General features: G+C 50.4%; 4 protein-coding genes across 4 annotated transcripts; 1 reads left to right on the top strand and 3 right to left on the bottom strand.

Moving 5' to 3' along the window:
- Positions 1–248: 248 nt before the first annotated feature.
- CARD19 (caspase recruitment domain family member 19) lies at positions 249–14,688 on the bottom strand. Its single transcript, XM_065879455.1, has 5 exons — positions 14,580–14,688; positions 4,038–4,180; positions 2,391–2,544; positions 813–884; positions 249–522 (listed from the first exon to the last, which is right to left on the bottom strand). The coding sequence occupies exons 1-5, from the start codon at positions 14,584–14,586 to the stop codon at positions 407–409; spliced, it is 492 nt and encodes a 163-aa protein (XP_065735527.1). The 5' UTR covers positions 14,587–14,688; the 3' UTR covers positions 249–406.
- Positions 14,689–29,343: 14,655 nt separating this feature from the next.
- SUSD3 (sushi domain containing 3) lies at positions 29,344–47,427 on the bottom strand. Its single transcript, XM_065879868.1, has 7 exons — positions 47,410–47,427; positions 47,214–47,319; positions 44,504–44,605; positions 35,635–35,823; positions 33,908–34,055; positions 33,093–33,245; positions 29,344–29,539 (listed from the first exon to the last, which is right to left on the bottom strand). Exons 1-7 carry the CDS (start codon positions 47,425–47,427, stop codon positions 29,344–29,346), a joined length of 912 nt encoding a protein of 303 aa, XP_065735940.1.
- LOC136124457 (corepressor interacting with RBPJ 1-like) lies at positions 41,039–41,792 on the top strand. Its single transcript, XM_065879175.1, is given in 2 exon segments — positions 41,039–41,544; positions 41,546–41,792. Coding segments are annotated over 2 exon segments (753 nt in total).
- A 20,461-nt stretch (positions 47,428–67,888) lies between the features above and the next one.
- FGD3 (FYVE, RhoGEF and PH domain containing 3) lies at positions 67,889–101,129 on the bottom strand. The gene is made up of 16 exons (XM_065879867.1): positions 100,644–101,129; positions 90,813–90,893; positions 89,966–90,102; positions 88,216–88,372; positions 86,651–86,789; positions 86,010–86,068; positions 83,114–83,260; positions 82,677–82,769; positions 81,392–81,471; positions 79,993–80,023; positions 78,965–79,072; positions 77,845–77,907; positions 69,633–69,755; positions 69,194–69,334; positions 68,394–68,540; positions 67,889–68,131 (listed from the first exon to the last, which is right to left on the bottom strand). The coding sequence occupies exons 1-16, from the start codon at positions 101,127–101,129 to the stop codon at positions 67,889–67,891; spliced, it is 2,235 nt and encodes a 744-aa protein (XP_065735939.1).
- Positions 101,130–121,896: the final 20,767 nt, after the last annotated feature.

Genomic DNA, 121,896 nt, shown 5'->3' with positions numbered 1-121,896 from the left:
GAGGGAGGGAAGGGGAACACGTGGCAGGGGATATCTGGAGGTGGGCACTGGGGGACACAGGAGGGGTCATCTGGGGCAGGTAGCCCACATGGAGGGGTGAGGCCCAGGCCCACAGGGGTCTGAGAAGGCGGCCTGAGCAGGACCTGGGTCTTGGGTTGGACTCGGGAAGCCAAGAGCCCACAGGGTCAGCCCCAGTTATACATGCTGTCATGCCTTGTGTTGGAATCATCTAGAAAACACTCCTGAGAGAAGGAATAAGACTCAAACATTTAATATTGTTGAGCACCTTTGTACAGTGAAGGTAAAGTGCTTGTTACATAAGTTATACACAGTGAGAAATAAACACTTAGAAAAGCCAGCCAGCCCCAGGGCAGCAAGCAGCCAAGGTGGGCAGGGATAGGATCGGTCAGAGCCCCCCCAGGTCATCTGTGAGGAAGGCCAGCAGGAAGCGGCTGACGTGCCTGTCGACGATGACAGGGGAGAAGCCCAGGACACGCCTGGCCCCTGGCAGCACCTTGGGGTCTGGAAGACAAGGGGGTCTCAGAACCCATCGAGAAGGCGCCTTCTCTCAGCCTCATGGCATCGCCAGCCCCACACCTGAGTGATGTGGGGTCCCCATGCCGAGTGGGCCTGCTTGGCACTGGCTCCCCACACAGGACCTCAACAAGGTCAGCATGGCAGGAAAGGAACCGCAGGACTGCCACGCTGGGCCACAAGTAGGGGGCCTCAGGTGTAGGCCTCCGTCCATCCGGCAGGGCTCTGCCCCATGGTCTGGAGAGGACTGGGCTGAGGCTTGGCCAGGCAGCACCCACCTGGGGGGCAGCAGTAGACGAGGAGTGCCAGCCCTGCGGCCAGGCCGAGACAGGTCAGGAAGGCCACGGGTCCTGGGGAGAAATGCACGTGAGCAGCTTCCCGAGCCCAGGAGGGCGGAAGGGGTCCAGAGGCCTCGAGGGACAGGCTCACACCCTGTGCTGGGGTCAGCTGGGCAGGGACACACCCAGTGAGCACCCTGAGGGGGTCTGTCCAACAGGAAGCCAGGAACGGAACCCGACTTGGAATGGAGAAGCCCCCAAGGCAGAGATGGAGCCTTGGGTGGGGGAACAGAGAGAAGGGACATGGGAGGCGGTTACCCCTGTCACTGAGCTCACGGCCTGCGGTGCCCGAGTCTAGCTCTGTGCAATCTGAGTTCTCTGGAAACAAAATCACAGGGTGTAGTTAGTCGTGGGTGGGCCAGAGGGTAAGGTGGTTGCCCCGCCCTCGGGAAACCAAGGGGGCTGTCAAGCCCCCTCCCCCAGACCACCCAGGCCCCTCAGGTTGTGCCGGTGCTAAGCCCTCCAGGCTGTGTTTGGGGGAAGTCAGCGCCAGGGAAGGAACCCTGCACAGTTTTGTGTCTTCTCCTTTTGTCCACTTCATGAGAACTTGAGGACCATGGAGTAGGGGGTTCATTGTTCCCTGGCAACCACAAGGCACCAAACACAGCACAAACACCTGCCTGTCCAAAGTCTGATGATGTTGATGTGAGGGCAGGGCGCTCTTTCTCTTTCCCCAGACCCCACTGGGGCTCCCCCTAACCAGCCAGCTGCCAGACAGCCCTGAGGGCACCCTGGTAGGTACTTGACTCCAGGCAGGCTGTGTGGTCCTGACCTGTGGTGACAGGACCGTCCCATGCTGGAGCTCAGGGCCCAGTCCTGCCAGCCTGTCCTTGGGAGCAGGGACACTAGCCCCAGGTCCAGCCGAGTGGCCTGAGGCGAGCCACCTCTTCCCTCCTGGCCTCCAGCCTCTCATCTGAGGACTGAGGGACAGTAGCCACTCCTCCTGGGGACCTGGGTGCAGAGGCCTCAGGACTGAGCTGCCATCCCCGCTTGTACCTTCCCTGCACCCAACCTGGCAGCTCAGAGGACCCCTCGGGGCTCACAAGCCTCCCGGGCCCACAGGCCAGACCCTCTAAACCAAAACACATGTGTCTTGGACCAGCCATCTGTGTCAGAAACTGTTCTACAGAAACAGCCATGCCATGAGGATCTACCTGTGCGAAAGTGGACACAACCTGCGTCGTGGGGGTTGGGGGGGTCAGTTCACTCAAGGCTGGTACAGCCTACAGCCATGAGCTATTTCTGATCAGAAGTGTAAGGGTTCCCAGATTCATTAGATTACAGAGAGAAGGGCAGAGCTGCATGCAAGAGATGCTACCTTTTGTGTAAAAACTGGCACAAGAAAAAGGGAGACAGAGGGACAGAGAGACAGAGACAGAGAGAGGGAGACGTGGAGACAGAAACATCTATATTGTCTGAAATACTCTGAGGGCCACACAAGATGCAACCAGAGGGCAGTCTCTGGTGAAGGGCTGAACAAGAAGATGCCAAGCCCTGGGGACTGGGACACGCACTTACGCAGGGCGTGCCGGCTGGGCAGGCAGCTGTGCAGGGGCTGGGCATGGATGTACAGGGCCCGGTAGAACTCCTGGCAGTCCCGCTCACCGCTCCGCTGCAGGTGGCCCAAGAGGTCGCAGAGACGCACTCGCAGAGATACCTTGGGGTTCCGGAACTGGAGGAGGAAGGGGCACAAGACAAGGTCAGGCTGGAGCACTCTGGGCTCAGCACCCAGCCCCAGCTTCCTCAATGGCTGTGATACCATCTAAGTGCTTGGAACATGCACGGGAAGGTAGCAATTGCTACCACAGCCTCATGCACTCCCATGTGGCACCCAAGACTGTGCTGCATGGCCACTAAGCCTTGCACTCCCACTGGAGGCCAGGACACGTCAGCAAGAAAGATGGCGGTGACATTATTCCAAGTGTGGAAACTTAGTGGCTTGCTGACTTGGTTTTCCCATTTGTAAAAAGGGAATAATAAACCCACATGGTAGGGTCATTACAGGGAATCTCTGAGGTAATGATAATTTCTAGTTTACACTCTACAGGAATGTGATTCAAGTTTTAAAAAATAAATCAAGGGTTAAGGAGAAAAAAAGGTGGCTTTTTTGATGTGATTGACTGAAAAATATGTGGTTGTAAAGGTCAATGGACAGGGTACTTGGCATTGACCCCCAGAACCTGGAGGCCATGGCTCGGTGCTGCCACCTGGTGGTGGTGTACCATGCTACAAGGAACTAGAGTCAAACCACAAAGGTACAGAAACTGCAAAGCAAAGGTAGATAGATGTGCAGCAGAAGCCATGGGTACCTATGAGGAGAGGAACTGTAGTTTTGTGTGTGGAGGAGTTTCCTTTTTCTCATGTAAACAGCTGAGCTTTTCAAATTGTGTTTTTACAATGAATGTGTATTCGACTTTTTTTTTTTTTCGACTTTTAATTACAAGATATAAATTTGAGCCCCTACTTTTTAACTCACTGTACTACTTCTGTAACTTAAGAAGCATCTGGGCCAGTAGCAGGGTCCGTGTTGATTCTAGTTCTGTTGAGGATCAATCTCACCTGTCCCTAGGAGAGCCCCCAACCCTCCAAATAGCCCTGCAAGTGAAAATGTTACCCTGTGCCAAGGCAGGAAGCTCAGGTCCAAGAGGAGAAGAGCTCGCTCAGTCACCCAGATGGGAGGCAGGTCCTGCACCCCAAAGCCCCGGCTGGTCTCTAGCACCCACCCCCAGCCCCACAGGGGAGCCAGAGAAGTGGGTGGGGCGAGCAAGGAGCACCCACTCTCACCAAGTGTCCCTGAATAGGATGGGCCAGATTACACCCAAACGTTTGCCCACTTTGAACTTTTGGAAGATTCAGAGTGAAGAGCCCTATGGCACTGGGTAGGGCCTGTATGGTATCCCTGATCCCAGCACTCCCCCTGTTCCCCCTCCCAGGTTTGTCTCATGTTGTGGCATGTTATCACATGTCTCCTGTGATCCTCCCAGCATTTCTGGAAGGGGCCAGAAGGCTTGATGACATATAAAGAGACTAAGGCTCAAAGAGCTGATGTTCTGGGCCCAAGGTCACCCTAAGGAGACAGGTTTTCACCTCCAAGCTGTCCTGCCCCCCGCTTCTCCCAGCCCAGAGAGGAAAGGGATGGGAAAGCAGCCTCAGGTTCCTTGGCACCTTTTCTGCATCCTTGTTGCTGAGTATCTGGGGGTAGTAGCGGTTCAGCTGGAGGATAATCCTGTCCACCTGCTGCTCACTCAGGCGCCCAAGGCCTGTGAGGAAAGGCATGTCCTGGACCAGGCGGTCACAGTAGGTCTGCGCTGAAACAGAAGCATAGAACACAGAGGGAATGAGCCAGCTCAGCCCAAAAAGGGGGTGGCGAGACCCACACACCATGATGCAGCCATGGCAGGGACCCCTCGCAGCAAGGTCCCCATGCCCACCGAGAGGTGTACCAGCTGTAAGCATCTGGACAACTGCTGACATCCCAGCTCACGCACAGCCCAGAGTTCCCCCATGTCACGCCAACACCCTTGCCAGAAAGTGGGGTGGGTGGGTGCAGTGATAAAGGTTCAGAGTGCTCAAAAGCAGAGCAGAGCCTCTGGCTCCTATCTTTTATGCCTGAGAGCTTATCGCAAAAAAACTCAGAAGGGCGAAGAATCTGCTGTCTGTTGGGCCCCCTCAGTGCCCTCTGGAAATAGCCAGGCCCGAGGAAGGGCACGGGCAGCCTGGAGAAGGCCCAATCTCGAAGCTCCTACAGTCACTGTTGTTGTTTGGAGTGGCCTGTGCTGGCATGGCCACCAGACACAGTGTATCTGCAAGGCCTTGAGAAGCTGCCACCAACAGCAGACCAGCATGCTTGCTGCCCAGGAGGCTGCGGAATGCCTTTTCTTTTGTTTTTTCTTTCAGAATCACCATTAAAGCATCACTGTTGCACTATCTTTCCCATTAAGAATGTCCCTTAGAATGACAAGTCTTTAAAGGCAAGGGGTGGAGAGAGGTTGGTGGGCAGTTGACAAAGAAATCTCTGAGGGAGGGTCCCAAGTTCCTGCAGCACTAGCTGCCTGAACAAGTGCACCACCTTACCTACCTGTGGCAGCTTGTCCTGTTTCCTGGTGGACCCAGGGGATGGGGGGTAGGCAGAGCTGTATAGGAGGAGAGTTTTTGTATGTGACTGAAGTTAAGTTGGTATCAATTCAAATTAGATAGCTGTAACTTTAGGGTATTATGTGTAATCCTCATAGTAACCACAAAGAAAATGTCCATAGAATATACACAAAAGGAAATCAAAATGTGTTACTACAGAAAATCAACACAAAAGACGGGAAGAAATGAAGGAAAAAAAACTATGAGACATACAGAAAACAAATAGCAAAAAGGCAGAAACAAGTTATCCCTTATCAGTAATTACTTTAAATGTAAATGGATTAAACTCTCTAATCAAAAGACATAGATTAGGAAAGTGGATTTGTAGTATCATGATTTATAATAAGAAATATATATTTGATCTTTGTCCCAATTCCTGGCACACAGTTTCTAAAACCCAAGGAATTTCCTAAGTGATGAGAGCTGTGAAGGTGAAAGGATATCTTGTACCTCATAACAAGCCCCTTCCAACCTCATCTGACTTTGTATTAATGAGGTGATTTTGGGAAAGCCCCTAAATAACCACAGGGTGGGAGCTGATTGCCAGTGGAACCGACCACGTAATTCGAGGGGTGGAACTTTCAGCCCTCCCCATCTCACTTCCCCCTGCAATGTCTGGGGAGGGGAGAGGGGCTGGAGGTTCAATCAATCACCAGTAGTCAATGATTTAATCAGTCATGCCTACCTAAGGAAGCCTGCATAAAATCCCCCCAAAATGGGGTTTGGAGCACTCTAAGTTACTGAATATGTGGAGGTGCTGAGAGGATGGCCTGTCTGGGAGGAGCATGGAGCTTCCATGCTTTGCTTCTCACATGCTTTGCCCTATGCATCTTTTCCATCCGGATGCTCATTTGTATCCTTGAAATACCCTTTGTAACAAACTGGCAATAGTGTTTTCCTGAGTTCTGTGAACTATTCTAGCAAATAGGGTCACAAGGAGAGGGTCATGGGAACTCTGATTTATAGCCAGTCAGTTAGAAGCACAGGTGACAACCTGGATTCATTATTGGCATCTCAAGTGGGGGTAATCTCGTGGGACTGAGCCTAAAGTTAACCCATGGGATCTGACACTATCTCTGGATAGATGGTGTCAGAATTGAATTAAATTATAGGACTCCCAGTTGGTGTCCACCAAAGAACTGGAAAATTGCTTGGTAGGGGGAAAAACCCACACATTCCATAACCAGAAGTGTCAGAAGTATTGAGAAATATAAGTGCTGTATGTAAGAGTAGAAGAGAAACAGAATTTTTTCCTCTCAGGATTTAAAAAACATGATTTAACTATATACCGTATTCAAAAGACTCACTTTAGGTCTAAAGACAGAAAAAGGTTGAAGGTGAAAGAATGGAACAAGATATTCCATACAAATAGTAACCAAAAGAGAATTTACATTGCTATACTAATATGAGGAAAAAACAGACTTTAAGGCAAAAGCTGTTGTGAGACAAAGAAGTACATTATATATTAATAAAGTGATCAATCACCAAGAAGTTAGAACATATATGCACCAAATATCAGAGCCCCAAAATATTTAAAGCAAACATTGGCAGAATTGAAGGGAGAAATAGAAAGCTTTATGATAATAGCTGGAGACTTCAACAGACCACTTTCAATAATAGAATAACCAGACAGAATATCAATAAGGCAATAGAGGATGTGAACAGCCCCATAAACTAATGATACCTAACAGACATAGACACAACACTCCACCCAACAGTAGCAGAATATACACTCTTCTCAAGTGCACAGGGAACATTATCCAAAATAGACCACAAAACACAGTTAACCACAAAATGTGTCTTAATATATTTTAAAGGATTGACATAATAAAAGGATCTTTTCTGATCACATGGAATAAAGCTAGAAATCAATAACAGTAGGAAAACTGGAAAATTCACAATTATGTGGACATTAAACAACAAATGCATCAAAGAGAAAATCACAAGAGAAATCAGAAAATACCTTGAGAAAAATGAAAATAAAAATACAGCATACCAAAATTTAAGGGATGCAGTGAAAGCAGTAGTGAAAGGAAAATTTACAGCTGTAAATGCACATACTAAAATAGAAGATCTCAAATCAATAACCTAATGTTACATCTTAAGGAACTAGAAAAGGAAAAGCAGACTAAACCCAAAGCTCGTAGAAGGATGGAAATGATAAAGATTAGAGTGAAGATAAATGAAATAGAAAAACAATAGAAAAACAAAACCAAAAGTTGGTTCCAGAAAAATCAACAAAATTGGCTAACCTTTAGCTAGATTAACAAAGAAAAAAAGAGAGGAGATTCAAATTACTAATATCAGAAATATTACTATGAATTTTACAGAAATAAAAAGGATTATAGGGCTTCCCTGGTGGCGCAGTGGTTGAGAGTCCGCCTGCCGATGCAGGGGACACGGGTTCGTGCCCCGGTCTGGGAAGATCCCACATGCCGCGGAGCGGCTGGGCCCGTGAGCCATGGCCGCTGAGCCTGCGCGTCCGGAGCCTGTCCTCCGCAACGGGAGAGGCCACAACAGTGAGAGGCCCGCGTAACGCATAAAAAAAAAAAAAAAAAAAAAAAAAAAAAAAGGATTATAAAAGAATACTGTGGACATTTATACCAACAAATTGGACAACCTAGATAAAATGGACAAATTCCTAAAAACACACAATCTACTGAAGCTGAATGATGAAGAAACAGAAAATCTGAAAGGACTTATTACTAATAAGGAGATTCAATCAGTAGTTAAAATAGTCTCAACAAATAAAAGCCCAGAATCAGATGGCTTCACTGGTGAATTCTACCAAACATTTAAAGAACTAATACCAATCCTTCTCAAACTCTAAAAATAAAGTTACCATATGATCCTGCAATCCTACTCCTGAGCATATATCCGGAGAAAACTCTAGTTTGCACCCCAATGTTCATAGCAGCACTATTTACAAAAGCCAAGACATGGAAGCAAGCTAAATGTCCACTGACAGATGAATGGATATAGAAGACGTGGTATATATACATACACAATACAATATTACTCAACCATAAAAAGAATGAAATAATGCCATTTGCAGCAATATGGTTGGACCTAGAAATTATCATATTAAGTGAAGTAAGTCAGACAGAGAAAGACAAATATCATGAGATATCACAGTTATATGTGGAATCTAAAAAAATGACACAAATGAGCTCATTTACAACAGAGAAATAGACTCACAGACATAGAAAACTTATGGTTAGCAAAGGGAATGGGGGAGATAAATTAGGAGTCTGGGATTAACATATACACACTACCAAATATAAAACAGATAAACAACAAGGACCCACTGCATAGCACAGGAAACTATACTCAATATCGTGTAACAACGAATAACGTAAAAGAATCTGAAAAAATATATACGTAGGGGGCTTCCCTGGTGGCACAGTGGTTGAGAGGAGGCCTGCCGAAGCAGGGGACACAGGTTTGTGCCCCGGGTGCGGGAAGATCCCATGTGCCGCGGAGCGGCTGGGCCCGTGAGCCATGGCCGCTGAGCCTGCGCGTCCGAAGCCTGTGCTCTGCAACGGGAGACGCCACAGCAGTGAGGCCCGCGTATGGCCAAAAAAAAAAAAAAAAATATATATATATATATATATACGTACATATGCATAACTAAATCACTTTGCTGTATACTTGAAACTAACACACACTGCAAATTAACTATATGTCAATTTAAAAACTTAAAAAAAGGAATAAAATGCTTAGATTATATTTACCCAAGGATGTGGAAGACTTGGACACTGAATCTACAAAACATTGCTGAAAGAAATTTTAAAAGACACAAATAAATGGAAAGACACATCCCATGTTCATGGGTTGGAAGACTTAATATTGTGAGGATGACAATACTACCCAAAGTGATCTAAGAATTCAGTGTAATCCCTATCCAAACCCCAATAAATGTTTTTTGTTTTTCATCCTAAAATTCATATGGAATCTCAAAGGACTTTTATGGCCAAAACTATCCTGAAAAAGGAAAGAATGTGGATGACTCATACTTCCTGATTTCAAAATTTACCACAAAGCTACAAGAATCAAAACTGTGGTACCAACATAAGAACAGACATATAGAACAATGTAATAGACTAGAAAGTCCAGAAATAAACCCTACTTTGAGTGGGAAAAAAAAAGAGTGAAGACAACCCACAGAATGGGAGAAGTATTTGCAAAGCATGTATCTGATTAGGCATTAATATATACAGAGAGAGGAGATAAAAAGAACTCCTATAACACAACAACAACAAAAAATCCTATAAAGTAACCAATACAAAAATGAGCAAAAGACTTGCATAGATATTTCTCCAAAGAAGATGTACAAATGACTACTAAGCATATGAAAAGATGCTCAACAACACTAGTCATTAGGGAAATGCAAATCAAACTACAATGAGATACCACTTCATACACATTAAGGTAGAATAAATACATGGAGAGAGAGGGAATATGAATATGAGGATGAGGAGAAATTGGAACTCTCATGCATTACTGGTGGGCATGTAAAATGGTACGGCCACCATGGAAAACAGTATAGCTATTCCTCAACAAGTTAAACAAATACTTCAGCAATTTCATTCCTCAAAAGAACTGAAAGCAGAGACTCAAACAGGTATGTGCACACCAAGTTCAGACTAGCATTATTCACAAAAGCCAAAAGGTAAAAACAACCCAAGTGTCCACAGACAGATGAATAGAGAGACAAAATGTGGTATACATACAACGGAATATTATACAACCGTAAAAGGGACAGAATTTTAGTACGTGCATTTGACAACATGGATGACTGTGAAAACATTATGCTAAGTGAAATAAGTCAGACACAAAAGGACAAACGTTGTATGATTCCACTTACATGAACTATCTAGAATAAGCAAATTCTAAAGACAGAAAGTAGAATAGTGATTACCAGGAGCTGAGGGTAGGGGAGAAAGGGGAGTTATTGTTTAATGGGCACAGAGTTTCTCTTTGGGATGATGAAAAGTTCTGGAAATGCATAGTGGTGACAGCTTCACAACACCGTGCATGTATTTAATGCCACTGAAATGGTTAAAATGGTAAAATTTTATGTTCTGTATATTTTACCACATACATACATATAAAGGTGAATGGATAATATGTTAAACTGTGGTTCAGCTTAGTAAGTTACAACGGAATATAATTCAGTGTTAAAAAGACCTATGAAGTCACAAAAAGACATGGAGGAAACTTAAATGCATTTTGCTAAAGGTTAAAGAAGCCAATTTGAAAAGGCTATATACTATATGATCCCAAGTATATGATATTCCAGAAAATGCAAAACTATGGAGAACAGTCAAAAGATCAGTGGTCGGGCTTCCCTGGTGGCGCAGTGGTTGAGAGTCCGCCTGCCGATGCAGGGGACATGGGTTCGTGCCCCGGTCCAGGAAGATCCCACATGCCGTGGAGCGGCTGGGCCCGTGAGCCATGGCCGCTGAGCCTGCGCGTCCAGAGCCTGTGCTCCGCAACGGGAGAGGCCACAACAGTGAGAGGCCCGCATACCGCAAAAAAAAAAAAAAAAAAAAAAAAAAAAAGATCAGTGGTTGCCAAGGGTTAGGGAAGAGGGAGGGATAAATATGTAGAGCACAGATTTTTAGCCAGGTAAAACTACTTGTATGATACTGTAACAGCGGACACAGGACATCACAAATTTTTCAAAACTCATGCAATATACGACACAAGAACTTTATTTAGTAATACCTAAAGTTATTAATATTCTGTCAATATTGGTTCATTAAGTGCAACAAACATACCACACAAATGCAAGATGTTAATAATACAGGAAATGGGGTGTGGGGACCCTCTGTGCTATCTGCTCAATTTTCTATAAACTAAATATGTTCTAAAAATAAAATCTATTAATTAAAAAGAAATCCTATTTGGAAATTCCGTAGCTGAATTTTAAAGAAAGAAAATGAGAGTCACAGAAAGCAGATGAATTCTTGGATTGGGTGGGGTTCCCTGGAAAGGAGCATGAAGGAACTTTCTAGAGTGATAGAAATGTTCTGTCTTGCTTAGGCCTGGGCTGGTTGTTCCATGGGTGCATTCATTAGTCAAAACTTATAGAATTATTCACTAAAAATGAGTGTATTTGTAAGTAAATACTACCTCAGTAAGGTTGATCTTTTTAAAATAGGGTCATTGAGGTGGAACAAGTGGGGCCTCCTCCCTGATTTCTTCCATGGGGCCAACTCAACAGACTGTCTCTCTCATCTCTCTCTCCTCCTCCTGGATGGTCTTTTCTCCCCCAGAATATGAATTTCTATCTTCTGATTCTCCGAGCCTCTGAAAGTCAACCTTGAAAATGGACTTGTCAGCAGCTCCAATTTGGTGAAGAAGCCATGGACAGGGATGCAGAGAGACCTGCCACCACCACAGGGCCGGACCCTCCTGGTCACCTGGCTTCAGCACCTACAACCTCTCTGATTAAAGAGTTAATATTGGCCATAGTTCATGGAGTATGCCCCAAGCTTGGGCATTCTGTGGGCTCTAGGCATACAGATAATCGTCATTCTTCCATCAGCTCTGCTACACAAGCATGACTACCACCCCCATTTTCAGAAGAAGAAACTGAAGCACAACGAATAGGCTTATCTGAGACCTGCCTAAGACCTCAACCAGCTAGGGAGTGATGTATCGAGGTCAGGACCCAGGCACAGCACAGTGTTGGGGCCAATTCTTGACATCTAAATTTTCTGCCTCTCTAATCAACCTACTAATTAACTATGCAATTAGCTGCATCATATCTGTTCCTGGCCAAGCCATAGGCTGTCTTGCCCAGCACTACCAGTGTGTGCACCTGTGCATAGTGCCAGCACACACTAAGCACTCACTAAAGAGTTTGGGAATGAATGGACGTAGGTCCAAGGCTCAAGGGCAAGGGCTGTCAGTAGATGGTGGCCAGCATCTTGCAGTGGCTCCTCCTACCCTGCAGGCTGCTAGCCAGGTGGGGCCTCCATTGCCTGCAGCTGCCAGGCACGGATGGCATAGCCTGGGGGCCAAAGCTCTGGGCTCTGCTGTGCGCTGTGCACACAAACCACACCCAAGCAGCCATTCAGAGGCATGAGAAAGCACAAAAAAGGAAACCACTTTGGTCCCAAGTGCTGATAAACAGTCCCAGACAGTTTTTACAGGATAAAGGGAGAGGAATGCGCTGGCATAAAATTCACCAGACCTTCACCAGCAACCTCTGCTAAGCCCTACCTCCCCCATCATCTTGCCCTCCTGGCAGCACCACAACCATGGACAACCCCTCCCCCCCCGCCAACCTGTTAGCCTGGCTTGGCAATAGAGGCCCTGTGGGAGCTGGCCTCACTTGCCCTCACCGGGCCTCCCAGGCCCCTGAGCCATTCCTGCACAGCAACCCCCAACTGCAGTGTACTGCCCAGGATTCCCGCCCTTGGCACAAGAATACCTGTCCCTGTGGTTTCCGCCTGGCTAACTCATGCTCACTGCCCTCCCGCCAAGAGACCTTCCTGAGCTCCCCTGCCGCCCCACCAAACCAAAGTCCAGATGCTTGGACCTCAACCTCCCCTCCCAAATTGAATCTCCCAGAATCCCCTCCTGTCCCAGTGCCCAACCTGGCCTCAGGCATGGAGTTGAGATGGCGCACTCCCCAGCACACCACAAGGCAGGGACTGGTTCTGCAGCAACAGCAGTTGCTGCAGTGACACTCGGCCAGTGCTGGCCCTGAGCAGACGCATCAGGCCCCACACACTCACTCTGCAACCCTTTGTAGAGGCCCCAGAACCAACACGAGGCAGTTTCCTGTTGGTGCATGGAGACAGTGAGCCAGGAACTTGAGGCCCGCAGCCTTGCGAGCCTGCCCATTTGACCCTCCCAGGCCTGTGCTCTCTGGGCCCCAGTTCCCCATAACAAAAATGAAGGGCTCTGAGGGAAGAGGTCTCTAGAGGCCCAGGACACAGAGATGGCAGGGAGAAAGGGGATTGGTGGGCCTGGGCAGGGTCTAGTCCTGGCTCTGCCACTGACTGCCCTAGCAGTCTGGGGCACCTGCCCAACCTGACACTTTATTTCCTCATCCACACAGAGATATTCCACTTTTCCCCATACAGCGGTTCTGAATGGGAAGCACCTGATGTAAGACCAGGTGCACAATAGGTACAACAGACCCTGGAACAATGCAGTGGTTGGGGGCGCAGATCCCTGAGCAGTCGAAAATCCACACATTACTTTATAGTCAGCCCTCCATATCCATAATTTTGCAACCAAGGATTCAGCCAACCTGAGGTCATGTAGTACTATAGTATGTATCGAAAAAAATCCACATATAAATGGAACCTCACATTTGAAACCTCAAAGGGTCAACTCTACTCAGAAACAGCAGCCACAGATAAAAAGATTCAGAGAGATGACAGGGGAATGCACAGCAGCTGGGGTCTCTTCTGGCTAAGGCTGGGACACTGGTGTCCTGGAAATCACCAGGTTCCTGCCCATGAAATCCTATTTGTGTGCAGGACTCAGGCTGGAACTCCAGTGAGTTCTGGGGAGAGAACAGGGACTTCTGGGGCCTTCCTGGCCCCGTGGGCCACCCCTAGGTAACTTCTACCTCATGAAGCAGCCTGACCATGCTGTCATGGGCTCTGTCACCAGCCTGTCTCTCTCATGGAGCTTCTCCTACAGGGAAAGGTCCATAGGGAAGGGTCACCCTGTTCAGTTAGGGTCAGGAAGGTGGTGGGCGGGTCCCCACTCCAGAGAGGCCCTTGGCGGATGACTGGGCTGGAGCACCCATCCAGGGAAAAGAAGGAGGGACTGGGGCAGTTCAGTATGGGGCACAAAGCCTTCGGGGACCGAATCGGTATCCACAATTCCCCTGGGCCTGTCGCTGGGCAAGGGGTGCAGCCTGGGAGGCACCACAGAGTCCCATGGGTACCACACACTGCCCAGGTATGCACCACCTGTTGGGCATTCTTCTCAGGTAGCTGTGAGGACGGAGTGTCTATATTTCCTGATAGAAGCACAGTAGAATCACTTTTATTTTCACCTCCCACTGTCAGGCCTCAACCCTACCTCCCCCACCCGCCCATGCAGCATCTCCCCACCTACAGACGTGCACTAGCCGCTGCCCTCCCGGAACCACCCACGACGTGGCCCCCACCCACTAGAACCTTCTTCCATGGCCTGACCTGGTCTCAGAACCATCCCAGGCCCAGCCTCTGTCCCCAAGAACCCTCTAGGGCCTCACCTGGCCTCGCCGTCCAGACCCCTCCAAGGTGGGGCCCCCAACGCTCAGAAGCCTCCAGGGCATGACGTGGCCTTGCCCAACAGAACTCTCCAGGGCTTGTCCATGGCCCCCGCCCCCAAGAACCCTCCAGGACCCGGAGTGGCCTCGCCCCCCAAGAAGTCGGCACCGGGCCGCGAGCCGGCCTACCGTCGTCTCGTCGACAGGACACTTAGTCACGGGCAAGGTCACTCGCCGCCGCGAGGAGCGGCCCCTGGTGTGGCATCGGGACACCCGGACCCTATGAGCCACCGTGGCCGCGCGCCCGTCCCCGTATGGCAGGCACGACCCCGGACCGCTCTCACCTGTCATGGCGGCGGCACGCCGTGCACCCAGCTGGCCCGGCCAGTCCCCCTGCCGCTGTCTGTCAGCCTGGCTGTCTGGCCGCAGCCCGTCGACCCCTGGGACGACCGCCCGCTCTTTCCCTGTGAGCCCCGCCCCCGGCATCGTCGCGGAAAAGCCCTAACCCCGCCCTCACTGAGCCCGCCCCTTCCCGATGGGCCCAGTCCGTAGCGTCGGCTGCGTCGCCTCGAGGGCTCTAAATCCCCATCCCTCGCTCGAGCCCCGCTTCCTAACGCGTGGGCTACGAACGCTGCCGAGCCCTTAGCCCCTCCCCTCACTGGGCCCGGCCTTCCGAGCGCCGGGGGAATCGGCTATGTCACTGCGAGAGCTCTAAACCACGCCCTCACTGAGCCCCACCCTCGTGGACATTAGCTCTGTTGCTGCCACAGCTCTTGAGCCCCGCCCCTCGCTGAGCCCGGTCCTCATCAGTTACTGGGCGTCCAGAAGCCTTAAGCCTTGAGCCTAGCTCCCGCCCGCAAGGGAAGCTCTCAGCTCCACCTCTCACTGAGTTCCGCCGCCGCTGTCCTGGGCTACGTCACCACCAGATCCCTGAGCCCTGCCCTTTTCCACGCGGCCCCGCCCCCGCTTGCGTCGATGGCGTCGCCGCGACCACTCTAAATGCCGCCCCCGTTCTAGCCCCGCCCCCTCCGGCCCCAGGTACGTCGCCGCGCAACTCTGAGTCCCGCCCCTCACCCGAGCCTCACCCGGGTCTCTGGCGCAGCCTCGTTTATACGCTATGTTCTCCGTCCTGGCCTTTACCCACTTTGGACCCGTTCAGTCTTGGCCTCACGGGGCGGCCAGGGTCCGGACCTGGATGAGCGCTTCCGGGCACAGTCCACCGTGCCCGTGCGCCGACCCCTCCACCCCATGAAGGAACTGGAGGATGGGTGCAGCTGTCGGATGGAAACCCCAAAACTCTTGGGCCGAGTCGTGGTGGTCACCGCGGGAACCATCCCCGCTCCGAACACTGAAAGTGAGTCTGGCCCGCCTTACCGGAAAAGCCCAGCCGGGTCCTACCCCAGTCCGTGGGACAACACGGGCAGTGCCAACCTGGGGCAGGAGGGCTGTATAGCATGACCTGGGGGTGCACTAGGGGAAGTCCAGGCCTGCTCGAGGTCCCACGGCCGCCCTCCTGGAGGGGGCCTCCTGCCCACCAGTGGAACTGGCCTCACACCCCCACCCCCATTACTCTGCATCCCTCATGCTGGGTCATGACTCTGCAGACAAAAAGTGTTGCCTGTGACATCCCAGTAAACATAAATGTTACCCACTATTAAGCCATTAGGCACTGCAGCACCCCCCTTGGGGGGAATTCAGGATGGAGAAAAACAGGATACAGACCCCAGATAGATGAGATGCATATCTAAGGAATAATTTCAAGAAGCCCAGATTCTTGTATCTTCCCAAACAGAAAAGCACTATGATCATTAGCTTGACATGTCTGTTTTTGTGATTAGTAATCTTTTGATACTCGACTACATGGGTTTTTTGGGGTTTCTTTGTGGTTTTTTTCTTCAGCAAAAACTCTTGTGTATCCTGGCTCCTGTCAACTGGAAAAAATGCACAACCTAAAAGTTGAGAATTATGTTTTATTTGGTAGACTTTCTGAGGATTTCAAGCCTGGGAGGTAGCCTCTCAGATAGCTCTGAGGGACTGCTCCAAATAGGTAAGGGAGGCGCCAGGATATATAGGAGTTTTGCAACAAGGACCAGGTAGTTGGGACATCAAAAGATTACTGTATAAGACTTCCCTGGTGGCGCTGTGGTTAAGAATCCGCCTGCCAATTCAGGGACACAGGTTCGAGCCCTGGTCCAGGAAGATCCCACATGTAGCGGAGCAACTAAGCCTGTGCACCACAACTACTGAGCCTGCTCTCTAGAGTCCATACTACTGAGCCCGCACGCCACAACTACTGAAGCCCGCACGCCACAGCTACTGAAACCCCTGCACCTAGAGCCTGTGCTCGGCAACGAGAAGCCAGTGCAATGAGAAGCCTGTGGACCGCAATGAATAGACCCCACTCACAGCAACTAGAGAAAACCTGTGCGCAGCAGCCCCAAAATAAATAAATAAAATTTATGTTAAAAAAAAAAGATTACTGTTTGTTAAAGAAAACCAGGTATCTCAAGTTGATGAATTTAGTACTTTTCTTTGTATGGGAAGATGCAAGAGTCTGGGCTCATTGAAATCATCCCTTTGATATGCACCTTACCTATCTATGGCCAGTATCCTTTTCTTTCCCATCCTGAGTCCCCTGACTGTGCACTGCTGGGGTTGGCTGCAGTGGCTGAGGGTTTGGGGAGTAAGGGGCAGTCCATTTGTCTGCATCCTGAATTCCCTCAGCGCTCTTCATAGGGGGCAGTGGTAGTGGCTGATGACTGCAACATCCTTTTTTTGTGTGTGTGGTACTCGGGCCTCTCACTGTTGTGGCGTCTCCCGTTGTGGAGCACAGGCTCCGGACGCGCAGGCTCAGCGGCCATGGCTCACGGGCCCAGATGCTCCGCGGCATGTGGGATCTTCCTGGACCGGGGCACGAACCCGTATCCCCTGCATCGGCAGGCGGACTCTCAACCACTGCGCCACCAGGGAAGCCCACTGCAACATCCTTTTATGTTTACTGATACAGCAGGCAACATTTTTCATTCACAGAACAGTTCCTCAGAGCTACCTGAGAGGCTGTCTCCAGGGCTATAGTCCTCACTAGGGTCCCTGAATAAAACATAACTGGCAACTTTGAGGCTGTGTGTTTTTTAAAAGTCAACAGCTCCTAGCATTTACTTCTCTTAGTTCCTTTCACTCTCTAGGAGTAATGTCAGTGGCATAAGTGTGGGGTCTAGATGGACAGAGGACACAGTGAGGAAGGGGGGCTCCTAGGCCAGACTCCTTCCTGGGTGGCCAACATTCCATGCCACTCCCACCAAGGGACAGATAGGGAAACTGAGGCTCAGAGCAGCAGATTTCTGGACCTTGCCCCTGTTCAGCAATGCCAGGGCCTCCAAAGTGCAGGATTTTCTAGAGGGACCCCACTCCCTGGTAGACAGGCCCTGTGCCCCCTGGGATGTGCATGCCAGGCAAGCTAGGGCAGGGGATCCCCACCCTGTGAGTGGCAGCAGACGCTCAAAGGGTCAATGGGTGGGCCCTGGGCACTCCCCTCCCCAGATGGGGCGGGGAGTGTGTGCAATGTCTCCCTCCTTGCCCACTGCCCCACTGCCACTGCACGATTCGGATCGAAAGTGAACACTCAGGAAGTTGGGCCATCTGAGGTGGGAGGGCGGGCCTCCTGGGGACCCTCCCCAATCTGCTGAACACTGTGGGTCTCACATGCAGAGGGAAACATCTCCCTGTGTGGACTTACTGGTGCGAACTGACGTTGCTCCCCACCTGTCCCTTAACATCCGGGATGCACTGGCCCTGACCCTCACCCCCACCCCCACTGCTTTCACTTCTGACTTTTGCTTCTGTAGAATTTTGTAATCCTGGCATGCTTTATGTGATCAGAAAGTAAATACAAGTTTAAATCAGGCAGGGAGAGCTCTTCCCACGTGGTGTCTGCACTTGCCACTTGCCTGATCTCCTCAGGACTGCCCTCCCCTCCAACATGTAGGCAAAGTCAAAAAGCAAACAAGAAACTGGGACATGTTAGCAGCTCATCTCCCTAATTAATAAAGAGCTCCTAGAAATCAGAAAGAAAGCAGTCAACATTCATATACTCAGAGAAAGAGGAAATGCCTAAGGAGCTGCTCAATTTCACTCATAATAAGAACATTGTGTTCCATGGGTACAACTGGCACAAATCCAAGATCCTGATCAGACCTTCTGTGGGCCAAGCCGTGGGAACACCTCACCACAGGGCACCACCACAGGCTCCCCATCCTGTCCCCCCAGGCACTTCCTGCTGCCCATCTCCCAACTAGAATGTCAGTTCCCAAAGGCAGGGCCACATCTACTTTGGTCACAGTGCCAGACTTATAGCAGGTGCTCTGTAAATGCACTTAGAGCCTAACTAGATGAGCTGAATAAAGCGGCAAGCACAGGCCAGAGGCAGGAGGAATGCAGCGTGCCTGTGGACTGAGAAGCAGCCTGCCTGGGTAGAGCTGACCATGCGAAGGATTGGGGTGGGTGATAAAGGGCCTGAACACTGCAGAGGTGCAAGGGCATTCTCCTCCCACGTTCTCATATGGCCAAGGGGCACAATTCATTCATTCAATCATTAATTTATTTAGTAAATATCTCCTAAACACCCACCATGAGCCCAACCAAGAGGTAGACTGTCACTGGGAGAGCAGAGGAGCCCTGATCCCATGGAGCTTCCATCAATAGCAGCAGAACACCTCTGAGTGCAGGTGCTGAGTGTTGTGAAGAGCAGGAGGCTAGAGGCTGCCTGGGGAGGCTGCCAGCCTCCAAGATGGCCCCTCACATTGTTACAGAACTCAGGTTTGGCTGCTCACTGCTCAAAAGTCAATAATTGAGGACCAAGTGTCGATAGAAAGAAAAGGTGCTTTATTCTGAAAAGCCAGCAATCTGGAGAGAAGGTGAACTCTTGTCTGGAGCCCAATTCCAAAGATTCTGCTCAGCCATGACAACTTTTAAAGGGAACAAGGGGAAACGATCTCAGTGAATCATTAATGTAAGAGGTCAGATTCATCGTCATTTTTCCATTGCGTGCAGACCTGCTGGCTTCTCCTGATCTTCCTTTGGATGCTGTCTTGCTCACATGGTCCCCCTAGAATTGGATGTTCCCTTGCCCATGTGGTCTGCCTTGCAAATGTACCAAGGGTAAGATAGAGGTAGAGAGTCATTCTTTAACTACGTAATTCTTCATTCTTACTCCTTTTAATCCAGGAATGAACACATTAGACTAGGCATTGTGTACATCCAGTAAAGCAAAACTCAGGAGCTGTGTTACATGTTGCCTAGTGATCTCATCTTTCTGATTAAGGTCTGAGGAAAACAGGGATGAGCAGATGGAAAAGGGGCAAAAGAGCTGCTGCAACACTCTGGGTCACACCCCTGTGCAGTCTTCTCCACAGCAAATCAGGCCAGTCTTTGTGACTGGTGAAATGTGGCGGAGGTGATGGTGTGTGACTTCTTTGGCTGGGTCGTAAAGGGGATTGTGGTTCCTGCCTTTCTCTCCTGGATCACTGTCTCTGGGCGAGCCAGCTGCCATGTCATGAGGATGCCCAAGCAGTGCTGAGGAGTATAGGGAGGAGCTGGACCCCCAGCCAACAGCCAGCATCAACTTGCCATGAGGGAGTCCCTGGCTCCAGTCAAGCCTTCAGCAGAAAGCCTGTCCAACATCTGACAGCAGCCTCAAGAGAGATCCAGAGACACAGCCACCCTGCCAAGCCTCACCTGAAACTGAGAGAGATAATAAATGATGATTATTGTTTCAAGCAGAAGGGTGAGGTCAGGTGGTGACAGGCAGGTCACACAGGGTAATACAGGCCAGGCAGCTGGGAGCTGACAACATGAGGGTTATGAGCTGGGGAGGCGGGGTCGGGGAATGGAGATCTGCTGTGATTTATATGTTCTAAAAATAACCCCCTGTACACACAAAAGTATTGAAAGCAGGGTCTCAAAGAGATGTTTGCACACCCCTGTTCAAAGCAGCATTATTCACTGTAGCCAAAAGGTGGAAGCAACCCAAGTGTCCATCGAGGGATAGATAGATAACCAAACGTGGCATATACATAAAATGGAATACTATGCAGCCATAAAAAGGAAGGAAATTCTGACACATGCTACAAGATGGATGAACCTTAAATACATTATCCTAAGTGTGATATTACAATTTATAATGAGAAATATATACTTGGTCTTCATTCCAGTTTCTAAAACGCTTAAAATTTCCTAAGTGGTAAGGTAGCCAAAATTCGGTCTCTGTACCCTGGTACCAAATTGAATCGCAGAAGCAGTTTTGGGTGAATTAGAAAAGAATAGCTTGTTGGTGGGAATGTAAATTGATACAGCCACTATGGAGAACAGTATGGAGGTTCCTTAAAAAACTAAAAATAGAACTACCATACGACCCAGCAATCCCACTACTGGGCATATACCCTGAGAAAACCATAGTTCAAAAAATACATGTACACAATGTTCATTGCAGCTCTATTTACAATCGCCAGGACATGGAAGCAACCTAAGTGTCCATCAACAGATGAATGGATAAAGAAGATGTGGCACATATATACAATGGAATATTACTCAGCCATAAAAAGAAATGAAATTGAGTAGTTTGTAGTGAGGTAGATGCACCTAGAGTCTGTCATACAGAGTGAAGTAAGTCAGAAAGAGAAAAACAAATACCATATGCTAACACATACATATGGAATCTAAAAAAAAAATAAATGCGTCTGAAGAACCTAGGGGCAGGACAGGAATAAAGACGCAGATGTAAACAATGGACTTGGAGACACGGGGAGGGGGAAGGGTAAGCTGGGACGAAGTGAGAGAGTGGCATGGACATATATACACTACCAAATATAAAATAGCTAGTGGGAAGCAGCCGCATAGCAAAGGGAGATCAGCTCAGTGCTTTGTGACCACCTAGAGGGGTGGGATAGGAAGAATGGGAGGGAGACACAAGAGGGAGGGGATATGGGGATATATGTATACGTATAGCTGATTCACTTTGTTATACAGCAGCAACTAACACACCATTGTAAAGCAATTATACTCCAATAAAGATGTTAAAAAAAAAAAAGGAAAAGAATAGCTTTATTGTTTTGCCACGAAAAGGGGGCCACAGCAGGCTAATGCCCTCAAAACTGTGTCCCAACCTGGACGGGACAGTGAGTTTTATAGTAATGGTTCAAAGAGGAGAGCGTGATCATCTTGAGGACATTCTTCCGATTGGTTGGTGGTGAGGCAGTTGGGAGTCAGCATCATCAACCTTCTGGTTCTAACCGGCCTGGGGTCTACCTGCTTGTGGGCAGCATACAGTTTACTTCTCCCATGTGATGGGGGTTTCAGTACCTGCAAAGCAGCTCAAAGATATTGTTATGTATATCCCTAGAGGGGAACCAGGACCACTGTTTCTTGACTGCTCCTCCCTTGTCTCCACATCCCCTCCTTTCCCTGATTAGCAACTGTTTGAACCTGCCCTTTGGAACTCAGGGAAGGTCATGGAGGCTGAATGAAGCCTATTTCCTGTAAGCAAGAAGTGGGGGGCATAGAAGGACTTTTGTGCCCAGGAGCCCCACAGGGTCCTGCTTGGTTTCAGTAAGAGAGAAAAATGTGTCTTATGTTAATGAGGCAACTTTTGGAAAGTCCCTAGGTCACCTGAGGATGAAGGTTGATTGCCAGAGGAACTAATACTGTGATTAGAGGGTTGGAACTTTCAGTCCCACCCCCTTACCTGGACTGGCAGAGGGGCTAGAGGTAGAATCAATAACCAATGGCCGGGCTTCCCTGGTGGCGCAGTGGTTGAGAGTCCGCCTGCTGCTGCAGGGGATGCGGGTTCGTGCCCCAGTCCGGGAGGATCCCACATGCCGCGGAGCTGCTGGCCCCGTGAGCCATGGCCGCTGAGCCTGTGGGTCCGGAGCCTGTGCTCCGCAACAGGAGAGGCCACAACAGTGAGAAGCCCATGTACCACACACACACAAAAAAACCAATGGCCAATGATTTAATCAATCTTGCCTATGTAATGAAGCCTCCTAAAACCCCCAAAAGGATGGGGTCTAGAGAGCTTCCATGTGTTGGTGAACTCATGGAGGTGTGGGAAGAGTAGTGCACCCAGAGAGGGGACAGAAGCTCCACACCACTTTCCTCATACCTTGCCCCACGCATCTTTTCCAACTGGCTGTTCCTGAGTTATGTCCTTTTATAATAAACTGGTAAACTAGTAAGTAAAATGTTTCTCTGAGTTCTGTTACTCTAGCAAATTAAGTGAACCCAAGGAGGAGGTCATTGGAACCTCTGAATTATAGCCAATTGGTCAGAAGCACAGGTGACAGCCAGGATTTGTGATTGGCATCTTAAGGAGGGGGGGCAGTCTTGTGGGACAGCCCTTAACCTGTGGAATCTGATGCTATCTCTGGGTAGATAATGTCAGAATTGAGTTGAATTGTAGAAACCCCAGCTTGTGTTGAAACCGTGCACCTCAGATTGGGACTTGAACCCACGTGGCTGGGGCTCGAACCCGGCCAAAACCCTCGGTCTTCCAACCAATATCACACACCTGGTTTCAGGACTTAATGAAGCTCAGGTTCTTGATATCTCATGGCAGAAAGAATTCAGTGAGAGACAAAGTGTTAGGTAAGAAGTAGATTTATTTAGAGAGAAACATACTCCACAGTGTGGGCCATCTCAGAAGGTGAGAAAGGCACCAGGATATGGGGCTCTCAGTTTTTATAGAGGTGGGTAATTTCATAGGCTAATGAGTGGGAGGAGTATTCCAGCTATTTTGGGGAAGGGGTGGGGATTTCCAGGAATTGGGCCACTGCCCACTTTTTGATCCTTATGGTCGATCTTGGAACTGTCATGGCACCTGTGGATGTGTCATTTAGCTTGCTGATGTGTTACAGTGAGCATATACTGAGGCTCAAGGTCTAGTGGAAGTCGACTTATCCACCATCTTGGACCCATTTGGTTCTATTCAGTTTGTCATGTTCTCGAGCTATGTCATTCTTTCAAAGGTTGTGCTCTGCCCCCTTCCCTCTTGTTTCAGTGTCTGGAGAATTGCTTGTTGGATGTGTGGGGAAACACCCTACCACATTGGAAATTGGGTGCTAATGATGCCGAAAGCTTGGCCTCTCTGCACCAGTGCTGAATCGAATCTTGGAGACAGTGTTTTGGGTGAAGTAGAAAAGAATAGCTTTATTGCTTTGCCAGGCAAAGAGGGACAAAGGGGCTCCTGCCTCAAAAAACTATGTGTCCCAACCTGGGAGGATTTGATGAAGGGTTTTATAGTAATAGTTCAAGGGTGGGGTTGCTGGGCAAGATTAGGGTGTGTACGGGGCTTGCACTCCCTTAATCTCATCTCAGGTGGTAGATCTCCTTAATTTTTTTTTTTTTTTTTTTTTTGCGGTACGTGGGCCTCTCACTGTTGTGGCCTCTCCCGTTGCGGAGCACAGGCTCCGAACGCGCAGCCTCAGCGGCCATGGCTCACGGGCCCCAGCCGCTCCGCGGCATATGGGATCTTCCCGGACCGGGGAACGAACCCGTATCCCCGGTATCGGCAGGCGGACTCCCAACCACTGCGCCACCAGGGAAGCCCTAGAGCTCCTTAATCTTGTTGGGTTTACTCTGGTCTAATCTTGCCTCAGGTGGTTTCTTGGCTGCTCCTTCTTTGATTAGCAACTGTCTGAATCTGCCCTTTGGAACTCAGGAAAGGTAATGGAGGCTGGGGTCTTGCCTACAAGAAATGGAGGACAAAAAGGCTTCTGTGCCCAGGAGCCCCACAGGGTACTTCTTGGTCTCACTCAGAACACAAAAGACTGAATGAAATTGTTCTCAGAGAGACAGCAGTGAGTGGTCTTGAAACAGGATCTTATTTCCCTGCCCAGGAATTGAACCTGAGTAGCCTGGATGAAAACAAGAATCCTAGCCACCAGTCCACCAGGGGCTAGAGGCTAGAAGCAAAGTTGCCCTAGCTCTTGCCCCTGTTTGAAAGCAAGAATGTTTCAAGGAGGCAAAAAGTGCAAAAACAGGTACAAAGTTTATTATTAGAGACACAGCACAACATGTGGGATAGACACAGAGAAGCAGTTTATTTAGACAGAAGCAAAGCAGAAATATACACCTGGAGAAAAAGGGGGTGGGCATCCCCCCTAATGAGGAGGAGCAAAGTAAAGAGGTGGTTAAATCATTTATACAGGGGCAGTTCTTCTGGGTCTTTGTTCTCCTCTGGCCAATTATCTCGCTTCTTTTACCACATCTGACCTTAGGGACCTTCCTGATATGAATGCACATCTTTTTGCCAAGATGGATTCCAGCACAAAGGCTAAAGGAAGGTTTGACAACACCTATTATTGGATAACGCCCCCTCCCTTTTTAACCCCCAAGGAGCCTTCCTGTGCCTGTGCAGTTGGGGAGGTTTCCTTGCCCTCAGGAGTGATACATGTGGTTATCTTATCTCTTTACTCAGCAGAGCCCAGCTCCTGCCATTAACTTTGTCCTTGGAGTGTCAAGGAAAACAAAGCTCCAATTTACTCCACTTGACAAACCCCAGCTGCTCAGCCCAGGGGCTGTCTACCTCCTACCTCAAAATAAGCTAGTCACAAAAGGACAAATAATGTGTGATTCCACGTATCTGGGGTACCTAGAGTAGTCAAACGGCGGGTGCCAGGGGTTGAGGGAGGGGTGGAGGAGTTATTGTTTAATGGGAACAGAGTTTCTGTTTGGGAAGATGAAAAAGTTCTGGGTATGGATGGTGGTGATAGTAGCACAACAACGTGAATGTGCTTAATGCCACTGAACTTTACACTTAAAAATGGCTAAGATAGGGGCTTCCCTGGTGGCGCAGTGGTTGAGAGTCCGCCTGCCGATGCAGGGGACACGGGTTCGGGTCCCGGTCCGGGAAGATCCCACATGCTGTGGAGCAGCTGGGCCCGTGAGCCATGGCCGCTGAGCCTGCGCGTCCTGAGCCTGTGCTCCGCAACGGGAGAGGCCGCAACAGTGAGAGGCCCGCGTACCTCAAAAAAAAAAAAAATGGCTAAGATAGTAAATTTTATGTTATGTATTTTTTACCACAATTAAAAAAAATAAAAGTAACCCTTTGGTAGCTGTATGGGAACTGACTCTGGGGCCAGGAGGATGGGGCTTGAATGGAGGAAGGGAGACCAAGGGGCAACCAGGAGGAGACTACTGGAATGGTTCAGGTGAGAGGAGGAGGCTAGAACCAGAGTGGTGGTTGTGGAGGTTAGAGATGGGGTGTGTTCCGGTTGAATTTGGAGGCTGAACCAAAAGGACTGCTGCAGGATTGGTTATGGGGTCTGAGAGAAAGTGGGGCTGGGGTTTTGGGCCTGGGGAAGGCGAGGGGGAGAGGTAGAATGGAGAGTTCTTCTCTGGCACACTGACTTCAAGAAGTGTGAGCATATCTAAATCTTGGACTGCATGGCAATAGTCTGGGCCCAGGCCATAGGAAACCAACAGCCCCTACTTCCTGTTTCTGGGATGTCTACCCTTGAATCCCAGCCACCACGCTTGAAGAATACTCAGGCTACATGTGGTGTTTCCACCTAGAGCCCCAGCTGAGGTCCCAGACAACTAGTTTCAACTATTAGCTGTGTGAGTGGTCGCCTCTAGAAGATTCCAGCCCTGGACTCTGCTAACTGCAGCTGTGGGGGAGGCATGCTCGCAAGAACCCACAGAACCAGGAGAGATGACAACATGGTGGCCACAGTTTAAAGCCACTGAGTGTTGGGATGACTCACTATCCAGCAGTGGATAAATGGGACACATAGGTAACCACATTGTTGAGGAAATGACACATGAGGTACAATTTTTTCCCAAATGCTGTGCCCCAACTGCTGGGTAATGAAGTCTCCCGTGTGACATCTTAGCCTGATTCTGCACAGCTACTTCTGGGGCCAAGAATGGCACTGTTCCAATTTTTAGGTCTGACTGGTATTTCTCTGATAAATTAGCTGTCATAGCAATTGAAAACCATGGGACTCGCCAGCACTGTATGTGAAAGAGCTGATGCAGGATGATATGGTAGTCCTGGTGTTGTTCTCACCTGCCTGTTCCCTCTCCTTCTGCACACTCAGGAGAGTCACTCTCCTGGCCTCTGAGGTCAGTCTGGTTGATGTGTCTTGCACAGAAGTGAGGTATGTCCCCTCCAGGCCAGAGGATTGCATTGCTGGTCGAAGAGGCTCCAGCATCCCTTCCCCTTCCTGGAGACTGTGGAGGTGCAAGTTGGAAAGGGGCTGCTCCACTGGTGAGGCCCTACGACTCCACTGAGCAGAGCCCCTGCTGATTGAACTGGACACACAATGTGAACAAGGAATAAATGATGTTGTTTGAGCCCCTGAGACTTAGGGGGTTGTTATGGACTGTGTTCCCCCCAGTCCATATATTGAAGAAGCCCTAACTTCCAGTGTGGCTCTATTCGGAGATGGGCATTTAAGGAGGTAGTTAGAGTAAAATGAGGTCCTAAGGGTGGGGTTCTGATCTCATAGGATTAGTGTCCTCCTGAGAAGAGACACCAGAGAGCACTCTTTCCCTCTCCCTCTCTCTGTAATGCTCCAAGACCATGTGAGGACATAGCAAGAAGGTGGCCATCTGCAAGCCAGTAAGAAAGCCCTCACCAGAAAACAAATCAGCCAGCACTTTGATCTAGGACTTCCAGCCTCCAGAACTGTGTGATATAAATCTCTATTGTTTACATTGCCCAGCCTGTGCTATTTGTTACAGCTGCCTGAGCTGACTGAAACAGGAGCTGTTTGTTTCAGCAGCACAGTCTCGCCTATCCTGAATGATATAACAACAGTGGTTAATGTTTCTTGAGCTAAGAAGTCAAGTGTGGGAGTGAGTCATGTGGCCTGCAAGGGAGGGGGCACAGCAGGTGCTAAGGCCCATCGGTGGGGGTAAGCTTGGCATTTTGAGAAACAGCAAGAAAAGGTGTTCACGCCTCTCTCTTCCTAGTAAAGCTGGAATTGGTTTTAGGGGAGATTTGGGGCTGGCTCCCCCTCCCCCTTCTCTGGTGCTGAGTGAAGTCCCTCTGCTCTGAAATGCCTGTGAGAGAACGTAGCTCTCTTCCTGCTCCTTGGCAGGCATGTCTCCCAATCCAGCTGAGACTCCTGGCCATGGTATAGATGGGGTCAGGGCCCAGCATGCTGCACCACAGAGGCCTCATGCCCCACAGCTCTCCTAAGCAATGGCTTTGATGTCCAGCCTGCACCCTTTCCAGCTGGTCACCATGTCCCTTCCTTCCTGCCCCTGTAGCACCTTGTGGCCATCTGGACACCTTTCCCTGTAACTCTCAGCTATTGGGAGCTGGAGCAGGATGGGGCCATCCCCTTTGCACCACTTCACCCCAATCCTCCTGTCCTCTGCTCCAGTAGCCCAAGGTTAGGTACCTGGGACAAAACACGCACCTCCTGTTGAAGGCACCCCCAAACCCTCATGGCAAGCCTCCCATCACCTCATTCTGATAAGGGCATGGAGAGGGCCTGGTGGAGTTAGCACTTATGACAGGAACTCAGAGTCTTGCCCAGTGTTGCTGAAGCCCCGTAAGGAGCCTAGCGGTTTCTGACAGCATCCACACGCATCGAGATCACACCCTGCAGGATCGGGGTGAAACTTCCACCCCTGCCTGGCCGCATAAAGTTGAGCCCACAGGCGCCTTGGAGGCATATAGTTGAGGGCCACTGCTTGCCACTCCCAGAAAAGCTGGAGAGGGCCTGAGTCTACCAGGGACCCCACAGCGTGAATGCTGCATTGTCTGGTTGAGGGCTGGGTCTGAGCTTACCCACCCAGTGTCCGCACACGTGACCTCCCCACCACCGACCGGAGCACCACACACTCCCTCTGGCCTCACAGTTCCACTCTGGAACTCACCTGATGGAAAAGTATCCCAGAACAGAAAGGATGTTGGTACCAATGTGGCAGCTGAAAATGTGAAACCACCCAAGTGCCCCCTGCTGGGGGCTTCCCAAGTGAATCAGAGGACAGATGGACTGTCCTGTGTGGCCTGTATCAAGATGTATTTGTTAGTGATGGAAACCATGACAAACGTGGCTTCAGGGTAGCACAGGCTCCCGAGGACCACCAGCTCTTCTTTGTCAGGCTCCACTCCTCATGGCCCCAACGTGGCTGCAGGGCCTCCAGGAAGCAGGAAAGTTCAGAGGGCAAACATCAGTGAGGTTTCTCAATGGCCAGAGATCACACCCCAAATCTCAGAAGGCTGGAAGTCAGATTTCAACTGGCCCAGGAGAGAAGTGGAGTCCAGCTGCCTCCCCTCGTTCAATGGAATGCAGCAGTAGTGACCCAGGGTGACTTCTGAGGCCCTGACAGGTAAGATTTGCACTCGGGACTCTCACTGTGGAATGCCATGATGTGAGGAGGTCCAGGCCACTTGAGGCGGCCACCACCCCATGAGGTCTCGGCTGACACCTGGCAGCAACCCCGCCAGCCTTGGATATGACCCAGTGCATGCCGCCAGCTGCCCACAACCACAAGGGAGAAGCCCCAGTGAGCACTGCCCAGTAGAGCCCAGCAAACCTGGAACCCTGAGCTGTAATAAGAAGGAACTATAGTTTTATGCTACTACACTTGAGATTTTTGTTATGCAGGGACTGAAAATTGAGACAGTGATTTTTACCTTTGCTGATTTTCAAAGTATTGTTTATTTCATACCCCTTACCACAACTTTACAGATAACAGATGCAGCACCCCAGCTGGGTCCCTGCTTATGGATACAAAGCAGCCAGCTGTAATTGTTGAGAAACCTGCTGCCACCTTCCCACTCTGCTATGCAAAACTAGATGGGCTTAAAATGCCCCCCGGTCTCTTCAAAGGAACCTGACTAGAGGGAGGCTGCAGCTGGTTCTGTGAACCTCAGCAGTGGTTTCAAGGAAGCCTATCTATAAAAACCGCTACAGCTGGGCTCCCCTGGGACAGACACCCCCCAAATAGGGTCCCCAGCTCAGTGCCCCGAGGGAATCCCTAAACCCGGAAGCTGATTTCACTGACCAGTCTTGAGCTGGACACATGTTGAGATGCAGTGGCCGGCTGGTGGGGTCAGCCTGGCCCTCCCACTGTGGGCTCTGGCCTCCACCTTAGTCACCCCGGGACATAGGCTGCAGGCTGTCTGAGCATTCCCACAGTTGGCCTGGAGGCAGGCAGCATCTGCCCTGGGTTCGCTGTATGCACCATCACCTGGGCACGTGGTGAGCTGGTGGGACCGCTGGGGGTCCAGGGGTCCTTGTCAATGCCTTGGGCCATGCTGGCCAGCTCTCTGGTCCCCTCGCCAAGGTCTCTGCAGGAAGAGGAGGTGTGAGCCTGGGGGCAGAGCGGGGGCCCCATTTAACCCCAACTCTGCCACCATGCAGGGTACCCTGGCCCTGATCTTCAGCAGGCCTGGGATAGACTGCTGCCCCTAGGTGAGGGCGCCCGTTTCCTCTTGCCTTGCACCCAAGGAGGCCCCTCCATCGGTGCCCCTCCCTGGGCCTCAGGCCCCTCACTCATACAAGGGGGATGACTCAAGGAGCATCACACCCACCTTCCAAGGGTGGGAAGGGGCTTCCTGGGGCTTTGTAGAGGAAGGGAGCTTATTCAGAGTGTGTGTAAACTATGTGCACCAGGATGCCCTAGGCAGAGAAGGGACACTGGGGCCCCAGGAACATTCTGGAGGACACCCTCGCACTTGCCAGGCTCTCCTCTGAGTCTGGGACCAGATCTCCCACCTTCCATATCTTCAGTTCCCTAGTGGCCTCCCCTAGCCCCCAAGCCACAAACCCACCCATTCTCCAGGCTGAGAAAACCCTGGCCCCACCCTTGTCCACCTGGCCCTGCTCCCATCTCCCGTTTACACTGGACTTTACTTCCGGAGGCTGCCTGGCTGCTTCCTCCCCTTAAGATGCTGTCTTTCTCCTTCCCCCCCAGTATAGGCTCTCCTAATCTGTTCACCTCAGGCATCATTTCTTCCAGGACGCTTTCCCAGATCTATGTTGCCACCCACACCTAGTTCTCAGAAAAGCTCTAGGCAGTAGTAGGACTTAAATTATCTGTTGGTTCAATGAATATGTGAATGAATCAATTAATTAGTGGAGAGGAAAGTCAGCTTAGTGAGCAAGTCCATGGACTTTGGAGCCACAGAGCCTGAGTTCAAACCTAGCTTCATGCTTAGTAGTTATGTGATTCTAGACAAGTTTCTTAAAATGGGATAAAAATAGTGCCCACTCCCATGGTTAGAACAGGTAATATTTGGAAAAGCCAAGAACAGTGCCTGGCATAATGTGAGTGCTGGGAAGTGTTTATGAAATAAAAGTAAGGTCAAGGGGCAAACCTCACCTTACTAAAGACGATTTCACCACCAATCAGTGGGAGACCTGGGGTATCTGGGCCTTGCCTAGGATGGCACATCCTGAGAGGCAGCAATTCCTTCCCCTATTCCACTGGGGTTTCCCAACTGAGACACAAGACAGCGTGTCACAGGTCTATAATGGGGAGAGGGTGCCACAGGGCAGCGGGCAATGCAGAAAATTCCAAACCTGCCAAGGAAACGTGACTATATGAAAAGGATGTGCACTAGCAAGACCACCCCAACATAACTGAAACAAAAAGGAAAGTGCTTGCAGCCAACTGACAGGTAAGGGTCTCTTCCATAATGTACACAGAGCTTCCACTATTTATGAGAAAAGACATCAGCAGGAGATTCAGCAGAGCAAAGTGCAAGTGACTAAAACCAGCAATGCAACTGCTAAGCAAAGGTATGGAGAAAACACTCTTTCTCAATGTTAAAGAAATGCTGATGAAAACCACCTATGTAACTCACCCCTGCTAAGTAAGCGAGGGAAAACAAATCATTAACACTCAGTGACAGTATAGGTGTAAAAATGGCTCAACTAGTGCCAGGTTCCTGGAGAAAGAATTTGGTAATAAAAATATTCGGACTACTTGGCCTAAACAGTCTGTTCCTAGGATTGCCCCAAAATGTCATCTCAAAAAAGAAAAACAGCTCTAAGCACAAGCATTTACCCAAACCTGAGCACAGCAGGTGAAGTATCTGGAGCATAGCTCCAGGGGCCTCAGACCACCATGGCAACACAATGACACGTCAAGTCAGGTGGAAAGGGCGCAAGGCGGCATTTCTGCCATGGCCATCGTGACCTAGGCCTAATGTGTGTCAAAAGCTCAAGGGAAGGAGGTAGGAAACCAATTCCTTCCCACAGGCCTCGCCACTCCAGGAGTCAGCTAGGCCCGGTGCATTGAGTGTGGACATGGGACCAGACAGACCCTCGCCACGCCTGCACAGGCCACCACCTCCAGCGCCTCAGTTTCCTCACGTGCACACCAGGATCAAGAGCAGAATTAACAACAATGGCTGGCACTCACTGAATCTGTACTCTGGGCCCAGTCAAGGCCATTGACTTGTATCACCTCAACAGGGCCAGGATGTGAGCCCTGCCATAATCCTCACTGTACAAGGGAGGAAAACAAGGCATGAGCAGCTGTCACACAGCGAGGCGTCAGGCCGGGGGCAAGCACTTGGTTCCCTGGGAGGTTCCTGTGGGGACAGGCTGAGGAAATGAGCAGACTGCCTCTGCGACGCCAGGGCGGGGCAGAGAAAGCACTAAATGGGCCAGAACATCTGTGCAGAGAGGAGGCACTTGGAGAATAAAGGGCATGATCAGGACGCACCACAACAGGGCTCCAACCAAGAAAGGACTGGAGCCCATAGGAAGCATGGGTCCAGATGAGGCAGGGGAACGGTGACCCCTGAGGTTAGCAGACGGGGACAAGAAACCCGTTACACTATTCCCTCTGCTTCTGTGTATTCGTGAAATTTCCCCATAATAAAGTTTGAGAAAAGATTACCTATGAGTTCAGAGTGATACAAAAACAACAAAACAAAATGAGAAGGAAAGGAAGGAAAAAACAGAACTCATTTTCATTCCTCATAGAGGGAATAACAGAATCGCAACAGAATTAAAATCATTATTCTGTAAACCCCAGACCGATTCTGGCTGGAGCATCCCTGGATGCTAAGGCCACAGGTCAGACGTCATGGGGGCAGCAGAATAACCCTTAGCAGAGTCCCTTCTTCATCACCTGACAACGGACTCATCTCAGCCAAGAGCACCCAGTCCTCGTGCCTGCAGGGCGACAGCCTGACCCATACCTGTGATTCACACCAGCACCGCCCATGGGGCACCCACATGAGAAACACTGCCTGAGTGCAGTCATGAGGGAATGTCAAGACAGTCCAGAACACGGTGTCTGTAGGGGACCACTGGCCTAGAGTCCGCAAAAGGCAATGCTGCCAAAGACAAATATCCTGCCCCATTTAAGGAGCCCAGAAACCGGGCAGCCCTGTGATCCTGGGGTCAGAGGGTGCTCACTCAAAGCTAGTAACAACCCTGAGAGATGTTCTATCTGCAGTCCGTGTTAAGCCAAGATTAGACTCCTTGAGTCAAAAAAAAGTATGTAAGAAATGTCCTTGTATTGGTTCATAAAAAGTGTGTGTGTGTGTTTTTAAAGAGACAAGAAGAGATAGAAACTGAGAGACAGAGGAGCAGGGAGGGAGATGGGAGGAGAGACCAAGTTGACAGGGCACCATGGGTCCTGGTGAAGGATAATACTCGTGTCCAGAAGCTTCCTTCTCTAGACAAGGGGTGACAAGATAAAGAAACAGAGTGGAGGGCAACTTTAGGCACTAGGGTGCAGGGTCAGACACGGGTACTAGAAGGACCATCAGCCCCTGTGTTAGGGATGGGAGTTGAGGCCCTGGTGAGCCTGGGCTCGCAGCATGCTGGGGCCTCCCTGCCCTCACCACCGCCCCACCGCCCCGTTGCTCTGCCCATGCCCACGTGGTGAAGCTGTGGTTGTCGTGAGCCTGGATGGGCTGGATCCTGGACTCGCCACTGATGCTGCGTTTGTTGTTGAGGCCCTTGAGGCCGAGGCAGGCGGCCTGTACTGTCTCTAAGTCCTCGCCTCTCAGCTGGAACCACAGCTGGGCCACCCTGGAGAGAGATGGGGGAAGGACATTCAGGTGCATGTGTGTCCAGGACACCGCCTGCAAGCCTCTGCAAGGCCGATAGTATTTTAGGGCCAAACAGTTCCTGAGCAATTACTCAGCTCTGCTGCTGGAGGGAGAAAGCAGTCATGGATGATGAGTAAATGTCAGGAAAACTATACTTACAAAGACAGGCAGTGGAAAGTTCTTGAGATGAATCAAGCTGACGGTGGCGCAACACTGTGAGTGTAACTAATGATCCTGAATTGTGCACTTAAAGATGGTTAAAATGGTAACTTTTATATTGTAAATATTTTACCACAATTTTAAAAATAGCAAAAAGAATAAAAGGGTAGGTTTCCGTGAAGAAAAGTAGAGGTGGGCCAGACTCCACCTGCAGGCCCTAGTTAACCGTCGTGCAGTCAGCCCTTCACGTCCACACAGAGCAGAGCATATAGTGCGTGTGTGCACAGTCTGCAGAATGAGGCAATCCCCTGTGTACCTGTCACCTGTCTTATGGAAGACCAAGCGAGTGAGCCATGTGCCCTCCACGGCCTCAATGCTCTGTGAACAGCAAGATGCCAAGATCCCAGCAGCCCCGCTCCCTGACACGCCCAGGAGTCTTGGAGTGACTTGCAGGTGCCCTGCGGCAGTGCCAGGTCACTGTACCTGTTGGATCGCCGCTGCTCACTCCTCTTCACACACTTCATGAGGCAGCAGGTGAGGAAGGCCATGGACATGAGCATGATGATGGCACAGCTGACGATGGAGGAGATCACAGCCACCTTGAAGCCGAAGGTTTCATAGGGAGGCACAGCTGCGAGTGAGACAAGTCCAGCTCTTGGGCCCAGCCTGCCCTCAGGGAGCCCTGTTCCATGGGGGAGGCAGGGAGGCGCTGGCAGCTGAGGTGAAGGTCTGTGCAAATTGTTGTAGGGAGTGGGGCTATCAGGCAAGATTGCCCCCCAAGAAGGGGGTGTTTGAGCAGGGTTTTGGAGGGTGTGTAGGAGTTTTTGCTGGCACACTGGGGGAAGCTCTGACAGCGAGTTCAGTGATGATAGTCCCCTTGGCTCCCACCCACTGCAGACTGGGCCTCTGAGACCAGAAGACAGCAGACAACACACAGTCTATTTTCACAATGCCTCAAGTGGGTAAAACCCTATGGGGGCCTAGGTGCTTTCTCGGGTCACTTTCCAGGAAGATGCAAAAGCAAGAAAAATGCCAGTGTTTGGGGTCAAAGGGCCTTTGGCACATTATCAGCTGTGCGACCAAGAACTAGCTATGTACCAAGAACTACTTCTATCAGGTTCTAAATGATGTTCTTAGGAATCAAGGCCCAGGATCCTAATTTGAACAACACTGCGTACTCTCCCCTGTAGTGGACACTGATCACGCTCCCCAGTCCCTAGTCCCCCAGCCCTAGCTGGACACTGGCCGTCCAGACTGAAGACTACATCTCACAGCTTCCCTTGCAGCTACATGTGGTCACATGATCATACTCTGGCCAGTGGTGAACAGGGTGGAGGAGTGTGGGACAACTTCTAAGAGCCTTCCTTGCCCTGCAACTAATCCTGTAACAACTGCCTGGATCATGCAGTTGAGATCATGCCTAACAGAGCCATAACATGGGAAGGACTTGGGTCCCCACCATGGGGTGCCATACAAGCCTAGGACTGCCCATCCTGAGGGCCATGGGCAAGAGAAAGCTCTCATAGCCCCCATTATTTTGGTAACCCCCATTATCTTGGGTTTTCTATCTCTTGGAGTCTAATCCTAACAGATACTCTCCTTCTCAGAGATTCAACCACCACATGAGTATTATAAAGGCTCTGAGAAGTCCTGCAGTCTATTAACCCAGGCTTTTCCAAAATTATATTGACTATAGAGCCCTTTTCAATGCACAGTACACATTAACACAATATATGTATCCTCACTTTGGAAAATGCTTGCTGGGTATTATCCTTTAACACCCTGTATAACAAATACAACTAGAAAACCATCTCCTCCCCCAGACTGGGGCCCCATGGCCAAGCAATCCTATTCCCCAGTTCTAGAATTCTTGGCACACGAAACATCCTATTAATGTTTGCTGCATGTGTGTATGAAAGAACGTAGTTTTCTGCTTAACAGATGAAGTACTAGCTCAGACGGCACAAGTAACTCTTGGAGATGACAGGCCGAGTCAGTGGCAGAGCTAGAATTTGGAGCAGCTGCTAGGATTTGAGTCTACACTGCTGACACGGAGCCCCAAGGGACCACCAGCACTGGGAACAGGACCCTACACAGAGGCCCATGGAACTTTCTCTGTGGACACCCACACCATCCATGTGACAAAATCAGCAACCCCCCACCAGGGGTCGCTGCTGAGCTGGGTGCGGCTCACAGGGAATGGGCCTCACTCTTGCACATGGGGGTCTCTGAAGACCACTCAGCAATGCTCCCCTTCCAGACACAGGTGAGGAGGCCAGACCCAACCATCTGGTGGCCCGAGGGGCAGTGGAACACGATGACAGTCCCCACAGAAGTACCGTTCCCATGAAGTACTTGGAAGGTGCCCTGCAGGGGCGGCTGCACTTGCACACACATGCCTAGGAGAGAAGAGAGGAGAGACAGAGTGAGGACCTCACCCTGGAGGGCAGGGGCTTGTCAGGAGCCCTCATCTGGGACAGGCATCATTGACCCAATGACCACACGATGCTCTGGAGAAGGTCACACAGCCACCCAGACAATTGGAAGTGGCGTCCGTGTGACTAGTGGCTTGGGAACAGAAGTGGAGCTAATCCCTACATTAAGTGAAATCTAGATGCTCTGAAGACCATGGTGTTGTTAAAAGAAACACACATCTAAAGACAATAAAAGCAAAAGGACAATTATTACCCAAGTGCAGCTCAAAAGGCAGAATCAAGGGGGGAAGAAAGGAGAGAGATCAACAGATGTGATTTCATTAAAAGTAAAAAACAAAAACTTTTGTTACTCCCTAATAACTGAAAAACAAACAAATTCAGATGAAAATATTAGGAAAAGGTATTTGGAAAACAGAGGGCAAAGGTTCAACACCCTTAATTTATAAAGAGATCTTACACGTCAATAAAAGCTGAACATCCAAGCAAAGCAGAATGGACTGGTGTGTGAACAAGCAATCACGAGATACACGTAGCCAACAGACATGAGAAAATGCTTGCCCTCATAGTAACCGAAGAAACACTAATTCAAATGAGAGCTAATCTTTCACTCCTCCACTTGGCAAAAAGGAGAAAAAAAAAAACATGTGTGACGTTAGCAAGGGCCTGGGAGCCACTCCCCTCAGACTTGCTGGTGGGGGCACAGATCCAAACCTTTCTGGACAGAGTCTGGTAAAGTGTATTAAGAGTTTTATGCTGTGTATACATCTGAGAATTTAGCCAAAGAAGTAGTTATGCATCTGCTGCCAGGATTTCTATACCAGGATGTTTGTCTACACCCACATCTCCAGCTGTGGGGATCAGTACAGTTAATCAAAGTACATCTGACATGAATGCCAGCAATGCTATCCTAAAGTGTTACAATGATGTCCTTATAAAATTGTAACAATGCCAACAGCTGGCACATAGAATTTACTGTGCTGGACGCTGTTCCAAACGCTGTACGTGTATTAACTCATCAATCCACAAAATACCTCCCCGCTTGACAGGAAAGCAAACTGAGGTACAGGGTGGTTTAATCATTTCCTGAAGTCACACAGCTCCTATGTTGTAGGGTAGAGATGTGGAACCACACAAGGAGGCTCTGGGCCTACCTTCTCAACACACACGTGTGACAGATACATCACGTGTCCCTTGTGTCTGGCTTCCCTTGCTTAGCACAATGATGGGAGAGGTGCCGTGCTGCGTGTGTTGGCAGCTGTCCATATTTATGGTGGAGCTGAGTCCCGTTGTATGGGTGCCCTTGTTTGCTTCCCTGTTCCTGCTGATGGGTGTGTGAGTTGTTTCCGGTGTTCAAGAATACGGAATGAAGCTGCTACCGATGTTCTGGAGCACACCTCCTGGTGCCTGAGTGCAAGAGGCTCTTCCTCCTGCTTTTCTGGAACTTTCTGATTTTGAGCACTGTATACTACTAGTGTATAAAGCAGTTAGTCTCAGACAAAAGGGAGACTGACCAGAGGCAGCGTCTGTGTCCAACTCCCTCCACACATCCGAGGCCTAGGTGGGAGCGGTGGTGGGGATTCGGACAGAGGCTGGCACTGCCAAGGCTAAGGACCCCATTATTCCACACCAACCCAAGACAACCCTTCCCCTGTCCTCCACGGGATACCTCCAGCTAGGACTGTCCCCTGGGCACCAGGTACAGATGTCCAAAAGCCCACTCGGCCTGCCACATCCAGCCAAGCTCCTGCACTGGCCAACGTGCTCATCACTTGGCCTGCCCCATTCTAACTTTGATGTTAGCCACTATGCCCTCCATCCTTTACTTGCTCCAGCCCCCAAACTCGGAACCTACCTGGACTCTTTTTCTCAATCCACAACCAATTCACCAGCAAACTTTGTGGGCTCTGTTTTCAAAATATATACCCAGAATATCTGTAGTGGGCTGGAGAGTCCTCCAAAATCCACATCCATCTGGAAGCACCCATGAGGGGGATCCACTGTGGAATGCATGGTACCCCATTTCACATAGGCTGTGGGGACAGAGGACACCCGGAACTGCCCAAGGGCAGCAGCTGTCACTCAGGAGGGCCACACACATGCACTCACATACCCCGTGATAGTGCTTCACATGTCTGTGTACAACCAGCCCTGTCCAGAGGGGAAACTGAGGCTCAATGAGGTCAAGCCACCCCTTGCATGGCCCCATTGGCCCTACCCCACTTAGGGTGAGGGTGTTAACAGGGCAGTGGCAGAGCCAGGCTTCAGCCTCAGTCTTGCATTCTGCCTTTGGAGGCTAAGGCTCCTTGACCCTCGCTGTGGGCAGTGACACTGAGGGACAGCATTTGACTGAGATTGGCCAAGCTCCCCCTAGCTCTGCCCTACCAAGAACCTGGGGGGTGCCTCACCAGGCTGAAATGCTGGGGGGAGGGGTGTGAGCCTGGGTGGTCCTTGTGGTTTGTGTACCTAGCAGAGATGGGGGGCTGACATTCGAACAGCACAAACAACGCTGGGCACCTAATAGATACTTCACTGTATTTCAGCCATATGAGGAAGACCATCCATCTCCATCTTACAGATGGGGAAACTGACGCAGAGCAAGGCTGGATGACACGCTGAGGGTGGTAGGGGTGGAAGTGTGCTGGGCCACGGCTGCCACGTAAACTGCACATCTGGGAGGATTCAGGCTTCCCTGTCTGCAGATGTCCATCATTAGTGTCACACTAACAACGGCAACGCAGGTCCGATAGAAACATCTGGTTAAGAAGGACCCCGATTCCTGACCTCACGCAGCACTCAATCATCTGCAGAGGACAGCAGGGAAGAAATTGTTATTATCGTCATTTTAACATGAGCAACCAAGCCTGGAGTGGTGGCTGACCTGCTCAACACCCACAGATAGAGAGGGCACCCGCAGACAGGACTGACGCAGAGCTTAAGACTCCTAATTAACAGCAGAACAAGGGAGTGTGGGTATTTGCAACATACATGTAACAGAGCATCTTTCCTACATAAACAGCACTTATGTAAGACATGACAAAAATCACAACACAAAAAACGGTTAAGTTAGAACAGAAAAATATGGAAATAGCCCCAAACCAGGGGGCAGAGCAATTAATTAAGAAAATTAAACAGCATCCGCATCAGAAAGGAAGCAGCAAAACTTCTCTATTAAATGACATGATCCTGTATCGAGAAAATCCCTAGGAATCTGCTAAAAATCTACAGGAACTAATAAATGAGCGCAGCGAGTTTGCAGGATACAAGATCAACACACAAAAATCCATTGTTATTTCAGTACAGTGGCAATGAGCAAACTAAAAATGCAATTAATAAGACAATTCCATTTACAAGAGCATCAAAAAGAATAAATTACTTAGGAATAAATTTAACAAAAGAAGTGCAAAACTTAAACTCTGAAAACTACAAAGCTTTGTTGAGAGAAATTAAAGAAGACCTAAATAAATGGAAATACATCACATACTCATGGGTCAGAAGACCTAACATGGTTTAAGATGGCAACGCTCCTCTGCTCATCTACAGATTCAACATGACCCCTAACAGATCCTAGCTGCTACCTTTGAAGAAATTTACAAGCTGATCCTACAGTTCATAAGGAAATGCAAAAAGACCTAGAATAGCACAAACAGCAATCTTGAAAAAGAAGAACAAAGTTGGAGGACTCGTACTTCCTTATTTCAAATTCTACCACAAAGCTACAGTGATGACAACAGCGGCACTGGCATAAAGAGAGACATATAGTCCAATGCAAGGCTTTAAACTCCAGAAATAAACTCATATTTACAATCAATTGATTTTCAACAAGGGTGCCAAGACAACTGAATGGGAAGAGAACAGTTTTTCAACAAGTGGTGCCCGGAAAACAATACTTACCTGCAAAAGAAGAAAGTTGGAGCTCTCCTTACATCATATACCAAAATTAACTTAAAATGAGTCAGAGACCTCAATATAACAGATAAAACTATTAAAAAAAACTCTTAGAAGAAAACATAGAAGTAAATCTTCCTGACCTTGGATTAGGCAATGGTTTCTCAATGATACCAAAAGACAAACAACAAAAGAAATAGATAAACTGGACTCCATTAAAATGAAAAAATTTGTGCTTCAAAGGATACTATCAAGAAAGTGAAAAGACAACCTACAGAGTGGGAGAAAATATCTACAAATCATCTATCGGATAAGGGACTGTATTCAGAATGTATAAATTATTATACTGAATTATAAAAAGACAACCCAATTTATAAATGGGCAAAAGATATGAACAGACATTTCTCTAAAGATATACCAGTGGCCACCAATAAGCACATGAAAAGATGCTCAACATCATTAGCTTCAGGGAAGTGCAAATTAAATGCACAGGGAGGTACTTTTTCACATCCGCCATGAAAAAGACCCATAAAAAAAAAACCAGATGATAACTGGTGTACCAAGAATGTGGAGAAACTGGAGCCCTCACACGCTGCAGCTGGGAATGTAAATGGGTCAGCCGCTTTGCAGTTTCTCCAACAGTTTCGCAGAGTATTTCCAAAAGATGCAGCAATGCCCCTCCTAGCAATATACCCAATGGAAAGGAAAACACATCTACATGAAAACTTGTACACAAATGTTCACAGCAACAATATTCATAATAGCCAAAAAGTAGAACCCACCTAAATGTCCATCAACTGATAAATGGATAAATAAGATATGGTCCACCCATACAATGGAATATTTCTGGAAATAAAAAGGAGTGAAGAACTGACATGCTACATGGATGAACCTTCAAAACACTACGCTCAGTGAATGAAGCCAGCTACCAGAAAACCACATATTGTACGATTCCACTCATATGAAATGTCTACAATAGGCAAATCCATAGAGACAGAAAGCAGATCAGCGGTTGTCTGGGGCCAGGGAGAGGGGGAGTTGGGAGGTGACCTCGATGGGTCTAAGGGATGCAGGGCTTCCTTTTGGGGTGATGAAAATGTCCTAAAATTGAGTGTGGTGATGGTTGCACATATCTGTGAATATACTAAAAAGTGTGAATATACATCAAATTGTACACTTTAAATGTACAATTTAAACGTGTGAATTGTATGGCACATGAATTATACCTCAATAAAGCTGTTAAAAAATTCAGGGGAGAGATCTAGCAGCTGCCTTCCCCAGCTCAGGCTCCAAAATGGGAAAATCCTTCGCCAATTTCATGTGCAAGAAGGACTTTCATCCTGCCTCCAAATCCAACATCAAAAAAGTATGGATGGCAGAACAGAAAATATCATATGATAAGAAGAAACAAGAAGAATTAATGCAACAATATCTTAAAGAACAAGAATCATATAATAGATTGCTTATGGGAGATGAACATGTGAAAAATGGCCTTAATTTCATGTATGAGGCTCCACCAGGGGCTAAAAAAGAAAACAAAGAGAAAGAAGAAACAGAAGGAGAGACCGAATACAAATTTGAATGGCAAAAAGGGGCCCCACGAGAAAAATATGCCAAAGATGACATGAACATCAGAGATCAGCCCTTTGGTATTCAGGTTCGAAATGTGAGGTGCATTAAATGTCACAAATGGGGTCATGTCAATACAGATCGAGAATGTCCTTTGTTTGGTCTTTCTGGAATTAATGCAAGTTCAGTTCCCACTGATGGCTCAGGACCATCGATGCACCCCTTGGAGCTAAGCAGAGATGAGAAACAGTGGGTTTGCACTGAAACGAAACGTACTGGGGAGAAACTTGACCGCAAATGATCCATCACAGGAATATGTTGCAAGTGAGGGTGAAGAAGATCCAGAAGTCAAATTTTTAAAGTCACTAACAACCAAACAAAACCAGAAACTTCTCAGGAAACTGGATCAACTTGAGAAGAAAAAAAAAGAAAAAGAGAAAAGACAGAAAAAAGAAAAAGCTTCAGAAGAGCAGAAGTAAACACAAAAAACATAAAAACAAATCCTCCTCCTCTTCTTCTTCCTCCTCTGGTGGCACTTCAGAAAGCAGCAGTGAGAGTGACAACAAAGAAAAAAGAAAACACAGAGGGCTTCCCTCGTGGCGCAGTGGTTGAGAGTCTGCCTGCCGATGCAGGGGACACGGGTTCATGCCCCGGTCCGGGAAGATCCCACATGCCGCGGAGCGGCTGGGCCTGTGAGCCATGGCCGCTGAGCCTGCGCGTCCGGAGCCTGTGCTCCGCAACGGGAGAGGCCACAACAGTGAGAGGCCCGCATACCGCCAAAAAAAAAAAAAAAACAGAAGAAGAAAAGAAAGAAAAACAAGCATTCAGGAAATTACAACAGTGGTTCTGAAGAGACGGACAAGTCTAAGAAGAGAAAACTTGATGAAGAACGTTCTGGCAGTCACAGTAACAGGGAAAAGCCTAGGTTTTTAAAACAAGAGAGTTCTGGGGAGAAGAGCAAATGGAGGCATTCTGATTCTGACAGAAAGCCCAGAAGCCATAACCAGAGTCCAGAGGAGAGAGGATCTGGAAGAAATGAGAGAGGCAGCAGAAGCCAGAGCAGGGATGAGAGGAGTAGGAGAAGCCGAAGCAGAAGTCATGGTGGTTACAAGCCAAGAGAAATAAGAAGACGGCCATGGTGAAGTCCCAGTGAAGAGTGGGACAGAAGAAATGACACCAGAAGCCATGGCACAGATAGATACAGAGGAGGGAAGATGCACAGAGCATTATCAGGAGACAGGTACACTACAGTGATGCAAAGAGAATGGAGAAGTAGAGAATAGAGACTTGTATGTGACAATTACCTGGAAATAAAAATATTTCCACTTTCTTCTTGAATACCTTTAGCAAGGGCTAAATTATGTACTATTGTCTTTCTAATAAAAAAGCTCTATTTTTTCATCTCTGTAAACTGTTATATTAAGTACAAAACTACATGAATCCCATAAGAATGAACTTGGCAAATATTTGTAAGTGATCTATTTTGGGGCTGTAAAAATATTTTCTGTTCATTAATGTTTCTTGTGCGCTATACTAAAACAAAAGCCCCATGTAACTGCGTGACATTTTCTTTGTTCTGAAACATCATTAAAAGAATGACAGACAGTAAAAAAAAAAAAAAAAAAATTCAGGGGAAATATTTATTTTAATTAAAGAAATGCAGATTTGAAACCTAAGTTATTACTTTTGGCTTCTTAGCTTGGTCAAGATCACAAAGACCAGGCCACCAGGTTGGTGAGGGTGTGGGGAAAGGGGTGCATAACCCCTGGGGCAGAGGGCACAGCAGGGAGGACCTGAGAGGCTGTCCTGCCCTGTAGCAGAGGACAGGCAGGTGCTTGCAGGCAGGAAGGGTGGGGGAGCCTGAGCTGGGAGCCCCAGGGAGACAGGGCAAGGAGGACACAGCACCCACCCTGAACCTCCAATCGGACATTTCCTGATTACCCTCACTGGTCTTGGGTCCCCTAGTACTCAGTAGTACAGAGGGATGCCAACTTTGATTCCAGAGTATAGGCCCTTAATTAATCACCACGCTTTGTCTCCATAGGTGCCAAAGCAGGAATGAATGAATGCATGAATGAATGAATGAATGAACAAACTAACAGTTGAAAGCTGTGATCAACACTCCCCCAGGAAGAACCTTTCTTTTTCAGGATCCGTGGACTTGGACATGTGCTGTTTGTTCTTCCAGCCAGGGAAGCGGACTGGGGTTTTGGAACTGGGTAGACACAGCAGGGTAGCCACGGGCCAGCCACGTGGCCCCTTCCCCAGGGTCACCGGGCAACCAACACTTCCCAGTCCCCAATTTAGAGCTGCTACTTCTCCATTCTTCCATGGCTAAGCATCTTCTTTCTCCCGGGCCCCATATGGCCCTCAGAGAAGGGAGGCCCCTGTGGGGGGATCAGCAAGGGTGAGAGCTTTGTGGACACTTGTCTGCCCAGCACCTGCACCAGTGCCTGGCGAATGAAAGGAGGAAGGGATAAACTTGTATTCATCTTTTAAAGATGCAACTAGGACTTTATCAAAAAAGTAAGATGCCTTGAGGGAGGGACAAAGAGATGGCAAGAGATATGATGAAGCAGGCCTACTGAAAAGTTATGGGTAGGCTAGAGCTGGGGGGTGTGTGGTTATAAATTCTTTCAACTCTGTGGTATGTTTGAAAAAATTTTAAATGTGGGGAGAACGCCTCAAGCGTCACTACTGACTGCCTGATATGCCCCAGCTGGCCTGCCAAGCCATGAGGGGTGGCTGTCCAGCTCCCTAACCAGAGCACAGCCCAGACCCTGCATTACCTAACGGCCCTGGCATGGAGAGTCACAGACAGGAGAAAAAGCTCCAGAAACAGAGGCAGCAGGCTGGTTCTGCAGCCAAACGTGTCTGGGTGTAAACCACACTTAACCAGCTGGGTGACCAGGTCACCAATCTGGTCCTCTGACCCACCTGTAAATACTGCAGAGGGCAGGACAGGGGCTGACTGAGATGATGTGCAGCTCCAGCTCCAGCTCCAGCCAGGAAACCACCACTGTCGTAGGGAAAGGGCTCGCCTGTCAACAGCCACATCCTGTGCTACTGCTGGGTTCCGCTATGGTTAAGGGCGCCCATCGTGACACAGCACTGCACGCTATTTCACCACCCAAGGGGGCCACACATCTTAAAAGACAGAACTAACCCCTCACCCCAAGAGGCCCAGAGCCTGTCCTGTCTCCTGGAGCCTCATCAAGGTGGGAGGGTGAGAGGCGACGCCACAGAAAGGAAACAAGCCTGACCTGCAGATGCCTGCATGGTGTGCATCCAACTGAAGACTTAAGGGAAAGGTATGAGAAAATTTGAAGCACAGGCCCAACGAAAATGCCGCTGCCCCATTAACTATGCACTCTGCATGGCTGGGGACAGGAGGGGCCTCTGAGAGACTCGGAATGGAGGGCTTTAAATGCAGTCATGGCCTCTCTCCCCAGGCCTCGTACTCTGCGTTTCCAGCCAGCCAATACAGGGGTCTCACGCCCATCAGAGGCAGGGAGCCCCTGCTCTTAGCATAAGTGTATTGTTTGAACGGTTCTTCTTTTAAAAATGAAAATGAAAGGTCAGAGGAAATAACTCTGGTAAGGAAAGGTAGAGGGAGGATGAGCCTTGCCCATGGCCCCCTCCTTGCAGTGACCTTCCCCTACGTGGGAGGCAAGGAGCTCAACACCCAGTAATCCAAGAGCCCAACCAGGCTCAGAGGAGAAGGCAGAGAAGCCAAGTGGGCCTGGTCTGCTAGGAACCCAAACCCCACCCAGCCCCTCTCCACCAAGTCTGACCCTGCTCCACCACCTCTAGTCTCAGTTCCTGGACCTGGTCCTTGCCCTGCTCAGACTCATCTTCCCAGCCTGCAAAATAGGGTGACCTGCCCCCCGGGGTGACAAGAGTGGGACCACCTGGTGGAGACCTTAAGCCTGTGCCTGGGAGCTCAGGAACGCCGCCTAGGAGTAGGCTCAATACCTCATCCTACCCCCCACCCCAAGTCCACAGCACCCAGGATACCTGCACCTGCCACCCCTACCCGCCACCCGCCAGACTCCAACAGGATGGCCTGCATCCCTTCTCTGGGCCTGGAAGGCCAGCAAACACTTTGGGCTGGGCCCATTTTCCAGATGAGGAAACTGAGGCCCACAGACTTCTGAAGGCCCCGGGTGTACACTGGCAGGGCCCCCACCAGACCTTTCTACAGGACTTGTGACACGTAGCCCAGATGGGGCAGGAAGGTGGCACAGCATCAAGGGACTACAAGGGCTTCAGTCTACCCATCTTCTAAGGATATTCCATGAAACCACCAGCTGGCTCCAGAGACCACATCCCCTAACCACTGCAAACCCAGCCTCTGCTCACACTCCTCACTGCACCCTCCACAGCCTGGAGACCCCTGCACCCCCTAGCTGGGCCCCCAACAGTCCCTCCCCACACTTGGTGTCTAAGAGGCAAATCCTACCTCCTCCATCCCCTGCTGAAAACCCTCACAGACACCCAGTTACCCCTGTATACCCTTCCTAGGACTGGTCCCCAAAGGGGACCACCCCCAGCTATCCTTTCCTTCCAGCCCTGTTGCCTGGCCCCGTCCACTTGCGGCCCGCCTCAGACCCTGGATGCTACACTTCCCCAGCCTTCCTTTGGCTGGACCCCTGCACCCCTCAACCTCTGGTGCATTTTTTTTCTCTGCACCCTGCATGATACTATCTTTTTTACTATGTACAAATAAATCTCAGAGGAGAGGAAAAACAACAGAAAAAAACAAAGGGAATGGACTTGATGCAAGCAAGATACAAAACAAAAGCAAACCCTATAGGCTCACTGGACAGTAGAGAGGCAGACCTGCCCATCAGGTGTTCGCCCGACACTCCCAGCTCACTCCCCAGCCCCAGGCAATGCTCTCTCCCACCTCTAACACACAGGGGAGGCATGGCCTGACCTAGACAGCCTGTCCTCCCAGCCCATGCCTCCCCCAGCCTGCCTGGCCAGTGCGGGTGAGAACAATCCTTGCTTGTTAATCTTTTATCTGGAACCTTGGACCACAGGACCATCCCTCCCATCCTCCTTTCTGGAGCCAACATGGCCCCCAAACCCTGACCTCACCCGCTGAGACCAGGTAAATAAGTTACCTTTTATGCTGGCTGTGACTGTGGACAATAGGTACAGTGGGGTGATGGGGGGAAGCAGGCCACTGGACCAGCCCACTATGGGCCTGGGTCCCTGTGGGACTAGAAAGTCGCTTCTGAGTCTCAGTTCTGAGTCTCAGTTTCCCCAAGTGGAAAGAGGAACCCTCAGGAGGAATTTCTCAAAGAGAAATTAAAGAGTGACGTGTACAGAGGTACTCTATGGAGAGTGGGACCCCCCCAAGACCGCAGCAGTGGGGACAGCCACATGCAGAAGGCCCATGCCCAGGTCGTGTGTCCTGAGGCAGGTGCAGGGTTCAGAGCTACTGCAAGCCTGGCCCTTGGCTATGGTCCAGACCCGGGTCTCCCAGGCACTTCCCTGACAGCAGGTCAGCTCACACACCCAGAATATATATTCTCCTCCAGAACATAACCAGGTAAATTCCAAACCAGGTAAATTCCAAACCAGGAAGAGCGCACTTCCCCATTCCCCCCAAATCTCTCAGGGGAGAACATCGAGGCTCCAAGGAGCCTCGTTCATCCAGCAGCTCTGCCTGTACCATGGTGGGAGGCCAGAGCTGGGCCTTAGGGGCACATAAACCACATTTAGATTCCCACCTACACCCTCTGGGCTTTGGTCTCCTCCATGAAATGGGCCCAGGGCTGGCCCAGTGGCTGGGCGGCAGGAGTGAAGCGAAGAGGCTGTCCACAGAGCACGTCCTCACCCACCCAGCAGTCCTCCTGCTGCCCCCTTTCAGGGGCATGGGGGAGGGTCACCTCTGGCCACTGGTCTTCCTCTGGCAGGGCCGTGTTCCTGGACAATCTCCTCCATCAGGGAGTGCTGGAGCTGCCCTGGGAACAGGGCCAGGGACAGGCCAGGGGCCTAAGGGCAGTGGGAGGGTGGCCTCCCAGTCAGCCATCCAGAGCAAGGCCATAAAGATTTAAGGCCTTGCTCTGAGCTGGCCTTCCCCACCTGCCTCTCCCCGGTCATCGTGCATTGGAGATGAGGGGAGAATCCTAGGACTCTGTGTCTGACTGGACTCTCATACCTCCTCTAGGAAAAGCAGAATAATGTGCCCATTTTACAGACTGCAGGAAAAACACCCATCCCATTGCTGTGCCAAACTGTCTCTAAAGACCCCCATACCCATCACTTCACTGCCCCACAAGGAGAGGTGGGTGCACATTTCAGAGCCCAAGAGACTGGGGCCATGGAGCAGAGGAGTGGATGAGTCAGCATTACCTTGGAGCAGAACCATGCAAGGGTGGGTGCACTGGGCCCTCCCTGGCTCCCCCTGGCCTGTCCACAAGCCTGGGGCAGGTATGCAGGGCCCACCACTTAGCACATGGAGAAACTGAGGCACAGAGATAAAGAGACGCACCGCAGGTCATTGTGTGTGTGTGGGTCCAACCCTAAATTCCTGGGAAGGACTCACAGGCTGGGACCCACAGGACTCACATCTGGGAGGAGGCTGAACAGCAGCCGGTCAGAAATAGGGCTGGGGCCAGGCTTGGCAGGCCAGAGGGCAAGAACTGGATTCTGAGACCCTCTTTCCCCCAGGAGAGTCCTCTGCAAACAGCCTTTTGTATGTAGTCAGGGTCTCCCCTTCCCTGTCCTTGGCTGACCTTGGGCAAGTCCCTCCACCTCACAGTGGACACTCACCTCCCCAGGCAGTGCTGTACAACTTGCACACACATTGTCCTCTTCACACACGGGGCAAAACACCAAATTCAGGATTGGGCATCAGGCTGCCCAAGGGAGTCAAAGAAAATAAACCGACCCCACCACACCAGGGGCAGTATCAGGTCTTAGCTTCCACACCACCAAGCCACATGCCTCTGCTTTGTGACTTACTTCCCTGGGCATGTTTCCCCATCTGAGAAGAAGCCAGCATTCCCCCCAAGGTGGCAGGTGTCACTGTTTTAAGCATGACTGGCTGCATCCCGGGTGTGCGTGCGTGCGTGTGTGTGTGTGTGTGTGTGTGTGTGACCTGTGCCAGCCTGCTCTTTCAGGCCCAGCTTCCACTTGTGCAATTCAGCGCCTGGCCTGGGGCACAGGTGTGCAAAGACCCTGAGGTTTAAGGGGGAGCGGGCAGTGTGCCCTAAAGTGAGCCTCCAGGAACATCTGCGGCTCAAGGTCTGGCTTTATCTTTGTTTCTAAAAGGGTTAGATTTTAGACGCATTCATGGAGCAAGGTCGACATTCGAATCCGGGGCTTCAGCTGCAATCCCCCTATCCGAGCAAGGCAGGAAGGTGAACCCCCTACAAAACAATCTCGAAATCAAACACTGAAGATAACAGCCAGCCCACCCCTCCTTCCGGAGACCCCGGAGCCTCACCGCAGCTGCAGCGGGACCTTGAGCAGTCACTCCCCTCTCCCAGGTTCAGTTTCCCCGCCTGTGAAGTGGGGCTGGGGAGCTAGCTGAGGATCCAGAACACCTCCCTAGGTGAGGCCAGTTTCGATTTCCCCACGTCCGTCACACCGACATCCCCCGCACTGACGCGGCCCCCATTGGGAAGAGGCGCGCACCAGGGTTGGCGGGCAGCTGGACGCCGCCGCCTGGTTTCTGGCCGCTTGCCGCTGGGCTTCAGCTCCGCTGGGGCGCCTGCTGGGCGGACTGAGAGCGTCGGGGAGGTCTGTCCTCCGACTGTGCGCCTCACCGCGGCAGTGCCGCACCCACCGACCCCGCGGAGGGCTGTGCCCCCCGCGCCTCAGCTTCCCCGTCTGAGAAATGGGCGCAGAGCCCCGCTCGAGGTCTGCGGCCTCGGCCCTCACCTGTGCAGTTCCCCGGGGCGGGCGTGGCGTCCCCCACGCGCCCCCCAGGCCTCGCCCTGCGGCTGAGGGTCGTAGCCTCCTCGCGCATCCCTGCGCGCTCCGCGGCGTTCGGCCAGACTGCCGTGCAGGGGCCAGCGGGGGCGGGGCCGCCCGGTCACGCCCATCCAGGGTTGAGGGCGGGGCCGACCCCGCAGGAACCCAAATCCCCGAGGGGCTAAGCCAGCAGAGCGGGAAGTCTCGCTCCAGGGCTTTGCGTAGGTGTTGACATCTGCCCCTGCGCCTCCGACCACCAGGGCCCCCCACAGACCAGGTGTTCTCGGTGAGTAACACATGTGAACCCCATCTGCGTCACTGTGGGTCAGGCCCTCTGTGGTGGGTGTCGATATTGTAGGTCCTAGTGCGGACCCCCGAGTCGTGGGGGTCAGGATTCAAACCTCCAGGGTCTGGCCCTGGCCTTACACACCCGGGGGGCCTGCCCTCTCCTTGCTCCTCCTACCCAGCTCCCTCTGAAGGGGCCCCTGGCTAGGCTCAGAGCTGCGGCCCGCCCCTTCCTCTCCCTAGGACCCCACCCAGCCCAGGCGCAGCACCCCGCCCAGGCCCAGGCAACCACTGAGGGAGCTCTAAGACAATAGACGCCCCCCCTCCCCCCCCCTCCCCGGCCAGGGCATCTCAGGGCAGCTCCTGATCAGGTGACCAGCCCGGTAGAGCTGAGGGAACGTAAGTGGAGGATTCCTGGGTCTATCTTCGTTTGCAATCCTAGTCTAATAATGGATCCTTATGTCTGTCTTGGTCTACACTATCTATTCTAATGGTGGATCCCTGGATCTATCTTGATCTCCACTACCTAGTATAATGGAGACTCCCTGGGTCTGTCTTGGTCTGCACTTCTAGATTAATGGTGGGTCGCTGAGTTTATCCACCATTAGACTAGGTAGTGGTGACCAAGATAGACATATTGCTCCATCATTAGACTAGGAGTGCAGACCAAGATAAATCCAGGGATCCATCCTCATAATAGGTAGTGGAGAACAAGAGAGACACATGGATCCAACATTTGAGTACAGACCAAGATAGATACAGGGATCCTCCATTAGACTAGGTAGTGGAGACCATGATAGATCCAGGGGTGCACCATTAGCATAGGTAGACCCAGGGATCTTCCATTACTAAGTAGTGGAGACCAATATAGACACAGGGATCCACCATTAGATTAGGAGTGCAGGCTAAGATAGATCCGGGAATGCATCATTCGACTAGGAATGGAGACCAAGGTAGACCCTGGGACCCTCCATTAGACTAGGTAGTAAAGACCAAGATAGATCCAGGGATCCAACAATGGACTAAATAGTGGAGACCAACCTAGGCACAAGGATCCACTATTAGACTAGGAGTGCAAACCAAGACAGACCCAGGGATCAAACATTAGACTAGGAGTGAATACCAAGATAAATCCAGGGATCCACCATTAGGCAGTTAGTGACAGAGGGAACAACTGATGCAAGGCCTTGAGATCTTAATTCTTTGGAAGCTTGAGGTATAGCCAGAAGTCCAGTGTGGTCACCCCTGCAAGTCTGTGAGGTGGCCCAGCTGGACAGGGCTGGCTCTGGAGTGCCTGGCAGGTGGCAGCGAAGAGGTAGGTGTCTTGTGGGACAATAGAGCAGGGTTCCAGCAGGCCAGCCCCTCCCCACCTTTGCTTTCATAGCCTGGTAGAAGCTGATGTTCAGTGCGATACATAAGGGCCCTGCCCTTTCCTGGGTCAGAGTTGTTTCAACCCATAATATCTAATTCTCACTTCAGACTTGTGGGTCACACATAATGACTTTCTTCATTTCCCTTGATGTGAACCAAGCATGTATGTCCCATCTGCCACATCAGGAAGCCAGGTGGATCCACAGGGCCCACTGTGATCTGCCCCCTTCAGACCACACTCAGGGACATGGGACCCCAGAATTCCCTACCACATGGCCCCGTGCCTACCTCTGGGGTCTTGTGACCTTCTCATTGGCTCTGGTCTTTTGTGCACACCACTGTACCCAGGACAGCTGCCTGTATAGGTGCATGAGCAGGGCTGGGAGGGGAGGTCTGGTGTCGCCCTTGAAACTACAGGATAGAGCTGGTGGAAGCTTCCTGCGGGCTGCCTACAATACCACACTCTGGCCCAGGCCTGGTATGTGTATGCGTCCTGGGGCTGCTGTAATGAGGTACCACAGACTGGTACTTTAGGACTACAAAAATGTGTAATCTCAGGGTTCTGGAGGTCAGAAGTCTGAGACCAAGGTGCTAGCAGGGCTATGCTCCCCCTGAAGGCACTAGAAAGGGTCTTCTCCATGCCTCTCCCCAGCTTCTGATAGTTTCTTGGCTTGTGGCAGCATCATTTCAGTTTTCATACAGCTGTTTTGTCCCTTTGTGCATACCTGTCTCTGTGTCCAAATTTCCCCTTTTTATAGGAATGCCAGTCCTATTGGAATAGGGCTACCCTAATGATCTCACTTTAACTTGATTGCCTCTATAAAGACCCTATTTCAAAATAAGGTCATGTTCTGAGGTACTGGGGGTTAGGACTTAATCACTTGAATTTTGGGGAGGACACATTTCAGCCCATAACAGTCTATAACATAACAAGAATGAGACAACATGTTTTCTTGGCCATCTGTGGCATGGTTACACGTTCTGGGTATTCAAGCATGGGGCGCTGGCCTCAGTTTGTACCATTAGGGAACTGGTGGTGGCCTGAGACTTCTGTCACATGCTACAGGAAACTCTACACCTCATTATGCCTCAGAACACCCACTTGTGTCAAAGACATCTTCAGAAGCAGTGGGAGGCACTGGGTTTGGTTCTGGAGGTGGAACCTCAGTCAGTATGAACCTTGATCTGGACCACCCCATCTACCTTTTCTGGGGCTTCTTGGAATAGCGTGCTCCTGGAGAGCACCAGAAACACCTACCATGGGTAGGGAGGGAAACTGAGGCCGGGGAGGCGAAGGCACTAGTCTACCACAGACTCAGACCGCTTGGGCCACCACCTCGCCCCCCATCCATGTCAGGGATCGCGGTTCTGACAAGCATCCTGTACCTGAGCGTTAGTATTCTCATCTGAGGGTAGAAAAGATCCTGCTACCCTCCCAAGGTGAGGGAGACTGTGACATGGTCAAGGATGGAGCATCTCCTGAAAGCTGGGTTACACAGGCCCTGCCAGTGTTTGGACTTGCTGCCATCCCTATCTGCCCCCCAGCTCTCCAAGTCCTGGCCCAGACTGGGAGCAGTGCCTGTGCTATGCCAGGCTGGTGTCTCCTGGCCCTCAGGCCTTGGCCACCTACTCAAGGGAGCCCTCCCTAATGCCCTTCCTGGACAAAGCCGTTCCAGGCTGCATGACCTCAGGCCTGTGAAGCAGACAGGACATATGGCTCCCTGGTGGAGGCAATGGTGAAGAGGCAAGAAGAACTAGCAGAGACACTTGAGGAACTGACTGAAGCCTTGGCCTCTCTGCATTTGGGGGTCCAGCCCCTACCCCATTACCTCTTCCCCATCTGCGTTGGTATCTGGGAGCGCAAACAAACATTTGTTGAATAAATGAACTGGCAGGAAGGAACCAGGGAGGTTCGTGAAGGGGGAGGGGTCTAGAAGCTCTAGGTCTTGGTGTTCTGCTCTATAAAATGGGCTTACACACATGCTACCAGAGACTTTGAGGGGATGATGAAGATCTGGCTTGGGGGTCTCCTCTTCCCTCAAGGCTTAGCCTGTCCCAGAGAGCCTTCCTCAACTTGATTGTCCTGACACAGCATCCACAGGCCATGGTGGCGGGGTGTGGGGGGAGGCGTTGGTCATTGGTGTGTTTCCCTCAAGTTGGATAATCACTTTAGAAATGTAAAATGCTTTTTGTTTTTCTTTAAATGTTCTTCATTTTTTCCACCACTCAATATAAAAATAAGATTTTTATCCTAAAAACCTCTCATAAAGGACCAAATCCAGAAAATTCCATTCCAAAACAAGAGTCAGGGAAGCAGGGTGGTCTCATGGGCTTTGCCTCTTTTTTAAAAAAATTATGTTTTTAAATTAAGAGCGATTATTTTAAAAAGTAATCTAAACTTGTAGCTCCAACGAGCTGGGTATTTGCGGAGGGAATTTTCCCCAAAATATCTTCTGCCAGGCTGTTTGGCATCCTCCACACACACTAGTCCTCTGGCTGCTCCACAGGAAAGCAAGAGCTGGTCCTCTTCTGTAGGGAACCCCTGGCTGGAAACCCACTCCCCACCAGGGCCCAGGCTCTGACCACTGGGATGTCCTCCCTGGCCCTAGGTCTGTACAAGTGAGGCTTTCCTTGGCTTTCAGGATGGAGACAGGTGAATCACCCTAGGTGACATCAAGCCACCACCCACAGGTTCACAGTGATGACTTGGAGACATGTAGCAAGGAAGCTGGAAGGAGGCAGGCCTATGGGCTATACGCTTTCCTAGGGGGGCAAAAGCAGGTGATGGATTCACAGAACAGATAGGACCAGGCCCTCCTGAATGCCAGGCCTGCTCAGCAGCCAGGACACAGGGGGCACAGGAGGGACAAAGGCTGATGGGCTGCTTCCAGGGCTCCTCCTCCACCCCTGGGCAGCCAGACTATGGGTCAGTTTTTCCTGCCTCTTGACTCTTCTCTGAGTTGTCTGAATTGTTTACAATAAGCATGAATCTGTTCTCTCACCACAAAGCAGGAAACTCATAAAGATTTTAAGGGTGGGATACATGTAAATGATAACACACATTCACAGGACAGTTCTGAATTCTACCTGTCAGAAAAGATATGGACTGGCCCCTCATTAGCAGATGGGGAAGCTGAGGCTCAGAGAAGTGGAACTGTCCTATCTAAGGCCATTTGCCAGCTAGGATGATGCCTCATGACTGTGGTCTGAGGGCTCACTCATGATGATAGGGTTTGGCTGTGCCCCCCCGCCCCTGCCGGGTGAGGGCAGGGGTATGTTTTCACAGCCAGAAGTTTTCCTAGGTAAGCCTGGGGTAAGAACTACATAGGTGGGTCCAGGGCAATCCAGAGGCTTAGTGGTTATGAGCCAGTTAAGCTTCTTTGATGCCATGCACCTGCGCAGCCAGCTTGGAGGGAGCCTGAGTCCCCAGTCACAGAAGTATGAGAGCCTGCCTCCCCCTGCCTAACACAGACCCTGTGGCCTCTTGGCCCTCATCAACCCCTCAGGTTCAGGGCATTTTAGCTACTTCTGCAGCCTGCTGGTTGACTTTGGGTAAGCCCTGCCCCCTCTCTGGGCTCCTGTCTCCTCCCCACCTCCTCCCAAGCCACACCTGCCGAGGCTATGGCTCAAGGGCACCTCAGAGGCCCAGGCTTGCGGCCTGGCACATGCCTTGTGGGAAGGCATTCCCTGGGCCTCCTAGGGGGTGGTGTCTCGCAAGGTCTGGAAGGCTGGCCAAGGCCATCCGCATGGACAGATTGGAGAGACCTGGCCTGGGACAGGTGCTTGGAGGGCTCCCATTTCACAGATGGGGAGTCTGAGTCCTGGGGAAAGGGTCTGTCCCTAGCAATGCAGCTCATCCCCAAGGCCCAGCCTCTGGGGCCTGACATTCTGGCTCTCTTTGCCTCTCAGTTTTCCCAAGATGGGCATGTTAGCACTCCTCATACCAGGGCCAAAGGAAGGATGAGATGTACAGTGCAAGTCCAAGTATGTGAGCCCCATAGTCAGGGCTAGTAGGAGGGTCAGGACAGCAGAGAGCAGGAAGGGGCTCCTCTGAGTCCTACAGGCTATATACCTGCTCTCACCTCCTCACTCCCTGTGCTGACAGCTGTGCTTTTCCAGTAATCATCAGGAGCGCTTTGCTGTCCCCATTTTACAGGTGAGAAACTGAGGCTCAGGCCTGTGAGTCACACATTTGCTAAGTAGCTGCTTTAGTCAGCTGCAAAGGATAGAAACCCAGCGTCAACCCAGAGGAGATGGCTGCTGGCAGCTTCAGGGTTCAGAGGGAAGTCCTTGAAGCTCAGGATCCCAGAACAGGGGAGCAACTCTTTCAGCATCCCAACACCTCATCCCAGAGATGCACTGGACCATGGGTTCATCCCTGGACCAATCGCTGTGCCAGGCAGAGGCACTCGATGAGCCAGGGTTCCAGGAACCTGTGGCTGCATAACCACAGATACTGTTTACAACAGCAACAGTCATTTCTGCTCATGAGTCTGCAGTCCAGGCAGGGCTCAGCACCTTGGCTCTGATCCACGGTGAGACTCCACTGGAAAGGCATCCCAGAGCATTGGCAGCTCTCCACAGGGCTGCTATAGCTTCCTCATGGCATGGTGCTGTCTTCTAGGAGCAAGCATTCCTTAAGACAGGGAGTGGAAACTGCCTGTTTATCCAGGCCTTGGCCTGGAATGTCACTTCTAGCGGATTCTATTCATCAAGCAGCCATGGGGCTCAGGTTCAACGAGTAGAGACAGACCTCACCTTTCATAGGGAGGGTCCTCAGCAAATTTGAGGGCCACAAGCACTAGGCCAGACTCTTCTCGGGTGTCTGATGTGCACCTGCACACTGGCGGGCCATGCCAAATTAGAGAGCTCAGGTCAGATTCAGACCCCAAAAGCAGGTGTGGCCTTCCTGAGTTCTGATAAAACATGCACGAGCAGATGCAGACACAGGAGGACTGGAGGACGCTAGTGCATGGTGCTAAGTGCTGACAGGGGATACAAGTAATGTCTGTGTTTTTGATGATCGTCCACATTTTCTGAACTGTTCAGAGGAATGTACACTCTATTCGTCTGGCCTTGGGCTGTCACAATGCTATCTGAGGGCAGGCGGGCAGAGCCTATAACCAGAGACAAGGTCATCTCTCACGTACCCACGTGTGGAGTCCTGATTATTGTGCCCAGGAGTCTTCCTTCCCATCGAGACCCAGCTCAGCCCAGGTGGTTCCAGGCTCATGTAGATCTTGGATATTGCTGTACTCTTTTCTCCCCTGTCCTCTGTACCCCCATGGTCCCGGTCCTCCTGGAGACCACCTTGTTCTCAGCTCCTTTGAGAGGCTCAAGGAGGGCCAGGGGAGGCCAAGGCTAGCCCATCTGGTGAAGGCCAAGACGCTGAGGGTGCTGCACGGGCTGGATCTCTTTGTATCTGTGCGCTCACTGGGGCCCCTGTGCAGCAGACAGTCTGTCAACTGAACACTGTGACCCTCTGTGGGGAACATGCCCCTTCAGCCTTCAGAGGACTGTGAGTGCAGAGGTCCTGCCTTCCCTTGCTTTAAGAGATGGCCACCACCTCTTAAAACCAGACTCAAAAGGTGATTAGGTAAAAAGGTCCCTGCCCAGCTCTTCCTTGACTCCCTCTCTTATTCCATCCAGTCATCAAATACCTGCTCCTGCCTGGCTCTGTGCCCCATGCTGCTGACCTCTGTGATCTCTTGGGTCCACAGGGCCCAGAAATAAAGCCCTCAGTTAAGCTGACTTTCCTTGCAGTCTACCCAGCCCTGTGGCTCTCCTCGTGCTTCCACAATTCACTCAGGTGCCACTGCTTCCAGGAAGGACTCCTTGCCTACCCAGGCTGGCTTGAGGCAGACCATAGGCTTGCGACTCCTTCTCTCCCACCCAATAGAGAGATTGTACCTGGAGTGCAGGAACCACACCTGGTTCATCTCCTTGGCCCCAGAGCCCAGCACAGGCTGAGCACAGGGCAGGTGTCACTAACTGTTTGAGGAATCTGAGAACGAGAGATGGTCCAGGTAGAAAATGTTGGTGACACCTTGGGCAAACTCCTGCTGTTCCTTTCTCTCCACTCACCAAATTGAGCTGTGGATCAGATTGTGGAATTTGGCATCAGTGACCTTAAGCTCAAACCCTGGCACTGCTGTGGTGACTTTGGGCAGGTCATCTGTGACAGATGCTGCCTGTGCCCACCATGTCTCCTCTGCTAAGCTCACTCAGGGCCCTAGGCCCAACTCCCAGCTGCCTGAGTCTCCCTCTGGGGTCTTGTGTTAGTCATGTCTTTTATTTTCTATGTTCTGATGCTTTGACACAGGCCAGGCTGACCCTGGAGGAATGGCCTCCAAGTCCTAGAGAGAGTAAAGCGGTTGCCATGAGCACATCTTTCATATGCAAGCCAACACATCCAGAGCTAACGCCACAAGCACCTCACACTCCAGACCAGTGTCCACCCGCCCTAGTCACCCCAGGGCCAGGTACCAGACAGCTAGTCTCTGTGCCCTGGTCCACTAAAATGATTCAAACTGGCCAATCCTAAGCCTGCTCACTCGTTCCTTCCCATGGAAACCACAGTAAAGGCTCTCACCACATGTCCCCCTCTCCCTCTGCCTCCTGAGCAAACCTGGTGCTTCCCTGTGTGGCCCTACACGGTGCGGTGTGCTCCCAGCCCCCTGGCCCCTCAGGCAGGTTAGCTCTGAGGTGCTGGTTCTATACAGTGAGAAAGCCGGGCCCTGGGGCTCTCCTGTTGAACATAAATGGTCACAGAACATCAACATCAGACAAGGTCACTCTGAGACAAAGAAACAATCAGCTGTACCTATCCTGGTGATATAAGTGGCTGCTGCTTTGTTACCAACTACCACTTGTGCTTCCCTTCATTCCTTATACTTTCTAATAAAACGTATTGATACTCAAACATAGAACAAACCCCACTTCCTAACAGCATCCAGTCCAGCTCTGCTTCTTTGAACCTCTTCAAAATTGCCTTACATGAGCCCAAACCCTACTCAAGTCCTCCCTAACACCATTGCACTGAGATGCCTTACGATTTCGCGTGGAAAGTGTTTCCCCTCACCTCATCATGGCAGGTCTAAACGATCCCGGCGTCATCCTGGGGTCTCTGCTGGGACAGGGTGAGTGGCACACAGGCTTCCCCTACAGCCAAACTTCAGTTGCCTCCAGACCTAAGTTGCTTGATACCACACTCTGTGTATCAGTGTCCTGGGGCCACTACAACAAAGTATCACAAATCAGGAAACATAAAACGACGAATGAATCCTTGGCCTTCCTTGGCTTGTAGCTACACCACTGCAATTCCACCTCCACCATCACATTTCTGTGTGTCCTTTCCCTCTTCTTTTTTTTCTATTACACACTTTAAATATATGTAGTTTATTGTGCATTATACACCAATAAATCAGTTAAATAAATCATTAAATTATTTTGCAATTTTCCTGCTTCTGTCTTGAAAAAATAATCTGGAAATATTATACCTCCAAAATAATAGAGAAATATTTAGCAAGTCTTTCCCTCTTCTTATAAGGACACCAGTGATTGGATTTAGGGACCACCCTAATGCAGTAGGACCTCATCTTAACTAATTACATCTGCAAAGACCTTCTGTCTTGGTCACATTCTGACATTCCAGGTCGACATGAATTTTGGTGGGGGACACTATTTAACCCATCATAATCTACCCTTTGACCCCCTCAAAAGTCACTTTGGTCCCACTTTCAAAATATATCCACCCCATCCCAACATCTCCCAAAGTCTTAACCCATTCCTAAAGGGAGAAGAAGGAAGGAACGAAGGAGTCACTGGTCCAGAGCAAGTCTGAAGCCCAGCATGCACATTTCAGTAGATTTCAAGGCCTGCAAATAACACTTTGTGGCTTGATGCTCTGTCCTTTGGGTGCATGAAGGTGGCCCTGCTCTCTGGCGCTTTGGCAGCAGCTGCATCCTACCTTCTCTGGTCTCTGCCTCTGCATTCATGGCTCTGCCCTCCAAGCCATTCTTTCTTCACTTCATCTCTAGGCCTCTCAATCTAGATTGGCAGAGTTTCCACTAATGTAACAGTCTCAAAAGCCTTGTTGGTCTTCTGCATAATTCACAGGGAGCTACACCATCAGGTAAGAGGCTCCACAGATCTTTCCTGAATAGCCCCACCTCTCTTCCTGCATTCCGCTGGGATGGTGGAGTATACCCGCAAGTCACAGATTTAATCTCTTCAACACTAGGTTCTCCCACAACATCTTTGGTGCTGTCTTTAGACCACACTTTCTGAACAGTGAATTTCCTAATTTTAACAGGTTGAGGACTTCCCAAATCATCAACTGCTGGTTCCTTTTGCTTAACAGTTCCTTCTGCAATTTATATCTTTCCTCTCAGATTTTACTACAAGCAGCAAGGAGAAACCAGGCCATATCATTCGTATTTTGCTTAGAAATTTCCTCAGCTAAATATCCAAGTTCATTGCTTACAATTTCTACTTTCCACTCAACACTAGAATACAATTCAGCCAAGTTTCTGCTGCTTTATGGCCTTTCCTCCGGTTTCCAATAATTGGCTCTTCATTTCCATCTGAGACCTCACCAGAAGCACCTTTCATGTTCATACTTAATACCAACATTATGTTCATGACCATACATGTATTCTCTGAGACAATAGAAACTTTCTCTACATTCTCCTCACTTCTTTCTTTTCTTTTTTGGAGGTTCTTTTTTTTTTTTATTGAAGTATAGTTGATTTACAATGTTGCATTAGTTTCAGGTATACAGCAAAGTGATTCAATTATACATACGTATATATCTATTTTTTTCAGATTATTTTCCCTTATAGGTTACTACAAAATATTGAGTATAATTCCCTGTGCTGTACAGTAGGTCCTTTTTGTTTATCTATTTTATATATCGTAGTGTGTATATGTTAACCCCAAACTCCTCATTTATCCCTCTCTCCCACTTTCCCCTTTAGTAACCATAAATTTGTTTTCTATGTCTGTAGGTCTATTTCTGTTTTGTATATAGGTTCATTTGTATCATTTTTTTTAGATTCCACATATAAGCATTAACATATGATATTTGTCTTTCTCTGTCTGACTTATTTCACTCAGTATGACAATCTCTAGGTCCATTCATGTTGCTGCAAATGGCATTATTTCGTTCTTTTTTATGGCTGACTAATATTCCTGTGTGTGTGTGTGTGTGTGTGTGTGTGTGTGTGTGTGTGTGTGTGTGTGTGTAGATCACGTCTTCTTTATCCATTCATCTGTCGATGGGCATTTAGGTTGCTTCCATGTCTTGGCTATTGTAAATAGTGCTGCAATGAACATTGAGGTGCATGTATCTTTTCAAATTATGGTTTTCTCCAGCTATATGCCCAGGAGTCCTCACTTCATTTTGACCTCTCTCTCCCCAGAATTGCCTTTATTTTCCATATTTCTACCAACAATCTCTTCAAGGAAATCTAGGCATTTTCTATCATGTGCCTCAAAACTCTTCCAGCATGTATACATTACCCAATTCCACAGCCACATTTTTAGGTATCTGTTATAGAAGCATCTCCCTTCCTGGTACAAAATCTGTGTTAGTTTTCTAGAGCTGTTGTACAAATTTCCAAATTTAGTGGGTTAAAACAACAGAAGTTTATCCTTTCAAAGTTTTGGAGGCCAGGGCTCTGAAATCAAGATGTTGTCAGGGCTGTGCACCCTCTGGAAGCTCTAGGAAAGGATCCTTCCATGCGTCTTCCAGCTGCTGGCCACTCTGGGTGAACTTTGGTGTTCCTTGGTTCATAGCTGCAGCATGCCCATCTCTGCCCCCATCATCACAAGGCCTTCCCTGTGTGTCCCCTCCTCTTCTTATAAGGACACCAGTCATAGGACTTAGAGCCCACTCTATTCTCATCTTAACTAACTACATCTGCAAAGAACTTATTTGCAAATAAAATCACAGTCTGAGGGTCCAGGTGGACATAGATTTAGGGTGGGGGATACCATTCAACCCAGGAAGCCAACTTGTGTGGGCTTTCTTCCCTTCTCTGTCTCATTCTCCATTCCCCTACTATTCTTCCTGTGTTGACTCCCAAATAAACTCCTTGCATTCAATCCGTGTAGCAGGATCTGCTGCTGGGAGAAAACTACCGAAGACACAGGCCCCCTGCTGTGAGCCAATGGGGACCCACCTAAGACATGCCTGCCCCCACCCTGTGACCTACTGGCAACCCATTTAAGACATAACTCCTGGTGCTGAGCTACAATGTCCCCCTCTGTGAGTGGAGTGAAGATAATGGCCCTTTCCTCTGAGGTTTCGGGAGCACAGAGGAGAGAATGCCGTAGGGCTCTGGGTTTAGGACCACACACAGGGAATGGCCACTCCCTACTTCTGGGAAGTGGGGTGCTTTGGGAATGACCCCAATATTTTTCCTTGCAGTGGATGGGCTACTCTTTTGTCAGTTTTCCAGTGCCCCTAGGGGGCAGATGTCGTTCTGGGGGGCTATAATGTGCTTTCTGAGTTCTGATAGAGCACAAGGAAGTGGAGCTCCCTCTCCAAGATGGAGATTCATGGGATGGTGGCATGTGCATTTTGAAGTGCTTAGGACCAGGCTCCCGGGGCAGGCCTGGCCCTGGCAGGAAATGGAAGATTTTTGTCCCTCTCAGGGATACTGCCAGCCTGGATTCTGCTGCAGAGAGGGGGTCAAGGCAGGACTTTTTGGAGGGTGCAGGCTGGTCCCTGCAGATGGGGTCTGGGGGGTGGGGCAGGACCATAGAAGAAATCAGACTCCAAATGAACTGTATTCTCTCATGGCTGCTTCAGGTGAAGTCAGAGGTGGGTTTCTTCCTGCCTCTGTTCTCCCATCCTGGTTTGGGCTCCCCGGGAGGCCCTTCCATCCCATTCCAGGATGGCCCCCTCCACCCTCAAGCGGGGGACTATCTTAGGTCACGTGGCCATCTTGGACCAACCCCAGCAGAGGAAGCGGGAGAGCTGGTCAGTGAGCCTGTGCCACAGGAGGGCTAGCTGGAATCCTTCCCCTGTAGCCTTCACTTTCTAGGATCTTGGGGCCAGGTGGCCCACCCAAGCCACCAGCTCTTCTCCTTGGCAGGAAATTCCCTAGGCACTACCTGGTGTTTGCCATCCTGCTGGTCAGAGAGGACCAAGTCCAGTTTGGGGACAGCACAGAGGGGCCATCAGGAAGGTAAGACAAGGCTGAGAGAGCAATGTGGGTGTGCCACCATCCTCAGGGAACCCTGGTATGCTCCCATCAGTGGCGGGGGGCCACTGAGGCCCAGCAGACAACGGCTTGAGCACACCTGGGCTTTGAGGGAAAGAAATCTGCAGGCTGCGAGATGGCGCGGGTGCCATGGGACAGTGGCTTCCAGGGCCTGCAAGGGCCTCCATCAGAGCTTTGCACCTGTGAGCAGGGCACCAAGCCCAGAAATTTGTTGGGTCAGCAAGACCAGGCCTGGTGGGCCTTGTGGCCAGGAGGGCGGGGGAGGCCAGCTTTCTAGGATGGAATGTGCAGAATGTAGGGTGGGAACCTGGCTGCTCCCCATGGCCTGCCCTAGCCCCACTTACTTCTCTGGCACTTTTTCTCTCTCAGTTTTCTCTCTTGTAAATGGGGGGCAGTGGTGGGTGTGGGAGGGTATGTGACCAGGGAGCAGCCTGGCCTCTTGTCACAGCTGGTTGCCTTGGGACCATCTGGAGCTCCTCAGATCACTTGGAGGACTTAGGAATACCTGGAGCCCCCAGGAGACACCTGGAGCCTCACAAGGACCATCTGGAGCCCCTGGGGACCATCTGGGGCGCCCTGAGACAAACTGGAGACCCTAAAGAATCCCTGGGGCCCTCAGAAACACCTGGAACCCCTCAGGACCACCTGGAGCCTCCTAGGAACCCCGGAGTCCCTCAGGGACTGCCTGGGGCCCTCAAGACCACATGGAACACCTTGTGACCACCTGGAGCCCTCTGGGACCACGAAGAGCCCCTTGGAGACCCCGCGAGGAGGGGGAGGTGACTGAAAGGAATGGGCAGTGGCGGGGTCCATCCATAGTGCAGCCACCCTCTGTTGCCAGCTGGGCCTCCCAGAAGGATCATTCAGAGAGAGCTCATCTGTAGAAACATTGCAGTGGCTTTTGGGGAGGTGAGCCCACCCTCCTTCCTAGATGCCAAGCACCTGGACTAGCTGCTCACAGGGGCTTGGATTCTAGGGCCCTGTCAGACCCCAGGAGGTGGGGAGGCCCTTTGAGCATCTGGGGGATGAGGGCTAGAGCCCCCCAAGGCCTGGGCTCTGAGGCTTAGGGTAAGCAGGGACTTCAGGGACTGATCCTGCCACTTCCATGTGCACAGTGGTCCGCTGTCCCCTTGGAGGGTGGTGAGGGATGGGCACAGGTGTACGGCGGACCCACCTGGGTCCAAATGCCCCTCTGCTGATTTCTTGGGGCATGGCAGCCCCTTTGGGTCTTGTGTGCTGGTTTCTGCAATGGGACCAGACATCTGAGGAGGAATTGGCTGTATGTCCTGGAGACCTGGGGACCTCAGAGGAGGCAGGAGAGCACTGGGTCTTTATGATCTCAGGCAGCCTCTGTCTCTCTCTGAGCCTCGATTTCCCCATCTGTTAAAAGAGGATTCCAGACCCAAAGTGCTCTGGGGCTGCATGGCAAGAACAAAGTCTCTGAGCTCTCACCCAAGCTGTTGGCAAATATTAACTGAGCACATACTCTGTGCCAGGCACTATTGTAGGTGTTTCATTCTGCTCTCAGAACTTCTGTTCTAGATGAGGAGACAGAGGTTAAACAAGAGAGCAAATACCCCAAGAAAAAGTAGAAAGACTGGGGCAAGGGCTCTTTGTTGAGGTTCACAGAGCAGACTCTTGCAAAGTCCTGCAGGAAGAAACCCCAGGCAGACAGAACAGCATGTGCAAAGTCCCTGAGATGGGAAGGAGACTGGTGTGTTCTGAAGGTCCAGTGGCTGGAGCCTGGTGACCTGGGGTGGGAAAGGAGCAGTGCGGGGGCGCCGGACAGGAGAAAATGAGGCTGGAAGTGTGACAGGGCCAGAGGCTACAGGGCCTGAGTCCAACCCCTGAGTCCCAGAAATCCAAGTGGCCGGCACACAGGAGGTATGCCAGCAGTGCCTGCTGCATGAAGAAATGGACAAAGAGTGAATGAGTGACTCCTGGCTGGGTCCCTAACTCATTGTGTGACCTTGGGCAAGTGTATTTCCCCCTCCCTGGGGCTTAGTTTCACTGCTACTAAGACACCCTGAGTTGTCATTATTTGCAGCGAATGGCTGGGCTGGGTGCCTGGCTGCAGCAGGCCCTTGTGTATGTTGGCTCCTTCCTCTTCCCAGGACTGTGAGGGACACGGCCAGCATCCCCCCTGGGCCTAATGGGGAATGTGTGTTCCCCAGGCTGAAGAGGAGCAGCCCCTGGGGGCACAGAAGACCCTCAGCTCAGGCCTTTGACTCCTGTGACAGTTGGGTACTTCAGACCCTTTTCCTGCCCCGTCTGGCATTCTTTAGGACCCCAGAGGCCCCAGGGCCCACCTCCTGCTCCGCCCACTGGCCTCCCTTCTCCCTCTGTCCAGGGGATGGCCTCCTGTCCTGCAGGGTTGGGGGCTGGACTTGGGGAGGAGGAGGAGGAGGGACAGAAAAGGAAGGTCAGTGGAGAGGCTGAAAGCCAGTGTGCGTCCAGCCTCCACCCTCTGTGGGTGGGCAGTGCAGAGTGCCCAGGCCTCAGGCTATGGGAGCAAGATGAAGGTGGACAGAGGTGGGCAGTGTGCAGGTAGGAAGAAGCCCAGGCCCAAGGGTCACCCAAACACATGGTGTGGAGACTCCAGGCAGGCAGCCTGCTTCTCAAGTCCTTACTGGGGCATCCAGAGGGCCAGGCCAGATACCCCAGCCGGAAGGGTCCCTGGGGACAGACCTGCCTTCTGGGGCCATGCACCAGCCACCCACCCCATGACTTCAGACTCCACAATAGTTATTAACATTTATCAGGATATTTCACAAGAACACCTGAGTTTCTTTCATCTCCTGAAAAGCTGGAAGCTCTGGCCACACAGGTCCATGCCTGCGTGGGGACAGCTGGCAGAGGCTCCCCTATATCACCATGCCTGCTGGCCTCCAGCATGCCTGTCATGGGGGTCTGTGTTGAGACTTGCTGGAGACACCAGGCCCTGTCTCCAGCTCTGCCCTGGTTGCCTCCATCGCAGCCAACTGGATCTGTTAAGACCCCCAAGCCTGCCCCGTGGCTCTTGCCTCCTGGAGCATCACCAAATGAGACTCCGTGGAGACCCCACGACCAGGCCTTGTCTCCCCCATGCTCCCTCTGCTCCTCGCTGTGTGTCACTGGCTCCTCCATGCCTTGGTGGCCCTGCACTCAACTTAGGCACCCTTCCTGCAACCCCTCCCCCAGGGTGTCCTGGCTGGGAGTGGGGCTCCCAGGGACCTCCTGCCACACCCTCTGCCATGCCCACTCCCCTTCTGTTCCTCCCCTGTGGCTGCACATCTTCTCAATGTCTCAGTGGGAATAGCCACTCCAAACAGAGGGATTTCCTTTCCTCTGTGTTCTCAGGGCCCAGCACTGTCCAAAATGGACAGCGAGGACATTTTTCCGGGTCCTGCTGCAGCCACAGCCTTTGGGACGCCTCCTGCTTTCACCCTTGTAGCTGGCCCCAGGACATATGGACCGTGATGGAATATAATGTCCTGGTGTACCCCGAGCTGCTAGGGACAGAATGCCCACCTTACCAGCCTTCCAATGTGCTGACTGAGGACAGGACCCTCCTGAAATTACTGTGGAAGCTTGCGTGCCGGGCCCCCCAGGCTGTTGGCTGGGAGAGGATAAGGCTCAGATCTGCCCTGGGGCACAGAGAGCTCACTGGGAACCAGCCACGGGGACCCTGGGCGGGAACCCACAGTGGGGGCCGCGGGTGAGGACCCTGGATGAGGGGCCCAGTCTTGCCCCCTCAGACCCCAGCAGAGTGGCACCATGTCCAGCAGGTCAATGCCAGCTGCCCACTTGGTCTGGAACTGTGGGACTCTTGGGGGCATCCTTTCTGTGACTGTTTCCTCAACTGTCAAGTGGGAACATCCTGGGGTTTAGGTGAGACTGGAGTATTACAGAGTTGACCCTGAGAAGGAGCCCCACTAGGCCCACGCTCAGTCAGTGCATGAGGCAGAAGGAGCCCCACTGAGCCCCACGCTCAGTCAGTGCATGAGGCAGAGAGCAGAGCTCCAAGGGAGAAGGGGCAGGACCAGCGGGAAGAGGCCGGCTGGGCTCCAGGTCCCTTCAATGCCTCTGACACCTGCTGTCCCTGCCTTGGCTCCATGGGCAGGGACTTTGCTGTATTTCCTTGAGTAAGAGCACGGTTGGAAGGGCCTGGCCTCCCCTTCCCAGTGGGCAAGTTGCTGGTATCAAGCAGCTTCAGAACACCCACTGCAGGGTGGTGAGCTCTCACAGATGCAGGACTGAGGCCCAGGTATGCAGCAGGTATACAGCTGCAGCAGCATCTAAGCATAGCAGGGTGGGTATGTGGGGGACAGCGCTGACTCATGCCTAAGCTCACCTGTGCCCTGCCCACCTCACCTGGGTCTCTACTTTACCCGTGTCCTGTCCTACCTCACCTGGACCCTGACCACCTCACCTGGGCCCTGCCCACTTCACCTGGGTCCCAACTCACCTGTGCCCTGAGCACCTCACCTGTGCCCTGTCACTCCTTGCCTGGGCCCCACCCCTGCCTCACCCATGACCGGTCATCCATTTCTGGCTCCCACAATGACCCTCTCAGCCCACAGGTATGTGCCCTGCAAGTCTGCCCATAGCTGGGCAGTGACAGGCATCCCTTCAGGGTGCCTTGCGGATGTTAGAGGGATGGGGGTCCCAAGGGACTGGACACCCCTCAGTCATCAGTTCCTAGGTCCCTCTGCTCTCCCTCAAGGCCCTCGGGGCTCTGGTGCAAATAGACCTTCCTGACATCTTTGTGAGTAGCCAGCACTCCCATGATCCTGTATCTAAGTCTGGCTCCACTTGCTACAGGCGCAAATGGCCCTGTCTACCTCACTAGCATGACCAGGGACACAGAGCAGGTCTCCAGGCATGGCACCTTGTCTGAGGCCCCCCTGTCTAATGCCGCTGCATCCTGGGGCAACCACAGGGGTGTTACTTGCACCCTGCAGGCCTGGATTGGGGTCCAGGGCGTCATGACCGGCTGTGCCCATCTGTTACCCTCATTCTCCAGCCAACCAGGCCCACTGTGGGGAGACCCTGCCCCAAGGCTGTGTCCACCTGTTGGCTGCCAGCATTTATTTATGTAGATAAGCACTGTCCACCACCGACCAGGGGAGGCAGGCACAAATCTCAGGCCACAAATCACGACGCCTGTGTGGTCCCCCTGTAGTTTCACAGCATGGCTATTCAGGAACCCACCACTCGCTCCCTTGGGCATCTCCAAATGGGGTGGCGAGCTACGAGGTGGCACAGGGTGTGCCCAGTCCCCGGGAGAGGAAAGAGGAGAGAGGAGGAGTCCAGGGGGCCAGTATGGTTCAGCTCACATGGATGTAGATGGTATAGATGGGTGGGCAACCGTCAGGAGGGGTGGCATGACTGCAGACATCCACCAGGTGTCCCTGGGCACCACCCATGAGCTCCTTCTGTCTTCCAGTGCAGATGACCCCTCACTGCCCATTCGGAGTTTTCTTGACAGTCATCCCACGCCCCACTCTGGGCCACACTGCTGGGCCTGCAGGCAGAGGCCCGGGTCTTTGGGGGACGTGCTGGGTGACCCTGGGCAATTGGCTGCCCCTGTTTGGGCCTCACTTTTCTCCTCTCTGACATGGAGGAACCCTCCAGGGCCAAGTGCTATGTGGCCTGTTGGTCCCTCAGCAATCCAGGCTCCCTTCATGCCTGCATGTGGCCTGATGCCACCTCTCAGATGAGTACAGGCCCTGCCACGGTGGCTGTTCAGCTGGGAGACACGGCAGAGACTCAACTCATGGGGCAGCTGGGGCCTGGGGCTGCTGGGCCCCTGGGCTGGCCTGGGCCAGATGCCCGTGGGCTGCTGAGCTCAGGGCCTCCAACCACTGCTGCTGCAGCTCGGCGGACGGGGCACTCAGGTACAAAGACTGCTGGGCCTGCTGCAGCTGCCACATGTGTCCAGCATCCAGCCTCTCTGTGGGGTCTGGCACACTCACCCTGCAGCCAGAGAGAGGGATGGCATGCAGCAGCTGGCCATCCTGCAGGAAAGGAGAGGAACGTCAGCACCCCGGCCTCTGGAGTCCTGGCATCACTAAGTGGCCCCACAAGTGGGCAGCAGAAGGGTGATTCTGGACAGCCGGGGAAACTGAGGCCCTAGGGTCACATGAGCCACCCACCACGTGGGGTTGGGCCCAGGCTGCATGGCCCAGGCCTATCTGGGCGCCACGGGCTTGAGGCTGTGGGCTGCCAGAGCAGGGTGGACCCCCACCCCCACTGTGGCCCAGCGTTCAGAGGACACACCTGGCTGCCTCCTCGAAGGTGCAGCACCAACTCCAGGGAGTCCGACTCAGAGATGGCAGCCCACACCTTGCTCCAGGCTGTGCCGCCATCCGACACCAGCAGGGGGCCACAGAGCAGGCTGGGCGGGGGGTCCACCGTGGCTGGCTTCTGGGGACACAGAGGACAAGTCAGGTGGAGTCTCCCTTGTAAGAGCCACTCTCCAGGAAGCACCAAGGCTGAAGCTCTGGGGGGAGAGAGGAGGGGGAGACAGACTGGACAAGGCCTGGGCCAGCCTGAGCTTCCCCAGGGTCACTGCAAGGCCACTTGGGATTGGGCTGGACCTTCTAGGCAGTGAGACCACAAGAAGGGTCAAGACAGAAATAAAGATAAGGTAGGAAAAAGTGGAACAGCAGTGAACCAGAATATGGCGGCTGTGGATGATTTCCCTGTACACACACACACCTCTCACACATAACATCACACACCACACACATTCACATCCTCCAGGACTATGAAGAAATAAGTTTCTGTTGTTTAAGCTGTCCATCCTGTGGTATTTGTTATACAGCCTGAGCTGACTAATGCACCATCTAACTCCTGAGTGCAAATGGTTCCCAAGCTCTCGGCCATGACTGGATCCTAAGAGCCCAACACGCACACACGTGATATTTGGCATTTAACTGCTAGCTGCTCTCAGTGGCCTATGGACCCAACTGAGCCCTACCAGTCCTGGTCCCAGGGAAGGCGACAGCACTAGGAGCAGTCTGTCAAGGCTTCTGGGGTCTTGTGTCTGGAAGGCTCACCAGCCCCAGCCCACCCACCTCTGTGCTCTGCTTGGGCTCCAAGGGCTCCTCGAGGCTGGGGCTCGAGGGGGCCACCGGCTGGGTCAGGAAACACTCTCGGCAGACACGACTCTGCCTGCCGTTCTCAGCCTTGAACTCGGAGCACTTCCCACAGATGACCTGCAAGACAAGGGCACCTGTGACCCCAATGCCCAGGGACAGAAGACTATCCAGAAGGAGGCTGGAAGGAGAGGTGTAACGGCCTGTGGAGGGGAAGGGCTTGTCTGTGAGCCATGGGAGTCGGGAGCCTTGTCCACAGGGCAAAGACCCCAAGTCTGGCCCCTGCTGGGCCTCCAGAGCCTGCCTTCTTGCTCAGAAGTTCCAGGATCCAGGGGTCTGTGTGCATGGAAAGAAGATTTGGAGGAGGAACTAAGCACATGGAGGTCCCAGCAGCTGGCCTCCTCCCACCTGGACTCACCGCCCCGCACAACTTGCAGTGGTGCTTCCTTTTGGTGATGGAGTTGAAGGTCTCACCACAGCTGCTGCAGCCCTGCTTCTCCTTGTCACGTCTGGTCTTAGACGACCCTCTCCTGGGCTCAAGCTGTGGGAGGCAAACGGCTGCAGTCAGCTTCCCAGCGCATGTGGAGTGGCAGCTGTGCGATACACAGGCAATGCACATACAGGGCAAGAAAGCCGGACGTGCAGAAGGGAATTAAGCAGGAGCCACCCTGGCCATGGCCCCCTGCCCAGCCTCACTCCCCAGAAGCTGCCCTGCTGTCACACGGGGTGAGATTCCAAGGGGAACAGGAACTCTATGCTTGGAATGACTTGTCCCACCACGGAGGTCAGTGACTTTGCGTGTCTGCAAAGATAACAACCGGAACCCACACTGGGGGAAACGGTGGCTGCTCTGCACAGGAGCCCAGACGCCAAGGACTGGGGTGTCTGCACCCAGCATCCAGCCAGGTGGCCCTTGCTTCCATGCTCTGCCCTTTATTGGACCCCAGAGCATGGTCCCTGCTCCATGCCAGGCACTCAGAGGTGTGCAGTTGCCCGCCCAACACGTGTGAGAGTACTCTCCAGGGGTGGGAGCAGGGTCAGGGGCTGGACTCCCCTCTCTATCTCCTCCGATGCTGCCTGAATTTCCCACAAAAGAGGGCAGTGATGAGTCCTTTCAGCAAGACAACGGGAAGTCATGAAACATGGTGTGTGTTCAGAGAGGTTAGAAGATCTTTAAGACTAGTCGCAAGAACACACTATAAAATGCTTTTACTTCTTTTTTGTTTGTTTGTTTTCTTTTACGTTTAAACAAGCTGTTTTGTGTAAGGTTTCTCAAAAAGTTTTACAAGAACTACATCAAACTCCTTGGAGCGAAGAGGAATTGGAGAGTGGCAGGCAGCAGTGGGAGAGAGGTTTTCATTTTATTCTATCACTTTACTTTTTTTTTAAAAAAAAGTATTTATTCCTTTTTTAGTTAAACATATTTACAAATTTTAAAAAATCTAATGCAGTCTAAAACTAAGGAACAGGTATATAAATCATACATGGGAGGTAGATGTCAAGGCGACATGTTGGAAGACTGTTCAAAGGTGTCAAGTTATATTGCTAAGGGAAACAAGCAAGTTGCAAAATAATGTACAGTAGCGTATAATGTTTATACCAAAAAGAGTACGTGCATGAAAAAAAGACTGGAAGGAAGCACACCTGATGATCTTATTGGCTGTTTGGGGTAGAGTAACTCTTATCTGACTCTCTTATCTGGATTTTCTCAAGTGTTCACCGAGAACAGCTTGTGAAAGAGGAAGAAAACCAATAGACACGTAGAAAAGCAAACCAGCCACTCACTGACCAGCCCCCCTAACCCCCCCACCTCCTGCCTCACATTCCCATTGAGGACTGTGTTCCCTCTGCACTGTGGACAGCGGTTTGAGAGCTGGGTGAGGGAACCTATGTGGTCCACTCTGGCTGCCTACCCCTGGCCATAGTGACATCAGTCGTGTCCAGGACCCCAGCCCCACCAGATGCAAGGGCTTGGGAGGTGAGCAGGAGGCAGGAGGGAGTGAAGGTGGGAGTGGGCACCGACCATGCAGGGTGAGGCTGGGGTGGGGGCTCAGTAGCGCTGTCTGATTAGGTTTCCCCATATGATTAGGAGTGGTGCAAGTTGGGGGACAGCTCCCAGGCCCTTGCCCTGCCCCTCATCAGCCATGAGACCCTGCACAAGTCACTTCTCCTCTCCAAGCTTGGTTTCCTCATCTGTAAAGTGGGGTGAGGAACCGCCCCTGGCCCTGAACCCCATCACAGCACAAGAATCCTGACTGGTTTTGCTGATTGCCCTTACATGTTACCATGGCTCTCAGGAAATGCCCCATCGTTTGATGAAACAGCTTTCTAGCTCTGAACCACCCCAGCCCCTTAGCATTTCCTCTCTGTGTGGGTAGGGGGTGCTGGGGTCCCAGCAGAAAACAGAGTCAATTCACCACAAACTTAAGACTTTAAGAAATGTCACAGATATGTATCAAATTCCCCAGAATGTCAGAGCTAGAATGGCTACTGGAAGTGCTTGTCTCAACCTCTCCCCTGCACAGATGGGGAAACAGAGGCCCAGAGACAATTTTTCTGTTTAAAAGAGAAACACTTAAAATAAGTTTAACATTAGTGTTTCTGAGCAGAATAAAATGAGGTCTGAGATTTGTTTTAAAATATTCCAGAAGAAAGAAGAGTATGTGGGGGTGGGGTGAGGATAGGGGTGGAAAGACAGATAAAACATGAACAGCACAAAGTTGAAGTTGCTCCAGGCTGGTGTGGGGGGTCTCGCTGTCTGTTATTTCTACTTGTGTGTGTCCAAAGCTTCCCTAATAAAAATTTGAACAAAATAAGCTAAAAATATGTTTAATATAAACTCTGCAAGTTTAAGGAGAAAGAGATGCACTGGTTGGGGGTGAGGGAGACAGAAGGGAGGGGCTTGGGCATTGGAGGCTGTTACGGGCTGAATTGTGTCCCCCAAAAGTCATAGTTTGCAGTTCTAACCCCCAGCACCTCAGAATGTGACTGTATTTGGAGAGAGGGCCTTTAAAGGGGTGATTAAGGTAGAATGAGGTCACTAGGGTGGGCCTTAATCCAATATAACTGGTGTCCTTATAAGAAGAGGGGATTAGGACATGGTCACACACAGAGGCAAGACTATGTGAGGACACAGGGAGAAGATGGCTATCTACATGCCAAGGAGAGAGGCCTGTGAACAAAAAAAGAACAAAGAGTGCCACTCATCATCCAGTTATATAAGGGTTAAGATGTACCCACTGCAGTCACCCACGACAGTGCACTCGGGAGGGAATTCAGGATGAAAAAAACAAGATGAGGCATTCTGTGTGTTGGAGAAACAGGCCCCGAGATAGAGGCACATCTCAGAAAGAATTTCAGTGACCCCAGATTCTTGCATCTTCCCATGCAGAGAAAATCACTTAAAAGTATTAGCTTAAGATATCTGCTCTTTGTGATATAGCAGGAATCTTTTACCAAAATGTATGCTTGACTACATGTATTTCCTAGCCAAAAAATTCGTACATATACTGGCTCCTCCCCTCCCTCTTACAAGCAGTTCCTCAGAGCTATCTCCCAGGCTATAGTCCTCAGTAAGATCCTGAGTAAAACTTAAACTCAACTCTAAGTTGTGTGTTTTTCTTTAAGTCGACAGGCCTCAGGAGAAACCAGCCCTACCAACACCTTGATCCTGGACTTCCAGCCTTCAGAACTGTTAGGGAATAAGTGTCTGTGGCACTTTGTTAAGTAGCCTGAGCACACTAATTCTGGCCTATGCTTCCAAGCTCTGCTGCCTCTGCTCATAGACCCCACTGTGGGCCCCACCACTGTGAGGCCAGTGCTGGCCCCCTGGTACGAGGAGCCCTGGGACCAGCTGGTGCCTCTGAGGGTGATAGGGACGCTTGCTCTGTCCAAGACCCCATCACCCTCCTCCTCCATCTCATGACCCCTGACCCCATGGACACTGGGTGTAAGAAAACCTTGGGCCCCCTCTCGGTTTATTCCATGCAGCTCAGGATCACAGAGCCCTGTGGGTGGAAAATGGGTGGCACAGACCCGACAAGCAATACTGACGCTCCCCACAGCCACATGCCTTACTGAAGGCAACCCCTGTCACCCGGCCTTGGCTGCCAGCCACACTCTAGCCCTGAGGCACATCTGTCTGCCCCACTCAGGGCTCCTCCCCTTGAGACCATCTCTCAGGACTGCTGGGGCTCAGACATGAGAAGAGAGAGGAGGGGCCATCCCTGGGTCTGCTGTGGCCCAGGAGCCTCAGCCCTCTACCAACCTTCATGGTGACCCTGCCATGCCTGTTTTCCAGGTGAGGACACCAAGGGCACTCGAGGTGGGAGTGGTCAGTGGCAGGTGGCTGGATCCGCATCTTGCCTTCAAGCACTTACATGTGCTGCAGAACCTGGGCTCTCCAGACCCTGCGAACAGCGCTGCACAACTGCTGAGAACACAGAGAGGCCCTGGGGGCTACTGGGGCATCCCTGAGGGGCAGGGCTGCCCACAAGATGGAGGAGAGGCTGTAGCGGGTCAGGGGTATGTGGCCAAGAGCTCAGGTGCTGAAGGTCAGCAGGGACCCTGTCCTGGCCAGAGGGACCAGAGGGCAGTTCCTAGAGCCGGGCATCTTGGGGCTGGGGCTTGGAAGAGCGACCCATCCTGGCTTCCTTTTTTTAGGCTGCAGTTCGGTGATCAGACAGGGTCTGAGTACCAGCTTTCTTGGCTGGGTACCAGCTTCCTCGGTGCTGAAGACTGTAAGCCACCATGGCCCATGCTTGATGCAGCTCCCCCAGGCATTTCCCGACACCGAGGGCTGGTGACCAGGTGGCTGAGGTGAGCCCACCTGCAACGTTGAGGACAGGTCTTCCTGGCCAACCATACTTCCTTTTTGGATGAGGATATAGAATAAGTCAACCAAAGGGAGGGGCTCAGATTTTCTTTTTGGATGTGGAGACATTGGAAAGGCCTGGGCCAAGTCTAACCAGGGAGGTGTGGAACCGTGGCTTCCCTAGTAACAGCCAAGCGACTTCACCCAAAGCGCTCCAAATGCACAAGCGTGGGCCTGGGAGGTCTGTGCTGAGGGCCTGTTTTATTCAACGTTTTCTCTTCGGCAGATTCACTTACAAAGCAGGGAAGCAGGAGGAAAATTCAGGTAAGAATTGGGTCCCAAACAGTGGCCCTGACAACCAGCCTCAGAAGATGGAGCCACACAGCTATCATCAGTCCTAAAGGGTGTGGACGTAGGCCCGGGTCTTAGGCCCGGCCCTGTGGTGGGTGCAGCCCAGGCCCTCTGCCCTTCACAGGCAGCCCTGTCCTGGGCTTGGGGTGGAGGGGCAGCACTAAGTTTGTGCATGCTGAACGACGGGTGGCAGGGATGGGGCCTTTCACGACATCGTGGAAGGGTCCATATGTTGCCATGGTGGCTCTGGAGCCCAGGGAGGCCTTGACATTTCTGTGCTTCCGTGAAGAGAGACACAACTTTTGCAGAACGAGGAAGTCTTTGGATTCTGCAAGACTCCCTTGCAAAACTTCCTGGTTTGGGTTTAGCTTTTCTTAGGAAAGAGGGCCTAGTGGGAACTGTGTGTCTGAGGACAACACCAGGAAATCAAATGAGCACACCAAGAGTGAGTTTACATTTCCTCTCCAAAAGCTTACATCTGGCATGTTGTAGCAAAGATCACTCTTTCTAGTGTCAGAATTAAAACCCACTTTGGGGTACTTTCCACAAATATCCACCGAGCACATCTCGGACTCGCCCTGTATGGCAGGAGCTTCACTGAGCTGCCCTCCTGGGTCCACCAAAACCTGTGCTCGTCAGAAACACAAATGAGAAAAACCATGGCTGGGCCATGTGTGCTGGGGCCGGAGCTGCAAGTCTGTTGCTGACAAGCGTTTGTCTGTTGTAGGACCTGGGCCTGGCTTGGGGTGGATAAAGGGACTGGGACAAGGAGGCCTGAACTTGAATTGTGATCCCGAGCATCTGGCAAGTCAATGATGCTGCAGAGCCCTTGGAAGGCTGAGCCCCTGGGTAGAAGAAGGTGGGGTGGCCTGCATATCTACTGGCTGAGCGTCGCCATCGATGCGCAGCAAGTCTGCAGCCTGGCCTGGGCAGACCCCTGGACTGCGCTGAGGCCCTGTGCCTCAGGGGCTCTCAGCTACCTTTTTACCTGTCAAAGGAGTTGGGCAACCAATCGGAGGGGCACCCGAGTGGCCAACAGACACCTGACACAGCTTCTCTCTCTCTTCTCCCCACCCAAGGGAAGGTGAGGGTAGAGGGGGACGAGTTGCCCAAGGCCTCATGTCAGGACCCACTCCACGTGTTAAAACATTAAACATGTGACCTTCAGGTCCCTTCCAGCTAGAACATTCTCCGATGGGCACTGCCTGTCGTGTGTGCCAGCCCCACCTCCTGCTCCTCTGTCTCTGCCTTGGCACTGGATCTTCCTCAGCCCTGTCTCCCTGACCACACAGCCCACAGCCACTTCTACTTTACCCCGCATCCACGGACTGAGGCCTGCCTGTGGACTCACCCTACAAAGAATGGGGGTTGCTCACGGCCCTTGATGCCTTCCGGCATGCCCCAGGCCAAGGGTCGGATAGCAGAGGGCCCTGCAGGGGGTCCAGCTCAGCTCCTCTGCAGAGACAGGGAGAAGCAGTGCTTCATGCAAAGGGCCATCATGGAGGTTGTCAGAGACCCTGGCCAAGGGACCCTGGAGCTGACTGGAAAGCTGGAGAGGCCCCATGTGTCATTTTTCTCTGGGCAGTTAGTTACACAGATGAAGTTTGAGTGTGCAAGCTGCTTTTCATGATGTTCCTAGACGTTCCAGAAAGGAGCCCAATAGCACACTGCCAGCCTCACACGCACAGTTTGGTGATTCAGAAAGCTGATGGTGGGTTGCTTCATGTGAGAAACACTTGTCAGTGACTCTGGGGTCAGCTGCGAGGGCTTCACAGATGAGGCCTTGGGGCACAGTAGGCATAATTGAGGCATTCTGCACAGAGGGGATAGCAGGCGCAAAGGCCCTGGGACATGGCCAAGTGAGGGAGGCCAGGGCATGGTGGGGGAGGGTGGACTGGAAGGAAGGCAGGGCCAGACAGAGCCACAATGCAGGGAGCCCCTCAGGGAGTTTGAGGGGCTGTGACAAGACCATGTCTCCCCTGCTGATAATGCTGCCTTCAGATTTCCTGACTGAGTTCAAACAAATTAGCACAGACTCCCTTTGGTTCTCGCAGTGCCGCCCTGTGGCAGCAGTAGCACTCAAGTAAGGGGGTTCCCTCCTCTCACTTTGTCCCTGAAGCCCATTATGCCCTAGAAATGCTCCATCCCTCCATGGGAGCCCAAAAACTCCTCAAGGTTTTCCCAGTGCCTGGCAGTCAGAGACACGTCGGGTCAGGGGTCGTGTGGTGACCTGGCAAAGCTTCTGCTCTTGTAACAGAGCAGGGGACTGGAGCATCTGGGCACACCTGTTCTGGGGCCTCAGCTGGGGCCCAATGCTACCCAGCAGCATGGATTGTGTGGGAGGAGGGGACTAGTTTTCTTACTAAAAATCTAAGCCAGGACAGGAACATTTACTCCCCGTGATGAACTAGACATCCGTCCCTCCCTCTGCTGCTGTCCCAGGAAAGTCAAGTCCCACCACAAGGCCTTTGAGCAAAAGGCCAGGTCTCCTCACCTATCAAGCCCGTTTCCTATTCCTAAAATGGGTTGACCCTAACAAGTCCCAACCCAGAATGGCTGTGATGACCAGCAGGGTGGCCCTTGTAGCCAGGAAAGAAGGAGCTCTGCAAGCTGGTGCTAAATTCAGGCAGACTTTGCTGTCCAACTGGGGAGCACCTGCCACCAAGGGAGTGCTGGCCCAGATGAGGGATGTGAGAAAGAGAAGTCAGGGGGAGGGAAGGAGAGGCAGGCCCAGTGGAGAGAATGTGGGGGCAGTACCGACCTACCCATGGAAGAAGTTCCCCTTTAGGAGCAAACCCCCTGTTAGGGGTCAGGCTGGGGCTCAGGCCTCCACGCATTCCTTCTGAGCCTGGAAAATTCAGGGATAGGGCAAAGCGAAGATGCCCAGGAGAATCCCCTCTCAGGATGCAGGGTACAGCAGCTCCTTGGTAGTCTAGGCTTATAATTGTCATCAGACTTCACGACTATTAGGCCCAGTGGTTAATAATGATGCTTCCCTGTACTGGATACTCATTGCATGTGAGGCGCACACATTTACCCTGTTACTAATCTCCCAAACTGACAGAGCAGGAGGGACTCGGGCATAGTCCCGTGGCCTGGCCCTGTCAGGGTGGGGACATGCACACAGGCTATCTGACCCTGGACCACGCCTTCTCCGCCCACATTGACTGAGCCTCCTGAGGGCCAGGTACCGCCTTGATCCACATTTCATCCAGGCATACTTTACCTGTGGTAAAGAGCACAAGTCTTCAGAAGAACTCAGCTGTGTAACCTTCACCCACCCAAGGAAATGGATATTTGGGTCCCAGCAGGCTTGCCCCAGCCCTCCACCAACAGGCCCCAGAGGCCATCACTGTGAGGACCCAGGTCACATGGAAGGGGGAGGCTAAACCCTCACCCTCAGGTCACCCTGGTCTGACCCCAACTTCCACCTCCCACCCCTGTCAAAGCTGGGGGGGTCACTCACCCCTGCAGTACCCCCTCCACCAGTGGCTACCGCTGCAGGCACCTCTGAGTTGGCGCTCACCATCTGGAGGGGACAAGACAGCTGGCATGAGCAGAGGTTCTGTGGCCACATGCTGACATCCAATGCAGCGTTGGAATGCCACCATTCCTTCTGTCTGGTCACAGGGTCAGGAGGAAGACTGTCGGGGCCTGGTGTTTGCTATGACTTTGGGAATCTGTCCTCCCTGGCCTGAAGGCATCTCAGAAGAGTTATCATTTCCCAGCTGGGGTGGAGGGCAGTAGGCAGGTATGAACCTCCTTGAGGCCCACCAGGCCTAACCAGCTGCATCACACCACGTGAGGTGGCCCTGGCATCTGGCTTTCCTCAGGCATCTGTGGAGAGCTCGGTGCCCTGCCTTCTACGGTCAGGCTCTGTCCCTGCACCAACTTTAACGGCAGGTATGGGGTGGGGTGGGGGGTTCTGTTTCCAGGTCACCTCTTTTCAAAGTAGGGGACAGTACTTTCCTTGCCCGGGGACAACACAAAGTTTTCTTCTAAAATAGTCCAGAAAGCAGACAAAATGGAGATTTGATGCAAATATTAAGTGGATAATGAGGTGGCCTGTCGCCCACAGACCAGTGAGACCACAGGGAGGGCCAACCCGGCCTGATGTCTGGGACTCAGGGCTGCTCAGCCAGGCTGGGCTGGGTATCCCTTAGCTTCAGGGATGTCCCTGAGGCATGGAGTGAGGGACCCTCACTGTGAAGTCATGTTTGGTTATACCTAGACAGAGGGGATGGCCAAGGCCTAGGGTGGACCCATGTGGCCCTGGGTGGGGATCCTGCTTCCTGGCTCCCCCCAGGCCTGGGGACAGCTTCCCATGGGGAGCAAGCTACCCCTGCTGATAAGATCACAGCCCCTAGGTGCATGTGATAGGACAATGCCTCATGTAGCAGCTTTATCCAGGCCTGTCCTTCCCTCCCTCCTCTCCAATCACTGACCACCCCAGCTATAAGGTACAGGCGTCCCCACATGGATGCTCAATAAAGGTGGGCATAAGGAGAGCATGGGGACCAGCTTCCCCCCCAAACACCAGTCCTTGTGCAAAGGGCCTGGGTTGCCCCAGGGACACTGGCACTCACAGGCGGGTCTGGAGTGAGGGAGGGATCCTCATCCTGGCCGAAGGAGCCACTGAAGGCCTTGAAAGTCTGGCTGTTCTGCTTGTGCTTCTCAATGGTGGACTCAATGACCTGAAACAAAACCACAGAGAGCAAGGTCCCTCAGAGAGCATTCCAGGAGGGTGAGGACAAGGGTCCCGTGGTCATTGCGTTTTCCCCTGACCAACAGCCTCACATGTCCTCTGAGATGAGGAAACAAGGCTCAGGGATGTGATCAGTGACTGACCAGGTCCCCACTCCAATCTCCATGGGTTCCAGTGCCACCCCACATGCAGTACTCCAAGCCACGGGCAGATGCTCTTGGAACATTTTATATGGATTCGAGGCCATGTTTCCACTTCCTGCAACAGCATTCCCATCTAATATCTGTTTGAATTTCCTTTTTCTCTTCTCACTCAGATTTCTGTCTTATGAATTTTGGGAGCCACTAATGGTGGCTAACCATCACTAATGGTTAGCGTTTGGCCTGGTGGTGGTCTGCCAACCCCGGTCACTGCCTTGGCCTCCGCTCTGACGTGGCCCTCCTGACCTGTGTCCCTACCATGGCTGGTTCTGAGCTGAGCCTGCTCTGGCTGCCCCAGGACACTGCCTGGCCTGTCTTTGGAAGCACAGGCTCCGTCCTGGAAGTCAAGCTGCTCGTCCTGCAAGACCCACCGCTCCTGCCAGCCATGGAGAGAAGGACAACACGGACCCACCTTGGAGCTGCCAGACTGGAGATCTTCCCCAGGGTGAGGGCACCTCCCTGCATGTCCACCTCCAGGCCTTTATGTTTATTTGTTTACTGGGGAGCCCCAAATAAGAGAATGGATTCAAAGGTTTGTGGAGTCCGAAGGTGCTTATAAACTTGGTCACCCCATCACTTCAAGGTGGATAGATGGGTGGGTAATACCTGGGGGGGACACGGGGCCATCCCATCCCTTGTTCCAACATGAAATGGCCATGCCGCTCAAGAATTTGGTCATTTGGTTACTTTAAAACTTTAGGAGCTTCACCTGAATCCATTCTTTCTTTTCCTCTTCTGTCCTATAAAAGCCAAAAGAGTATTTTATTCATTTAGTCTTGGATACTGACTCTAAACCACCTGATTCCTCTCAGCCCTGAAGTACATGCCTGTGCTGCTCACTGCCTGGAAGTGCAACTCACGGCTTGGGAGAGCGGCCCCAAAGGCTCTGGAACACTGTGGCCAGTACCACCAGGTGCAGTCAGGCGAGGTCAAGTGTGGCCAGGTGGAGTTAAGTGTGGCCTTGTGGGTGCAGGTGGGGTCAGGTGTGGCCAGATGAAGTCAGATGTGGCTAGATGTGGTAAGCTTGGTATGCAGAGCCCTCTGCAGTGGATGTAAACCAACACTTTGGTGGGCCACAATGGGTCATTGCAAAGATCTCACGTCATTGGCGGAAGTGAGAGATGGGCTCTCCCAAGCCCCGCCACAAGTCACGCACCATCTTACAGGGTAGTGTGACAACAACCACCAAAATTTAAAGTGGACATGCTACCCTTTGGCCAGCAATTTTACTTCAGGAGTCTACCAGATGGACGTAACGACACATATGTACGAAACTTGGTTCATGGACACTGCTTGCAGCACCATTTGCAACAGCAAGACCCCAGAGGACCTAGGTGCCCGTCAATGGGAACCAGCCAACGATCATATTGGAAAATTATGCTGCTTTAGAAAATGGTGCTCATATATGGGATGATTTCTGATAAATTAAATGAAAAAAGCAAGATGCAGAACAGACTAGATAGAAAATGGTCATCTGTGATTTAAAAAATAGATACAGGGCTTCCCTGGTGGCACAGTGGTTAACAATCCACCTGCCAGTGCAGGAGACAAGGGTTCGAGCCCTGGTCTGGGAAGATCCCACATGCCGTGGAGCAGCTAAGCCCATGCGCCACAACTACTGAGCCTGCATTCTAGAGCCCGCGTGCCACAACTACTGAAGCCCATGCACCCTAGAGCCCGTGCTCTGCAACAAGAGAAGCCACCGCAATGAGAAGCCTGCGCACCACAACGAAGAGTAGCCCTTGCTCGCTGCAACTAGAGAAAGCCTGCGCACAGCAACAAAGACCCAACACAGCCAAAAATAAATAAATAAATTTATTTTTAAAAATAAATAAAAAATAGATACATATGTATGGGGACAGAAATTCCAGAAGAATACTTCAGAGATGGTTAAGAATGTCTGCTGGGGGTGGGGAACAGGGTGTGGGCAGAGGCTTAATTTTCATTGACTTCCCCTTAGTACTGTTACATTTTAAACCACAAATAAGCGAGTAAAATGAACACAAACACATCGAAAGTTTATCCAGTTTAGAAAAGGAAGCCATCTGCTAAAATTTCAGGTCAAACATATTCACACAGCAGCAGACACCAAGGCAGCTGAAACCTACCGAGTTTGTAGCTCCAGGGACCTTTTCTTTCCAGTTATGATGAATGTGTAGGCTGCATTTGACTTGACGACATCCTGCACCTGAAGGCATACAACAAAGGACAAAACAAAAACAGTAAGTCACTTTTAGCAGGTCCTGAACTGTGGACTCACACTCTCAGACTTGGAGGTCTTTCCCTGAGAAGGGGTGGGGAGAGGTGACCCAGTGAGTCTGCAGGGGAGTGCTCGGCTTAGGGTCATGGTTGCTGCGGGCCACTCCATGAGTCAGTCCATGGTGGAGGGTGGACCACCGACCTGCTCAGGCAGGGCTAGAACCGCTCATTCACTGTTCTTGGAACTGTGCCGGCCAAATCTGCCTGCTCTCAGGGCTTCCCAGGAAGTCAGCCCCAGTGCCTTTCCCCACAAAGGTACCCACAGGCACTCCCGACACAGGGATGGGAATCTTAGGAGAAGAGCCAGGAGGATCTCCACTACCCTGCCGGGGTTTCTGAGGCCCCATGGGCAGGTACCTTCTATCTGCAGGTGTCTGCAACAGGGAGCCTTCCCTCATCCCCTCAACACTCTACTCCCACAGCCCTTGGCTGGATGTGGCCCACAGGCTGGCCACTGTCAGAAGGGATTTTTTTGTATCACTAATGCAACCCTTCACTTTTTAGAATAAAGAAATACTTTGATTTAGCCAGTATTTTTGGAGTGCCCGTTAATTCAAAGCACTCTCCCACAGAAGAGGGGGACTGACTCCAGCTCCAGCAGCCCCACAGCACGAGACATCAATGGACGCAAGGAATAGGGACAGCAGGGACAACAGGTCATCTGGACCTTGGGTACAAGTGCCTGCAGAACCTCATCTGGGCTCCAAATTGGTGCAGGAGTGGAGAGAGCATGGACCAAGGACAAGGGAACAGGCAGGATGGGCACCCCATCTGCATTCACCCCAAGTTTCCCTTAGAGTCTGTAAGTGGGGCCCTTAGGGCTGACTTCACAGGGGACAGGAGATGGCCCAGGTCCTGGCATTGCCCTTCATCCTGCCAACATGAAGCCGGCAGCGCACTGGCAGGTAGGCCAAGTGGAGGGACAGGGGATCCTGCCCATTCAGCCCAGGATGCTAGGCCAAGGCGCCCTCAGAGATGTTCCCCCATGCCTGGGTCAGGATAGAAGCAAGGCTCAGACAAGTAGGCAGGCAATCAGTTGCACAGCAGTGAGTACTTTGGTGGCTAAAGCGCTGTGTCCCTACACCTGCTCTGTGCTTTCTCAGGGGAACAGATCGGTGGGAGGGGCTCACCCACCTGGAGGTCGGAAATGTCCATCTTCTCCCGGACACTGAACTTCTGGCCCATGAGCCGCAGTTTGGGCACACAGTAAAGGATCATGCTGTTGAACTGCGATAGTGACGGGCACGTATGGGGTGAGGGGCGGTTGACTCCACAGAGGAGCACCCCAGGGAGGAGGTGGGGCGTGGCTCTGGCAAGAGTGGGCAGGGCTAGGCGGGGCTGGGCTGAATGTGGGAGTGGTGAGGGCACGCTGGGGGTTGGACTGGGGGAGTGGCTGAGTGGTGGGGCGGAGCTCTGCAGCTGGTTGGGCCTGGGCTGGATGAGGGTGTGGCTGAGTGGCTGGGTAGGCCCAGGCTCTGCCGCTGGGCTGGGTGTGGCGTGGCAGGGGCGTGGTTCTGCAGCTGGGCTGGGCAGGACTGGGCAGGGCTGGGTGTGACCGATTGGGGGCTCACCAGGAAGAGGTGGCGGTCCTGGGTCGTGCCGTTCTTGGCTGATAGCTTCTGGATGTGGCCCTCCTTGATCAGCTCGTTCGCAGGGTTGACGATGTCCTCCTCCCCACCCAGTCTCTCGTATACCTCCAAGAGCTTGTGCATTTTCTCCTGAGAGGGACACGGGGCTCAGGCAGCTGCACCACCACAGGGATTGGAGGCCTGCCAGGGCTGGGGACCCAGTGGTGTGTGGAACCCTGCCCTGCAAGTGTGGTCCAGAACCAAGGAGGGACCACGATCCTGCTGACAACGGTGGGAGGGAAAACACGGGCCTTGAACAGAGGTTCACCTTGCAGAGAGTAATACATAATAACAACAGTTAGCACCATTGCTATGTGCCACACCCTGTTCTAAACACAATGTGGGTATTAATTAATTTAATTCTAGCACCCGCCTTAAGAGGCTGATGCCATTACTATCTTCAATCTATAGACAGAGAAACTGAGGCACAGAAAAATCAAGTGAGTTGCTGGAGATGTCTCAGCTAGAGAACTGGGACTGGCTCTCTTAGCCTCCACAGTGAAGGGCATTGGGTCAGAGGAGATACGCTGGGCAGCTGCAGCTTTTGCCCTGGACAGTCATCCCCTCTTGTGGTAGCCTTACCTGGTTTCCTGCTCCACCCTCAGATGGCCCAGGGCCATGATGAGACCAGACCTCTGCCTATCCACAGGTCATCGCCCTCTGTTCTCGAGACTGGTTGTGTGGTCATATGGCCAACCAGCACCCTTGTGGTGTGAGGGGAGAGGGTAGGCAGCTCGTTGCTCCAGCTCTGGGCCAAGAGGCCACAGGCCCTGACCAGGAGCTTGAGCCAGGAATGAAGGAGTGAACTCAGCAAAAGGCAGAGCTGAGCCTACAGGAACCTTAACCCAGCAACAAGGAGCATGGATCCACCATGCTACAGCAGCCACTGCCCTTGGACCTGACCAATCTTAGCCTGCACTCCTTGGAAGCAGGCTGGTTTGGTAGCTCTTCTGCCTCTGGTATGGAAACAGGTGGTAGATGTGGGCATGGGAGCCAGCATGGAGAGTGAGGAAGAGCAGGCTAGGCAGGGCCAAAGGGCCTTGTGTGTACTGGGGGCTGGGCGTGCAGTGGACATGTAGGAGAGCTTATGTGTGTACCTGTGAGGCAGTGGCAGGCCAGGAGGCTTCTGGACAGGGAGTGACAAAATAAGCAACCTATAGAAAGCTCTGAGTAGAGAAGTACAGACCAGAGACCAGGGAGATTGGAGGTGGGGAGGCAGGGGTGGTGGTCCAGGTTGAGGGGATTAGGGATGGACAGGTAGAAGCATGAAGAGGGTCCCATGAGCACACATTGATAAGCCTTCCCCCACACCTGACCAGAGCCCCCTGCCTGTCACAGAGGCCTCACCAGACTTGGAGCGAGAACTGCCACACAGTGGACATGCTACTGTGGGACAGGAGTCCACCCCAAGCCCCTCAGAGATGTAGGCCCATGGGGGCTCCTCCATGGGCTCTGTGTGAGCTCATGACCACAGAGTTCCATGAAGCAGCTCTTTCTCCTCCATTAGATTTAGTCTTGGGGAGGAAAAAAAGGGGAGATTAGATTAAAAGTATCTAGAGTGAAATGTCACCTGTTTAGGTTGCCATGGGTGCCCCACTGTGGGCCTGACCTCAGGCGCATCTGGTCTGGGGGCTCCAGACCCAATCCCGGGGACAGGCAGGTAATGAGGACACAGAACGTGGACCACACATAGCAAGAGCTGCCCCAAAACAGGTGGCCCGTCTCTCATTTCTCCTTTTTGAGAGATGTGGGGTCAAAGAAATATTTCACTTTCTTTTTCCTCTCAAAAAACAACAGTGCCCATGTGAAAGTAAATAGGTCTCAGGACTGAGGCAACCAGGGCTGGGTAGGGACTGTGGCGGCCTGGAGAGCCGGCCCACTTAGGGGGCACCTCGCCTCGTCCCAGGTTGTAGTGTGGGCCTGGGGTTTTCAGAGTTTTCCAGTAAAGCCAGGAATTTGGATTCTCCTGTGAAATGACCTGATCTCTAATTCTGGACAAGGATTTAGAAATTCTTACACCATGTCCAGGCAGTGTGCAGGCCAAACAAGGGCCTCTGAAGACAGGGCCCACTGGGTCAAAAGGCATTGGTATGAGCTAGGAGGCCTCCCCATCGGCAGAGCCTATTACTCGGGGGCGTTAGATCAAACAAGTGGACACCATCTCCTCCACCTTCAGGCTGTATTTGGAGGTGGGGCCTTTGGTAGGTGATTAAGTTCAGATGAGGTCATGGTCATGGGGTGGGGGAGGGGTGGGGGCATGATGAGATTAGAGCCCTATTAAGAGAGACACCAGAGAGCCTGCTCTCTCTTTTTGCTATGTGAGGACACAGCGAGAAGGTGGCTGTCTACAAACCAGGAACCAAATCTGCCAGCACCTTGGTCTTGGACTTCCAACCTCCGGAATGGTGAGAGTAAATGTCTACTGTTTAAGCTGTCCAGTCTACAATACTTTGTTAGAGCAGCCTCAGCTGACAGAGCTTCAGTGAGTGAATGAACGAAAAATTAATGATGCTGACACCAAGAGCTAACACTAAATTATGCCAGGTCCTGTTCTGAGCACTTCATGTAGAGTGATTTAATCCCTACAACAGCCCAATGAAACAGATTCTGTCAGTGACCTCATTTTACAGATGGGGAAACTGAGGCATGGAGCGCTATATAACTTACCAGCAATCACCAAGCTAGTAAGGGACAGGCCTGTCTGGCTCTCAGTGGAGTCTCTGTCTTCCTGGGGGACAGGTGGGTAAGTATGCATGCTGACAGTGCCTGGCCCACCCTGTGCCCTCCCTGCCCCAAACTACTGGTCCCTTGGGCATCTTCCAGGGTCGCCCACACTCACCATTTTCCGAATGGCAGCGTTGGAGTGGTTGGCAGCTGTGGAGATGAGCTCCAAGGACCCTGCAGGAAGAAGACAGAGTCAAGCTGCAGGGCGCCTGGTGGCTCCACCCAGGTAGTCGCCCCACGAGGCTTAGTGTCAGGTTCTGCCCTGCTCCTGCCCTTTCCCACGGCTGAACCAGGCTGCTCATGAGACCTGGCCCTGGGTGTGGGGATGCGACCCTGCAGATGCATCCCATTTGCTGAGGGTCCGCTGGGGCTGGCATGCCACTCCCCTGTGCAGACCTTGCCCCATGCTGCCTGCCAGCTGCTGCCCATGCACCAGGAGCAGCCTTGCCAGCCCCATAAGGTCCTGCGTGAGGCCTAAGCTCTGCCAACACTTAGCAGCCCCCTCCACAGAACCATCATCCACCCCTCGCACTGCAATGGGGGCAGGGGCGGTTTTCCCTTACACTCAGACTCTCAGTCACCTCCTTGTTTAGGGGTCACTTGGAGCTCTCTCTGTCTCTCTGTCTCTGTCTCTGTCTACCTCTTTGTCTCTCTCTTTCTGTCTCTGACTCTTTGTCTCTCTCAGTGTGGGTTTTCAGCAGGGGCCCCAGCTCCCACCGCCCAGGAGCCCCTCAGCCTGTGGCCGGCTTGGCTCACTCTCTGCATCCTTCCAGTCTGGGGCATCCTCTGGGAGCCTCTTCAGATAGTCCTTGAGCAGCAGCTCATAGCGGGGGACCCTCTGCACGGGCTCCAGCATATGGTGCTGCAGCGTCAGGTTTCCGCACATCTCCTGCTTCTGTGGGGGAGATAGAGGCAGTGTGGGGCACCCCTGGACACACATGTGGATCCCCCAGGAGGCTGCCTGGAGTACTGTACCCAAATGACTGCAGACCGCATCTTACAGCAGAGGAAACTGAAGTTTGGAGAGGTTGAATGATGGAGTAAGGAGCTGGACCCCAGGCAGGCCTGCTCTAGACCCAGCGCTGGCCTTTTTATACACATCCTCATTGGAGACTGTTCTGTGGGGACAGCTGGGAGGACCCAGACATAAGTGAGGGGGTGAGCGTGCAAGGAGTGCAGGCAAAAGGAGAGAAGGAAACACTCTGATAGTATCAGAGCTATCCTCTCTGGGGAGGGACAGGGATGCTGAGAGATGCAGGGGGATCTAGGACCCTACGCTGAGAAATCATGGGTGACTTGATTACAGTGGGATCTGGGGAAAACACAAAAAGTTATCAAGGGGCCACCCCAAATCCGAGCCTGGCCTCCAAACCCTCAGCACAGAGGGACTCTGTGCCCATTAACCCTTCAGGGTACAGTGAGGAATGTAGGTGCACGTATGCATGTGTGAACACATATGTATGTACACACATGCACATGTGCCTATGTATTACGTGTGCACATGTATGCATGTATGTGCATGTGGCACATACTTGAAATATTTTTTAAAGCATTACTTTATTTAAAATTGGTGAATGTGGCTAATTAAAACCCCAAAATTTTGTATGGAAAACAAAATCATACATAAAGTTAAAAAATAAAACATCAATGGAGAAAAATAATTTGCAACACATTTGACAGTTAACAGCTTACATTCTTAACATATAAAAACCTCATGAATCAGTAAGAAAAAGACCAACATGGCAGTAGACAACAGCAACCAGAGGTGTGAACAGGCTGTTTGCAGAAAAAGAGAAAGAAAAGATCAATGCAACATTTTCCTAAGTGCTTCCACTAGCCATTGAGAGATGCTGTGGAGGGAGACCAGCAAGTTTGGATCCAGGTCCTATTGAATAATAGTTTCTGATGACATAGATCGCACAAACTTTTTTTTTTTTTCTTGCGGTACGTGAGCCTCTCACTGTTGTGGTCTCTCCCGTTGCGGAGCACAGGCTTCGGACGCGCAGGTTCAGCGGCCATGGCTCACGGGCCCAGCCACTCCGCGGCATGTGGGATCTTCCCGGACCGGGGCACGAACCCGTGTCCCCTGAATCGGCAGGCGGACTCTCAACCACTGCGCCACCAGGGAAGCCCTGCACAAACTTTTTGAGCCACGATTTCCTCACCCATGAAATGAGAATGATGATTTGTCCCTGGAAGTTATTTTAAGGATCAAAGCATCAATAGAGCATCTGGACACATCCCACAATTTTACTGATTTTCTCCATGTTGAAACACAAAGCCAGCACTGTGCCCATGAAGCAGAGGTGGGACCGCCCTACCTGGATGCCTTGGACAGTGTCCTTAAATACCGGTGAGCGCTGGGTCCAGGTGCTCACCAGCTCCACGGCCCGGTCAAAGTTCTTGACATATTCACCATACATCTTGAGGAATGGGGCCAGCTTCTGCAGGATGTCTCCAAGCCGGGGGTTTGTGTCCCTTTGTGGGGGAGTGAGTGAGATCGTCAGGCAAACAGCTCCACTGAAGTGCCAGGGTGAGACAGGGACTTCACCAGGGAGCTATGGGACAATGGCCTGACTCCCAGCTCTGTGTGATGGTGGGCAAACTGGTCACCTCCCCTAAGCCTTACTTTCCTTCTCTGTATCACATGGGATGGAAAATAGTGTGTTACCTAGAGGATCATGTAAAGTACTTCAACCATGCAGTCATAGAACGATTGCTCAAGACCAGGAGTTGTTAGTAATAATGGAATCACTTTAATGATGAGCCACAGTTATCAAAAAGAATCAAGAAAACCCCATTATACTTCTTCTATATGAGCAAAGATTAGGAACAATGGGGCAATTTAACTCTGGCAATGTCATGGGAAAGCAGCACCGTGTAATAATGAATGGTTTGGACAGGGATTTGGAAATAAATTTCAAGGAGCAGAAAATATATAACCTTTGACCTTAGAACTGTGGGGGATTTATCCTAAAGAAATAATCAAAAAGAAGAAAAAAAGACATATGCATAAAGTCATCCTTGGCAGCATTACTAGGAACATGCACTCAGAGGCCCACCACCTGTGAAGACGGATGGGCAAGCTGCTGGACTCTCGCACCCTTATTACACAAGGAGTGTCTGTGTGCTGACAGTCACTCCAGGGCCTTGAGGAGAAAACTTATATCTAGCAGGTGTGCACTGCATCAGCCAGAAAGCCAATCTAGCCCTGAGCTTTAACCTCATGGCCTTGGACACAGTATAACCTGCTCTGCAGGTGGAGCATGTCTTTCTAAATATTTACAAATTGCCCTGGACCCCTGCTGAGCCTTGCAGGTGCAGGGACAACCCCCAATCAAGCCCCCTGGCCTCTGTGTTCTCCCTGGCCTGGCTGCAGCTTGGAAATGGCCTCTTCTCTTACCACAGAACCACACACTGGCTCAAGCCAGGCCAGTGAAGAGGGGAGACAGCAGAGACCCCAAAGCAAAGCTGCAGCAGCACCCAGAACAGAGAGGGAAGCACATAATATGGAGAATGGCAAGCTGGGGGCCATGCCTGTAATGTTTTATTATCATTTCTTACAGCTGGGCAGTCCCTCTGCCACAAATGAACGGAAGCGGCAGAGGGACAGAGGGACAGCCCTCTGGGGACACTGCTGAGGAAGAAAAACATCTCATTTTTTAAAGCAGAGGTGCAATATACACTAGGAGGGAAGATAAACCAATAAGCACTGTCTATTCACTGGTGTTTGCAGATGGCAAACCTCATTTAAATTCCACAAAGCCCTGAGCAGGTATTAAAGTCCTTTTAATTTGCAGATGAAGAAGCTAAGACACTGAGAGGGCTTGGGGTCAGGGTTGGCCCAGGACCCTACAGAAAGAGAGCCCAGGGCACTATGAGACAGGCTCCCCAGGTGTCTCCTGGCTTTTGGGCATACAAACCCCAGATTTAGAGGCTGCTTGGCAGACAGTATTCAACAAAACCACTGCAATAGTGTCACCATGACCCTCAACCACCAAGGGCATTGGAGCCAGACTCCCTGGGAGATGCCAGCCCCTACACTTCCCAGGCACCATGAGCTGCACTTACCACTCATTCATGATCCGTGTCTGCAGCTCAGGAAGGAGGAACTTCCCGTGGAAGCAATAGATGGAGGAGATGTTAGAGAAGATGCCTGTGGTGACTTCCGAAGGGATCCCTGCTTCCATCAGTCGGGTGCAGAAAACCTGGGCACGGAGAAGCCCATGCAGTGGTCACTGAGTGTGGGTCACTGCAGATGGTTACGATCATGCTTCTGCTGCAGGTATGGGAGCTCAAGAGAGGCTGCCGTTGCCTTATGTTTTCTTAGTGAACCTTCCACTTCATCAAACTGGCTCAAAGAACCTTATGGTCTTAAAGCAAGCTTACTTATGGCTAAGAATTGAGGGGTGAGGCAGGGACAGTCCCCTCTAGATGGGGACAGGCCATCTTTCTTCCATCTGCCCTTCAAGGGAAATGGATGGTCCTGATTTCCTTTCTTTGCTTTGTGAGCTACAAACAGAAGAAGCACCTGTCAAAACCCAGTTTCTGTTGCAGTTTTACTTCCTGTGCTCATAAACCCCACGTTGCCAGGTGGACAGGGAGAGTGCCACCCACTGTCCCAACTATTTGTGCAGGAAGATGTCCAGAGGCCATTTACATGCTCAGATAATTTAACTGCCAAGAAGAAAAAAAACCCCAAGGTGACTGGATGAGACCATTGCCCCAAAGCCACAAGTTCTGAAAGCAAAAACTAAGACTTTCTGGAGGAGACTTAAATTTGTCCAAGTTTTAGTATTCATGCCAGTCATACTCCAACTGCAAGCCCTAGCCAATGCTAAGAGAGAAAGTTTGCCTCTGAAACTGTCCACTGAAACTCTGGAAGTGGACAAAGGCAGGCCCAAGCCAGGACGGCTACCTGGTCTAGCAGGTGTAGACGCTTCACGTAGGTCTCCTCAGTATGCAGCAGCTCCTGGGCAATGTGGAGCAGCTTCTGGGGCTCAGCACACTGTGAAGAGAAGAGCCATAGCTCACCTAGGGAAGATGAGTTTGGGGGAGGCAGCATATGACAAAGGCTACCCGCTGTATGCCAGGGATGACCAGGGGCCCCAAAAGACCAGAGGAAGCTGCTGCGACTGGGATGTGGGGCTCAGTTCTTGCAGATGGAATTTCCAGGGAAGTTTCTGGGGAAGACATAATAGTTTCTACCAACCCCCCCAAACCTTCTGCAGCCCAGAGAGAACTCTATCTTCCCGGGGCTTTAACTACAGAGGAGCTGCAATAGCCACATCAAAATATATTGTGGAGTGACATCAGCAAGGTGGCAGATTAGAAAGCTACAGGCCCTCCCAACAGGCACATGAAAAGATGCTCCACATTGCTAATTATTAGAGAAATACAAATCAAAACTGTAATGAGGTACCACCTCACACTGGTCAGAATGGCCATCGTTAGAAAGTCTACAAATAAATGCTAGAGAGGGTGTGGAGAAAAGGGAAACCTTCTACACTGAGAATGTAAATTTGTGCAGCCACTATGGAGGTCCCTCAAAAAACTAAAAATAGAGTTGCTATATAATTTTGCAATCCCACTCCTGGGCATACATTCAGACAAAACTATAATTCAAAAAGATACATGCACCCCAATGTTCATTGCAGCACTATTTACAATAGCCAAGACATGGAAACAACCTAAATGTCCATCAAAAGATTAATGGATAAAGGAGATGCGGTACATATATACAATGGAATATTACTCAGCCATTAAAAAGAATGAAATAATGTCATTTGTAGCAACATGTGCTAGAGATTATCACACTAAGTGAAGTAAGCCAGACAGAGAAAGACCATATGATATCGCTTATATGTGGAATCTAAAATATGACACAAATGAAATTATCTATGAAACAGAAACAGGCTCACAGACATAGAGAACAGACCTGTGGTTGCCAAAGGTGAGGGAAGGGATGAATTGGGAGTTTGGGATTAGCAAATGCAAACTACTATATATAGAATGGATAAACAAGGTCCTAGTGTATAGCACAGGGAACTATATTCAATATCTTGTGATAAACCATAATGGAAAAGAATATTTTAAAAATATATATGTATATATATAACTGAATCACTTTGCTGTGCAGTAGAAATTAACACAGCATTGTAAATAAACTATACTTCAAGAAAATATATTAAAAAAAAAAAGAAAGTTATAGGCCCTCCTTCCCCCACACGAGTTAACAATATACAAACAAGAATACCTCTGTGGAAACTCTGGAGACCAGCTGAGAAGCTACAGCTTCCAAGGCATTGTAAAACTAAGAAGAGATTCTATCAAATAGAGAATGAAAATTGGCATGTTTGGAACACCCTTTTGTGTTCCTCCCCCATGCAGCATAGCACAGCACAACTGGGAAGAACCGCCCCCCCCCCTCCCCAGCTAGGGCTCCTCCCTCAAGATGGAAACAAAAGAGTGAACTGTGCATCCAAAATTTTGGCTCATCTGGAAGCTGCCTGAGGGACTGGTTTCTGTCTTGCCTGATTTGGAATGCTGTCATGACCAGCGCCAGAGTTGGAAAACAGAGGCAAGCAGCATGTTAGAGCTGATGTTCTGCAGGCAGATGCCAGGGGAGCAGGAGATCAGAAAAATTTTAATAGGTCTTAGAAATTCCAGCCTGATTGGCTAAGGTTTTCCCTGCACAAAGCCAGCATGCAAAGACTGGAGAGATGGTTGTTTTTCAGATGCCCAAATTCCAGCAAAAATTTACAAAGAAACAGGGAAACATAGTGTGATTAAAGGAACAAAATAAAATTCCAGAAACCAGACCTAAAGAAACATAGCTCTATGAGCTGCCTGTAAAAACTATTAAATACCTGTCATATAGATGCTCAATGAACTAAAAAAGAACACAGACAACTAAGTGAAATCAGGAAAGTGATGCATGAACAGAATATCAATAAAGAGATAAAAACTATTTTAAAAAAAAGAGCCAAACAGAAACTCTAGAACTGAAATTTGCAATAACTAGACTGAAAAGTTCAAGCTAGGTCATTTGAAATCATAAATCAGAGAAACAAAAAGAAAAAACAATGAAGAAAGCAAAAAGAGCCTAAGAAACTTATGGGATACTACCCAAGGGACCAATATATGCATTTTGGGAGTCAAGTACAGCATACTTGAAGAATTAGTGGCTAAAAATGTCCCAAATATGAGGAAAGAAATGGACATATGAATTCAAGAAGCTCACAGAACTCCAAATGGGATAAATCCAAAGAACCACACTGGGACACATTATAATAAAAAAAAAGGGGGGGGGGAGGAGTGGGATGATATATTTAAAGTACTGAAAGAAAAATAAAACTGTCAACCAAGAATATGTATCCAGCAAAGCCATCTTTCAAAAATGAAGAAGATGATACCAAAACCAGATAAACATATCACAAAAAAAGAAAATTACAGGCCAATATCACTGACAAACATACACACAAAAATCCTCAACTAAATACTAGCAAACCGAATCTAACAACACATTAAAAAGTTCATACACCATGATCAAATGGGATTTATCCCAGGGATGCAAGGATTCTTCAGTATACACAAATCAATTCCTGTGATACACATATTAACAAATTGAAGAATAAAAACCATATGATCACCTCAACAGATGCAGAAAAAGCTTTTGACAAAATTCAACACCCATTTATGATAAAAACTCTCCAGAAAGTGGGCATAGAGGGAACCTACCTCAACATAATAAAGGCCATATATGACAAATGCACAGCAAATATTATTCTTAATGGTGAAAAACTGAAAGCATTTCCTCTAAAATCAGGAACAAGACAAGGGTGCCCACCCTCGCCAACATTATCAAACATAGTTTTGGAAGTCCTAGCCATGGCAATCAGACAAGAAAAAGAAATAAAAGGAATCCCAATTGGTAAAGAAGAAGTAAAACTGTCACTGTTTGCAGATGACATGATACTATACACAGAAAATCTTAAAGATGCCACCAGAAAATTACTAGACCTAATCAATGAATTTGATAAAGTTGCAGGATACAAAATTAATGCACAGAAATCTCTTGCATTCCTATACACTAACAATGAAAGATCAGAAAGAGAAACTAAGGAAACAATCCCATTTACCATTGCAACAAAAAGAATAAAATACCTAGGAAAAAACCTACCTAAGGAGGTAAAAGACCTGTACATAGAAAACGATAAGATACTGGTGAAAGAAATCAAAGATGACACAAAAAGATGGAGAGATATACCATGTTCTCGGATTGAAAGAATCCACACTGTGAAAATGACTATACTACCCAAAGCAATCTACAGATTCAATGTAATCCCTATCAAATTACCAAGGGCATTTTTCACAGAACAAGAACAAAAATTTTACAATTTGTTTGGAAACCCAAAAGACCTCAGATAGCAAAAGCAATCTTGAGAAACAAAATTGGAGCTGAAGGAATCAGGCTCCCTGACTTCAGACTATACTACAAAGCTACAGTCATCAAAACAGATGGTACTGGCACAAAAACAGAAATATAGATCAATGGAACAGGGTCAAAAGCCCAGAGATAAACCCACGCACCTATGGTCACCTAATCTATGACAAAGGGGGCCAGAATATACAATGGAGCAGAGATAGCCTCTTCAATAAGTGATGCTGGGAAAACTGGACAGCTACATGTAAAAGAATGAAATTAGAACACTCCCTAACATACATAAAAATAAAGTCAAAATGGATTAAAGACCTAAATGTAAGGCCAGACTGTATAAAACTCTTGGAGGAAAACATAAGAAGAACACTCTTTGACATAAATTGCAGCAAGACCTTTTTTGACCCATGTCCTAGAGTAATGAGAACAAAAACAAAAGTAAACAAATGGGACCTAATGAAACTTAAACCTTTTGCACAGCAAAGGAAACCATAAATAAGACGAAAAGACAACCCTCAGAATGGGAGAAAATATCTGCAAATGAAGCAACTGACAAAGGATTAATCTCCAAAATATACAAGCAGCTCATGCAGCTCAATATCAAAAAAGCAAACAACCCAGTCCAAAAATGGGCAGAAGATCTAAATAGACATTTCTCCAAAGAAGATATACAGATGGCCAACAAACACATGAAAGGATGCTCAACATCACTAATTATTAGAAAAATGCAAGTCAAAACTACAATGAGGTATCACCTCACACTGGTCAGAATGGCTATCATCAAAAAATCTACAAACAATAGGACTTTCCTGGTAGCACAGTGGTTAAGAATCCACCTGCCAATGCAGGGGACATGGGTTCGAGCCCTGGTCCAGGAAGATCCCATGTGCCACAGAGCAACTAAGCCTGTGCACCACAACTACTGAGCCTGCGCTCTAGAGCCCGTGAGCCACAACTACTGAAGCCTGCGCACTTAGAGTCCATGCTCCACAACAAGAGAAGGCACCACAGCGAGAAGCCCACACACCTCAATGAAGAGTAGCCCCCGCTCGCCGCAACTAGAGAAAGCCTGTGTACAGCAACGAAAATCCAAAGCAGCCAAAAAGAAGATGAAAAAAAAAACTACAGACAATAAATGCTGGAGAGGGTGTGGAGAAAAGGGAACCCTCTTGCACTGTTGTGGCAATGTAAATTGATGCAGCCAGTATGGAGAACAGTATGGAGATTCCTTAAAAAACTAAAAATAGAACTACCATATGACCCAGCAATCCCTCTACTGGGCACATACCCAGAGAAAACCATAATTCAAAAAGATATATGCTCCCCAATGTTCATTGCAGCACTATTTACAATAGCCAGGACATGGAAGCAACCTAAATGTCCATCAACAGATGAATGAATATAGAAGATGTGGTACATATATGCAATGGAATATTACTCAGCCATAAAAAGGAGAAAAATTGGGTCATTTGTAGAGACATGGATGGACCTAGGGACTGTCATACAGAGCGAAGTAAGTCAGAAAGAGAAAAACAAATATCGTATATTAATGCATGTAGGTGGAATCTGAAAAAATTGGTATAGCCAATCTTATTTACAAAGCAGAAATAGAGACACAGAAGTAGAGAACAAACATATGGATTCCAAGGGGGAAGTGGGGGATGGGATGAATTGGGAGATTGTGATTAACATATAAACACTATTGATACTATGTATAAAATAGATAACTAACGAGAACCTACTGTATAGCTCAAGGAACTCTACTCAGTGCTCCGTGGTGGCCTAAATGAGAAGGAAATCCAAAAAAAGGGGATATATGTATCTATATAGCTGATTCACTTTGCTGTACAGCATAAACTAACACGTTGTAAAGCAACTATACTCCAATTTATAAAATAAAAAATATATAATAATAAAAATTTTTTAAATGAAGAAGAAATTAAGACTTTCCCAAATAAACAGAAGATAAAGAGTTCATTACCACTAGACCTGCCATACAAGAAATGCTAAAGTAAGTCCTTCAAGTTGTGAAAAGATGGTAGATAGCAACATGAAGCTGTACAAAAATATAAGGTTCTTCAATAAGGGTAAATGCATGAACAAATATAGTAGCCTGTACTATCATAATTTTGGCAGAAAATAACACAAAAAGGACAAAAACATTTAAAAGCTATAAATCTATGTGAAAGTACATACTATACATATAAATACATAATTTGTGACATCAATAACATAGAGTGTCTGGGAGGGGGAGCTGTAAAGGAGTAGAGTTTTTGTATATCATTGAAGTTAAGTTTTGTTCAGCTTAAAATAAAATGTTATACAGATGAAAAGATGCTCAACATCACTAATTATTAGAAAAATGCAAATCAAAACTACAATGAGGTATTACCTCACACCAGTCAGAATGGCCATCAGCAAAAAGTCACAAAAACTAAATGCTGGAGAGGGCGTGGAGAAAAGGGAGCCCTCTTGCCCTGTTGGTGGGAATGTAAATTGATACCTCCACTGTGGGGAATAGAATGGAGTGTCCTTAGAAAACTAAAAATAGAACTACCATATGACCCAGCAATCCCACTACTGGGCTTATACCCTGAGAAAACCATAGTTCAAAAAGACACATGTACCCCAACATTCATTGCAGCACTATTTACAATAGCCGTGACGTGGAAACAGCTTAAATGTCCTTCGACAGATGAATGGATAAAGAAGATGTGGCATATTTATACAATGGAATATTAGCCATAAAAAAGAACAAATTGGGTCATTTGTAGAGATGTGGATGGACCTAGAGTCTGTCATACATAGTGGAGTAAGTCAGAAAGAGAAAAACTAATATCAAATATTACCGCATATACGTGGAATCTAGAAAAATGGTACAGATGAACCTATTTGCAGGGCAGGAATAGAGATACAGGTGTAGAGAATGGACATGTGGACACAGGGGAGGGGAAGGGGAGGGTGGGATGAATTGGGAGATTAGGTTTGACATAAATACACTACCATGTGTAAAATAGATAGCTAGTGGGAACATGTGGTATAGCACAGGGAGCTCTGCTCAGTGCTCTGATGACCTAGATGCGTGGGATGGGGGTGGGTGGGAGAGAGGTGCAAGAGGGAGGGGATATATGTATACATATAGCTAATTTACTTTGTTGTACAGCAGAAACCAACATAACATTGTAAAGCAATTATACCCCAATAAAAAATAAAAAGCAGATGGAAGATCTTTAAAAAAGTAAAATACCATAACTTTAACTATTTTATGTAATTGCAATAGAAAAAATATATAGAATATACTCAAGAGGCAATGAGAAGGGAATCAAGCATATTATTACAAAAAAATCAATTAAACTTAAAAAAGGAAAGCAGTAAGATAGGGACAAAAAAGCTACAAAACATACAGAAAACAATGAAGAAAGCAATAGTAAGTCCTTCCCTACCAGGAATTACTTTAAATGTAAATGAATTAAACTCCCCAATCAAAAGATATGGATTGATTGAACAGGTTAAAAATAAAATCCAATTATATGCTACCCACAAGAAATTCACTTTAGATTTAAGGACATACATAGACTGAAAGTGAAAGATGGAAACAGATATTTCATGGAAATGGTAAACAAAAGAGATCACGAGTGGCCATATTTACATCAGACAAATGAACTTTATGACCTTTTTTTTTTTCTTTTTTTTGTGGTACGCGGGCCTCTCACTGTTGTGGCCTCTCACATTGCAGAGCACAGGCTCCGGACGTGCAGGCTCAGCAGCCATGACTCACGGGCCTAGCTGCTCCATGCATGTGGGATCTTCCCGGACCGGGGCATGAACCCGTGTCCCCTGCATCGGCAGGCGGACTGTCAACCACTGCGCCACCAGGGAAGCCCCAGACAAATGGACTTTAAATTAAAAAACCATTACACAGTACAAAGAAAGACATTATATAATGTTAAAAGGACCAATTCACCAAGAAGTTATAACAATTATAAATATTTATTCATCAAACCTCAGAGCTCCTAAATATATGAAGCAAACTTTGGCAGAATTGAAGCAAGAAACAGATAGCAACAGAAGAATAGTAGGAGATGTCAGTACTCTACTTTCAATACTGGATAGGACATGCAAAACATCAATAAGGAAGCAGGGGATTTGAATAATACTGTAGAACAAATGAACCTAACAAACATATGCAGAATATTCCATATAACAACGGCAGAACATGCATTCTTCTCAAGTGCACACAGAGCGTTCTCCAGGTCAAACCACGTGTTAGGCCACAAAACAAGTATTAACAAATTCAAGAAGATTGAAATCATATAAAATATCTTTTCCAATCACAACAGAATGAAACTAGAAATCAACAGCACAGAGAAAACTGGAAAATCCACAGATTTGTAGAAATTAGACAATACGCACTTAAACAGGAGTCAGTAATAGAGATTAGAACAGAGATAAATGAAACAGAGGGTAGAAAAACAAAGGGAAAAAACCAACAAAACTAAGAGTTGTTTTTTGAAAAGATAAACAAAATTAACAAACCTTTAGCTAGACTTACCAAAAAAATGAGAGAGAACTCAAATAAATAAAATGAAAGAGGAAATATTACAATTGATACTAAGTTGAATACAAGGGATCAGAAGAGATGGCTCTGAAAAATTAAATGCCAACAATTGGATAAGCTAAAAGAAATAGATAAATTCCTAGAAACACACAACCTACCAAGACTGAGTCATGAAGAAATAGAAAATTTGCACAGACCGATAACAAGTAAGGAGGTTCAATAAGCCATAAAAAACTTCCCAACAAAGAAAAGCCCAGAAACAGATAGCTTCACTGGGAAATTAATACCAATTGTTCTCAAATTTTTCCCAGAAAATTAAAGAATAAGGAACACTTACTAACTCATTCCATGAGACCAGCATTATCCTGATACCAAAACTTTGGGGCCTTGTTGACCCTGGAGGGACTGTCCCTCCCAGGGTTCGCTGATTCCTAGAGATGTAAAGGATTCGCCGGCAAGAATGTCTTTCAAGTGCAAACCAACCCATCCAGAGCCCACACCCAACCACCTTCTTTATACTTGCTTTCCCCTATTCCCCTGCCCTAATTACACAAGCTATCCAGGGACAGCCCCTGTGCACAGAACCCACTGAAATTATTCAAACTGGCCAATCTTAAGACTGCTTACCCTGTCTCACCCATCCCTTTCCTCAGAAACCACAATAAAGACTCTACTGTAACTTATATAGTATTTGTACATAAACTATACTTCAATTAAAAGAATAAAATCATTACATGATTAAAAAAAGACTCTTGCTCACAATTTCCACTCCCTCTGCCTCCTGCCCTACCCTGGTGCTTTTCCCTCTGGTTCCCCATGGTGTGGTGTGCCCCCTCCTCTCGGGAACTATGAGTAATAAACTGTCTTTAAATGGCAGTCATCTCCTGATTTGTGAGCTTCACCATTCCTGAATAATAATAAAACTTAGCTTAAAACATGCCCCCAGCCCACTCGCTGAGAATTTGGCTTTCAACAGTGCAGGGCTGTGGCTGCCCTTTGCCCACGAAGCCTGCCTCTTGATGTGGCCACGTTAGTCCATACCATCTCTACCAGGAGCCAGCAGGTCTGACCCTGGCCAAATGCCACTTGTGCTTGTCTTGGGACCAAGTCACTTGCAGCTTACCTCCGCTGTTCTCCTCCCATGCACAGGCGGTCTCTCTAAGCCGAGGCTGTCGGCTTTACTTCCGTGTCCCCACAAGTCCCAGTGTAGAGCCCAGAGCCCAAAACGCTAAAGGGACACAGATGAGCTTACTTGCAAGGCCAAGCCCCCACGGGCGGGCACGCCTGCTTCCCGGAGCCATCTGCACGGGGCTCCCCTCGCGTGTCTGGGCTCCCTTCCTGACTCTGCCACACACCATGGGAAACCCTGGGGTTTCCCCATTCATAAAATAAGGTGACAAGCATGCTGTCTTCCTCATGGGGGCTCTGCAAGGCAGGCAGCAAGCACTGGCAGAGAGTGGTGGCAGCGCTGTTTCCGCTAAGTTGGACCGCCACAGCCACCCTGGGGTGGGGTCCCTGTGCCACCGTGGGGCCATGGAACTAAGGCTTGGGAGTGAGATCATTGTCTGATGTGTCAGGGAGACCCCTGCCTGTGTGGTCCTTCCCCAGAGCCTGCCCATCAACCCATAGCAGGGGCTTCTCTGAGCATGGTGTCTGAGTGTACACCCTGCTACTGGCACCAGGCCTGGGTGATGGCACTGTAACCTCAAATACCCTCAGAGGAGAGCTCTGCAGCCCCTGACACCTGGGACGGGAAGGTGGCCTACCTTGGCTGGATCCGCGTCAGCCCTCAAGGGGCTATTCTCGGGGTCTGGCTCCTCACTGCTGCCCTCACCCATATCGCTATCGGCCTCCTCCCGTGGGGCCTTGCCACCTGGGGCTGTCTCCAGGTGCAGCCCTTTGATGGTGGGGCCTGGGCCCGCCTCGCTGCTGTCCTCGCAGGAGAAGTGCTCGCCGACCACGCTGCAGGAGGGGCTGTCTATCCCGCTGTCCCGGTTAGGGATCTTAGTGCCGCTGCTGGGCTCACTCACAGAGCCCACGTCCCCCGCAGAGGCCTGGCTGCCAGGGCTCCCGGAGGCAGGGTCACCACAGTGGGCTCCAGGCCCAACAGGGAGTGCTCGGAGCTTCCCCGGGTCTGTGCTTGGATGCTCCAGGGAGGAGCTGCTAGGCCCAGCATCTGGCTCCCCCCGGGTGGCAATGGGGGCTGGGGGCATTGAGGACACCCCTCCTGGCTCCATCCTCAAAGTTGAGTTCTCTGAGCTCTGTGAGGGGCTGGCCGGGGTCTTCCTGTCAGGGAGAAATGAGCATAGTCAATGCCAGCTGGGCTATGGACTAACCCCCAGGTGGGGCCCTCTGGAGAAAATCAACATGGAGGAGGGGGGCTGGGGCTGAGTGTGAAGTGAACACCCTGGTCAGCCTCAGCTGGGTCCTGACTAGGCAGGCTTTGGGGCAATGGCAAGTGGAAAGCATTTTATTCTAAAAATAAATTTCTTCATTAAAAAAAGAAGGAAGAGAGAGAGGGAAGGAGGGAGGGAGAGAGTGAGAAAGAAAGAGAGAAAGAAGGAAGGAAGGAAGGAAGGAAAGAAGGGAGGCAAGAAGGAAGGAAAGAAAGAAAGAAAAAAGAGAGTGAAAGAGGGGCTTCCCTGGTGGCGCAGTGGTTGGGAGTCCGTCTGCCGATGCAGGGGACGCGGGTTCGTGCCCCGGTCTGGGAGGATCCCACGTGCTGCGGAGCGGCTGGGCCCGTGAGCCATGGCCGCTGAGCCTGCGCGTCCGGAGCCTGTGCTCCGCAGTGGGAGAGGCCACAACAGTGAGAGGCCCGCGTACCGCAAAAAAAAAAAAAAAAAAAAAAAAAAAAAAAAAAAGAGAGTGAAAGAAAAAAAAGGAGAGGGAGGAATGAATTCTGTAGCGTGAAGCTACCTACCCCTCAGTGAATTCAGAATATATGTATAAACGAGTAGCAATAACCACCATGAGCACAGTGAATCTGGTCTGTACTGTGCTTTGGTGTCTGTGGCACTCTATCCTACCATGTAGCTCTGAGGTGAGGCAGGATCCCCATCGAGACCCTCCCTCAATATCACTGTCGATATTCTGTCTGACAGGTGACCTGTCATTTTCCAGAGACCTGGAGGCTGAGGAGGCTGGATCTTGGTTCCCAATTCCTCTTCCTGCTAAGCACTGGAGCTACTTCATGCCCTCACATGGTGCCTCTTCTGGAAACCTTCGTGGAGGAAAGGCACCTTCAAGTGTCAGTCTAGGTGCACAGAGAGGGTCAAAGGTGAGACTAGACTGGGAGGAGATTGACATTCCCCAAAATCTTCCACTTGAAACCCCAGTGGAGCTGCAGAGGAGGTCAGGGACCAGGAGCAGCAGTCACTTATTCCTGGCCAATAGGTGGGTTACCTGAGGCTGTCAGACTCCGCAAGGACACTGAGGTGGAAGGGTGGGTGCCAGGCTCCCTGCTGGCTGTGTTCCGGGTCCTTTGAGTTGGCCAGTCCAGGCCTTGCACAGGGTTGGAGGGCTGGGGGGGATTTGCTGAAAATCTTTTTCTTGCCCAGCAGTTTTGAAGTGGAGCAGTTCAGGAGGTTCTAAAAAAAAACGTGAAAGGAGAATGAAAACCACCTTCTCCGCTGGCACTTGGAGCAGCGTGGGTGACAGACCCAGTGCTCAAGGGAGAACATGGAAGGGCATCTTCATGCCACCACCCAGTGCAGGAGACCCCCGGGCAGGCCATAGAGGTCTGCGGGTGGATGGAGCATGGCTGAGTCCCTGGCCCCCGTGCAGCAGCTTCTAGGCCCTGGCTTAAAACTGGGGCCAGAACTGAGCTTGTCCCCAGTCATGCAGTGACTCAGGGAGAAAGGGTCCCCTTGAGTGTGCAGTGCCCACTGTATCTGAGGAGAGCTGGCTGGCATCTCCACGCACCCTCCCAGACACAGGCACTCACTCAGCTCTGCGGCCAGTGGCTTCTTCACACATTCCCTTCCTCCCTTGCTAAACAAAATAAAGAACCATCGGTGGAGATGCAGTTTCCCCTCCCTGCAACACACACAACCAAAAAGGTGTCCTGAAGCCTGACCCTCGGCCACCCATGCAACAGAAGGGCCTCCGGTCAGAGTGTGCTCAGAAGAGAAACATGAGCCACCTCTGTGCGTGCGTGGCCTTGAGCGCTGGCGAGGCCCCAGGAGTCAAGCACCAACTCCAGCCCCTGTGATAGTCTCCTACGCTCTTGCCTTCCAGTGCAGTCAGATTTCTTCTGAGTGGACCTTTTTTTTTTTTTGCTGTACGCGGCCCTCTCACTGTTGTGGCCTCTCCCTTTGCAGAGCACAGGCTCCAGACGTGCAGGCTCAGCGGCCATGGCTCACGGGCCCACCCGCTCCGCGGCATGTGGGATCTTCCCGGACTGGGGCACGAACCCGCGTCCCCTGCATCGGCAGGCGGACTCTCAACCACTGTGCCACCAAGGAAGCCTTGGACCTTTCTTTAAGTGACACTAAAACCAGTACAGGGTGCACATTTAGTATTGGCTACTGCCACGTTCTTAAAGAGCTTAATGGGGAGAAATATCAAGATTTCTAAACAGAATATGCATGCTTTGCTACATTTTTCTCATAGCACAGGTGATAAACTCCAGTTTCCGGAAATCAGACATGACACAGCAGTCAAAATATGCCAGATGGAATGCAGGCCACGCTCAGCTTTGGTGTGTCCAATGCAGCCATCTGGTGCCAGGTGGAGCCTGCTGCAATCACACCTCAGGGATTCCTCCTTCTGGTCAAGATGGAATAACAGAAACTGGAGATACTCTTTCCCTGGAAACAACCAAATCATGGATAAAACATACGAAACAACAGTTGAGAGACACCTTACACCAGGCAGCAAAGCGCGGTGCTCCTGAGAGGTGGGTACAAGTGCAGTGATCCCTCTCTCACCCCAGCTTCCTGCCCAGAGAAGGGGATCTCAGGTAGACCTCTGAGTAAGGAGACAGAGCTGGGAGTCCAGGAACATGAAGGCAGCTGGAGGTCACAGGATAGAGCACTAGAGAGAGAGCTGCACAGAGAGAGCACAGAGAGCTGACAAGGGCCCTTGGAGATGGCTCAGTGCATGTGTGAGGAAACTGCAATGCTGGAGAAAGATCTACGTGAGAGGGTCAAAGGGAACATCGCCTGGTGCTCACACAGGGCAAGGAATATGCCTGTTTCCACCAGCTAGACTGGAAACCCCAAGATCCACAGGGAGTTAGAGAACTTGGAAGGGTCTTGCCTCAGTGTGGGGCATAATTAGCCCCATGGTGAGCTCTGCTCAGGTCCCACCTAACAAATACTGATGAATTTTAACAGGAAAGTCCATCTGTTTACAAACGACTTAACTGCCTCCCTAAACAATGCCTAAGGACAATTATAAGAGCACAAACATATTCAACATCCAGTAAGGTAAGATTTATAGTGTCTGGCATCCAACCAAAAATTACCAGACACTGAGGGCAGGAATACACAACCCATAGTGAGGAGAAAAAGGCAGTGAGTTGAAATTGACCCACATATGATACAGATGTTAGAATTACCAGACAAGACAAGGTCATTAAGGCAGCAGCAGTTACCCGCATTATATTTAAAAGGTCAGTAGAAACATGAAGGATAAAAAAAAGATGCAAATCCAACTTCCAGAGATGAAAACCACAAAGTGTGTGATCAAGACCCACTGGAAGGGACTGATGGCAGATTAGATATTGTAGAAGAAAAATTAGTGAGTTTAGAGAGACAATAGAAGCTATCTAAAATGAAAGAGCGAGAATGAATTGTGAGATGTGGAGAAACTTTAAGCAGCATAATATCTGTGTAACCAGAATATATATGTGGAGTCGCAAAAAAGGAGTGAGCTTGAAAAATATTTGAGAAAAATAATGACCAAAATTGATACCAATTCTACACAAATCTTTCAACCATTGAGGGGAAAAGAGAATACTTCTGAACAACATGGATGAATCTAGAAATAATCGTGCCAGGTGAAAGAAGACGGACAAAAAAAAGGCACCTACTTTTTTCTCATTTACATAGAGTTCTAGGAAATGTACACTAACAGGTGCTGCCAGAAAGCAGACAGGGATGTCGCCTGGAAGGAGGGGTAGGTGTGGTGTGGGGGTTACAACGGAACACAGAGAAGCCCTCAAGGGGTGACAGCTATGCTCATCATCTTGGCAGTGGCGACACTTTCACAGGTGTATATGTGTATGTTGAAACGTCAAATTGTACATTTTAAACATATGCAGTTAATTGTATGTTGATTATACCCCGTGGAAGGTGATACCTCTGAGCTGTGCAAACTTGGTGAGTTGCTGACACTCACCAAGTGTCATTTTCCTTGTTACAGAAGGGACAATGAATCATGTAGAGGAGAGTGGTGAGGGGTGTGGCAGGCCCAGAGGCTGGGGAGGCTGGCCTGCCTGGATACCCTTCAAAGGGAGGAAGTGTGCCTTTCCTCTGGAGGCCCTTTAGCCATGACCATCTTATCTTCCAAGGGTTTTAGTGCAAGGGCAACTGAACCATGCTCGGCCAGACTGGGAAGCCCAGGGCTCAGCATAAAGACACCCTCCAGGGAGCAGAGTACGTGGTGGAGGAAGGTCCTCGTTGCAGAGCAACCTTCCTAAAGATCAGACGACCCTCTGATCTGATTTGGGAAGCCACAGGATACAGCCCACAGCCTCGCTTACCTCAGGACTGGTCTCCCTGCTGCCTGTCCAAGGCCAAAGTGAGTGCAGGGCAGGCCAGTCCAGTTCCAGCCTCCCCTCCACACTGCTCAGAGCCGGAGGCTAGGGTAGGGTTGGGGGAGAGGAAACACATGTCCAAGGGTGCCCAACATACACACATATGAACACACACATGCCTCCACACGTGTACACACATATGCACATGCACACATACACAAATACATATAAACACATATCCAATTGTACATACACACCCACACACCCCATGTGCCAGGAGATGTGCTGTGTGCTTTTGTACCCTTGCTCAGTCACAATCACCAAGGTGGGTGACATTCCATGTTTCAGACAAGGACGCCAAGGCTGACCCTGGCCATGCTGGCCTGGGGTAATCAGCACCCAGGAGCTGGGTCCCCCAGACATGCTGCTCTGAACCCCCTGGACTGGGCTCCGGGCTCATTCTGACATGCCCCAGGCCAGGGACGTGTAATCACGGAGAAGCCAAGGAACATCTGTCATTTCTGTCTTCCCAGCCACTCAGCTCTCCCTTTAGAAGCCCTGAGCTGAGGGAGCCCACCCCAGGTGAGTTGAGCCTGCTGCCGAACTCAGGACCCAGGGCCCCTGACACCCGAGGCTGCCACCACCCAGCATCAAAGGCCCCAAACCTGGGACTGGGGGAGGTGTGGGGCCTGGAGAAGTACAGAGAAATTAAATGTGCCCCACTATCTAGTGCGTTGTGGACCGTTAAGTGGCTCCATCCACAGTAGCCAGTTGGATGGGGTAGCATGAATGCTGTGGCGCCTGCCCTGGAGTCTCTGAACCGCTTGGTAGCTGCCTGAGATGGGCAGGGATAGTCTTACAGACCTGCCGCTGGACGTCCCCACCTTGGAAACAGTGTAGGAACCCCCACTAAAACCACCATTATGCCCATCTCACTTGCTGCCTGTCACCTGGTACCCTGGAGGCCCCAAGTGGGCAGAGACCTTGGTGTCTTGTCACTGACATGGCTTAGTGGCCCCGGCATGTGGAGCCCCAGCTGACAGCTGGCAGCAGCCATCAGATGTGTGAGCCTGAGAAGAAGACTTTGAAACAGTTCCAGCCCTCGCTGGCAACAGTTCCAGAGAAAGCCTGAGTGAGAGCCATGGGAATGCACCCCACGAGCCCCAGAATCATGAGAGATGACAATCCTTGGTGGGGTTGCTCTTTACCCTACCATGTCCAGGTGGTTGGTTACGTGAAGGAGGTAATCCAAACAATACTGAAAGCGCCATAGGGCGATACCAGAAACTGCTGGGCTGCACGCAGGTTGCAGGCTGGGAGACAAGGCTGCAGAAACCCACAAGGCTGTATTAGCAGTGACAAAAGTCTGGCTGCGTTGGCCATGCCAGATGTAGCAATCAATGACATGTCAGCAAAGCTGCCCAGTGACCCAGGGGTGCCTGCGCTCCAGTGTCAGGATCCAGAAGTGCAATACTTGCCTTGGGGCCTCAGCCCGGGAAGTGCCCTGGCTGCAGCTGGTACAGTCTGCGTTCTCCATCCTGTGTGCTGAGAACACAGAGATGGACACAGGTACTGTGGGGTGCCACATGCTTCAAAATTCGCTGGGGTCAGTGGGACCTCGGGGCGGGATGGGGCCAGCAGAGTGGGGAGGAAAGGAGACGGATCAGCACAGCACCATCCCAGCTTGCTGAGACACCCTGCTCAGATGTTCCCCAAACAGTTCACACCATCACTTTAAAAAGTTACTGTTTTTTTTTGTTTGTTTGTTTTTGTTTTTGCAGTACGCAGGCCTTTCACTGTTGTGGCCTCTCCCGTTGCGGAGCACAGGTTCCAGACGCGCAGGCTCCGCGGCCATGGCACGGCATGTGGGATCTTCCTGGACCGGGGCACGAACCCCTGTCTCCTGCATCGGCAGGCGGACTCTCAACTACTACGCCACCAGGGAAGCCCACTGTTATTTTTTTAAACCGCATGAGTGATGGGTCATTTTTTTTTAAAGAAAAAGATATTATGGAAAAACAAAAAAGAAGCAAAAGTTACCTGTCCGTTCTAGTACTGGGATACTGGTGACTGGGCAGGGGCCTGCAGGCTGGACAGCCGGGGTGTGAGGTAGGTGCGGGTCCTAACGCTCCTGGGTGTGCTGCAGCTTTTCTTAGAGAAGCTGCATTTGTTTCAACACCAAATTCCAACATGAATCCCTTATGTCCTCAAGAACGCATTTCTCCCAGAAGAATTGAAAGCAGAGACTCGAACAGATGTTTGCCCCCTGTTCACATGTGAACAAAGGTTCAGAGCAGCATTTTTCACAGTGGCCAAAAGGTGGAAGCCTACTTCAACATGAATGAACCTCGAGGAAGTGTGTGTCTGGAACAACCCAGACACAAAAGGATAAATATTAAGATTCCGCTTGGGTGAGGTACCTGGAGGGGGCAAATCATAGAGACAGAAAGTAGAATGGTGGAACTGAGACTGGGGAATGGGGAGTTAGTACTGAATGGAATAGATTTTCATTTTGGAATGATAAAAAAGTTCTGGAGATGCATGGTGGCGATGGTGCATAACAACGTGAATGTACTTAATGCCGCTGGGCTGTACACCTAAAAGTGGTTAAAACGGTAAATTTTATGTTTTGTGTATTTTACCACAGTAAAAAATAAAAAAGTTTTTAAAAAAAGGAATGCATTTCAGAAAGGTTTGCATAGAAATTTCTGTAAATTAGGGTCAAAGTGACAGTGATTCGAAAGCACTGAAAACTTACTCCCTGCCCTGCATTCCTGTCACCCTGGGCCTCAAACCCAGGCTTTTTCTCCACTCACCCACCCGGAAGCCTCGAGGCCCACAGTGACGTGCGATTGTGGAGAGGCCTGGCCCTGAGCAAGAGCTGCCTGTCAACCTCTCACCCCGCTGCTGATGCATCGTCACCCTGCACTGCCCACGCTACTCCTCAGGAAACATGGCCCCCAGGGCAGGGCCTCGAACAGACCTGGGGGGTGGTTGGATGGTTGGACTGTGGCCCATGCTCTGTGTGGCTCTGGCTCTGACCTCGGCCTCCAGACCATCTTTTGGTCCCCCACCTGACGAGGTGAGGCTCAGAGACAGCTCATGGCCCAGCACAGAACATGGGTATCATTATTAGAGGCTCAATAAATGATTGTGGGGAAAATGCAGGATGATTTCCCAGTTGATTACACTCCTGAGACCACAGGTGCCTCACTGGGAGGGAGGTGGGAGGGCTAGAGCCCCCTGCCCACCAGGGAGGGCCAGCCAACTCCAGCTATGTAGAGGCCCTGCCTGGACTCCTCCTTGCTCTGACCCCAGGCCGTCTTCTTGGGCCTATGGGGGCATGACAGCCCCCATGGATTGCATGATGCATCTTTGGCCCTCCTGCGTGGATCCAGGGAGGCAGCAGCACAGTGGGCCTGAGGCCCTGCATCCAGAGTGATCAGTTTCTACCACTTATTGACCCAGTAACCAGAGATAAGCTCAACTTCCCCAAACCTCAGTTTCCTTGTCTGTAAAATTGGACCCAACAACAGTCCTGCAAAGGTTCTTAAAGCTTGAGGCAGTGCACAGCACTCTACCCTCAACTGGCCATGTCATACATTTTTAGTGGCCCTAAATGACAAACATGGGCAGGACACCTCACCAGGGTGATGGTCTTCAGCCATTAGCATCGCCTGAAGCTCCCAGGTCCCCTGTCACAGGGCCTGCTCAGCTGCAGTAGGAGTTGTGTGAAATCACACAATGAGCCCAGTAGTGATGACGTGTGCCCAGAGCTGGATTGCCAGAAACTCAGGGAACGCACTGGGTGCAGTGTAAGGAGCTATGACAAGAGGGGTTACATGCAGGGCTGCGCTGTGCGCAGGGTGGTTGTGCCTGGGAAACGGACCGCTGCACTGTTTCCTTCTTTTTCTTTTTTTTTTTTGGCTACGCTGCGTAGCATGTGGAATCTTAGTTCCCTGACCAGGGATCCAACCCATACTGCCTGCATTGGCAGCATGGAGTCTTAACCCCTGGACTACCAGGGAAGTCCCTGCACTGTTTCGACTTAATCTTTTTACTTATGTATTTACTTAATATTTTTCTTTATTTCGTGTTTTTAAATTTTCTATACTTATTTCTGTTTCATATTTTGTTTCCGTTTTAATTTTACTTTCATCTAGAAGGAGTATAAATATAAACACTACAGACACTGTACATTACCATACATTAAAAGCAACTATAAAAATGAAGTCACAACCTTTGAAATAAAAAATAAATCCTTCCTTGCACAGGCAGGTAGATGTGTGATAAAGCAAATAGAATCTCAGGAGGGGACACTGTAAAATTCTTGGAGCTTTGCTGTATGTTTGAAATGTTTTATAATAAAGCTTTTGGGGAAAAAGGTTGACCTCTGCAGTACCCAAGACCTCCAGGCCCACACTTGGGGTGGGGCAAGGGGGGCTCCTTGTTCCATTCTGACCTCCTCCATTGGGCACCCTGGGTTCACTACATACTTCTCTCTACTTTTGATTATGTTTGAAATTTTTATTTAAAAAAGTAATGAAACAAAACAGACAAGAACTTTCCAACAGCTTCCGATTGACACTGAAATCCTTGAGCACAGAGGTAACTCTGCCGCTCCTTCCCCACTGAGCCACCTCAGGGCCTTTGCAAGGTGCTCCCTCTAGAGGAACAGCCTGGTGCAGCTCCCTGAACTCACTTCCTGCTCTGTGACAGGCCTTCCCCAGATGAGGCCGCCCCTCCTCCATCCCCGCTACTCCTCCAGGCTCACCCACACCTCCCACCTCCACTCCCCACTGGCTGCAGCCCACACAGGTGGAAATCTCACCTCCTTCACATGGTCCCCCACCTGGCAAACAGCAGGACTCAGTAAGCATGTTCGGTGAGAAAGTGAATAGATGAATTTGAATCGGCATCGCAAGCGGTCTTATTTCCCTTCTAATATGTACTTTTACATAACCATACAAAAATGTCCTCTGGCTGAGTCCAAATTTTGAAAATATAAAATGCAAATCAATATTACAGAAGGTCAAATCCCACCTCCTACAGTCCGTCACTCGACAGCCCCACGGTCGTCTCATCTAACTTCACAGTGACCTTGTTAGGTAATTACAGCGAAAGGGACACCCAGACAATGGATTCACCTTCCTAAAGCCACACACCTGTACCAGCAAGAGCTCTGTGTCCTGGGCACCGAGGGGCTCCAAGTGGGCCCCACCAAAACCCCCAGAGCTGATGTGTAAGGACAGCCACCACCCACTTCACTGGGGACCTAGGTGACCAGTCATCACACATGGGGGCTCAGACAGAGGGGACAGTATCCCAGACAGATGGAACAGCATTACAGACAGAGGAAACAGCATCCCGGGCAGAGGGAACAGAGCCTCAGACAGAGGGAACAGCATTGCAGAGAGAGGGAACAGCATCTCAGACAGAGGAAACAATGTCCCAACAGGGGAAACAGCATCCCAGACGGAGGGAATAGAGTCTCAGACAGAGGGAACAGTGTCCCAGGAAGAGGCAACAGCAACTCAGGCAGAGGGAACAGTGTCCCAGACAGAGGAAACAGTATCCCAGGCAGAGGGAACATTATCTCAGACAGAGAGAACAGCATCTGAGGCAGAGAGAACAGTGTCCCAGACAGAGGGAACAGCATCAGATAACATCAGACAGAGGGAAGAGCACAAAGCAAATAAGAGTCAGCCAGGCCATCTGAAGAGCTGACAGTGTGCCGAGGTGGGTGAGCCCAGAAAGGGAGGGGATGGGACCTGGTGGTTGGAGCCAGGATGGATCTCATAGCTGTGGGTAGCCAGGGGGTCATGCAAGTGAGTGACACCCCATCCAGGTTTGGATTTCACATCTCGGCTATGGTTAATACTGCCCCAAGCTTACATTTTTACCCCTATGTTCACCCACTTTTTCATGGACCTGTTTCCTCATCTGTCAGGGGGGTCGTCAGATCCCACCTGGAGAAGGTGGCAATGATGCAGCAAGGCAGGTGCTCCTGGCACTGGATCAGCGACTCTTCCATGGTCACTGTTCTGAGTCCAGGGACACCTGCCACCCTAGGTTCTCAAGGGGCTCCGGGCAGCAAAGCCTCACCCTTCCTCTGGGGCCTCACTACCACATCTCAGCTTTAACCCCAACAGACCTACCACAGTCCAGGCTTCTGTGTGTGCAGAGCACACAGTCTTGTCCCGCTTTGCGAGGCACTGCATATTTGGAGGTGCTGGTTTTTGTGCGGAGACAGACATCAGCCAGAGGAGCGGAACCAGGGCCTCTGGCCTCCTGCACCCAACCAGCTGGAGACAAACCACTTCCTCCCCCTCCGCGCCCGGCCCCACCTAGCCCCAGGGCCACTTGCCAGTCAAGCTGTCAGGCTTCAAAGGTTTGACTTTTCCCGGCTTGGCGTCTTGCAGTCCATGGTCTAGGGCAAACGGTGGGCCTCAGTTTCTCTGTGACCTTCAGTTTCCTCTCCTGAAAGAACAGCGGAGCGAGGTCACCCCGGGCTTTGTCTGAGGACTAATCCGAATAGTAGCAGAGCTGCCCGAAGCACACCCAGCCTCCAGGGGGCTGTGCTCACCTCCGGAGCCCGGCACCACTCAGACCCCAGTTCACATACAGGAAAGCTAAGTGGTCGAAGCATCTGCCCAAAGTCACAAGCTGGGGGAGGGGCTGCAAGCCAAACGTCCCAGTTGGCCACGAACACCAGCAGGGCACCAGCCACCTGCTGCCCCATGCTCAGTTTCCCCTCTCCAGTGGGGTCTCAGAGAACCCCAGGCCCAACTTTCCACCTCCCAAGGGGACTCCACAGCACCTCACCGACTGCAAGAAGCTGTAAATGGGCTGATTGCCAGCAACCACAGGGACTCCCACACTACAAACCCCAGAGGGTCCTGGGAGCCAAGTGCTCTGGGTGCAGTCGTACCCTAGAACGTGTCCGCTCTGTACAACAGGCACAAACACGACTGCCTCTGGTACCCCATGGCTGCCCATGAGCCTCCTCCAGTCTGCGAGCCTCTCACAGGTGGTCCGCCCACCACCCTGCACTGTCTGGGCACAGTGTGGGATTCTGAGGAGACCCTGATGGGCTTGGCCTTCCTTCCTAGTAGCACTATCATGGACAGGCCCTGTCTGTCAGTACCTAAAATGCAGATTGCAGAGGAATCTTCTGGAGCCTCACCATGTGGAAAGGCCTAGCCCCCTAGGGACCGTGTTTGGGACCATTCATCCGTCCTCCGTAGGCCCAGCCTACTCAGGGACCCTCGCCTCAGGTTCATCTTTGCTAGAGTCTAAGCCACTGCAGATGACACCCAACACTGTCCTGGCAAGTGTGCTTGTTTGCTGTTCGATGATGCCCACAATAACCTGACTTGTTACAAATCATGCCAGAGGCACCACAGGAAGACAAAGGGACACAAGACATCACTCAGCGCCACCACGGCAGCTTCCTGCCTTGAAAACATCCGACCCTGAATGGGTCCTGCTCTGAACTTCCCCTGACCCTGAAAGTACCCCTTACAGGACCAGCACAGCCTCTCAGGGCTGGCGAAGACCCCGAAGCCAGCACCACTCACCTGTCTTCTGCGGCACACACACTTCTCTCCAGGACTGACTTCAGGCAGCAGCAAAACACAACTTCCTTTTGCTGGTTTTCGCAATATGGGTCACTAAACGACAGTGCATTTGCATTTCCGCACTATCACACATCCAAGCTCACTGGTTCTTCCCCTGCCTTATTTGCAAAAATACAGCCCAAACCGGCTGGAACGCTGTCCAAGGCCCAGGCCAGCCTGGCCTGTGTTGGTTTAAAGTTTAACAGGCTGCTTGGGTGTCCCTGAGTTGTTCTGGGCGTGGAGGCTGCAGCCATTCTGCCTCTGCCTCTGTGGGTTTTTCTAAGCAGACCTCCAGGCGCCTGTCGCTCAGACCCTCAGAGCGGGATCGTCAGTGGGTTCAGTGCCTGAGCGGTGGGGCTGGCCCCAGACCACACAGGCAGTGGCCCCTAGATCAAAGAAAGGGCCCAATGGGCCCCCAGAGGTTTCTTCAGGTCTTTGGTTTGGTGGGAACGGTGAAAATGGCCAAAGACGGTTGGAAAATTGAGAGGTCCCACTGAAAACAGATTATTTCAAGATGCTCCCAGGGGTGAAGCCAGTCCCCCACCACTTCCTGAGGAGACCTGTTCCACAACAGATGCTCCAGCCCAATCCAGCACCCACAAGGAGGGCTCCATGACTTCTAGGGTGAAGGTAAATACATAAAGATACAGGATTCCTACAAGGCTTAGACCACGAATTCTGACCTAATTTAAATGATGGATTCTTCATCCAGGCTTACATGCTTTTTAAAAAACAAAGCAATTTCTCTGGGCCTTAGTTTCCTTGTTGTTGCAAGGGTGTCACCATAGAGCCCCCCTCAGAGGCAGTACCTAACACACAGGGATCATGTGAGTGTAACGAATGAAATCATCGAAAGGGCCATTTAATGAGATCATTTCTCCAGCCCACCCTGACCTCCCTTGGCAGAGCACACAGCCATGTTTCTCCACGAGTTCCTAAGTGATGCCCACAACAACTGGAGAAGGGACTTGCTTCCTCAGTTCTACTAAATATTTACCCGTTGTTTGGGAGGGGGTAGGCTGAGACATGCTACCCACTTTCACCTCCAGATAGTCTTCCTTTCAACCAAAGATCTGAAGAATTGTACAGCTAGGACTCTGATGAGCTCTCACTCACCTCCATGAATAATTGCAGTGAAAGCCACCATGCGCCAGACCCTAGGAGTATGGCCACCCTGGACCCAGGCCCAGCTCTAGGATACATAAGTGCATCTCCCTCCAGGAATCTGAAGACCAAGGTGAGGATGAGTTCCATCTGGCCCCCAGCCTTTGCTGAGGTCTCAGAGTAGCCTGGCCAGAAGGTGACAGAAGACAGGGTGGCCTGTGTTTCAGGGGCACCTGGCTTCACATCCTGGCTCACAGGTTGTGTGACCTCCACACATCACTGAGCCCCTCGGAGCTCCAATTCTTCTCATAAAATGGAGATAATACAGGATGCGTGGTTGGAGTTTTTGTGAGGAACGAGAGCCTGGCCTGTGGCAGATTGACCACTGGAATGCTTCCAGCCCAGGCTGGGAAGGACAGTGCCTGCCACCATCCTCCAGCACAGCCCTTCCCCTTGTTGACATCCCTCAGACAAGAGAGGGGCAGGGGGACTCCATCAGGACATGGAGACCCAAGCCCAGACTCTGCTGTACAGAACTGACCTAAGAAAGCAGAGATGAACCCTGACAGCACAGCAGCAGACCAGGTATAATGACCCAAAGGTCATGTGGTGGCGGGGCTTGGCCAAAAAGCAGAACTGGGGTGAAGTGCCCTCTCATCCTGAGATGGGGGTCTCCACTGGGAGGTGACACCATCCAACAAGGAGTGTGCTTGTAGCAGTCGGCTCCCAAGATGGTTCCTGGTGATCCCACTCTTCTGCAGCCATGCCCCCTTTGAATAGGGTTGACCCCGTAATGCAGCCAATAGGACACTGCAGAAATATCGAGGGTGACTTCTGAGGCCAGGTCACCCATCACATTGCAGCTTCTGCCTTTCCCTCCTGGGTCAGTTGCTCTGGGGGAGCCAGCTGCCACGTCATGATAGTGCTCAAGCATCTCTGAGGAGAGCCCCATGTGTGGAGGAGCTGGGCCCCCAGCCAACAGCCAGCACCAACTTGCCATGAGGGAGTGAATTACCCAGAGTCAAGTCTCTGGGTAAGACTGCAGACTCACAAGAGACCCCAAGCCAGAGATAAACTGTATCCAAATTGCTGACCCACCAAAACTGAGTTGGTAAGTGTTTACGGTCTTCTTAAGCCACTAAGGTTTTGGGCATTTTGTTACGCAATAATAGATAGATCTGTTATGCAATGATATAATATGGTCGTCAGGAAATGGGCATCACCTTAAGGTCAGGGGGCATCAGCCCAAGGTGAAGAGGTGACTACAGGGTATTAATGGTACACATTCCTATTTCTCTATCCAATTATTTCATCAGTGACCCAACGGTCCAAATTGTTTCCTCAACCCTGAAGGGTTCCCTGGTAACAATGGTGAAGATTCTGTTATTCACTCTCGATGGCCCTGAATAGCTTCACAAATCAGAGGCTCTTCAGGGGAAGGCCAAGTGCCCCAAACCGTCCTCCCTCTGCCCATCCATCCTCCAAAGGGGATGCTCACTCCTCCCCCAAGCAGCTCACTGCACAGGGGGCAACACTGATCAGGAGGGCTCCCCCTACAGCCCCAGCTCTGCCCCAGAAACCCCCAGCCCCACCTACCAGGACAGCTGGCAAGGACCTGGGGGCGGCCCTAGGTCTGAGGAAGGCAGAAGAACCCTGAAAGCAGTCACCAAAAGGGACTTGTGTGGAACCAAAGGCTGGAGAGAATGGGTGAGCAGAGACCTTTCTACCAGGGGGAATGTTCACTCATTTCACTCAAGAGGTGATCGAAAGGGAGAGTGCCTCAGGCCAGCCATAAGAAACTGGTCTTGGGGACATTGAATGGGACAGAGCCCACATCCGGAGGTGGGGCTGCTGCCTAGCTCTCAGCCCTCACAGAGGAGAGTATGGGGCAGTCTCTTGGAATAAGGCACAGGCCGGCGCGGAACCCAGGAAGGTCTTGTGATACGATTTATTTTGTGTTATGATTCCTACTCATCTTGTGTGAAACGCATAAGATTTAAGCTACATTAAGTAATTCAAGGTGGACTCACAGTGGTGAACGTGAATTTCCATACTGGTTGTTTTGAAATGTCCAATACAGGACTGTGAGTGTAATACACTGAGAGTGTAATATAGATAAGGAGCTTGTTTGGCAACATCCTTGGAAAGATTTCGGGAACAGAGGGGTGACTAATAGAGACAAAACTCCCTGGGGCGTAACCATGACACCTTACTGACTTCTTAAAAGTTGAGACCACTGAACCAAATGACTTAAAGGCTCTTTGCTGGAGGACCCACCTCCACGCTGCTGAGAGCTGTTCCAGACGGACCTGCCGGAGGCTCTGTTGGAGCAGAAGCGACTTTCCACTCACACTTGTCAAGACACCCGTTGCTGGACCAGAGACTGCTACTGGTGCTGAGATGCCTCCTTCCGGGACTTGTCCCTGGAGTGGTTCGTTACCCCCTTTCCTGTTTTCTCCCTACTTTGACTAAACTGTGTTGTGTGTTGATTGTGTGCAATAAACCGAGTGATTCGTGAATTGAATGTTAGCTACGTTTTGTGTATCTCCAATCCCGTGATTCTTACCTGACTTTACTGTTGTGCCTTCAACAAACAGGTCTGTACGAAGAACAGTGGAAAGCGTGAAGAAAGAGGCCTTGGGGGTTAAGTCCAGGGTTTATGGAGTCTCTCTATAAATTTGTTTGTCTCTCTGTACATCTGTACATTAATTTCCTGCCCAACCCTGAACTCCCTGGTTCTCCATTCACTCCGAGAGTGCTGTGTCCCAGCTTGAGGAACAGAGGTCATCCAAAATGAGTATTTTTTTTTTTTTTTTTGGTGGTACGCGGACCTCTCACTGTTGTGGCGTCTCCCGTTGTGGAGCACAGGCTCCGGATGCGCAGGCTCCACGCCCATGGCTCACGGGCCTAGCCGCTCCGCAGCATGTGGGATCTTCCCGGACCGGGGCATGAACCCACCTCCCCTGCATCGGCAGGCAGACTCCCAACCACTGCGCCACCAGGGAAGCCCGAAAATGAGTATTTTTATAGTATAAAATATTGAACATGAAATGGCCACATCTGGTTGTTTCTTATTTGCACTCCCTTGAGTGTGAGAAGTACAGGACAGTACCGCCTCCACTTTCTTCTGGAGAGTGAAGTGACCACATCTTATCACTCCCGACCTCCCCGGCTGATGATGGGCCATGTTGTCAGCACTGGACAATGGGAGCAACATGCCCCCTTCAGGCCTGGCCTCTCAAAAAATGCCCACGCAATCTTCCAGCTCCCTCTTCCCCATCTGCCAGGCAAATGCATGGAAGTCAGGCCAGGAGCTACCAGCTGGAGAGGACTGGACCCCAGACTGTCGACGAGCTAAGCTGGACCTTTGTCCCCCAGAACCCATTCTCCCTGGGGACCTGAGTTAGGGCTGGTCACAAGGAAATTTGCCCATGATCTGGGAGATGAAAGTGAAGCGGTGCCTCCCTTTCTTTTTTTTTTTTTTTTAAACATCTTTATTGGGGTATAATTGCTTTACAATTGTGTGTTAGTTTCTGCTTTATAACAAAGTGAATCAGCTATACATATACATATGTTCCCATATGTCTTCCCTCTTGCGTCTCCCTCCCTCCCACTCTCCCCATCCCACCCCTCCAGGCTGTCACAAAGCCCCGAGCTAATATCTCTGTGCCTTGCGACTGCTTCCCCCCAGCTATCTACCTTACTACGTTTGTTAGTGTGTATATGTCCATGACTCTCTCTCGCCCTGTCAAAACTCACCCTTCCCCCTCCCCATATCCTCAAGTCCGTTCTCCAGTAGGTCTGCGTCTTTATTCCTGTCTTACCCCTAGGTTCTTCATGACATTTTTTTCCCTTAAATTCCATATATATGTGTTAGCATACGGTATTTGTCTTTTTCTTTCTGACTTACTTCACTCTGTATGACAGACTCTAGGTCTATCCATCTCATTACAAATAACTCAATTTCATTTCTTTTTAAGGCTGAGTAATATTCCATTGTGTATATGTGCCACATCTTCTTTATCCATTCATCCGATGTTGGGCGCTTAGGTTGTTTCCATCTCCGGGCTATTGTAAATAGAGCTGCAATGAACATTTTGGTACATGACTCTTTTTGAATTACAGTTTTCTCAGGGTATATGCCCAGTAGTGGGATTGCTGGGTCATATGGTAATTCTATTTGTAGTTTTTTTTTTTTTTTTTTTTTTGCGGTACGTGGGCCTTTCACTATTGTGGCCTCTCCCGCTGCGGAGCACAGGCTCCGGATGCGCAGGCTCAGCGGCCATGGCTCATGGGCCCAGCCGCTCTGCGGCATGTGGGATCTTCCCAGACCGGGGCACGAACCCATGTCCCCTGCATCGGCAGGCGGACTCTCAACCACTGTGCCACCAGGGAAGCCCTATTTGTAGTTTTTTAAGGAACCTCCATACTGTTCTCCATAGTGGCTGAACCAATTCACATTCCCACCAGCAGTGCAAGAGTGTCCCCTTTTCTCCACACCCTCTCCAGCATTTATTGTTTCTAGATTTTTTGATGATGGGTGCCTCCCTTTCTGAAAGTCATTGTGATTAGATGAGAGAGACCCAAACAGGAGTGCTAGCAGGTTCCAGCTCATCCCCATTCCTCTCTCTCTCTGTCCCACTCCACATCTCCCAACAACCACCATCAACCCAGCCCCAGAAGCAAGGTCACAGCCTTCCTCGAGTATCTCCACCAGTCCCCCTTCATGGTTCTGGTCTGCTGGTAGGACCCTTCTTTCCCAGCTGGTGTTTAGTAAGCACATGCCTGAGCCAGACTCTGCCTGGGCTGGATTTGTGGGGTAACTTGGCACCCACAGGCCCACCCCAAATGCTGCTCAGAATAAGATCAACCACCAGGGTGCATCCTCTGGTCATGCAAGGGTGTCCCTGGCTGTGGACATCTGATGGCCCCAGAATGTGCAGGATCAAATGTGTGGCCAGACCTCACTGAGGTTTTCCTGCAGACACAGAGGCCAGGGGACAGCAAAGGCACTAGCTCTGGGCAAAAGTCTCCTCTCACCTATACTGTATGTGTCATTGAGCTTTGCGATCATATCTAAGCCCCGTATGAGACTCTGATGTTTAAGACTCTTTCCCATGCGGACAAATTCAGAGTTTACTCATAGCTGCCAGCAATGGAAAAGCCCCTGTTAGAAAAGGGGGTGCCTAACCCACCTGCGTACATTCTGAGTGGACGCTCAGAGATCCCATCAAATCCTCTGTCTCTAAGCAGAGCAGAGAACAGAGCCTCCAGTTTCCTCGTCACCAGGAAGTGGCAGGGCTGGGGGTAGCCCTGTCTTCTTGCCTGTGCTGATCTGAGATGACCTAGCTCTCGCTGTCCTTCAGTGCTGTAGGTGCCAGCGACCTCTCCCAGGACACTCTTTTGAACCATCAGGTGGACACTCTGGACCAAGGGTATTGGGCAATCGCTGCTTCAGTACTGGGCAACTTGGGAGACACACGGAGCAGCCACTCTTCTGGATCCTCCAAGAGCTGTCAGCCCACTGGTCTCCTATCAGAGCCCCTCAGCACTGCTGCTGGCCCCTGCATGCACTCCCTGCCCCACGGTCCTCTCTGTGTCCTTGGGGATCAGGCCAAAACCACACGCCAACACCACTTCAGTGTCCCTGATGGTGTATCCTGTGCCAACACAACGACCCAGAGCAGGCATCAAGAAATCCCTCCTCACCGGCCAGGCAGCAGGCAATCCTCACGGGACAGCAGTGTGGAACCAAGAAAATGGCCTGCAAAGTGGTCCCGACCAAAGGGGAAAACTACCATTTTCCAGGACCTTTAGAAATGTTTTTCAGAACATTGAAAATCTCTCACTGTTGCTATAAATATAGAAAGATGAAAAATGGTAAAACCAACATTTATTCAATATGCTGTGACAAGACATTAGAAACATTAAGACAAGGTGTTTTATTTCCTTGTATAAAAACTTATACAAAGAGAACCTAATTCTCTCTTCTATCTATCTTTTAGTAGAACTCTGGGCACATATAACATTAAAATCCAATATACTCCAAGAGTGAAACCTAATGTAAACTATGGACTTTGCATGATTATGATCTGTCAATGTAGGTTAGTCAACTGCAACAAAGGTACCACTCTGGGGGAGGTGCTGGGGTTGTTAATGAGAAGGCTATGTATGTGTAGGGACAAGGGGTATATGGGAATATCCCTTTGCCCTCTTAACGTTGCTGTGAAAGAAAAACTACTCTTACAAAATAAAAGCTTAAAAAAATTTTTTTAAATATAATACACTAAATATAAGATGGTACCCCAGATTGGATGCTGTGAAATCTGACTACAGACTGCAGTTTATGGTATTCTACCAATGCCAATTTCTTGACAAATGGAACCTGGTTTTGTAGATGCCCATGCTGGAGCAAGCTGGGTGAAGGGTATAGGAACTTGTATTATCTTTGCAGCTTGTCTGTATATCTAAAATTACTCCATAATAAAGGGATTATAAATTCAGTACTGAATATTTTAATGAGATGGAACAGTCCTGTTTCGAGGCCATGAGCAAGGTAGGCTTTCTCACAAAATCTTGTCTCTTACAGCATTTCACATTCTAAATAACTTCCTGGCTCATGTGTCAATCAGTGAGGCAGCATGAGGGACAAAAGGATGATAAAACCAGCTACCAGATGTAAAGTAATTTGTTTGCTGTTTATCAGATTTATACATGTGGAGTTAGATGAGTTAATCTGACACAACCTAAATTTGGTTTTATTCCAAAATGGTTCAGTTTTTTTTTTTTTTTTTTTAAGATTCAGATGGCTGATCTGCCATCAGATGAGTCATTCTCCATCATTTAGTCCAAATAAGGGTGTTGGGGGTGGGGGGTGGTGAGTGGAACTGTGGAATGATCCACAAGCCAGTAACTCTGGGCGAACGGCAGGAATAGATAATCATAGAAAAGGAAATGTGAGTGGTTCTTAAACGCCTCACACGTAATGAGAGAACTACAGATTACAGCCACACTGAGATACATTTTCTCCCCGTCAGATTGGCAAAGACTGGAGGAGGGGGGAGGTGAGGCTGTGGGAAGAGGCTCCTTCCACATGGTGGATGGGAGGGTGAAAGGACACATACGCCCTGAATTCAACTCTCCAGAAATCAGTTCTGCAGGCACACTTGCCCAGGTACACAACAACAGTGTGCCAGGTGGTTCCCTGCATCGGGGCTGGTAAGAGCAAGTCTGGAAACAACAAAGACCCACCTAGGGAGGACTTGCTGATAAATCACATGGCCACCTGCTAACTGCAGAGAGAAATTTACACAATGGGGGGATCTGGCAAAGCCACCTCAAAGGATGATGCAGCTAGTCACTAAAATGAGATGACCAGAGCCTGAGTGACACAATAGGAAGTACCTAGCCACAAAACGTTCCATCCATGAGCTCTGAAAGGTTTTGTTTTCAAATGGTTCTGACAAAAAAAAGTCTGCCTATGTATATAGAGAGAGACAGCAAATATGGGGAAATATTGACACTTGGTGAATCAATTCTTACAATTTTTCTGTAAGCTTGAAAATGTTTATAAACAGTTTA

The sequence above is a fragment of the Phocoena phocoena genome, chromosome 6 (assembly GCF_963924675.1).
Source record: "Phocoena phocoena chromosome 6, mPhoPho1.1, whole genome shotgun sequence".
Classification (NCBI taxonomy): domain Eukaryota; kingdom Metazoa; phylum Chordata; class Mammalia; order Artiodactyla; family Phocoenidae; genus Phocoena; species Phocoena phocoena.
This window is presented reverse-complemented; position numbering and strand designations above follow the sequence as displayed.

Bases quoted from the DNA above. Each gene is read 5' to 3' on its own strand.
- CARD19 (XM_065879455.1), bottom strand. The intron at 2,545-4,037 runs GTGCCAAGGAAC...TTCCTCCTCCAG, and splicing joins GCAACAAGGATGCAGAAAAG to TTCCGGAACCCCAAGGTATC. The intron at 523-812 runs GTGGGTGCTGCC...CTTGTCTTCCAG, and splicing joins CGTCTACTGCTGCCCCCCAG to ACCCCAAGGTGCTGCCAGGG.
- SUSD3 (XM_065879868.1), bottom strand. The intron at 34,056-35,634 runs GTGAGGCCCATT...TCTCACTCGCAG, and splicing joins AGAGACCCCCATGTGCAAGA to CTGTGCCTCCCTATGAAACC. The intron at 29,540-33,092 runs GTGGGCATGGGC...CTCTTCCTGCAG, and splicing joins GACAACCACAGCTTCACCAC to AGACCTTGGCGAGGGGACCA.
- FGD3 (XM_065879867.1), bottom strand. From the start codon at position 101,129: ATGGAGCCAGGAGGGGTGTCCTCAATGCCCCCAGCCCCCATTGCCACC. The intron at 77,908-78,964 runs GTGAGTGCCAGT...TGTCCCCTCCAG, and splicing joins CCCTCACTCCAGACCCGCCT to ATGGTGAGCGCCAACTCAGA. The intron at 68,132-68,393 runs GTGTGTCCTCTG...CCTTTCCTGCAG, and splicing joins ACCTTCGAGGAGGCAGCCAG to GATGGCCAGCTGCTGCATGC.